The following is a 144,179-nucleotide window of genomic DNA, read 5'->3' on the forward strand; positions in this document are numbered from 1 at the left end:
GCAACAGAGAGCTACTGGAGGTTTCTGATCAGAAAGGGAGCCCACAGGAATAATTAGTGCCCCTATTTGAAGAATGGATCCATTAATATGGAGAACAGCTAAGAAACATGTCCACCACGATGGCCCCAGTGAGAAGCAGAACCTGACCCAGGTCTCTGACTCATAGCTCAAGACACATTCAAGCACCCCAGACTCTTACAATTCACTACACTGCTCATAGAAATATTTTCCACTTGGTAAAAGACCAAATGTTGACTTGGCGACATTGAGTAGAAATTCTGAGATGAATTCAGAGAAAGGAAAGGTGACCCATCAAAAAAAAAAAAAATCCTTCGAATGCCCACTGCAAGAATGAAGATTCCAGAGAGATCTTTATACCTCTTTTCTATTTCTCAGTTCTCTGGCACCTCTTTGTTGACCTTGGCAGCCATTTGGTTGGATAAACTTGTCTGCAGTTTTTCTACCCGGTGGCTCTAATCCCATCCAAGTAAAACACTGCAAGAGCTCACATTCTTGGCTTGGCATGTGGCCATGATATGTCATAAATTTCAAAATTGGAGGATGACCCTGTTGATCCAGGATCTTCTTTGGCATGAAGATTAATCTTGCTGTGAAAGCTTAAAGGAAGATCACCATTCGAGTCTTGGTTCTTTCTGTTTTGCTCTGTGTTCATGGCTCCCAAATGGTCCCCAATCTTATTTTTCTAAGTAGTGGTTTTTAACCAGGGGAGATTTTTACCTCCCAGGGTCTTTTGGCAATGTCTGGAGACATTTTTAGTTGTCACCACAGGAGTGGGGGCCAAGGGGGATACTGGTATCTAGGGAGTAGAGGCCAAAGATGTCTGTCAGCATCCTATAATGTATAGAATGGCACCAACCACAGAGAATCATCCAGCCTCAGATGTCAGTAGTGCTCAGTTAGAGAAACCCTGGGCTTTTGCATGTGAAACTCTATCTAACAATGTATCATCTATCCTTATCAACCTATTATCTATCATCTGTCTATTCATCTGTATCTATCTATCTATCTATCTATCTGTCCGTCCGTCCATCCATCCACCCATCCATCCACATCCACATGTAACTCCTGGGCTCAAGCAATCTTCCTACCTCAGCCTCCTGAGTAGTTAGGACTACAGGCATGTACCACAACGTCCAGCTAATTTTTTCATTTTCTGTAGAGACAGGGTCTTACTAGGTTGCCTAGCTCAAGTTTTATAAATTGTAATAGAATTGTGAAGCCCATATAACAATGACCAAAGTAGATACTGATAAAGAGAACTCTACACATAATTAAGTGGTTTTATTTCTGGGATATGTTTAAGACTTATTTTCATTGTCACAAATGCTGTAACATTTACAATATGAAACATGACAATATTTACATATTATAATATTAAAATTTTCTTAAATAATTAAACCATTTAAAATATTGACTAATTCAAATTTGAAAGGCTAACCAAACCCCTCAAAAAGATATAAATTTGTAAAAACTGAGCCATCAAAGGCCGGGCGCGGTGGCTCACGCCTGTAATCCCAGCACTTTGGGAGACCGAGGTGGGTGGATCACGAGGTCAGGAGATTGAGACCATCCTGGCTAACACAGTGAAACACTGTCTCTACTAAAAATACAAAAAATTAGCCAGGCCTGGTGGCGGGTGCCTGTAGTCCCAGCTACTCAGGAGGCCAAGGCAGGAGAACGGCGTGAACCCGGGAGGCGGAGCTTGCAGTGAGCCGAGCGCGCGCCACGGCACTCCAGACTGGGCGACAAAGCGAGACTCCGTCTCAAAAAAAAAAAAAAAAAAACTGGGCCATCAAAATTCATTCCGCCTGTCTGGAAAGAGTGCATCTTATTACTATCTTTGGAGCCTAGAATGAGGATGATCTGTCATTACTTAAAGAATACATTTAAAGAGCAGAAAACTAAGCTAAACTTCAGTGAAGATAAAAGGATGGAAAACGTTAGGCCAAATCAGGTCAAGAGTGAGAAAATAAAGATATGGGATCAAAATATAGAAAAATGGTTAAAATGGCAGGTTCTCCTACATTTTCTGTGAACCCTGAAGGAGTCAGTGCTTCAAGGTGGATCCCAAGTCACTCAATGGGACTAAATTCAAAACAGGGTCAAGTGGCCATTTGCTGACAAGAGCTCACACATGTGCTCTAAGTTCCTGGAAAACCCAAACATTCTTACAACTTTGAGACTTTCACAACTGTCAATTCCTATTCATGCAGCCTGAATCAATCAATAGACTGTGATCTGTGTCAACCAATCAGAATTCAACAAGCATCAACTAGTCAGAACTCAGTAAGTGTCAACCAGTTAGAACCCAACAAGTGTCAAACAGTCAGAACTCAATGAGCATCAACCAGTTGGATAGAACTCAATGAATGCCAACCCATCAGAACTCAACAAGCACCAACTAATCAGAACTCAACAAGTGTCAACCAGTCAGAACTAAACAAGCATCAACCAGTCAGAATTCAACAAGCACAAACCCATCAGGACCCCACAAGTGTCAACCAGTCTGAACTCAACAAGCATCAACCCCTCAGAACCCAATGAGTGTCAACCAGTCAGAAGCCAACAAGTCAGAAGCCAACAAGCATTAACCAGTCAGAACTCAATAAGCATCAACCAGTCAGAACTCAACAAGCATCAAACAGTCAGAAGCCAACAAGCATCAACCCATCAAACTCAAAAAGCATCAACCAGTCAGAACTCAACAAGTGTCAACCAATCAGAGCCCAACAAATGTCAACCCATGAGAACTCAACAAACATCAACCATGAGATCCCAAGTGTCAACTGGTCAGAACCCAACAAATGTCAACCCAAGAGAATTCAACAAACATCAACCCATGAGATCCCAAGTGTCAACCAGTCAGAACTCAACAAGCAGCAACCAATCAGAACTAAACAAGTTTGCATTCCTCAGTTGCCTAGCAGACCAGTGGGAACCTTGGGCAGGAACTCTATTAAAAAAATAAAAAAAGAAAAGAAAACACTCTCTCTTTGTTCTCCAGAACTGTATCTCTCTAGTTTGCAAACTATTCACTGGAATAGTTTCTCTTGCCGTTTTTAAAAGAAAACCCTTTTCAGTACATTTTGTTGACACTTTGTTACTGAGACAAGATGAATTCATAAGCCCACAAAAACTAAAACTCTGATAAGAAATAGTTAAGAGTTAGACACATGCAATTCCACCACCATTTCTTTCCCCTTGGAAAAGAGAACACACAAACCTATCCAGAACTCCAACGTCCACCCAGATCTTCCATGAGAGTTGGCAGTCTCTCAAATGGACTGGCTACAGAGTCATTGGCCGCCAGAAGCTGACACAGATATTCCACTGCCGTTAGGAAAAGAGAATCCATCCAACTGGCATCGCAAACTAGCTCATAAAAAGTAATGGCAACCTGTAATACCAACGGCACTTTGGACCCAGCAGTTGTTTAAAAAAAAAAAAAATACCTAAGAAGCTGGACCAACTAGTTGTCAATGTACAAATTTACAAAGTCTAGAAATGGGCTAGAGAAAAGAAAATCATACTCACATAATGCCAGAATACTATTATTCTAATAAATGTACCACAAAATGCACATCTTAGCCAGCAAGCTGCTGTGTGCCATATCAAACAATGGAAATGAAATGGTTTTGAGTTTTTAATTCACAGATGTCATGAGAAAGCAAGCAACAAGTTTCCTCTCAAGACTAGCTGGCATTTGCTCCCTTGTGAAATCACCAATATTGAGTCTCGTTTTAATGTGGAAAAGCAGAGATACGGAGTGCAGAGCAGTCACTTTTAATAGAAAAGTGCTTTTCAAACACTAAGCAAGACCCAAGAAAGGGCCATGGATTCAGTTTTGCAGGTCTCTACTCATATTAAAAATAATTTGAAATGAAACAGTGCTCTATGTAACCATGATTAATAAATTCGTATTTGATAACCCTGTTACTACAATATTAATATCATTAAGTTTGGATTGTCTTGTTCAACTTTAGTTTTAGGGGCATGTGTGTGTTTGCATGTATGTGAGTCCGGGTGGTTCTGTAAAATATGTACAATATATTTCTCATTGTGGCCACGGTAAAGGTATGAAAAATAGTGGCTTGGAGAATGTCTTGTTAAGCACCCATTATTTTGAAGATTATATTCTCGAAAGAAGCAGAAGTTTCCCATGTTGGATTGTTACCAGATACTTTTCTTAGAAAAAAGGTAGAGTGGGGTTGGGTGGGAAAAAGAAAAATCCCAAGACAGAAGAAAAGGCATCTAAACATCTGTCCACAGTGAAATGGATACTTCTACTGTATCCTGTACTGACTACTGTAGCTGACTTTCACAAATAACGAATGATGTACCTTCTCCAGGGCCAGCTTTTTCCAGCTCTAGATGTTCAGGCATTCCGGTCATTATTCATCAGTTCAATTAAAAACAAGCCCAGTGTAAAATAACAAGAACTCTGAACTCTGTAGACCAAATTACCTTTCTTCATTCCCCACTTACTGGAATGACATCATTTTTTTAACTTTGCCTTTTGTAGATTTTTGTTTTTTTCATTTTTCCAAGGCACTCATTTTAAAACGGCCTCCGCACAATTCCTGATTCATTATGAATTGTTTTTCAGCCAGTGGGTTTCCGAGACATTGCCCCCAGGGGGATTTTAAAAGCTGAGTATGCAGCTGGCTCAAAGCCAGACATTTATAACTAGATATGAAAGTATGAATCTATTCTCCGTGATGTCCTTGAGAACTAAAAATGTTTCAGATGAAAGTTAAGACCCAGGTGTGCAGACCTGTGTCTTCTCTGATTTTTGGAGTAGAGGGTGGTTGACGGTGGTTCCCAGGGACTGAGAAGAGGGGACAATAGGGACTTGCTGCTTAATGGGTGTAGAGTTTCAATCATGTAAAATAAAAATTTCTGGAGACCTGCTGGACAAGACAGAGCTCATGGGGAACAATGTGGATTAAACACGTAAAAATTTAACAGGGTAGATCTCATGTTTTGGTTTTTATCAGAATTTTAACAATTGAATTGTAGCTTTACATGTGTAGAAAATGGTCTCTTTCATGGACTTCTCAAAGGCAGCTTGCCTAGTAAAATAAATTTGCAAGTCCAGACATGGTGGCTTGTGAGAGCCTGTAATCCCAACACTTTGGGAGGCTGAGGCAGAAGGATCACTCAAGCCCAGGAGTTTGAGACCAACCTGGGCAACATAGCAAGATCCTGTCTCTACAAAAAAAAAGTAAAAATTAGTTGGGCATGGCGGGGGTGCATCTGTAGTCCCAGCTACTTTGGAGGCTGAGGTGGGAGGATGGCTTGAGCCTGGGAGGTCAAGGCTGCAATGAGCTGTGATTGTGCCATTGCACTCCAGCCTTGACAACAGAATGAGACCCTGTCTCAACAAAAATAATATAATAAAATAAATTTGCAACAGATGAATGGATAAAGAAAATATGGCAGCATATATACGCCATGGAATACTATTCAGCCATTACTAAAGAATGAAATCCTGTCATTCTCATCAACATGGATGAAACTGGAGGACATTATGTTACGTGAAATAAGCAGAACTGGAAAGGCAAATGTCACAGGTTCTCTCTCATGTGGGAACTAAAAGTAGCTCTTACAGAAATAAAAAGTAGAACAGAGGATACTAGAGGCTGGGAAGGGTGGGGGGAGGAGGGGATAGAGATTTCTTTTTTTTTTTTTTGAGACGGAGTCTCATTCTGTCGCCCAGGTTGGAGTGCAATGGCGCGATCTTGGCTCACTGCAACCTCCGCCTCCCGGGTTCAAGCAATCCTCCTGCCTCAGCCTCCCGAGTAGCTGGGATTACAGGCGCATGCCACCATTCCCAGCTAATTTTCGTATTTTTAGTAGAGACAGGGTTTCACCATGTTGGTCAAGCTGGTCTTGAACTCTTGATCTCATGATCCATCCGCCTCAGCCTCCCAAAGTGCTGGGATTACAGGCATGAGCCACCGTGCCCGGCTGAGGTTTCTTAAAGGATACGAAATTACAGCTAGACAGGAGGAATACCTTCTGGTGTTCTATAGCCCTGTGGGACGACTATAGTTAACAATAATATACAGTTTCAAATCTAGGAGGATATTGAATGTTCCCAACACAAAGAAATGATGCCTGATTGAGATGCCTGATGGATTTGCTAATTACCATGATCTGATCACTGTACATTATATTTACTCAAACATTGGTATGTACCCCAAAAATATGTACAAGTATTGTCAATAAAAATGTAAATTAAATCTTTTTAAAAAAAATTTGATCCACAGAAGGATTGATGGACTAGTTTTAGTACATCATGGTTTTCTGCCTTATAACAAAACATCAAATTTCTAGTTCCCTCATCAATATACTCATGGTAGGTCTTCAGCATTTGATGGTTTTAACTGGCATCCAATATTTTTGTCAGAAAATACAGAATGCTGTTCTTTAATAAATGTCTAAGTATATTATATATAATAAATATATAATATAGAAATTCTATATATTATACTAAACATATACAAATACATATTATATAAATTACATTATATATACATTATATACATATATTATATATCTATACTATATATTATAGTATACTTATGTATAATATATAAAGTGCTGTATATGAATATAGTACATGCATATATTCATATACAGCACTTTAATATATAGTACTTTAATATATATTGTGTATAAATATATTGTATGTTAATGTAACATATTCATATATTGTATACATTGAATTTAATATACATATATTGCATAAATACATTAAATATATATAAACATAAATTAATGTATTTAATATATTATATTAATTTTATAATATGTAATAAATATACATTAATATATTTACATATTATAGTCATATATTTATTCTGTTATGCTTATGTAACACATATTTATTATTGAAGTGTTGTTTAGCGCCTTGGTGTAAGCAGGAGCAGACGGAATGGAAACCTTAGCTCTGTGATTTTGTTTTCTGCTGAGTTCTCGTGTCAACAGCTTTGTCTTTTAGCAGTGGTTAGAGTGGGCAGGTGTCCCATGCGTTGCAGTATTTTAAGGATTAAAGGATAGCTTTGTTGCACACACATTTAACAGTATGCATCTCACTGCCCACATAAAACGGGTGCTCCCCAAACTGCAATTCCTCACACCTGCAGTCCCAGTGCTTCGCAGGGCCAAGGTGGGAGGATTGCTTGAGGCCAGGAGTTTGAGATCAGCCTGGGCAACATACGGAGACCTCATCTCTACAAAATAAAAATAAAAAATAAATTAATTGGGTGTGGTGGCGCACACCTGTAGTCCCAGCTACTCAGGAGGCTGAGGTGGGAGGATCGCTTGAGAGAAGGAGTTCGAGGCTGCCGTGAGCTGCGATTGCACCAGGGTACTCCAGCCTGGGCAACAGAGGGAGACTCTGTCGCAAAACAAAACAAAACAAAACAAAACAAAACAAAACAAAACAAAACAAAACACTCCAGCAATTCCTGTCCATCTCTGCAACGCGATACCCGAGACAGCCTCTCGTTAAGATGAGGGGGGTCCACCTAACTATGATTTTCCTTCACACCCTCGGAAGAAGGTTATCTGATCATTTCAATAAGTATACAAGATGAGCCTGACTTCTAGGAAAGTCAGAGAGCTCCAACGGGGTGTGGCTAAATATTAATACATATCTATGACACATAATTGACACAACCCTGGACAATCTCTAGCAATCTTACCCCAAAGTACAAAGCATGTTTGTTCTGCCGAAGGGGCTTCAAGACCCCTCCCCTAGCCTTCCAACAAACACACAAACACTCCATATCCTTTCCCAAATCAGATTGTCACTCACCAAGAACCTATGCTACAGAAACTCCCGAGTGGTCCCTGAACCAGACCCTGAACAGCCACACCAGCCCGTGGGAAGACTCCCTTCCCCAGGGAATTCCAAGATGGGAACAGGGACAGCTTGGTCATAAGTAAACAGGCTTGTGTTTGACCCTTAGCTGGGTGTAATATTTCAGCCTCTGCTAATAGCAAGTGCTATGTGAGTGTCAAAAATTACAAATCAATTGATTTTACAATGTACGAAGTCAGGATGTTTTTAGCAAGCTGCGAATGTCACTCAGAAACCTGGGTGTCAAATATGTGAATAATAAGAGTAAGCAATAAAATATTTTATTCATTCATGATGATGAGGGCAGCACATTTTTAACAACCTGCGAAGCCAGTCTGCAAAGTCAACATCACATGCTACAACAGGAATCAGCAAATGCTGGCCCTCGGGCTAAATCCGGCCCTCTGATTATTTTTGTCAATAAAACTTTATTGGAGCACAGCCATGCCCACTTGTTTACATATTGTCTATGGGGCTTTTTGATTTTTGTTAAGAGTCAGGTTCTTGTTCTGTCACCCAGGCTGGAGGGTATTGGTACAATTATAGCTCAAAGCAGGCTCAAACTCCTGGGCTCAAGTGACCCTCCCACCTCAGCCTCCTGAGCAATCCCAGGCTCGTGCTACCACTACTGACAGATTTTCTCATTTCTGTAGAGATAGGGTCTTGCTACGTTGCAGGCTGGTCTCAAACTCCTGGGCTCAAGCGATCCTCCCACCTTGGTCTCCCAAAGCACTGGAATTACAAGCGTGCACCTCCGTGCCTAATTATAGCAGCTTTTTTGCACTCTGTGCAACAGAGACTGTGTGTCCCGCAATGCAGAAAATATCTGCCATGTGGCCCCTACAGATAATTGCCCATCCCTGGATTAGACCAAAGGAAAAAAGCCACAGCTTGTTTGGAGACAGAAGCAGATTAAACTCAGACTTCTGAAAAGATACAAAGTTTTATTAAACAAACCTGGAATCAACAGTATTATTACATAAATTAGACAGCAGTAAAATTTCCCTAGGGCATATGTACAAATCACAGTGATTTCCATTGTGCAACAAACAGACAGGATTAAAAATAGGCACTCCCCTCCCCGACCCCCCATGAGAAGGCGGGGTCACCCTGCGAGGTTCCCAGTTCTGGCTCGCCAAGGGGTGCACAAACCTGCAAAGGCACTCTGCCTGTGTGCGCGGCATCCGACGGCAGTCACGGGGCCCCAGAAGCACGTTGGCAACATGGTGAGGCTGCCCAGTGTTCAGCGCAAAAAAAGAATTCGGCTACGACAGCTGTGCAGAGCTCAACAGCCATCTCAGAGCACAAGGACTGTGGAAAGGCTTCCAATCTCATCCGCTAAAACACAATTGTAATGCCTTTTACATACAGAACAGATGTCTCCACCATGGAAGATCAAACTAAGCGTGAACAGAACTTCCCAACACACGATAATTTACAGAAAACCATGACAGAGCATCCCTGCTATTAGGAAGGACTGTTTTGCGGGGTGCAAAGCCATAAGGTTTGCAAAGCAAGCTTGATGATGAAAAGGCTTGGTGAAAATACAGCCCCTCACCTTCACCAAGACACACAAACACACACACACACCCCGCAAAGAAACTATCCAAATGCATTAAGACACCTGTTCGTGTGCTTTTCTTCTTGCTTTTGTTAAGTGAATCCCATTCGTTTAAGTTAGACTAATTAGAAGGCCTTCTTGCCTCCGTCGGCAACAGAAAAACAGTGCATACGACTCCTCCAACGTGTGTAAAATGCATGCTAGGTAGATTGAAGGAAAAATGAGAGGAACCCGGCCACCCCATTTCAAATCTCTACAACTGGAGAAATCAAAGGCTGCAAGGACTGTGTAGATGTAATGCAAAGTTAACTGGCTGCAAAAATAAAACCCAAGCCAGTGCTGTCTTGCACGCTGTTCACTCAGTAGCTGGAGCAATGAATGATTGTGACATTCTGGTGTTGTATTTGTGCAGCCTGAGGTGCACCCTGGCTACAGAGTTGAGCCTTGGGGTCTTTAACAGTATTAAGCCATAGTTTCACAGTTACAATGGTCCAAAGAACTAGAGGCCACGTAGGTCAAACACAGAAATGGCGAACACATCCCAAACCACTCAACTGTTTAGTTCCACTGGTGATTTTTTTTAATGGATAGTGATTTCAAATGATTTGGTGTTTTTGTTCTTGTTTTTGCTTTTTCTTCAAAGCAAACAAATGATTTGGTCTTTAAGTATGGACAGAAAGAAACAAAACGCTGAACGAGAAATTCACTAACAAGTGATTGTGCAGTTGTTTGACGGGCATAGAGAGGGAGTGGGGCTGAACAGCATTTTGAGGGGATGAAGTGCGCAACCTTACCCCACTGCTGGGGGGTTTTTGCTTCTTATTCTATCATGCTGACAGCAAATATAATTTGCCCATCGCTGGCTATAGATATGTTTAGGCTAAGCAGGATTTAGACTTCTGTTGCGAAGGAATTAGAAGAATTCAGTAGATACAGTGTATACTATTCGGTTGTGACTTTATTTCCTTCCTGGCTTTATCAACGCCTATGAAAGCAGGCTGGTGCCATTTCCCTTCAGAAAAACAAGACTTGCCCCAATATACTTCTTGTTGTAACATATCCATGTCCTATTCTCTTACAGTATTCCAATTTAAGAAAATACTACCAACTCATAAAATTACATGAAGCAAAGTAAATTTGTAATGTTTCCCTGATAAATTTTGTGATTATTGTAATGAATTTTCCTCCACATTTTGCACAGTGACTGTTTCACATGATCATCTATGCAAAAATTTTGGAATGCCCACCCAGGCCAGCTATTTTTATTTTTTTTATTTTTATTTTTTGAGATGGAGTCTCGCTCTGTTGCCCAGGCTGGAGTGCAGTGGCACAAACTCGGCTCACTGCAGCCTCCGCCTCCCGGGTTCAAGCGATTCTCCTGCCTCAGCCTCCCGAGTAGCCAGGATTACAGGAGCCCGCCACCACACCTAATTTTTGTATTTTAGTAGAGACGGGGGTTTCGCCATGTTGGCCAGGCTGGTCTCGAACTCCTGACCTCAGGTGATACACCTGCCTCGGCCTCCCAAAGTGCTGGGATTACAGGCGTGAGCCACCATGCCTGGCCAGGTAAACTATTTTAAAATTATACAGTGATTGTTCCATGTTTATAGCTCATTTTGATTAAATTAACCTCTACATGACATTGGGCCATTTAAACTATGACCCCGCCATGGGCAGTTACCAGGTAGCCTGTGTCACTTCAAATGCTGAAATGTGCGTGATGGTCGAAAGTGGGTTTCACACCATCACACGTTCTTGGAATCGCTTCTAATTTCTCATTTGTTCTGTATGGCTAAGAGGCTGATTACAATGCCCGTAAAGAACAAGGTCATCAATGTGCTTGCATATTTCATTTTCCTGCATATCAGTTCACAATTAAGGCATTTCAGGCTTTCCTGATGCTAATTTTCATCTGAGTATGAAATCCTGGATAATAAAACAGACAACCTAAAAATAGGCATATGGACTCATGGGTTTATGTACTTTCTAAAGTGTGCTCAAGTGTTTCATTTATGGTTTTATTAATAATTTTTAAAGTAGAATGTTCAATAATATTACTATGATTTATTTTTATAGTCAGCAAACATGAGACTTAATGGTTTTCCTTCTAGCTCCACATCTCGGTGCACAGTGTAACCTTTTTTAAAAAAAAATATGGAATGCTGCATGAATCTGTGGATCTTCCTTAGGCAGGGGGCCATGCTAATCTCCTCCATATCATTCCAATTTTAGTATACCGGCTGCCAAAGTCAGCACCAGTTTCACCTTTTCACATTCATGGTAAAACTGATGGGAAACTGCATGTTAAATGTTTAGACGGCGATGGCCCTCAACTGTTAATCCCAACAGGATGGTGAGTGAGAAGCACAGGCCGAAAATACAGTTGTCTAAAACATTTCCACATTTCACCATCTGAACATCATTTTCCACTGAGTTATTAATTGTCAAGAGTTTATTCTGCTGAACCTACTAATTATTCTCACCTACTGAGTTGACCTCTATGTGAAGAAAAGGTCATTGATGGAAAAGGGTGGCTACTTTCTGTTTCCGCAATTTCACTGTGTTTAAACATTTTTTTTCTTTTTATAGAGATGAGGACTGGCTATGCTGCCCAGGCCGGTCTCGAACTCCTAGGCTCAAACAATCTTCCTGCCTCAGCTTCCCAAAGTCCCAGGGTTACAGGAGTGAGCCACCACACCCAGCTTCACTGTCTTCTAAAGCCTTAAGGTGGACGTTCTCTTCAATCCACCTTCAAAAGCACAAAGCCATTGCCTATTTTTTTTTTTTTTTTTTGGACAGGGTCTCACTCTGTCACCCAGGCTGGAGTGCAGTGGTGTGATCTCGGATCACTGTGGCCTGGACCTCCCCAGGCTCAAGTGATCCTCTCATCTCAGCCTCCTGAGTAGCTGACACTACATTCACGTGCCACCATGCCCGGCTAATTTTTTGTATTTTGTAGATGAGGTCTCACCATGTTTCCCAGACTGGTCTCCAACTCCTGGGCTCAAGCAATCCACCCACCTCAGCCTCCCGAAGTGCTGGGACTATAGGAACAAGCCACTGCACCCAGCTCAGATGAAATTTTTGAATGTGACACAGAAGGTTTTTGTAAATACAGTACATTCCTCCAACAACTTCAGTGTCATTGTAGATTCTTGGAATAAATTCGCTCCCATATCTTCTTCCCTTTGTTTCTTCTTTTAAAGTCTCAAGTTACCAGGTAGGAAGGACTAAAGATACTGAAGGTAGACCTCCCCATGATATTTTCTTCCCCCAAACTATAAAATGCATGTGAGATGATTTTTTTTAATGCATGCAACATACCCTTCAGATGTTGTCCCCTAGAAGAGATCTTTGAAAAAACAAATTGACAAATAAAAATTATAGGCTCTGTGAAGTATGAACATTTACATCACTGCACAATTTCTGTGCATCTGCCATAATGACTTCTATATATATATACACACGCACACACACACACACACACAAATTTGTGGTTATAATCGAACAAGTCCAGTTCAAACTTATAAACTTAAGTCTATGACAAAAACCAAGACAGCACAGTAGGAACACAACACTGAAGGATAAGATAAAATCTACAACCAAACAATGTTCAAAACCTTCCTCCAGTGTGGAATTCCAGTTGCTTAAATAACGCCAGTTCCATGAATTTCAACTGTGCTCTGATCTATTTCTATACACACAGGTACAGAGAAAAGTGGAAATGTCCTTATGCCGAAGAAGACGTTTTGTTTCTGGTCTGCTTAGGTGCAGTTCTTTGTTCCAGGCAGATTCCAATCTTCCTGTTTCTAGCATGAAATAGGACAAAAGATTTTTTGAGTTTCTCAGTAACTGGATGAATTTTGTAATCATCATCATCTCAATGATAATACAAAGGTTTCCTTTCCCTAAGTGATAACAAAGAAAACTTCCCTTTGTAATTCTTTTTGCAAGGATCCATAAGCCTGAATTCTAAAAGGAGAGGCCAATAAAAAGGAAATGAAGAATGTTTTAAAGGTAAGGGGTTTTTTTGGTTTGTTTGAGACGGAGTCTTGCTCTTGTTGCCCAGGCTGGAGTACAGTGGTGCGATCTCAGCTCACTGCAACCTCCACCTCCATGTTCAAGTGATTCTCCTACCTCAGCCTCCTGAGCAGCTGGGGTTACAGGTGCCCGCCACCACGCCTGGCTAATTTTTGTATTTTTGGTAGAGACGGGATTTCACCATGTTTGCCAGGCTGGTCTCGAACTCCTGACCTCAGATGATCCATGCGCCTCGGCCTCCCAAAGTGCTGGGATTACAGACATGAGCCACCTCGCCCAGCCCTGTTTTCATTTTTGAGATGAGGTCTAACTCTGCCATCCAGGCCGGAGTACAGGCACAATCACAGCTCACTGCAGCCTCAACTTTCCAGGCCCAAGCGAGCCTCCCACCTCAGCCTCTAGAATAGCTGGGACAACAGGTATGTATCACCACGCCTAGCTAACTTTTTTATTTTTTGTAGACATGGGGTCTCACTATGTTGCCCAGGCTTGATCTCAAACTCCTGACCTCAAGTGAGCCTCCCACCTCGGCCTCCCAAAGTGCCGGGATTACAGGTAGGAGCCACCACACCCAGCCTGAAGAATGTTCTATCATACGCTTATCCATAAATAGATAAATTTATCCACCAATAGATGATGAACTGCACAAGAAAAATGGGATCCCCAATTCAACATGCTTCCTCAGAGAACCTCACAGCAAGACAGAAAATATTTTATTACAAAGTAAAATAAAAGACATAGTGAGTCAGTTCTCTTAAATTCCTCCTCCACATTCAGAAAGGCATACAGGGTGATTCAAACAAAGATGAATGGCTAAAGCATAGTTTCTAAGCTGCCCTCAAGTGCAGTGATTCATCTGAACTGGTGTCTTATTTACAGGAGAAGATTTGGCTTCATCAAGAAGTTATCTTCCTGCATAAAATTCCTGAAACTAATCGCTCGTTGCTGAAAATGCCTGGGATGTGTTTGGTGTGCAAATTACTTAATAAAATTACTGAGATGGATTAAAATCTTGCATCTGGGCCAGGCACAGTGGCTCATGCCTGTAATCCCAGCACTTTGGGAGGCCGAGGTGGGCGGATTGCCTGAGCTCAGGAGTTCGAGACCAGCCTGGGCAACACGGTGAAACCCATCTCTACTAAAAATACAAAAAAATTAGCCTGGTGTGGTGGCAGGTACCTGTAATCCCAGCTACTTGGGAGGCTGAGGCAGGAGAATTTCTTGAACCCAGGAGGCGGAGGTTGCAGTGAGCTGAGATCGCACCACTGCAATCCAGCCTGGGCAACAAAGCGAGACTCTGTCTCAGAAAGAAAAAAAAAATTCATTAAACAGAGCCCTGACCACAAGCCAAACTATATTAAAAATGATTCCACTTAGCAAAAATAATACTTGCACATACTTTCTCAACAATGCATACCAGATTGAGAAAGGTTATTCCTAAGTGTGGAATCTTTTTCAGGGAAAGTAGGGGCAGCTGGGGACAGGATGTAATGAAACTGTTCACTGATTATACGACAAAAATCCATCAAATGGAAGCTTTTTTGTTCTTTAAGTAAATTTTACAATTGAGGGGTCTCTATTAGAGAAAGGTTCTATTTTTGTGGCTTCTCAACTAGGGATCCTTCATACTAAAACAAACCCAGTCTTTACATCATTTTAAAGATTTCCTGGAGAGATATAATTTGTAAGATGTTATGGGCAAATCAGCTAAAATGTAAGCCCCAAAGTAGACCAGAGAAACAAAAAGAAGTAAACACATTCAGGAACATCTTATGATTTTTAAAACCCACAGCTGGATTTCATGAGCATTTATGAAGTTGATAAAGTTACACACTCTCATGTTAATACAAACCAGTCACCACTGTAAAAGCGTTCATCACATACTGAGAGGTGAAGCCACGCCACGGAGACAGGTTATTTTCTCGAGGTCACAGCCACCTATTCCTCTATCATTTTGTTGTCTGTTATTTTAATTTTTATCCAGTTTTCCTCTTGGTACATCCATGTAAACACCCGCCCAGGATGGAGGGCTCTCATTCACCATGTCTTTCAGCAGGTTGGTTCCTCTCCCCAGTCAGCAATTGTGACATTTGGTGTCTGTTTCGAATGGTGTTGGTTAGCCAATTGGCTTTCCACTTCACATAACTGGGAAGACTACAGGAAAATTACGGGAATGGAAATCAAAATGGGAAAAACAAGCTATGTCAATGAAGAGACACATCACTGACAGTATTTTGCTTCACTGGTATTTTTCTTGCTCATGTGTTACAGGAAGAAAGATCTAATTGAAGCCATAAAACCGAGCAATTTAGAATTGAGGAGTAACTGAAAGCTCTTTTTAATCCATACTTAAAAACTAATAATAGACTTTCAAAGGCTCAAGGAAATAACAGAGTCAAAAGCCTTTTTCAGTCATCTTCAATTAAAGCTTAGCAAATTTCATGAGGGATTCTAAAAAATATTATTATTATTTAAAAAATAATAATAGACCTTCAAAGGCTCAAAGAAGTAATAGACTCAAAATCCTTTTCCAGTCATCTTCAATTAAGCTTAGCAAATTTCCTATGAGGGTATATTTCTTCTTCTTATTTTTTAACCAAAGGAGACCTAAAGAGACTTTTGAAAATACTTGTTAATTACTGTAAGGAAGCTCGCCTGTCACTCAGGGTTTCTGAACAGGGACCAGAAGAGCTGGGCTTCTCAAATGTTCAGGCACACACAAACCACCTAGCGGTCTTATTTAGATGTGCAGGTTCTGACGCAGAAGATGGATTCTGGACTGTGATGCTGCTGCCTCTGACCACATACTGACCTGGAGTCACAGGCATGGCTGTGTTTATTTTGCTGACCCTTGGAATCACTCCCCTTTGCTCTGCTTCACTGCTGACTTCTGTGTGTATGAGGTTAAGCCCCACTCAGTAAACGCAGCCTCACCTGGATGTGGGGTCGAGTCAGTCTCATTTTTTGGTAATTACTAAATATAAAGATATACCTTCCAGATGTGAGCTCCTGTCCTCAGAAATTCTTGAAGATTTCTAAATCCTTCTGCGGCACGGGCGCGGCTGTGTCCCAGTCATTCTCAGGGTAAGTTTCGAAGTTGGAAGTGTCGCCGTCGCCAGCTATCTTGGGCACAATGGGAGGCTGTAACACATGGCCGAAGCACAAAGGCATGGTTAGAAAGGAACGGGACGCGTGGGTGCTGCACACACCCCTTTCTTTCTGTCACTGTACCTAAAAATGAAAATGATTTGCAAAACACTAAAGCTGTCTTCCCTTCGTTTATGAACGCGGCAATCTGAATTAAAATATTGTGAATGAGGCCGGGTGTGGGGACTCACACCTGTAATCCCAACACTTTAAGAAGCTGAGGCGGGAGGGTTGCTTGAGCCTCAGAAGTTTGAGACCAGCCCGGGGAACATAGGGAGTCCCCTGTCTCTACAAAAAATACAATGAGCCGGGTGTGGGGCTGTGTGCCTGCAGTCTCACCTACTCAGTAGGCTGAGGTGGGAGGACTGCTTGAGCCCAGGAGGTCGATACTCCAAGTGAGCCATGATTGCACCACTGCATTCCAGCCTGAATGACAGAGTGCGATCCTGTCTCAAAATATATACATATATGGTATTAAGTAAGTCATGGTACAGTCATGTGATGGAATACAATGCAGTTTTTTTTTAAATGAGGAAGCTGGCTAGGCACAGTGGCTCATGCCTGTAATCCCAGCACTTTGGGAGGCCAAGGTGGGAGGATCATCTGAGGTCAGGAGTTCGAGACCAGCCTGGCCCTTGGAGAAACCCTGTCTCTACCGAAAATACAAAAATTAGCCGGGCATAGGGGTGGATGCCTGTAATCCCAGCTACTTGGGAGGCTGAGGCAGGAGAATCACTTGAACCTGGGAGGCGGAGGTTGCAGTGAGCCAAGATCGCACCACTGAACTCCAGCCTGGGCAACGGAGCAAGACTTCGTCTCAAAAAAAAAAAAAAAAAAAAAAATGAGGAAGCTAGCCAGGTATGTAGACAGGTCTCCAGATTATACAGTCAAGTGCAAAAAGCAAGACTATAATAATGTACATACTATGCTACTCTAGATTTGTATAAATGAGTGGCAAGAATAAGAATGCATGTATCCATGTGGGTTTTTATTAGCACAAAGAAACTCTAGAAGGATACACAGGAAAACTTAATAAAAGGTGATTACCTACAGGTGGCTTGGAGGGGGTAAGAGGGAGACTTGGCAATATATCTGTTTTAATATTGACTTGGTTTTTGACCAATGTGGGTAGATGAAATGTATTCAAATTGTTTTTTTAATGCAATTTAATACAATAAAGTATTTGAAAAGGTAAAACTTTGAACAAAATGATGCATCAGCCCAGGCCCAGTGGTTCATGCCTGTAATCCCAGCACTTTGGGAGGCCAAGGAGGGTGGATCATTTGAGGTCATAAGTTCGAAATCAGCCTGGCCAACATAGTGAAACCCCATCTCTTCTAAAAATACAAAAAAAAAAATTAGCTGGATGTGGTGGTGCACACCTGTAATCCCAGCTACTTGGGAGGCTGAGGCAGAAGAACCACTTGAATCCAAGAGGTGGAGGATGCAGTGAGTTGAGATCACTCCACTGCACTACACCCTGAGCCTGAGTGACAAAGTGAGACTCCATCTCAAAAAAAAAAAGAAAGACGCGTGTCATCCCAGGTTCCAGCCCCAGAAACTCTGGTCTGAGCTGAGCACTGGGAATAAGCATTTCTCAGCATTCTCCATTCTTTTGACTCTGAAGTGCAAAGGTGAAAACAGTACCATTGAACACTCCCATCAGTAACATACGCAGTTCAGAGTGCTCACAAAAGCCAAGATCTGGAATCAACCTCAGTGTCCACCAACAGATGAATGGATAAAGAAAGTGTGGTCCATACACACAATGAAAAACTATTCAGCCATAAAATGGAATGAAATCCTGTCATTTAGGAGCACCACGAATGGAATGGGAGATCATTATGTTATGTAAACTAAGCCGGGCTGGGTGCGGCAGCTCATGCCTGTAATCCCATTGCTTTGGGAGACCAAGGCTGGTGGATCACTTGAGGTTAGAAGATTGAGACCAGCCTGGCCAACATGGTGAAACCCCATCTCTAGTAAAAATACAAAAATTAGCTGGGCGTCTATAATCCCAGCTACTTCAGGAGCCTGAGGCATGAGAATTGCTTGAAGCCAGGAGGTGGAGGCTGCAGTGAGCAAGATCGTGCTGCTGCACTCCAGCCTGGGCAACAGAGCAAGACCCTGTCTCAAAAAATAAATAATAAATAATAAGCTAAGCCAGATGCAGAATGAGAAACACAGCATGTTCCCACTCATATGTGGGAGCTAAAAAAATTGATGTCATGAAGGCTGAGAGTAGAATGATGGTTACCAGAGGGTGGGAAGTGTGTATGGGTAGGGGATGAAGGAGAGATGAAGAAATATTGTATAAACATAATGTTAGATAAAAGGAATAAGTTCCAATGTTTGATAGCATAGTTGGGTGGCCAGAGTTAACAATATATTGTATATTTCAGAATAGCTAGAAGATCTGCAATATTCCCAACCCATAAAAATGATAAATGTTTGAGCTGATGGATACCCTGATTACCCTCAGTTGATCATTACACATTCTATGCATGTGTCAAAATATAACATGTACCCCCATAAATATGTACATGTGATAGTTATACTGCTTAGCAGCTGTGTAACCTTCCACACATTGCTTAACTTCTCTGAGCACAGTCTCCTCATTTATAAAATGGACAAGTATTATATATTGAAAAAAATGCCAGATTTTTTTTTTTTTTTTTTTTTTTTTGGAGACAGGGTCTGGCTCTGTCGCCCAGGCCGGAGTGCAGTGGCGTAATCTTGGCTCACTGCAACCTCCGCCTCCTGGTATCAAGCAATTCTTGTGCCTCAGCCTCCCAAGTAGCTGGTACCACAAGCGTATGCCACCATGCCTGGCTAATTTTTGTATTTTTTGTAGAGACAGGATTTCACCATATTGCCCAGGCTAGTCTCAAACTCCTGGGTTCCAGTGATCTGCCTGAGTTGGCCTCTCAAAGTACTGGAATTATAGGCGTGAGCCACAGCACCCAGCCAAAAAGCCAGATGTTTAAAAATAGGCAGTTTGGCCAGAAACGTTCCAAAGAATATTCTCCATGTAATACACCACCATCACTGAACGATGACCATGCTGCTAGACACTTGCTTATCTCTGTAATCCTGTTGACCACTTTCCACTAAAGAGGAGGGAGTGGGGTTTAGCAGTCACAGAGCTAGTCAGGAATCAGGCCAGGTCTCCTAAAATCTGCTTCAAAATCTGGGATAAGTGTCCATCCAGGGATGAATGGACAAAGAACATGTGGTATATGACTGGGTGTGGTGGCTCCTGCCTTTGTGGGAGCTAGGTAGATGGTTAGCACTAAGACACTCACAGAGTGGGGAACCTGGCTTATGAATGGTTTTAGACAGAGTTGTATTATATAAATTAATTACATGTCAGCCATCAATAAAGAAGTCCCAGGATTCAGAGGCAGTCCCTGTTAATGGGAGAGCTCAGGCGTACTGAGTCACCCACTGATATGTGTTGTACCTTCAGTTTTCTCTGCGGAACAGCTTCCCAGTCCACGGAGCGGAACCACCGATGACGTTTCACATCATTCGCCCCGTTCTTCAAAAGAAACAACACGTGTCATCAGTGTACAGAATTTTGACAGGGCAGGAAAGAAAAATATCCCAAATAATCTCTACATTATTTTAGTATTGAAACAAACGGAACAAGTTTGCTGCATTTTGACCTGTGCCTGAAGGGTGAGCTGCTAGGAAAACCTGCAAGCGAAGCTGTTAGTGTTTTGTTTGCCCTTTTCTGTTGCAGAAACAAATCCCATCATTGTGCTCCCGTGCAATGCATTTGCATTCTGGACCAAAGACGAAAAAGGTAAATACGATCCCATCTCTCGACATAAAATTGGACACCCAGTAATTTCTCAGTTTGTCTCCTGTTTTCATCTTGGCAAACTTATTCAGTATTTTACAGCCATAGAAACCAGGGTTCACTGAATGATGTTAATTTGCTCCGTAGGACGCAGCAAGCAAATAACAAGAGGGGGAACTCAAGCCAAGGATGTCCAATTTAAGAGACCTCAGGAACGACACTGCATGGCCTGGCAATTAACAACGTGCATTCAAGTCGGCCCGCTTCATGCTCAAGGGTAGCACCAGGCATCGGCTGGCTCACACTGTGGCCATCACGACCTCTGAAATCCCTCCCAAGTGCTCATCCGTAAACCTCACTCTGCTTCCTTTTTTTATACTTGTAGTGATGTTGTTATCAATTAAATGTGGAACAGCAGAAGAAATAAACATGTGGGTTCCATGAAATGGAAGCCAGTACATCTGAATTTAACACGTCTATCAGTTAGCATTACTGTAGTTTTAAATTTCTTATCCTTAAAGAGGAATACGTCCACGACCATATCTTCAAAAGGAAACACTAATGTGAATTTTTTCTATTGTTTTCCCATCCAGTTGTTTTGACAACTTTTTCTTTTCTTATTGCAAAACATATTTTTGATCTATAGCTAAGTCAGGCAATGCTGTGAATAAGAATAAATAAGAGTGCTGTGAATAAAACAAGAGAATAAAATAAAATAAATTTTATCCATCAGATAAAATTCTAATTTGGATACTAAAGGATGTGTGTGTCTGTATATACTCACATGCATACATAGTAATATATACACACACACACACATATATACACACATATATTGATATATACACATACTTATATACATACATGTTAATATATACACATACTTATACACATACACACATTAATATATACACATATATACACATACTTATATACATACACATCAATATATACATACTTATACACACACACGTTAATATGTACACACATATATTTATCTATACACATACATACATACACATGTTAATATATACACATATATATACACATACTTATATACATACACATGTTAATATATACACATATATAAATACACATATACAGATGTACTTTACATACTTTATATGTAGAGTATAAAGTGTATGTATATACCGAGATTCACATTAGTATCCAAACTTGTGTGTGTGTGTGTGTATGTGTGTGTGTGTGTGTGTGTGTGTTATATAAAGTGTGTGTGAGGGGGGTGGGAGCAGTGGCTCACGTTTATATTCCAGCACTTTGGGAGGCCGAGGCAGGAGGACTGCTTGAACCCAGGAGTTTGAGACTAACCTGGGCAACAAAGTAAGACCTGGTCTCTACAAAAAAATATAAAAAGTTAGCCAGCCGTGGTGGTGCATGCATGTAGTCCCAGCTACTCAGGAGGCGGAGGTGGGAGGATCACTTGAGTCCAGGAGGTCAAGGCTGCAGTGAGCTGTGATCGCACCACTGCACTCCAGCCTGGATGACAGAGCAAGACCCTGTCTTGAAAAAATAAAAATAAAAAAAGTGTGTGTGTGGGTGTGTATCTACAGTCATGAGCCTCAACATGATGCTTCAGTCAACAATGGATGACATATACAGTGGTGCTCCCGTAAGATTATAATGATCTTAAAAACTCCTATCCCCTAGTGACGTCATGGCCATTGTAACCACAGGACAATGCATCTCTCCTGTTACACTGCCAGGCGTACAACAGTCTAACATGTACGTTATCTACAGCACCTAATACTTGGTAATGATAATAAATGACTATGTCCCTGGTTTATCTATTTACTATACTCTATGTTTTTTTTGGGGGGGGGGTGGGAGGTGATAGACAGAGTTTCACTCTGTCATCCAGGCTGGAGGGCAGTGGCGCCATCTTGGCTCACTGCAACCTCCACCTTGCTCTGTCTCAAAAAAAAAGAGAGAGAGAAAGAGAAATAAGCCTGGTAGAGATAGACAAATACCACCTAATCTCACTTATATGGGAAATCTAAAAAAGTTGAACTCATAGAAGCAGAGAGTAGAATGGTGGATACCAGGGGCTGAGAAAGGGCTGAGATGGGAAGTCATTGGTCAAAAGAGACAAAGTGAGAGAGACAGGAGGAACAAGGTCAGTCGGTCGCCTGCACAGCTCGGTGACTATAACTAATGATGTATTCTCAAGAATCTCTGGAAGAGTGGATCTTGCTGGGTGCAGTGGCTCTTGCCTGTAATCCTAGCACTTTGTGAGGCCGAGGTGGGCGGATCACTTGAGCTCAGGAGCTCGAGACCAGCCTGGGCAACACATCAAGACCCCATCTCTTAAAAACAATTTTTTTCAAAGAGTAGATCTTAAGTGTTCTCACCACAAATAAACGGTAATTATGTGAGGTAATGCATATGTTAATGAATTCAATGGACCCATTCCACAATGGGTACATATTTCAAAACTTCATGTTGTACATGCTAAATAATACCATTTTCATGTGTTAATTTTTAAAAAATAAAATAAAGTCAGTGTTTTCTTGAGTCTCTTTCAGTTTATCTCCATATCAGGAAGCTTTAACTAGACTTTAAGACCTAGCTTGGGAGTTTGTGAGCTTTTCCCCAATTCCTTTGATTGGGAAACTTGTTCTTCCCCCTTGGAAGGTACCTATGGTGGTCACTACACCACTCCCAGCAGATTCTAGATACGGGTCATCTGTGATTCCCTGCAGTCCTGGCAAGAGACCCAGCTCTTTTCTAAATGGCTGTGGCATTAACAAAGGACCCATCCACTCTTATGAAGAGCCATGGCCCAGATGAGTCCACACCATGCAACCTGGCTGGACAGGCTCCTTGGAGACCTGAAGGTATCGACCCCTGTCTACAAATAATGTAAAGGACAGAAGTTTGACTACAGTTACAGGGTGAACAATGTCCCTCAAAAAGATATGTGCACGTCCTATCCCCCAATGCCTTGAATATCACTTTATTTGGAAATAGGGTCTTTGCAGATGTAACTAAATTAAGGTTCTCGAGATGGCATCATCCTGGAGTAGGGTGGGCCCTAAATCCAGTGACAGGTGTCCTCGTAAGAGACAGGAGAGGAGACACACAGAGGAGAAGGCCATGTGAAAATGGAGGTAGAGACTGCAGCGATGTGGCCACAAGCCCAGGGATGCCTGGAGCCCCCACGAACTGGGAGAGGCAGGAAGGATCCCCCTCCCAGAGCCTCTAGCAGGAAGTAGACACAATTATCACACATTGGGCAGTGGCCGCCAAAATATATGCCCATGTCCTGACTCCCAGTACCTGGGAATGGAACCCTACATGCAAACAGGGTCTTTGTAAATGTAATTAAGGGAAGGTTCTTGAGAAGAGAGAATCCTGCATTAGGGCGACCCTAAACCCAATGCCAGGCATCCTTCTGAGAGACAGAAGAGGAGACACAGACACAGAGACGGCCACGTGAAGAAAGACAGAGACTGGAGTGATGCGGCCATAAGCCCAGGGATGCCTGGAGCCCCCAGGGGCTGGGAGAGGCAGGAAGGATCCTCCCCTGGAGCCTCTGGAGGCCTGGATCTCAGACTCCTCGTCTCCAGGATGGGGAGAGCAGAAATTCCTGTTGTTTAAGCCCCTAGTTTGTGGTCGGTTCTTATGGCAGCCACTGGAGACTCCTAAACTGCACAGAGGACCCCAAGAGAGCCAAGTGGTTCAAGCCTCACACTCTGGTGTACTGTGTCTCTCCAGACTGTCATTTACAGGGTCAAGACAGATCTGGAAGTTCCTCCACGTATAAGTCCCTCCGAGGTTGTCCAGAGCTAGAAATGGCCAACAAAAAGTCACGAATTCTATCAAATTCAGGGATGCCAAAACACGCATATAAGGTATGATACTACTTACGGAACAGTCTGTTTGTCAATTATGTACTTGCCTCCACACAAAAAGTTTGTGGAAATCATACCTGATGCACAACTTTTAAAATCATCACCTGCGCAAGTAAAACACATACTCCCATGGCAGAACCAGTCACAAAAGCCAAAAGGTGGAAACAGCCCAGATGTCCATCCATAGATGAACGGATAAACAAAACAAGGTCTGCCCACACAATCGAATACTATGCGGTCAGGAAAAGGAAGGAAGCTCTGACACAGGCTACAGCCTGGATGAACCTTGAAGACATCATGCTCAGAGAAAGAAGCCAGAGGCAAAAGCTCACATTTTGTACAGTTCCATTTTTAGCAGGGCCATTTTTAGCAGAGCCCAGAATACTGAACCCTACAGAGAAAGTCAGTAGATTAGTGGCTGCTTAGGGTAGGGGTCCCCAACCCCTGGGCCACAAACTGGTAGTGGTCCATGGCCTGTGAGGAACCAAAATGGGCCACACAGCAGGAGGTGAGCAGCAGGCAGGTGAGCGAAGCTTCACCTGTACTGACAGCTGCTCCCCATGGCTGGCATTAGCACCTGAGCTCCGCCTCCTGTCAGATCAGTGGTGGCATTAGATTCTCACAGGAGCACACACCCTATTGTGAACTGCGCAAGTAAGGGATTTAGGTTGTGTGGTCTGTAGAAAAATTGTCTTCCACAAAACTGGGCCCCAGTGCCAAAAAGGTTGGGGACCGCTGGCTTAGGGCAAGAGAGGATGAAAGAATAGCACAGTGATAACTGAAGGGTGCAGGGTTTCTTTTTTTGAGCTGATGGAGATGTTCTAAGATTAACCACGGGAGTGGCTGGACATAATCGTGTGTATACTAAAAGCCACTGAGTTGCATATGTTAGATGGGTAAATGGCATGGCGTGGGAATTCACTCTCCGTAAAGCTGTTTAAAAAATAAATAAGTAAACAAAATAATGAGTAATAACTTATAAATTGTTATTGCTCTATTAACCTTGCTTGAGGGGAGGGGAGATACGGTGTAGACCCAGTTTGACGTTGTGGGCCCAGAAACCCAGATTTGATAGATCTTTCCTGGCAGTTCCAAGTAAAATTTAAAAAAATAAATAAAACAGCAGATTTGAAATTTGGGCAGTGATTTAATACGACTGCTAAGCCTTGGTTTATACCTATACATGCCAATGTGGGTGTCAGACAGCAGACACACACATCGGGTACCACTGAATACCTATGGGATCAAATACTGACCTTCATGTTTCCCAATCGCCTTGTTCTGTCAACCACGAGCAGTTTCTTAATGAGGTCTCTATGTTGGGGGAGGAGACAAAAAAAAAGAAAAAGTACACAGATTATATATCAACATCAGCACACGCAGCATGGCAACAGAGATAAGATCTACCTGATATGAGGACCGCAGTTCAATTTCCACTTTGGCAAAACACTTTCTAGTGCTTATTTCCTACCATCACTGGCTCTTAAATAACCTATGCAAGGCTGGGTTGCCCCATGCAAGGCTGAAGCTAAGGGAAGGGGGCTGATTACATCTTTGTAAAGACAATACACCTTTGAGTAGAAAAGGGTGAAATTTATATGTGCCTGCAGGGAGGATCCAGACACTTAATGTAAACATGCCTGTCAGGCTGTCCCTGCAAAATAGAAGACATCTGCTTTCACCAACATCAACAGTCACACGCTGCCCTGGGGGTCTGCTTATGGATGGGATTCCTGTTTTAAAAGGCTGGCTTTCCCATAAGCACACACATTAGGATGAGTCTCCTAAGTCTGCTTCTTCACTTGTAATCTTCCTTTTAAATAACAGACCATGTCAGAAGTACAGCAGGTGGGGAGGCTGGGCACACTGGCTCACACCTGTAATCCCAGCACTTTGGGGAGGCCGAGGCGGGTGGATCACTTGACGTGAGGAGTTTGAGACCAGCCTGGCCAACATGGTGAAACCCCATCTCTACCAAAAAAAAAAAAAAAAAGAAAGAAAAAAAAATTCGCTGGGCATGCTGGCACACAACTGTGGTCCCAGCTACTTGGGAGGCTGAGGCACAAGAACCGCTTGAACCCAGGAGGGGAAGGTTGCAGTGAGCTGAGACTGAGCCACTGCACTCCAGTCTGGGTGACAGAGGTAGACTCAGTCTCAAAAAATAAAAACAAAAACAAACAACAACGACAACAAAAAACAGCAAGCTGGTTCAATTAGGATGGGTAGTTGGAGATGACGTTGAAGACTTCCAGATTAGGTGAGTTCTAAAAGATGCGTATTTATGGAAGTAGAAATGATCATATGCGTCTGTGTGTACACATATAATACACAGAGTACATTATGTATAATAATATACATAATATGATATAATAATATAATATATCGAAGTCCCCCAAAACAATCCAATACCCATGACCCCGGTGTAAGCGTCTAGGCTTTCCCGGCATAAACTATGCCCCAAGGTAAGTAGCACGAACTTGGACTGGGCCACTCCCAGGTTCTGTGACGGGACTGCAGAGTCTCCCACAAGCCAGGTGATGTCCTAAGGTCAGACTCCACCATCTAGACTGTGAATGTCGCCAGTCCTGTCTGATCGGAAATTTTACAGTTTCCTGCCACCATGCTTTCTGAATTAGCATGGGATGCTTGTCAGACTTCACTGCTTCTCTGCCTCAAAGTAAAACTCAGAGACCATCTGTCCGCCCACCTAAGGCTAGGATTTTGTATCCATCCTGTAAGGCTGAAAAGCTTTGAGCAGGGTGGGGAATATAAAAATCACCTAAAAGTTAGAAACCTTTCCACTACTTAGTGAGTTTCTCCTTCATTATTTTGACATGCTCCCCCCTGCCAAAAAAAAATCAAGGTTATCAAACACTATACCCCCAAAATATTCCCAAATAAATGTGGGGCTCTTCCCCCATGTGATTTACACCACTGCCTGCCCCCTTACCACACACACTTAAAGCTCACTGGAGTGCAATTATAAGACAGGTTTATTTATGCTTTTATATTTTAAATAAACCTCTGTTTTCTTATAATCCCAGTCCAATCAGCTTTAAGTGTGTACGCTAATGGGGCAGGCAGTGGTGTAAATTATAGGGGGGAAAAAAAGCCCTATGTTTATTTCATAATGTTTTGGTGATCACTTGATAAATTTCAGTTTGTGTGTGTGTGTGTGTGTGTGTGTGTGTGTGTGTTTGGCATGTAAGAAAATGAAGATTTATTTAAAATACAGGGCAAGTGGCTTGTAATCCCAGCTATGCAGGGGGCTGAAGTGGGAAGACCACTTGAGACCAAGAGTTCGAGACCAGCATGGGCAACACAGTAAGACCCCCGTTTCTACAAAAAATCAAAACATTGGCCAGGCATGGTGGTGCATGCCTGTAGCACCAGTTACTCGGGAAGCTGAGGTGGGAGCATCATTTGAGCCCAGGACGTCGAGGCTGCAGTGAGCTATGATTGTGCCACTGCACTCCAGCCTGGGTGACAAAGCAAGACACCCGTCTCTTTAAAAGAAAAATAAAATACCAAAGCAAACTCTTATAAAGCAGTCTAGAAACTAAAGAGTATGGATGAGAAGGTTGCCCCCGAAGACGCAAAGCCCTATAAAGGATCAACAGAAGTGTCCACAGCTGTAGATGGGTCCCTTGACCCCGGGATAAGCGACACATCTGCCGGCACTCTTTTGATGCACTGTAGCCAAAATTCTACATTTTATTTATGATCCTGGCACCAGCTGGCTCCTCTCAGATGCAAGTACTTCCAGGTGTTGTAAAAAACACCGGCAGATAACACCTCTACTGAATTGGCAACAAGTCCCAAAGCTTTGTTTTGGTGTTTTGTTTTAAATGATATTTATTTCTGTAAGGAATGTCAATCCTGATGTGCCATTTGCCCAGGCGACATGTTTACCTGGTCAAATGATAAAAGTTGCAGGAACCAACATATGACTTTAAAAAGCTGAGAATCAAAATTCTAGCATCATGGACAACCAGGGACAGTGATTTGGATAAGAAAAATGCATCATTAAGGCCAGGTGCAGTGGCTCACGCCTGTAATCCCAACACTTGGGGAGGACAAGGCAGGAGGATCAGTTGAGCCCAGGAGTTCAAAAGCAGCCTAGGCAATGCAGCAAGATCCCCATACCCAATTCTACCAAAAAAAGGAAAGATATGAGTCGTTGAGGTCTTGCTTCTCAGCCAATTTGATAAGACTTAACAAATAATGGGAAGAAGTGAACTATCAGTTCACTTCTATCTATCACTGTTCCTGCTCTTGGTGGACCCGCACTGGGTATGTCAAGAGACAGGGGCGTCGTGGGGAACACTGGAAGGGGCTGGGAGCTGCATAAAGAGAGGCACGTTAGATCAGACAGTACCAAGATGGCCACTGCTGGTTCCCTACTCTCAAAGAAGATAAACCAGGAGACAAAGAAGGACAAGTGGCAAGAGACCAGACTTTGATTACGCTTCTGGTTTGTTCTATTTCTGCAATTCCTTTTTTTGTTGTTGTTTCCACAGAACATTGGAAACCCCCCCCATATATATATATATATATATATAAAAAAAATTATATTTTTTAATTTTAATTTTTTTTTTCTTTTTTTTGACACAAGGTTTCACTCTTTCATCCAGTCTGGAGTGCAGTGGTGCAATCATAGGTCACTGCAGCCTCGACTTCCTGGGCTCAAGCAGTCCTCCCATCTCAGCCTCCCTAGTAGCTGGGACTACAGGCACTTGCTACCATGCCCAGCTAATTTTTTAATTTTTTGTAGACATGGGTTCTTGCTGCATTGTCCAGGCTGGCCTCAAACTATTGGATTGGCCCCAAGCAATCCTCCCACCTCAGGCTCCTGAAGTGCTGGGATTACAGGCATGAGCAACTCACCTGGCCAAACTCGATCATAAAAGTGCTTTGCCATCCACTCGATATAATGTCACTCAACTCAGATGGGATTTGGGGCCTGAGAGAGAGGTTCTATATAATCCTTTCCATTTCCTTCCAGAGCAGTCAGCTTCTGAGGTGCTGTTTCCCCTGACACCTCCCTGTCTTACCATTCACTGGACAGGCTGTCCCTTCTAGGCGACTCATTGTTAAGCGGAGCCTCGTTTTCTTGCTAAAGTCTTTTAAAGCCTGCCTCTTAGTGTGTCAAACACAACACACGCTCAACCCAATAAAACACGACCTTATCTTCTGTTCAGACTAAGAACCTCTGGTTAGGATGGGGTACATTCGCCACCAAGAAACAGTGGCCCCATAAGGGGCATATTCAAAACAACCTGGTCCATCGCCCTGAAATAAGTCTTCTCTGAACTGAACTTCTACCGGCTCATAAGAAAATAGACAATGGAAAAGAAAAGTTTAATTCTCAACTAGATGCATTTAGCTCTAGTTTGTGCCCGGGGGGCTGGTGCACCCACCAACTCATCTGAAAAATACAGTGAAACAAACAGAAATCAGTGCTTATTACAGTAAAAATGGCTACCAGGTGACCAGATTGGGTAAGGTAGCCAGAAAACCAAAAGCATTCTTTTTTTTTTTTTTTTTTGAGACAGAATCTTGCTCTGTTGCTCAGGCTGGAATGTAGTGGCACGATCTCAGCTCACTGCAACCTCCACCTCCTGGGTTCAAGCGATTCTGCTGTCTCAGCCTCCCAAGTAGCTGAGATTACAGGCGCCCACCACCACACCCGGCTAATTTTTTGTATTTTCAGTAGAGACGAGGTTTCACCATGTTACCAGGATGGTCTCGATCTCCTGACCTCATGTTCTGCCCACCTCGACCTCCCAAAGTGCTGGGATTACAGGCATGAGCCACCACACCCAGCTGCATTCTTATATTTAAGAAAATAATATATTTTTTCCCTACTGCCACGACCTCTATAAAATGTGCATCCAAAGTTGCCAATATCCAGCAACTGTAAATATTCTTGAAGCAACATGCTCAGAACTGAAAATGTTGACATTAAAAAGGACTTAGAGGTTGAGCATAATTTTAGCAGGAGAGAAAGGATAAAACTCTGCTAAACCCATCAACAGTCCTGCTAGCCACAGAACCAGGAGGATCCTTCTTGTCAAATTCCAAAACTGCTCTCTTATAAAATACGATGACAAACTCGTTCATTGGCTCATTTTAAATATAACAGATCACCAAAAGAACAAAACACGGCCAAGACTCATTAAAATGTGAAGCTATCATTAAAGTAGAATATTTAAAATCTTTTTCTTTTCGTGTGGAAAAGACAACTGTCCAAAATAGTTTATGGGCAGCACATTTAATAACGCAACATGGGATCCTGCTGAGTGCGTGTTTTCACGGTGACTTTAGACACTTTAAAAATAAACGCACCTCATGACGAGGCAAACGGTTTACTTACTTTACATGGAAATCCAAATGTCTGGGGAAGTCTATTTTGCCTGCAAGAATTTTCTGATAAATGCCAAACGGGTTGTCATCAAAAAACGGAGGAAACCTGTTAGAAAAACAAACATGCATTTTTAGTGGGGAGTAAGCGTGGAAAAAAAACTCTGCTTTGTAACGATAGCTATTTCTGCTTAACACAGGCAGAAGATAATTTATTTCACATGCACTCTTCCCCGCACATTGAAGTTGTCACGATCTAAAAGCACGTGACAGTCAGATGGTTCTAAGAGGCAAGGCATCGTGTGCCACAGCCTGATGCAGGGGAAGCTCCCTTGGAGAGAATATAAAGACCATTTGAGAGGCGTCTGCTGAGCAGAAGGCAACTCCTTTGGGCATCTTATTCAGAGGGGTCACCAGCCCATTCCTTAACTGTGCACTAAACACTGGACAGAAATGCTCTCTCATGTTTGCCAGGGTGAACCCACCACCATGACCAAGCATGGAACTCAAATGTCTCAAGAGCGAAAAGATAAGCAGTCCAATTACAAAACGGACAGGTGGTCTTCACAGGCATTTCTCAAAAGAAGACGTGGAAAAGGCCAACAGGTGTATGAAAAAAATGCTCAACGTCACTAATCATCAGGGAAATGCAAATCAAAACCTCAATGAGGTGTCAATCATCTCAACCCAGTTAAGATGGCTATTATCAAAAAGACACTGCAATCCCAGCACTTTGGGAGGCCGAGGCGGATGGATCACCTGAGGTCAGGAGTTTGAGACCAGCCTGGCCGACATGGTGAAACCCCGTCTCTACTAAAAATACAAAAATTAGCCAGGCGTGGTGGCACGTGTCTGTAATCCCAGCTACTTGGGAGGCTGAGGCAGGAGAATCACTTGAACCCGGAAGGTGGAGGTTGCAGTGAGCTGAGATCATGCCATTGCACTCCAGCCTGGGAAACAAGAGTGAAACTCCGTCGCAAAAAAAATTAAAAAAAAAAAAAAAAAGACACACACAAAAATAACAAATGCTGGTGAGGATGTGGAGAAAAGGGAACTCCTCTTTTTTTTTTTTTTGAGACAGGATCTCACTCTGTCTCCCAGGCCAGAGTGCAGCGGTGCAATCTCAGCTCACTGCAACCTCTGCCTCCCAGGCTCAAGTGATCAACCTGCCTCAGCCTTCCAAGTAGCTGGGATCACAGGTACCTGCCACCATGCCAGCTAATTTTTGTATTTTTTTTGTAGAGCGGGGGTTTCACCATGTTGCCTAGGCTGGTCTTGAAGTCCTGGGCTCAAGTGATCCACCCAGCTTGGTCTCTCAAAGTGCTAGGACCAGCGTGAGCCACTGTGCTGGCCAAAAAGGGAACTCTTCTGCAACGTTGGTGGGAATGTAAACTAGTAGAGCCACCATAGAGAAGAGTATGGAGGTTCCTCAAAAAACTAGAAATAGAACTCCCATATGACCCAGCCATCACATTACTAGGTATCTGTTCAAAGGAAAGGAAGTCATGATACTGGAGAGATATCGGCACGCCCATGTTTACCGCAGCACTATTCACAACAGCCAAGATAGGGAATCAGCGTAGGTGTCCATCAACAGATGAGCAGATAGGTAAAGAAAAGGTGGTATCTACACACAGTAGAATACTATTCAGCCATGAAAAGGAATACAGTCCTCTGATTGTATTTCATCCAGCAACATGGATGAAACTGGAGAACATTATGTTAGGTGAAATAAGCCAGGAAAAGAACATTAAACAGCACTTGTGCTTACTCACACATGAAAGCTAAAAAAAAATCTGATCTCCTGAAAGGATAAAGAAGAACAGAGGATACTAGAGGCTGGGAAGGGAAGAAGTGAGAGACAGGGAGAGGTTTGTTCAAGGATACAAAATTACAAGCAGATAGGAGGAATATGTTCCAGTGTTCTATAGTCTTGTAGGGTGACTATAATTAGCAATAACATGTCGTATAGTTTCAAATATATAGAGGATATTGAATGTTCCTAACACAAAGAAATGGTAAATAATTGAAATGGATATGCTAATTACCCTGATCTGATTACTCCACTCTTTGTATCAAAGCATCACTGTCTACCCCATGAATATGTACAATTATTATGTGTCAATTTAAAAAATAAAATAAGCCTGGGAAATATGGCAAAACTCAGTCTTTAAAAAAAAAAAAAATTAGCTGAGTGTGGTGGTGCATATGTGTGGTCCCAGCTACTTGGGAGGCTGAGGGAGGAGGATGGCTTGAGCACAGGAGGTCGAGGCTGCAGTGAGCTGTGATCACACCACCACACTCCAGCCTGGGTGACAGAGTGAGTCCTTGTCTCAAAATAAAATAAACTATAAAACAGGCCGTTTGCTGTGGCTCATGCCTGCAATCCCAACACTTTGAGAGGCTGAGGCAGGCAGGTCACTTTAGGTCAGGAGTTCCAGACCACCCTGGCCAACATGGTGAAACCCGTCTCTACTAAAAATACAAAAATTAGCTGGGCATGGTCGCCAGTGCTTGTAATCTCAGCTTCTCAGGAGGCTGGGGCAGGAGAATTGCTTGAACCTAAGAGGCAGAGGTTGCAGTGAGCTGAGATCGCGCCACTGCACTCCAGACTGGGTGACAGAGCGAGATGGAGTACACAAATGAAATGAAATATAAAGTTGACAGTGGTGAATACGCCACTATGGCCAAGAACAGGACACCTTTCTCGAGGCTTCCTTCACTCTACAGCACAAGCAATACCTGATTATGTCCAGCCCGGTACTGGGCCTGCACGGCACTATAAGGCACCCTCAATAAACTGCAAGTGAATGTCAGTGAACTACTCTTTTTTTTTGAGACAGGGTCTTGCTCTGTTGCCCCCCAGGCTGGAGTACTGCAGCGTGATCCTGGCTCAGTGCATTCAGCCTTCACCTCCAGGGCTCAAGCTATGCTCCTACTTCAGCCTCCTGAGCAGGTGGCAGGTGGGGCTACAGGTGTGCACCACCACGCCAGGCTTTTTTTTTTTTTTTTTTAATTTTTGGTAGAGACGAGGTCTCACTATGTTGCCCAGGCTGGTCTCAAACTCTTGGGCTCAAGTGATCCTCCCACTTCAGCCTTCCAAAGTAATGGGACTACAGATGTGAGCCACCACACCCATCACTGAATTTCTTTACATTCCTCATTCATGGAACATTATGTGGCACATAACAGGTGCTCAATAAATGTGTATAGGCCAAATGAAAGAGCCTGAGTTAAACTTTATCATATTTTTCTTTTGTTTTGAGACAGGGTTTGACTCTGCCACCCAGGCTGGAGTGCAGTGGCGCAATCATAGCTCACTGTAGCCTTGACCTCCCCCAGGAGGCCATCCTCCCACCTCAGGCTCCCATGTAGCAGGGACCACAGGTGTGTGCCACCATGCCTGGCTAAGTTTTTGACCTTCTATAGGGATGCGGTCTCACTATGTGACTACTTTTAAGGTGCAGGAGCAGAGTCTGTACTTGTAACTGAGACTGGGTGGTCTGCAAAGCTGACCAAAGCTCTTTGCCCCAAGAAAACCATTTCTTGACCCCTGGAGACCAGGAAAAAGACAGAAATACATGCAAATACAACCTTGAAAATAGTGGTGCATGTGTAAAAACCAGATTGTCATGCTATGCTTTGTTGACTGTAGTAAAAAGATTACAGTCCTGCTGCAGAAACCAATAGACTTTACTAATATCTAGAAATGTTTAAAATATGTGAAATAAACTAAAAAATATATATACTTAAAACTGCAAAGACCAAGATAAATCCAAGAACATCTAGAAGTCAACTGTATTAGTCCATTTTCAGTCTGCTATAAAGAACTACCTGAGACTGGGTAATTTATAAAGAAAAGAGATTTAGGCCAGGCGCGGTGGCTCATGCCTGTAATCCCAGCACTTTGGGAGGCCGAGGCAGGCTGATCACAAGGTCAGGAGATCGAGACCATCCTGGCCAACACAGTGAAACCCCGTCTCTACTAAAAATACAGAAAATTAGCCAGGCGTGGTGGCGGGAGCCTGTAGTCCCAGCTACTCAGGAGGCCAAGGCAGGAGAACGGCGTGAACCCGGAAGGCGGAGCTTGCAGTGAGCCAAGCGCGTGCCACTGCACTCCAGCCTGGGCCACAGAGCGAGACTCTGTCTCAAAAAAAGAAAAGAAAAGAAAAGAAAAGCGACTGAATTGACTCACAGTTCCGCATGGCTGGGGAGGCCTCAGGAAACTTACAATCATGGCGGAAGGCGAGGGGGAAGCAAGGCACATTTACATGGTGGCAGATGAGTGAGAGCGAGCAAAGGGGGAAGTACTGCACTTTAAAACCATCAGATCTCCTGAAAACTCTATCACGACACAGTACTAGGGCAATGTTGCTAAACCGTCAGAAACCACTCCCATGATCCAACCACCTCTCACCAGGTCCCGCCTCCAACGCTGGGGATTACATTTCAACATGAGATTTGGGTGGGGACACAAAGCCAAACCATTTCATCAACCAGTAAGTGTATACTAGACACTTACACGTCCGAGGCACGAGTTGTACTTCTGAGATTTTCTCATATTGACCAGGACAGAGACTCATATTGGCTTCAAGTCATGTTTTCCATTTAGCTTCTTTTGACTTAAGATATTCTAATTCAGGTATGCTAGCAACGGAAATACCTTATAAAATGGAGCTTTCAAATGACACCCTCGTTGATTATCAGAAATGTCCATGAGCAAAAATAATTCTCCTGTAGATTCCAAATCACTTCCCGACCTTAACGAAATTCAGTGGAGTGGATGGAATGAGAGGTCCCCAAAAAGATACATCCATGATCTTGCCCCAAAAACCTGTGAATGGGACCTTACTGGGAAACAGGGTTTTCGCAGATAGAATTAAGGAGCTTCAGATGAGATTATCCTGGAATAGGGTAGGCCCAAATCCAATGACAGGTATCCTCATAAGAGACTGAAGAGGAGGCACACACACAGAGGAGAAGGCCACATGGGGACAGAGGCAGAGAGAACAGTGATGCGGCCACGGGCCCAGGGACGCCTGGAGCCCCTAGAAGCTGGGAGAGGCAGGGAGGATCCTCCCCTAGAGCCTCCAGAGGGAACTGGATACACCTGTAGTGGATTAAACTGTGGCCCTCAGAAAGATCTGTCCACGTCCTAATGCCCACACCTGGAATGAGACCTTATTCGGCAATAGGGTCTTTGCAGATGTGATTAATTGAAGGATCTTGAGATGAGATCGTCCTGGATTAGGGTGGCCCTAAATCCAATGACAGGTGTCTCTCCTTCTAAGAGACTGAAGAGGAGACAGAGACACAGAGGAGAAGGCCACATGAAGGTGGAGGCAGAGACTGGAGTGATGCGGCCACAAGCCCAGGGATGCCTGGAGCCCCCAGGAGCTGGGAGAGGCAGAAAGGATCCTTCCCTGGAGCACAGTCCTGAGACACTTTGATCTCAAACTTCCGGTCTCCAGGACTAAGAGAGGATAAAATTCTCTTGTTTAAACCTTCCAGTCTGCGGTAGTTTCTAACAGCAGCGTCGGGACATTCATACGTAGAACTACGCCCATGAACTGCCCAATACACTGCAATGAAGAAAAATTCAAAGAAATACAAAGTACAAAAACGGAAATCAATGGGAGAGGTGACAGAGAAGTGGGGTGGGTTACATGAGGAAATGAAAGTTACCAGAGAAAGGTAAATGATTAGGTGTGTGCGACGTGGCCTTAACACAGCATTTCTTCCTTCTTACATAACATTTCAGTTGCTCGTTTTGCACTTTAGCACGACGGTGAGTTTTCCAATAGGGTATCTCTTTGGGCCGCTGGTCCTGGAGTTACGAGCCACCACGACGTACTGAAAAACCACCCAGGCCAGGCTGGGAAGCAGAGCTCTGAGTACAGACACTCATCCGATCTGCGCCAACCCTGCCGCCTCAGACGTTAACAATCTCCTGAGCCTGGCCGCCCTCACCCACCCGCAGCGTTCTCTGTAACAGTAGCTGGGGGAGTTGTATTCCTGTTTCTCTCTGGGTTTGGGTGGCGACCCTGTCTGAATACATTCAGCTGTGTGACTTGATCGGGGAAATGCACAAATAACAGGAATGGAGCATTAAACTCCAGGAGGAAATGTGTCATACATACCTAAAAACATTTATGGAGAATATGAAACGAAGTGCTCTTGGACAGTAGACATTACATAAGATCATGGGAAAGGTATTAATAAGCGGAAAAAAATAAATAATAAGTGAGCACTAACTGACGACCTTGCCTGAAAGAAAAAGCAGAGGCAGTGTGTGTGTGTGTGTGTGTGTGTGTGTGTGTGTGTGTGTGTGTGTGTGTCTGAGAAACAGCACTCCCCCGGACGCCTGGGCAGTGCCCTCTGAAACCCTCAAATTTCTGTCTCTAAACATACAGACTGCTTCCAATTCTTACCAAGCGGAGACTAAATTGTCATTATACGGCATTTGGCATTATTAAGCAAGTTAAACTCATCTGTGGTGACAGCTATACTTACAAGGACAATCTGCTAATCAGCATGAATGCAAGCTCGAGATTTTCACCTGAAAAATTCATGCCCAGGCTAGGCACTGTGGCTCATGCCTGTCATCCCAGCATTTGGGGAGGCCAACGTGGGAGGAATGCTTGAACCCAGGAGTTCAAGACCAGCCTGGACAACACAGTGAGACCTCGTTTCTACAAAAAATTTTAAAAGTAGCTGGACGTGCTGGTGTGTGCCTGTGTTCCCAGCTACAGCCTCTGTAGTCCTGGGAGGCTGAGGCAGGAGGATCACTTGAGCCCAGGAGGGCGAGGCTTCAGTAAGCTATGACTGCACCACTGCATTCCAATCTGGATACAGAACAAGACCTGTCTCAAAAGAAAAAAAAAAACCGCTCATGCAGTGGCACACGGCTGTCATCCCAGCACTTTGGGAGGCCGAGGCAGGTGGATCCCTTGAGCCTAGGAATGTGAAATCAGCCTGGGTAACATAGCAAGACCCTATCTCTACAAAAAGTTTTTTAAAAATTAGCCAGGTACAGTGACGTGTGCCTGTCATCCCAGCTACTCAGGAGGCGGAGGTGGGGGGTTTACTTGAGCCCAGGAGGTCCAGGCTGCAGTGAGCTGTGACTGCACCACTGCACTCCTGACTGGGAAACAGAGCAAAACTGTCTGCAAAAAAAAAAAAAAGAAAAATGAAAAAAATTCACGCCAATTGTGCCACTAGCTCTATCATTTGCCAGTAAAATTTGAATGTAACCATTCCACCTATCTACATCTTCCAGTAAAGTGGATGGTCCAGGCAGAGATACCCTGGGCGCTGTGAGCTGATGTTCTCCCTCCTACTCAGCTGGAAAAACACCCTCCTAAACTATCAGCTGACACACTACCTGCCCCAGTTCTGAAGACCAGCGCTGGCCTTGGAAGACAGGTGCTTTGGAAATGCATTCAAGAAAAGGAAGGCAGAGGTTTTTAGAGAAAAGAAGAAAGCCGTCACTAGAATTTCACTAGAATTTCATCCCACCTTGACTTCTTCCTCAAAAATCCTTGTCCCGATACCTTCAGATTAAAAACTAAAATTTAGGCCAGGCGTGGTGGCTGACGCCTGTAATCCCAGCACTTTGTGAGGCCGAGGCAGGTGAATCACTCGAGGTCAGGAGTTTGAGAGCAGGCTGGCCAACATGGTGAAACCCCATCTCTACTAAAAATACAAAAATTAGCCAGGCACAGTGGCGTGCACCTGTAACCCCAGCTACTCGGCAGGCTGAGGCAGGAGAATTACTTGAACCCAGGAGGCAGAGGTTGCAGTGAGCCAAGATCACGCCACTACACTCCAGCCTGGGTGACAGAGCGAGGGTCCCTCTAAAGAAAAAAATAAAATAGTTAATAAGTAAATATAAAATCTGTGCTCCTCAGGCAAACCGGGGTGGCTGAGGTGGGAGATGAGAAAGGGGAACTCGAAGGCCAGATAAAGCGGAAGGAGCAAGCACTGGGGCATGTGAGGGCTGGGGCAGAGTGGAGGGTGAAAGTATAGCCCCGGGCACATTGGCTTTGGCATCGCAGCAGTGGCTCTCAAAGTGGAGTCCCAGGGTGGCTTCCTGACCTCAGTTTAGGGACGGGTGAGGTCGTTTTTCTGACTCTAGTTCAGAATAGTGATGAATTTTCTTCCTATGCCTCAACTAAACAACGTGTTACGCAGCCCAGCAGACAGGCTGCAGACGAAGGGAGGAGAGGCCAGCAGCCCTTGTGAACGCTGGACACTAAAGAGATTTGCAAAACCCAGAAAATACGGCCAACCTCCTCACGAATGTTTTCTCTGTTTTTAGAGACAGGGTCTCTCTGTCGCCCAGGCTGGAGTGCAGTGGCGACACCACAGCTCACTGCAGCCTTGACCTCCCAGCCTCAGTGATCCTCCCGCCTCAGCCTCCCAAAGTACTGGGACCACGGGCATGCACCATCATGCCCGACTAACCGGTTTATTTCATTTTATTTTTTGTAGAGATGGGGTCTCACTATGTTGCCCAGGCTGGCCTCCAACTCCTGGACTCAAGTGATCCTCCCACCTCAGCCTCCTGAAGTGTTAGGATTACAGGCGTGAGCCACCATGCCCAGCCTGAATGGTTTTAATTCTAGAAAGTGTGCTTACACATTTTTTTCATTTAAAAATGCCACTTATGTTCACCTCTGATTACTATTTAACTTCTCATATACATTATTTATGTATTCTGTTTATTTATATTTCAGTCTCCACTTTAATTTCAAATGTAGTCAGCATGGACAGCTGTAACACACAGAAACCAAAGTTCTGTGGGTTGTTAATAACTTTGAGCTATGTGTTAAAGGGTTCCCGAAGCCAACATGTTTGAGAACCACTGCACAATGCCTAATGCTCCCCGTGGAAGAGGCTCCATTGCAGACAGATTCCACCTTCTCTAGCATCTTCTGCACCCTGTCTGCTATGCTGTATTGTCTTAGTTGACACCTATGAAGAAAATTCATCACTATTCAGATCTGTCGTTGGAAAAATGATCTCACTCATCTGCTAAAACCCACTTCAGGAACCCCATAGTCCCCTGGGATGCCACTTTGAGAATCACTGCTGTCATAACTAAGACAAGATGGCCTGGGGACTTTCTCTTACCCTGCACTCTGCTGTATGTCTTGTGTGTCCCTGTGTTTTGTTCTTGATGCTTTAGCTGATTTTTTTTTTTTCTTTTTCTGAGACACTGTCTTGCTCTGTTACCCAAGCTGATGTGCACTGGTGCAATCTCAGCTCACTGCAGCCTCGACTTCCTGGACTGAAGCAATCCTCCCACCTCAGCCTCCTGAGTACCTGGGACTACAGGGACATACAACCGCACCCAGCTAGTTTTATTTTTATTTTTTGTAAAAATGGGGTCCCACTATGTTGCCCAGGCTGGTCTTGAACTCTTGGGCTTAAGCAATTCTTCTGTCTCAGCCTCCCAAAGTGCTGGGATGACAGGCATGAGCCACCACGTCCAGCCTTTACCTGACTCTTGAGTTAAACTCTCTGACAGAATAAAAACACAGAAATGGATGAGGAAAGAGAATAGGATGGGAGAAATCGGAGCTGAGCTTGGGTCCTTGGAAAGTGCATGAGTGATTTTGTTCCAGAATGTGCCACACAATTTTCATCTGACCTAAACATGTCTCATTCCATGAAAATAAAATCTGCATCATGATATGACCTCCTTCCTAATCACATGGCAGATTTTACCAAATAGATGGTTTTCCCTGTGCTTAGTGGAAGATTGAGATAATCAGTTAAAGCAGTAAAAGAGACAAGGCACAGCCTCCCTTGATCCTGCTAAGAGTGGGAATCCAGCAAATGGAGCTGCAACAGGAAAGGTGCAGACATGGGCTCCGAAGGGAGCAGGAGGACTCTGACTGCAGGCCGGCTCCACTTGTATGTGCAGCAAGGCCCTCCCTCCAGCCACCAGAAGTTTCTGGGTTCAAGGAGGTGAGGAGAGCAGCTTGGGAGCATTGCTCTCAGAGGCAGTCAACACATACAAAATTTAGATGGTTTCAGAGCTGCTAATCAGTATAAAGAAAACAGATGGGCTGGTCGGACAGGGCATGGCCCAGGAGAACAGGGGAGGCCCCAGAGGGCTGTGGGAGCAGGTGACAAGTGAGCCTGCAGCATGTGCAGTGGAAGAGAAAGGGCCAGCCCTGGCTGGGTGTGGTGGCTCATGCCTGTAATCCCAGCACTTTGGGAGGCCGAGGCAGGTGGATCACTTGAGGTGAGGAGTTTGAGGCCAGCCTGGCCAATATGGTGAAACCCCCTCTCTACTAAAAATACAAAAATTAGCTGGGCGTGGTGGCGCACACCTGTAATCCCAGCTACTCAGGAGGCTGAGGAAGGAGAATTGCTTGAACCTGGGAAGCAGAGGTTGCAGTGAGCCAAGATTTGCGCCACTGCAGTCCAGCCTGGGTGACAGAGCAAGGCAGAACAGAAAGGAAAGGAAGAAGGAAAGGAAGGAAAGGAAAGGAAAAAGGGGAAATGGGAAAAGTGAAAGGGGAAAGGAAAAGGAATGGAAGAAGGGAAGGGAGGAAGGAGAGAGAGGGAGAGAGGGAGGGAGAGAGGAAGGAAGGAGAGAGGGAGGGAGGAAGGGAGAGAGGAAGGAAGGAGAGAGGGAGGGAGGGAGAGAGGAAGGAAGGAGAGAGGGAGGGAGGGAGGAAAAGAAAAGAAGAAAAGAAAAAAAGGAAAAGGAAAAGGAAAGAAGGAGGAAGGAAGGAAGCCAGCCTTTGGGCAGGAGGACAGGTCAGGCTTCCTGGCATGTTTAAAAAGCAGTGGGAAGACAAGGAGGGGCCAAGCTGTTGTCTAAGGGGGGTGGACAACCCACAGACAGACCATCTCAGAACCTCATATGATAACGAGCCTCCAATTCTGCTCCAGTCGTCCAGGAAGCAACAAGCGGGCTCCCAGGGAATAGGGACACAGCTGATGGGTACGTGGACAGGACGCCTGCAGCTGCTTCCAGGAAAATGTACGGCAGGCAGGAGGGGATGCAGGAGACTGAGAAGGCTTGGGGTGGTCCAGGCGAGCTCGGGCCGACCGGAGCTGGGGAAGAGCACAGGAATGCCTGGGAGAGTTGGGGTCGGTGAAGCTGGTAACTCGCAAAACACCCACCCATGTGAAGAGACACAGGGCTGCTGAGAAATTGAAAAAACAATATTCACCCAGAAATAGACTCTAATTAGAAAAAAGGAAAATAAAAATAGGCTTACTGTGAATCAATAGCTCCCTGCCTCATGAAATGCACAGGTCAGCAGACTGGGCTTTGATTGGGAGACGGTTATTCATTTAATTTAATTATTCATTTTCTTTCTTTTTTTTTTTTTTTTCTTTTTGAGATGGAGTCTCACCTCTGTTGCCCAGGCTGGAGTGCAGTGGTGCGAGCTCGGCTCACTGCAACCTCCCCGCCTCCTAGGTTCAAGCGATTCTCGTGCCTCAGACTCCCGAGTAGCTAGGATCACAGGCACCATGCCTGGCTTTTTTTTGTATGTGTAGTAGAGACGGGGTTTTACCATTTTGGCCAGGCTGGTCTCGAACTCCTGACCTCAGGTGACCCACCCACCTCGGCCTCCCAAAGTGTTGGGATTACAGGTGTGAGCCATGGTGCCTGGCCTAATTATTCATTTTCAATTAGCCTAATGATTTATTACATTATAATTAGGTTATTTTCTATTCTATTATATTCTAATATATTTAAATATTCCAATGTTATAGCCTATTAACAATTCTGATAACTTTATATAATTCTAATAGTAATTCTAAGAGTGTAATATTCTATTCTTTTTAAATTTATTTTTATGTATTTTTAACTTCAGCATACCCTGAGACTAATATTCTGTTTTACTTATAGTCTAATAATTCTATGTTGTATTCTAACAATATTATGTTCTAATAGTATATTGTATTCTAATAATAGTCTACTCTATCCTATAATCAATAAAATTTGGGGCACATGAACCTCACTCTATTTAAAACCATTAGACTACAGGATACAACGATCCTCAGGCAATGCTGCCCTCGTGTGGTCAGTGTTATCACCGAAGGAAAATGTGGTGCTTTTCCTTGAGTGGATGCTGATCAATATGCCTGTTATTTTTAACCTTTTGGGTTTGCCTAGGACATAATGGGCTAGGGTGCATACTAAGAAGTTTGGTTCTATATGATTTATAGGCATGTCTCAGCAAAGAGTAATGGAAAATTCAAAAGACCAACAGGCCGGTAGGTAGGTAGATTATTGACAGCTAGATAGACAGAAAGGTAGAGATAGATGGATAGGTAGGTAGGTAGATGATGATAGATAGATAGATAGATAAGCAGATAGATGAATAGGTAGATAGATGATTGATAGATGGATAGGTAGGTAGGTAAACAGTTACATAGAAAGACAGATGATAAATAGATGGATAGGCAGATAAATAGGAAGTAGATGGATAGATTGGTACATGAATGACAGATAGATAGGTAAATACATAGATAACAGGTAGGTAGACAGATAAAAAGATCGTAGAGATAAAGAGATAGACAGAGATGGATACATAAATATATAAATGACAACTTAAATGACAGATAAGGATAAATGGATAAACAGATACACACACACGTACATAATAGGTAGACCATAGAGATAGACAGAGATAGGTGCGTGGGTGGGTGGATGGATGGATGGAAGGGTGGGTGGATGGATGGATGGATGAAGGGGTGGGTGAATGGATGGATGGATGGATGAAGGGGTGCGTGGATGGATGGATGAAGGGGTGGGTGGATGGATGAAGCGGTGGGTGGGCAGGTGGGTGGATGGATGAAGGGGTGAGTGGGTGGATGGATGGAGGGATGGATGGATGGATGAAGGGGTAGGTGGGTGGATGGATGGATGGATGAAGGGGTGGGGGGGTGAAGGGGTGGGGGGGTGGGGGTGAAGGGGTGGGGGTGGGTGGATGAAGGGGTGGGGGGGTGGATGGATGGATGAAGGGGTGGGGGGGTGGGTGGATGGATGAAGGGGTGTGGGGGTGGGTGGGTGGATGGATGGATGGATGAAGGGGTGGGGGGGTGAAGGGGTGGGGGGTGGGTGGATGAAGGGGTGGGGGGGTGGATGGATGGATGAAGGGGTGGGGGGGTGGATGGATGGATGAAGGGGTGGGGGGGTGGGTGGATGGATGAAGGGGTGCGGGGGTGGGTGGGTGGATGGATGGATGAAGGTGTGGGGGGGTGGATGAAGGTGTCGGGGGGTGGATGAAGGGGTGGGGGGTCGGGGGGTGGATGGATGAAGGGGTGGGTGGATGGATGAAGGGGTGGGGTGGTAGATGCATGAAGTGGTGGGGGGTGGATGAAGGGTTACGGGGGTGGGGGAGTGGGTGCATGGATGGATGAAGGGGTGGGTGGATGGATAGATGACAGGGTGGGTGGGTGGATGGATGAAGGGGTTAGGGGGTAGGTGGGTGGATGGATGGAAAAGTATATAAACATAGATAAATAGACAGATGGGTAGATGGATGGATGATAAACAATATACATGGGTAGCTAGACAATGAAATATAGGTTTTTACGGGTTCCACTCTCCTCCTGTGGCATCTCAGGCTCCGGTTTTGTGGTGGAATTCTTTGGTAGTGCTTGTTCAACATCGTTCTGATCCCTAAGCTAGTGGAATTAACGGATTCACTTTCTTCATAAAAGACGGCAGAGATAAGCACATGGGACGATGACCCCTGTCTGCTCCCCAAACAAAATCAGTGACTGCCTGGATTTCCTAAGGTGGATGTTAGAATGTCACATGCTCCACACCCCCAGGAACAAGTGCTGGGTGCTCCCCACCAGCAGATCTGGTTTAGACACGCCTTCCCGGCAGGAGAATGCCTCTCTTCCTTCCCTCCTTTGTCTCCAACTGAAAGGGAAGGTTTCCCAGTAAAACTCTGGTCTTTACCCCCTGCAGGGAATCAGAGAGATGTGAGAGAGGATCTGGCTTTTGCGACAATGGAGGGCACTCAGAGGATACGCTGGTGTCTGTCTTTGAGACTCAGGGGCAAGCAGAAGAAGAAGGAAACAGGAAGAGAGAGAACCTAGGAGGCAGAGTGTCGGCTGTGGCAAAGCGCGGCAGAGGATCCCCCCGCCGGTGCTCTGGGCCCTCGCTGGCTGGGCTTCCTCTCGTCTTCATCCCAGAGAGAAGAGCTTTCGTGCAGAGCCGCACGGCGCAACAGCTCCTCTGCACACGTAGCTCACTCCTTCCTACAGGTTCCTATCTGGAGAAGTGCCACGCTACTGAGTCATCTTAGCACTAACGACGGAATGAGGATGACGCCCACGTCCTGGGTTTCCAAGCGTTGCATGCTTCCTTTGCGTTTCTGGTCAAGTCACAGTGGAGCCGTCTCAGGCATATGCTAGACTTGAACACTCAATCATGCTGACATCCCAACAAATGACCGACCTGTCTGTTATGTGGTCGCAGGGGGGATGGCACCTCTCCTGACTTCCAAATCTCACCCAACACAGGTATCACAGGGGTCGGAACGAGAGTAACTCCATCTTGAACAGGGGCCGGGTAAAATGAGGCTGAGACCTACCGGGCTGCACTCCCAGACGGTTAAGGCATCCTAAGCCACAGGATGAGACAGGAGGCCGGCACAAGATACAGGTCTCAAAGACCCTGCTGATAAAACAGGCTGCAGGAAAGCTGGCCAAATGCCACCAAAACCAAGATGGCGACAACACTGACCTCTGATCTTCCTCACGGCTCATTATACATTAATTATAATGCATTAGGTACCAAAAGACACTGCCAGCAGCACCATGACAGTTTACAAAGGCCATGACAAGGTCAGGATGTTACCCTGTATGCTCTAAAAAGGGGAGGAACCCTCAGCTCCAGGAATTGCCCACCACTTTCCCGGAAAACTCACGAAAAATCCACCCCTTGTTTAGCATGTAGTCAAGAAATAACCATCAAAATAGCCAAACAGCAGCCCTCGGGGCTACTCTGCCTAAGGAGTAACCATACTTCTATTCTTTTACTTTCTTAATAAACTTGCTTTCAGTTTATGGACTTTCCCCGAATGCTTTCTTGCGAGAGATCCAAGAACCCTGTGCTGGGGTCTGGGTCGGGACCCCTTTCCTGTACCACGGGTACACGGTTTTAGCAAAGAACACATTCTCGCCTTCCTTGCCAGCTGTTCATCCAGAAACCACTCAACTGTATTTGGCTGATTTACCTTGACCCAACCCGTGCCCTCCTGAGCTCTGCAGGTTACTTCAGAAAGGGTCTCTGCAGAAGATTCATTTTTTAATTTAATTTTTAAATTCTTTTTAAGACTAATCAAGCACAGAAGTGATCAGGGGGGAAAAGAGTAGAGCAAGGAGTTCAACCTGTAGCTAACTGTGAAAATCAGCTGAGATAACGCCACCTTCAGAGCAGCCCAGAATGTTAATCGCATATTTAAGGAAGATATGGATATTTCAATATAAAAATCTCAATGGGCATGCATGGGTAGTTCCTTCACAAGTTTGGGTTTTTTGCCTCTTATTCAAACAAGCTCAATTGCTAATTCACATTGCCAACCTCAGCAGGGCAGCAGATGTGTGCGCAGCCACACTGTGTGTTTGCGACACTCACGTACTGTTTTCAAGGTTACAGAAATGCCGAGTGGACGAATAAGTGGGGGAAGGGGGTGCTGGCCTGTAAGATGAGGATTCTCTACGGAGACTCTACTTACCCTGAGAGCATCTCGAATATCAGGATGCCGAGGGCCCACCAGTCCACGGCCCTTCCGTGGCCCTTGCTCTGAATGACTTCGGGGGCCAGGTACTCAGGTGTTCCGCAGAGGGTCCAAGTCCTATATGGGCGACAGGGACAGTTGTCACCTTAGAAGCTCTGAGTGTTACAATAACTTTACCCTCCTGTGCACACATTTTACTGTGTAAAGACAGTAACGTTGTTTTCGCTGATTTATTTCCATAGAAACATTTCTTAACTGGCTTGGAAACTAAGAATTGGTTTTATCATCCTTGCTACTGTTGCTGGTACTGTTACCACTGTTACTCAGAAGCAAAAAAAACCTCATTTTTTTTTAGTTATTTATACCTGTCTTAGTGTAAATCATAAAGAATAGAATTAATTAAAGGAAAAAGAACGAGATCATGTCCTCTGCAACAGCATGGATGGAGGTGGAGAGGCCATTCTCCTAAGTGGACTCACATGTTCTCACTCGTACGTGAGAGCTAAACGCTGGGTACACACAGACACAGAGAGGGGAAAAAGCAGACACCAGGCCACTGGAAGGTGAAGGACAGGAGGAGGATGAGGATGGAAAATCTACCTGTCAGATATGATGCTTATTACCTGGGTGACAAAATAATCGGTACACCAAGTGGCATAGAGTTTACCCATGTAACAAACCTGCACGTGTACCCCTGAACCTAAAAGTTTTTTAAATAAATAAATAAATAAAATTAAGTAAAAAGAAAATACTTTATCCAAAAAAAAAAGTGGCAGTGAAAAGAATAATTCAAGAACTCACTTAGGCCGGGAATGGTGGTTCACACCTATAATCCCAGCACTTTGAGAAGCCAAGGTGGGCAGATTACTTGAGGTCAGGAGTTCAAGACCAGCCTGGCCAACATGGCGAAACCCCATCTCTACTAAAATACAAAATTAGCCAGGCGTGCTGATGCGTGCCTATAGTCCCAGCTACTCGGGAGGCTGAGGCAGGAGAAATGTTTGAACCCAGGAGGCGGAGGTTGCAGTGAGCCGAGAATGCACCACTGCACTCTACACTCCAACCTGGGTGACAGAGAAAGACTCTCTCTCCAAAAAAAAAAAAAAAAAAAAAAAAAAAAAGGGTGCAAGAGCTGGGTTTGTGCTTGTAACTGAGACTGGATGGTTTGCAAAGCTTATGTGGCTTATGTATGTTCTCTTTGGCTCTTTACACCCCCACCCCCCAAAAAAACATTTCTTGCCCCCTGGAAACCAGTGTAAAGACAGAAATACACTTCCTCCCCTGCATGCCATTTTCCTTTAAAAGTGCCTGCTTTGTGCTCCAAAAGCAAAGGGATGGCCTCAAGCAGGAAGCCTGTACTTCTTCCCCTAAGAAAGCTCTGGAATAAAAAATCACTTTCTTTACACTAGACCTCGCTCTAATTGCACTCTGCAAACGGCGAGCGGCTGAACCTGCATTTTGGTTACAGAAGAATCTGCTAAATAAAGTCAGGGCAAGATAACAAGGACTGCAGCAGAAGCTAGAAGACTCATGGGCTGGAAAGGAGCTGAGTATCAGTAACCCTAGAGAGGGGGCCTTGTCTGGGCCATACTCCATTGGCGCTCTACTGCTGGGTAGAAGGTCGCTTCGGGCTTTCAGCAATTCAGACCTGTAGCACACCTGCAGGCCACATCCACCCTTCCTGCCAAGTGCTGCCCTGGTGTGTGGAGCCTGTCTGTAGACAGGCAGAAAAAAGCAACACCCTCGGAGGGAAAAAATATATAGATGCTTTGCAAAAGACCCTTCCCTCCCACCAGTCAGATCAGTGAAAGAAGAAACTCTTATTTTGTAAGTTGAATGTAAAGCGAACAAAAAACAAGTTCCACAGAGTCTGGTAATATACATGTTGATCCACTCTCAAGTTCTTTGCACAATGTATCAAGCATGTGCAAAGCCTATTTTACACCCAGCACATCTTCCCTGAGTCCGCCCTGTTTGCAGTGGTGTGGGCACGTATCTTGGCTTCAGCTCCTCAGCTTCCTGCTTGCGGGAACCCACCCGAAATGTTGTTACTGTTATCTTCCCTTCCCTTCCCCAGCACACCTCCACACCCCACCTCTTTCCAGACCATAGACTTTTCCACATTAATCTATAAGCCCTGGGGATAACAACAAACTGGGGCTGCCATCCAAATTTCAAATTCTGTCGGCCATCCATGAAATAAAAGTACCACAAGGTCAGGCATGGTAGTTCACACCTGTAATCTTAGTACTTTGGGAGGTTGAGGCAGGAGCATTGCTTGAGGCTAGGAGTTTCAGACCAGTTTGGACAATATAGGAAGACCACCACTCCTTTACAAAAAAAAAAAAAAAAAGCCAGGTGTGCTGAAGTGCACTTGTAGTCTCAGCTAGTCGGGAGGCTGTGATGGGAGGATCACTTGAGCCCAGGAGGTCAACGCTGCAGGGAGCATGATAGTGTCACTGTACCCCAGCCTGGGCAACAGAGTGAGACACTGTCTCAAAAAAAAAAAAAAAATTACTGCAGGATCTAGCAGATATAAGTCAGGAAACCAGGAAAGAAGACAAGGAGAGAAATTGAGTTCTCTTCCCACGGAAGAATGTGGAAGGGACTTACTCTCTATCTGCAGGTTAGATCTAAGTATGGAACAGGGACCACCTTGTGGTCCTGTTAAGTGCGTCTCACTCATTAGAATTAAGTCTACAAATGGAAAGTACAATGCGCACTATTTTAGAAACACGCTCTCCCCTGCCTTGCCCAGCAGCTGAATCAACTCCAAGTACACCCTGGCTGCTTCAATGCACGACACTTCTGTCATTCTGCAAGATGAGCGACTTATTGGCCTGCTAGTTTTGTATTTCCACCTTTCTAGCCCATCCAAAGTGGCCTGAAAGTAGCTAAAAGCCTAGATCTTAGCTGATATGAAGCCCAGGTAGAGGCCACAGGTCATGCTACAGGCATTAGCTGCAACTTCTCCACTTACCTTTTGAAAGATGAGGCTGTTTTTGGCTCCGTGTTAGGGTAAGGACACACACCTGAGGTTGTATAAGTTTCCAGTTTCTAACTTGCCTCAGGAAGACTTCTGCCCCATTAGAGTCACTCCTTCCTGCAAAAAGCCCCAGTGCCTAGCTAGATGTACAAAGAGACATACGCTGCTATGGAGCGATGTCGACTGCGTGAATCTGAGATGAGACAGCCTGAGTGTTACGTCGAAACCACTGGTCTGGGCAGTGAATTATCCACTTCCCTGTTCCTATCTCCTTTTGCTCACCTGGCTTTTGGGTAGAAGGAAGGTTCTACCCAAAAGAGAACTGCTGTTCTCAGTTTTCTCACTGTTCTTAGTTTCACTATGGCCAGGGGGAGGGGAGGGAGGAAGCCATGTTAACGAAGGAGAAACAGAGCTAAGGACAGGATTCTCTATAAAGTACAGATATCCAATGACTCCTGTGTTCTTAACACCCACGCCTTCCGCCACACCTGCACTGGTTGAAATGTGCACCCCCCAAAGTCCTAAACCCCGGTATTTGTGAGTGGGACCTTATGTGCAAACAGGATCTTTGTAGCTGCAATCAAGTTAAGACGAGATCATCCTGGCTTAGGATGTGGAATAATCGCTTAACAGGTACAGGTTCTCTTTCGGGATCATGAAAATGTTCTGGAACTAGAGAGAGGTGATGGTTGCACGACATGGTAAATGCAATAAATGCCACTGAATTGTGCACGGCAAGATGGTTCAAATGGGCTGGGTACAGTGGCTCATGCCTATAATCTCAACGATTTGGGAGGCCAAGGTGGAAGGATCACTTGAGCCTCAGAGTTCCAGACCAGCCAAGGCAACATAGCAAGACCCTGTCTGTACAAAAATATTTAAAAATTAGCCAGTCATGGTGGCTCACACCTCTAGTCTCAGGTACTCAGGAGGCTGAGGGAGGAGGATTGCTTCAGCCCAGGAGTTGGAAGCTGCAGTGGGCCATGATCGTACCACTGCACTCCAGCCTGGCTGACAGAGGAGGACCCTGTCCTGAAATATAAAAAGTTAATAAAGATGGTTACGATGGTACATTTTAAGTGTATTTTACCACAATAAAAAGAGAAAAAGAGGCCAGGCACGGTGGTTCATGCCTATAATCCCAGCACTTTGGGAGGCTGAGGCAAGTGGATCACAAGGTCAGGAGTTCAAGACCAGCCTGGCCAAGATGGTGAAACTCTGTCTCTACTAAAAACTACAAAAATTAGTTGGGCGCGGTGGCAGGCGCCTGTAATCCCAGCTACTCAAGAGGCTGAGGCAGGAGAATCACTTGAACCTGGGTGGCAGAGGTTGCAGTGAGCCAAGATCGCACCACTGCACTCCAGCCTGGGCAACAGAGTGAGACTGCGTCTCAAAAAAAAGAAAAAGAAAAAAAAGAGAGACAGAGAGAAACGGATGACATCTGCAAGCTGAGTTTCAGTCCAGTCCCTCTTACGTCCTAGCAGGTGGCATCACCAGCCTCACTTTCTGTCTCTCGTCATGGCTTTATGACATGGTGAGTGTGTCACTCAGCTAACAGGGGCATGGTGGGGCTCAGGAGGAAGCACAGCTGATGAGAGCTTTTACACCTGATTACAGATACAAATGCATTTTCTCCCTTTTTATCAGAAAAGTATGAGCCAGTGTTTTGTCTGGGTTTGGTAATGCAGGAAATAGATGTTAGCTCAGTACTCATGGTGAAAATACTACATTGCCTTTGCTTATAGGATCTTGGGTTGCAATAAAGCAGCAGGGTGTGGGGTTTTTCATAAAAAGGGAAGATTTTGTCATCTTTTTTTTTATGGGGACACAATCACAGTTCCCAGAACTGTCTGATGGGGACAAACAGTTAAGAATTTCAGGCCCGTGAAGGGAGAAGGTGCGTGTCTGCGAGCATGGGACAGCTTCCGATGGCCAGCCCAGGCCCTGGGAGGAGTTTCCTCGGTGACAATGGCTCCTAGACACCACTGATCAGCAGGGAGAAGGGTGCCTGTCACCAACCTCGGCACAGTAATATCCACCTCCTAGTATGAGCTACAGCAAAATTAAAAGGGGCTCAAGGGAAAGTACCAACACCGACTGCAAACAGACTCAACATCTCAGGCCCTCCTTGATTTCCATTAAATACTCCAAGTAAGAAGCCAGGGGAAAAGGTCTAAAGTAACTAGAAAGACTTTTCTGGTGTTATGAAATATATATAAAACAATTATGTATTTATAAATGTATATGTTTAAATTTGAACTTATAATCTAAACAGTAAATGTGTAACACATACTAATATATAAATTTAAATTTTAAAAATAAATATATATTTATAAAATTATATATAAAGCTATGGATAATAATGTATAATTATAGCTACATATAACTTTCTAAACATATTTATACCATAATTTATGAGCACATATAATTATTTGGTAGCCATGTTTATAATTATAAAATTAAATATGTAATATTAAATATAAAATTGTATCCATTTGTTATATAATTGTATTAAATTATTTTTTAAATATAATTGTTTAACTAAAAATTACATTATATTTATTTAATATATAATTATAATTGGAATGTATTAGTATATTAATATATACATACATTATGTTATATTAGTAATTAACACATTACATTAATATCTTTATGTATTAAATTTATATATGAATATACTAAAATATTTAATATATTAAAGAGATAAATATATTTAAATATATAAATTTAATGTAGGATATATTATTTATGTGTAAATATTACAATTATATAGTTATTTATAATTACATACATAATTATGATTTTATATGTATGATTTTCTAATGTGGTAAAATACACACAGCATAGAATTTTCCATTTTAAGCATTTTTAATTGTATAGTTCGGTGGTGGGAAGTCCATTAACCTTGGTGTTCAACCCTCCGCACCGTCCACTGCTGGAACTTCTTCATCATTCTAAACGGAAACTCCGTCCTCATTAAACAGCATCTCCCCCTTCCCTGCACCTCCCCGGCCCCTGGCACCCACCATTCTACTTTCTGTCCCTATGATTTGGAAGAATCTAGGGCCCTCCTACAAATAGGATCACACAATATGAGACCTTTTTGGTCTGGCTTATTTCATCCAATATCATGTTTTCAAGGTTTATCAACGTGTAGAATGTGTCAGAATTATATTCCTTTTCATGGCCAAATAATATTCCACTGCACAGACAGAGCTCCTAGACAATTTTAACCAGTTCACAAAGCAAATGGCCTGGCTCAGGGGTGGGCAAATATTTTCTGTAAAGAGCCAGACGGCAAATATTTTAGGCCTTGTGAATCATATGGTCTCTGTTACAAATATCCAGCTCTGCTACTGTAGCTCAAAAGCCCCCAAGATGTGACTGTGTTCCAATAAAACTTTATTAACAGACACATAGGGGGCTGGATTTAACCTACGCAAGGCTAATTGTTTTGTTTTGATGTTTTGTAAAGACGAGGTCTTGCTATGTTACCCAGGCTGGGTTTTGTTTTTTTTTTAAATAGTTTTGTCAGATGTGATAATGGCACTGAAGTTCTTTTTTAAAGGGAGCTATCTGTTAAAGATAGGATAAAGTGCACCTGCTTTTAAATAACTCAAGAAACAAATGGGCAAAGAGAAAAAAAACAAAGTCACAAAGCTTTGATAACAATCGAAGCTGGGTGATGGGCCCATAAGGTTTCAACATGAATTACTCTCTCTACTCCTGTGTGTGTGTGTGTGTGTGTGTGTGAAAGGGCTAAGTAGTAATTTTGAAAGACTAGGTTCAATGTTATCCCTATAAGGCTAGAAATAAAAATCCAGAGGACAGTAATCAATGTAACATCTGGATTTAAAATGCTACAACAGAGGAACTAGGAAAGAGCTGTTGCACCTGGCATGGTGGTTCACGGCTACCATCCTGGCACTTTGGGAGGCCAAGGTGGGAGGACTGCTTGAGGCCAGGAGTTCAAGACGATCCTGGCCAACATAGTGGGACCCTGTCTCAAAAGAAACACAAAAAAACAAAAACAAACAAAAAAGAGCTGTTGCAGAGAAAGAAAACCATCCGTTATGGTTTAAAGACAGATGTATAAAGGTTGAGCATCTTTAATCCAAATCTGAAATCCCAAATGCTCCAAAAGTCAATACATTTCCCAGCACCGACATGAGGCTCACAGCGCAAAGGAAATGCTCACTGGAGCATCTTGGATTTCAGGTTTTCAAATTAGGGATGCTCACAGGTAAGTGTCATTCAAATATTCCACAGTCTGAAAAAAATCTAAAATCCAAAACAATTCTGAAGTATTTCAGGTAAGGGATGCTTGTGTTATGCATTTGAATTATAAAATCAAATTAAACACATCAGTATTTTATTTTGACCATTTCATAAAACCAGAAATAATTCTACTTTGCCACCAAATCTTTTAGTGGAGCTATCTAGATAACATAAAGTGTGTGTGCAAAATATTTAAAATACAAACGTAAAATTGCTGCTAGAAAACAAGAGCCTGGTGAACGCAAGTCACAAAAGAACACCATCTGAACATACTGACAACCTAGGAAAGTCAGAAATCAAGTCACCAAGAGCAGAGGTTTAAAATAAGTAGGGCACAAGTCATTCAGTTAACAGGGTTGCGAGGGGAGGGGAGGGGTAGAGGAGGGGAGGGGAGGGTAGAGGAGGGGAGGGGAGGGAAGGGGAAAGAATGGGAGGGGAAGGGGAAAGAATGGGAGGGGAAGGGGAAGGAATGGGAGGGGAGGGGAGGCGAGGAAGGAAGGGAGGGAGGGAGGAAGAAAGGGAGGGAGGGAGGGAGGAAGGGAGGAAGAAAGGGAGGGAGGGAGGGAGGAAGAAAGGGAGGGAGGGAGGGAGGAAGGAAGGAAGGAAGGGAGGGAGAGGCTGAGTACCGTAGCTCCCGCCTGTAATCCCAAAACTTTGGGAGGACAAGGTTGGAGGACTGCTTCAGTTTAGGAGTTCAAGACCAGCCCTGGAAACATAGTGACACCCTGTCTCTACAAAAAATCAAAAAATTAGCCAGGCATGGTGATGCAAGCCTGTAGTCTCAGCTACTTGGGAGGCTGAGAGACAGGAGGATTGCTTGAGCCTGGGAGTTCGAGGCTGCGGTGAGCCATGGTTGCACCACTGCACTCCAGCCTGGGTGACAGAGTGAGACCCTGTCTCAAAAAAGAAACAAAAAACAAAGAAAGAAATTCATGTACTGAGTAGATTACATTACAGCATGCTTAAGTATGTTTTTAGCCCATGCTATAAGAGAAAAATGAGAAACAGACTTCTTTCTGGGATACATTCAAAAATGTTATTCAAGGCTGGGCGCGGTGACTCACACCTGTAATCCCAATGCTTTGGAAGGTCGAGGCAGGTGGATCACTTGAGGCCAGCTGTTCAAGACCAGCCTGGGCAACATGGTGAAACCAGGTCTCTACTAAAAATACAAAAATTAGCCAGGTGTGGTGGTACATGCCTGTAATCCCAGCTACTTGGGAGGCTGAAATGGGAGGATCACTTGAGCCCAGGAGGCCAAGATTGCAGTGAGCCAAGATCCCACCACTGCACTCCAGCCTGAGTGACAGAGTAAGAAGTAAGACCCTGTCTTAAAAAAAAAAAAAAAAAAAAAAAAAAAAAGGTTATTCAAGATGAGGCCTCCCTGTTTAGTTCCATCTATTCTGTAGTGGTCCGCGATACAGTGGTGAATTTAAGTTTTATTCAAAAGACACATGCACTGTTTGAATCCTGAATCAGAGGCAGGGCCATGTATTTGCCCCCATGAACACAACTTCCCTGGGGCCGGGCCAGAAGAGAGATGCTTCGTTACAATGACGGTCAAAAAAAAAAAGGAGAAAAAAGCCCCCACAAAAAAAGTTTCCAGAAGCTACACTACCCATACAGAGGAAGATGCAGTTCTTTGCAAAAGCAATCTATCAAGATGGTAATGAGGCATTTTCTAAGATTTTCACATGTTCATTAAGTAAAATAATTGCTGCATGTTATATACTAAACCATCTTCGTCCATTTAAATAGACATCATGAATTAACTAGACAGTAACATGGTTTGTCAAACTTATAAACAAGTGAATATATGAAATATTTTATCTCTGTTTTCTTTGAATTAGACTTGCAAATAAAATGACTTTAAAAGAATTTACTAATATACCGTGTGCTGCCAAGAGAGGGCAGCACAGATGCTATAAATCAGTATTTTTAAAAATCCCTGCGTCTTTCCTACTCCATGTAAAATGCACCTAATTTCCATGTGCCTTATTTTTGGAAATGTAATACAAGAAGTACTATAGGGGAAAATCAGATCGAATTTAAATGCATCATAAAATTTTCCTAGGAGAGCCCTTTTCTAAAAGCTGCCAGAGAAGAGAGTCATTTAGTGTAAAACTGCCCCCACATCAAGTTTCTCAAAATGCAGACGGTTTTACAACGTCAGGAGTATAATTACTGTAATTATCACCTTACCCAACCCCACCACATCAAAGAATATGGAAACATAAGATGTATTTTCTAGGCTTGCCTGACCAAGACAGAAGCCAATAGCCATGTGCAATCCTGGGTATTTGAAATGTAGTTTGTCTACCAAGGAACTGATGTCATTATCTAATTCTACTTTAATTAATTTAATCTAATTGAAAAACTGACACTCAGTGTAGTTACCAAAAATCTTTCTGAGTATTTTTCAGCAGCTTGGGAGTGTGAATTTACTTTTTATGACTGTTGATTTTATGAATGTAAATTAAAGATCCATTGGGAACTAAGCTATGAGGACGCTGAGGCATAAGAACCATACAACGGACTTCAAGGACTTGGGGGAAACGGTGGGAGGTGGGTGAGAGATAAAAGACTACATACTGGGGCCGGGTGTGGTGGTTCACACCTGTAATCCCAGCACTTTGGGAGGCCGAGGTGGGCGGATCACGAGGTCAGGAGATTGAGACCATCCTGGCTAACACAGTGAAACCCCCTCTCTACTAAAAATACAAAAAATTAGCTGGGTGTGGTGGCGGGCACCTGTAGTCCCAGCTACTCGGGAGGCTGAGGCAGAAGAATGGCGTGAACTCGGGAGGCGGAGTTGCAGTGAGCTGAGATCATGCCACTGTACTCCAGCCTGGGTGACACAGCCAGACTCCATCTCAAAAAAAAAAAAAAAAAAAAAACGTTAGCCAGGTGTGGTGGCGGGCACCTGTAATCCCAGCTACTTGGGAGGCTGAGGCAGGAGAATCACTTGAATCTGGGAGGCGGAGGTTGCAGTGAGCCGAGATTGTGCCACTGCACTCCAGCCTGGACGACAGAGCCAGACTTCGTCTCAAAAAAAAAACCAAAAAAAACAAAAAAAAACAAACAAAAAAGGATAACTGTTTTCTCCTCAATGGAGTATGTGTGTGTATGGAAACATATCTATATATAATTGTTCCAGGCTGAAATGTATCCTTTAAACCTTACGTGCTGCAGTCCTAACCCCCAGAACTTCAGAATGTGACTATATGGGAAAAAGCGTCTTTAAAAAGGTCATTAAGGTAAAACGAGGTCACCAGGGTGGGTCCTGATCCAACAGGACTGGTGTCCTCATAAGAAGAGGAGATGAGGATACAGACATGCACAGAGGGACAATCCTGTGAGGACACAGGGAGAAGACAGCATCTCCAAGCCAAGGAGAGAGGCTTCAGGAGGAACCAGCCCTGCCCACACCTGGATCTCAGACCTTAGCCTCCATGACAGTGAGAGGAAAAGGTCTATTCTTTAAAATGCCCAGTGTGTGGTCTTTTGTCATGACAGACTGGTGAAATGAATCCAATCATGGAAAAAAACTACATATACATGTATTATAAGCTGAATATGTGTGCCCCCCGCCCCACCAAATTCCTATGTTGAAATCATCACCCCCAAAGTGATAGGACTAGGAGGTGCGGCCTTTGGGAGGTGATGAGGTCACGAAGGTGGAGTGTCATGAATGGGATGAGTGCCGTTACAAAAGGGGCCCCAGAGAGCCCTCTCGCCCCTTCCACCATGTGAGGACACAGCGAGAAGGCGTCGTCTACGAACCAGGAAGCGGGTTCCCTCCAGGTACAGAATCTGTTGCATCTTGATCTTGGACTTTCAGCCTCCAGAGCTGTGAGCCATGAATGTCTGCTGTTGAGGCTGCCCAGTCTATGAGTGTGTGTTAGTGCAGCCCACACTGGGTGAGACAACATGTGATGGTTCGTTTCATCTGTTGATGGGCCGTGGGGTGCCCAGATGTTTGTTCAAACATTGTTTTGGGGTGTGTCTGTGAGTGTGTTTCCAGAAAAGAAACACATATAATATCATACATATGATATAGTATGATATAGGTATACTATATAATATATATTATATATAGTACGTGTAATATATAATATGTACTATATAGAGAGTATAGTAATATGTATGATATAGTATGATATAGGTATGCTATATAATATATGTTATATATTATAATATATAGTATACCTATATACTATATCATAGACATAGTATACTATATAATATATAGTATAATAAACACTATACATATATAATACTATGTATGTACATAAAATATACTATATGTTATATGAAATAATATAGTATTATATATATTTCTATTTAATATACATATATAGTGGAAATATATATATACATAATAGAAATATAGATAACAGAAAAAAATAAGTGCGCGTGTGTGTGAGCAGGTGTGTGTGGAATATTCAATTTTTTGTTTTGTTTTGTTTTGTTTTGAGACAGGATCTTGCTCTTTCACCCAGGCTGAAGTGCAGTGGTACGATCACAGCTCACTGTGGCCTCAACTTCCAGGGCTCAAATAATCCTCCCACCTCAGCCTCCCAAGTAGCTGGGACTACAGGGATCCACCACTATAATCAACTTTTTTAAAAATATATATATTTCTGTAGAGATGGGGTCTCACTAGGTTGTCCACAGTGGTCTCAAACTCCTCGGCTCGAATGATTCTCCCACCTCGGTGTCCCAAAGTGCTGGGATTACAGGTGTGAGCCACAGCACCTGGCATTTAATTTTAAGATACATTGTATCCTATTCGGTGCAGATCTATTTTATAGTCAGGGCAATTCAAACTTGGATATGACTCATTTCCTCATCATTTCAGATGCATAGTGGAAATGTGGTGTTCTGATTTCCTCCACGGTGCCGGTGAGGGAGACTGACTTCCTGCCCACCGGCTCTTTGCCAGCAATCGCAGCCCACCTCAAACGAGCCGTGGGTCAACCTGGCTCTCTCATCCCTGGTTGCCAGTGTCTCCCACACATGAGAGTTAAACTCTGGTTCCCAATCTTTCCCTGCCTGACCTGCCACAACTACCACCGCCTTTCTCATTGCCAAGCAGCACAGATCCCATCGGAGTTCACGCTCCTCTTACCTGTCTACCAGCTTCTTGGCGAACCCAAAGTCCGTGAGCTTGATGTGGCCATCCCGATCCAGCAGGATGTTCTCCGGCTTCAAGTCCCTGTAGACGATCTCCTTGGAGTGCAGGTACTCGATGGCACAGATGATCTCCGCAGCGTAGAAGAGCCCCGTGGTGCTGGAGAAGCGCCCCCGGGTGCGCAGGCAGCTGAAGAGCTCGCCGCCCGGCACGTATTCCATGAGCATGTAGAGGAAGCGCTCGTCATGCCACGTCCAGAACCTGCGGGGACAAGGCGGGGCAGGGGGTACGCCGTCAGCTGGGTGTTGGGGTACAGATGCAGCTAGATGCCAAAATGTGTGTACAGACAGACAGTAAGAGCTGGGGACAGATGTCGGGACATGGAGCACACAGATATCAGCACATGGGTAAAGATGCATGTTAATATATGGGTACCGATAGGTGTTCGAATGCACGCACACACAGATGTTACGATGTGCTCAGAGACACGTTAGGATATGAGTGTACATCAGGGCTGACACATGCGTGTAAACAGTGTTACCATATGGTATTAAATATGCATATAGATATATGTGAGCATACAGGTGTAGAAAGATGTTAATATGTAGTTATAGATAGATGTTAGGATATGGGTGTAGACAGATATTACAATATGGATATAGATAAGTGTTGGAATACAGGTGTAGACAGATGTTAATATGTAGGTATAGAGAGATGTTAGGATATGGGTGTAGATGGATGTAGACAGGTGTTAATATATGGGTGTAGATGGATGTAGACAGGTGTTAATATATGGGTGCAGATGGATGTTAGATTATGAGTGTAGACAGGTGTTAATGGATGGGTGTAGACAAATAAAATACAGATAGATAAATGTTGGAATATAGGTGTAGACAGATGTTAATATGTAGGTATAGATGTTAGGATATGGATGTAGGCAGACGTTAGAATGCGGATAGAGATCAATGTTACAATATAGGTGAAGACAGATGATATCTATACGTATAGATGTTACAGTATGGGTGTAGATGGATGTCAGGATACGGGTGTAGACAGAGGTTAATATATGGACATAGATGTTAGAATATGGTGTAGAGAGATGTTAAACATATAGGAAGAGACAGATGTTACAATATGGGTGTAGATGGATAGTAGGATATGGGTGTAGAGAGATGTTAATAGACACGTAAAGACAGATGTTAGAATATGAACGTAGATAGATATTAACAGAGGTATAGAGAGATGTTAGGATATGGGTGTAGACGAATGTAGACTGGTGTTGCTCTGTGGATGCAGACAGATATTAGGATATAGGTGGAAGTAGATGTTAATATGTAGGTGTAGATAGATGCTAATATATGTGATAGATGCTAAGGTGTACATACAGACAGATGTTAGGATATGCGTGTGTGTAGATGTGACTCTATAGGTATAGACAGGTGCTGAGGTCTGCATATAGAAAGGTGTAATTCATCAGTATAGGTAGATGCTAAGATGTGTGTAGATGTTAAGAGGTGTATAATCAGATACTGGGATAAGCATATAGATGGATATTAAAGTACAAGTTCCACAGATGTTACACAGATGTTGTCTTAGTCCATTCTGGCTGCTATCACAAAAATACCATATACTAAGGGGCCTTACAAATAAGAAAAATGTATTCCCCTCAGTTCTGGAGGCTGGAAGTCCGAGGTCGGGGCGCCTGCTGATTAACTGCATGGTAAGGGCCCATTCAAAGGCCCTTCTCGCTGTGTCCTCCCATAGACCAAGGGGAAACAGGCTCCCTCAGGCCCCTACACCGAGGGCACTGGTCCTGTTCAGCGGCTTCACCCTCACGATCTAATCACTTCCCCCAACGCTCCACCTTTTAATTCCACAGCTTTGGGGGTTACTGTCTCAATATATGAATTTGGAAGGGACATATTCAGACAACAGCAGATGTTAAGATATGTGTATCCTGGGACATGGGTAAAAGGTCTCATTGTCTTGGGATGAATGAATAGTAAATATCATGGTCTCATAATAAACCAGCCAACAGTGTGCTATGGGCTGAACTGTGTCCTCCCAATATCCACATGTTGAAGTCCAAACCCTCAGGACCTCAGAATGTGACTGTATTTGGAGACAGGGCATGTAAACAGGTGATTACGGTAAAACGTGGTCACTAGAATGGGCCCTATTCCAACAGGACTGGAGTCCTAAGAAGAGGAGATGAGGACACAGACACACACAGAGGGATGACCACGTGAGGACACAGGGAGAAGACGGCGTCTCCAAGCCCAGGAGAGAGGCCTCAGGAGGCACCGGCCCTGTTAACACGTTCTTCTCAAAATTCTAGCCTCAAGAATTATAAAACAATAAATCAGTGTTGTTTAATCCACACTGTCTATGCTACTTTGTTATGGCAGCACTAACTAACCAACCTACAACACAGACATCTTCAGAGATCACACCTGATTCAGTAACCTGGAACTATCATTAAGCCTGAGAATTAATAAACTAGCAGACTGCATCCCAAACCTGCTAGGAAAGGTAGCCCTTTTAAAAAGCCCCAAATGAAGTATTTCGAAGCACTTGCTTGTGGGAGCTTGCCTGAGGTGCTTCTCCTTACAAAGATGTTGATTAATGGAAGAAAACGCAGCAATGAGAGATTGAGGAAGGTGGGGGTAGGGATGAAAGAAGAAACAGAAGATACTGAGGTGCATCTGTGCATTCAACATCTCAGCACAAGTTACAAATACAGTTTGGAGAGATACGCACTGATAATGAAAGAACGCTTTCACCTAAAGATGGGACGGGTGGGGTATGAGGCAAGATTTGGAACTAAGGGCTTTGGGATTTTTGTTTGTTTGTTTTTCAGACAGAGTTTTGCTCTTGTTGCCCAGGCTGGAGTGCAACAGTGCAATCTCGGCTCACTGCAACCTCCGCCTCCTGGGTGCAAGCGATTCTCCTGCCTCAGCCTCCCAAGTAGTTGGGATTACAGGTGCCTACCACCATGCCCAGCTAATTTTTGTATTTTTAGTAGAGATGGGGCTTTACCATGTTGGCCAGGCTGGTCTCGAACTCCTGACCTCAGGCGATCCACCCGCCTCGGCCTCCAAAAGTGCTGGGATTACAGGCATCAGCCACCGTGCCCGGTCTGTTTGTTTTTGAAACAGGTTCTTCTTCTGTCTGCCAGGCTGGAGTGCAGTGGTGCAGTCAAGGCTCATGCAGCCTCAACTTCCCAGGCTCCAGCAATCCTCCCACCTCAGCCTCCCAAGTAGCTAGGACTACAGGTGCATGCCACCACGCCTGGCTAATTTTTATTACTGTTATTTGTAGAGACAGGGTCTCACTGTGTTGCCCAGGCTGGTCTTGAACTCAGGGCTCCAGCAATCCTCCCGCCTCGTCCTCCCAAAGTGCTGGGATTACAAACGTGAGCCACTGTACCTGACCTGGGCTTTGTTTTTGGAGAGGACTCAGAAGACCCCAGCATGCCTGTGTTCCCATGAGCACATGAGCCTTCACCAGTAGAAGACACCCAGTAGAATCAGGAGCATAAAGGTCCTCAACCATGACCAGGACCCATGCCAGTTTTGTCTCATCTGATCATGATGCTATCACAGACGCTCGCCTGCAAGCTCATTCAAATGAGCTGCACCCTGCTGGTGTACAAAGAAAACAAAACGATGCCCAGGAAACCTTCCCTGAGGACAGGGAAGGATGCTCAAGGTCGACCGGATGCTCTTGTCTGCTAGCACAGGCCATTCCACCAAAACAATGTAGAATGAAGGCAAGGACGTGGGAGACAGCTTGCAATGACACAGAGATTAATGCTAAGAAAAATCACAGGCTGGGCATGGCGGCTCAATGCCTGTCATTCCAGCACTTTGGGAAGCCAAGGCAGGAGGATCACTTGAGGCCAGATGTTTAAAAGCAGCATGAGCAACACAGCAAGATCCCGTCTCTACAATAAAAGAATCAGCCAGGCATGGTGGCGTCCCAGCAATTCGGGAGGCTGAGGTGGGAAGATCATTTGAGCCCAGGAATTGGAGGCTGCAATGAGCCATGATCACAACATCACTGTACTCCAACCTGGGTGACAGAGCAAGACCCCATTTCTAAAAGGAAGAAAAAAATAGACACATGCTACTGTGAATTTTAAATGAACATTTATTTGACTAACACAATGTTTTTATGTATTAGCAAAAATATGGGCCTCTTATAAAAAAGGCTCTTACCTAATGCACTTTTAAATTTGCAGATTCTGCAATGATGCTGGAGTTGGGGGACTAATGACCCACAAATACAGGTTGCAGGAATGCCTTCCTCTCTCCACCTTGCTGCTGGCTTCCTGCCCCTTAGCAGCTGGGTGGCTGAAGGGAGCTCAGGAAGCTCAGGGTTAGAAATTTCTTTTGTTTTTTTTCCTTCAGTTACTGAAGGCTGCGCACCTGTATCCCACCTCTCCATTCACTTCTTACAGCTCAGCAAGTTCAAAATGTGTGGTCTTGAGGCATAAAGGGAAGAAGCAGGGAGAGTATATGAGGAAGGAGAAGTATTTTGTTGGAGTGGTTTTTTTTTGTTTGTTTGTTTTTTGAGACAGTCTTGCTCTGTCGCCCAGGCTTGGAGTGCAATGGCACGATCTTGGCTCACTGCAACCTCCGCCTCCTGAGTTCAAGTGATTCTCCCGCCTCAGCCTCCTGAGTAGCTGGGATTACAGGCGCATGCCACCATGACTGGCTAATTTTGGTATGTAGTGGCTATTTTCTAGAGCAATCTGTTAGAGTTCTAAAAGACCTAGCACATACCCACATTCCTTCCATCTTATCGCTGTTATCTCGAGTCATTTTCTCCTCGCTAAATGCCCTATTTTTCTGCTTTGCACCATTATTGGTTGGGCAAGAATGTTCCTCTCATAAATATTTCATGATTAAGTGCATGGCATCTCAAATGCACGACAGTCAAACTGTGCTTCTGTGGATGACCTTAGAAGACAACCATGATTTCACTGTTCTGGTGGGGAAATATTTTCCAAGGTCCAAATACTATCGTATTAGTGAACTTTTACAATAAACTTCTGTGTCAGCTGGTGACTTTCTAAATTTCTTCAGGGCGCAAGGTGGAAGGAAAATTTAGCTACAACTGACCAGCCAAGGTGTGATACTGAACATTTGGGGGGTAACACTGAGCTCTTGAAAATACCATAAATGGTCAAAGCAATAGCAAGACCACTGTCTACAACTGTTAATTTGGTTGAAGAGAATATACATGGCTCTATTTCCCTATGGCTCAAATATGTAAGAAAAAGATGGATGCATGCCTACACACACACACACACACACACACACTCTCTCTCTCTCTCTCTATCAATTAGTTTGCAACACATTCTTTGGATATATCCTGTATCCTCCCCCATCTACCCCACTCTGGGATAATAATCTGCACAGATCCTGTTAAGAATAATGCATCACCTTGTCACAATGTAGCAGCAGGTCACCTTTCAGGAGCATCAGAGATAATTAACCGTGGTGGGAGATTAGAAGGATTCGGGTAGGTTAGAAGCAAGGAATGAAAGAACTTTGAGGATTACACAGGCATGTAGAATATGCAAGCACTGACAATACAAAGATCTCAGGTTCGGTCACCTGGCTTGCAGGGGAAGTTGCAATTTCAACTATGGGTAGGATGATCTGTAGAGGAAGAGAGTTAGGGCTTTGTATCAAACGAGAAGAGGAGGGAAGGGAAGAGGAAAGGACGGGAGGGGAGAAGTGGGGTGAGGAGGAGGGAAAGCAGGGGAGAAAAAGTTACTGCGTGAATAGGGAAAACTACTGAGATGTGTAAGGTTGTATGAAAATACATCTGTTCCACAAGTGTCTCAGTAAAATCAACATCAACAAACCACAAGGCTTAATAAAGTCACCTAATCAGTATATATGAAACGGACACATCATTTTACCTATACACTAATGCAGGATCACCCTTCAGCATCTTTAAGAAGTAACAGTTTACAAAGAGAGTAGCAAGTAAAAACATATTCCTTTAAGAAAAAGAAAAATCTAGATAACTGGGATTCTCTTGCCCTTCCCCAAATCAATAAGATTAAGTAAATATTATAAGAAAAAAGAAGTTCTCTGACACATCCTTCCTTCAAATCTTTTATCAGTAAGACTTTGCAGGCGAGTGTGGTGGCTCACACCTGTAATCCCAGCACTTTGGGAGACTGAGGCAGGAGGATCACTTGAGACCAAGAGTTTGAGACTAGCCTGGGCAACATAGGGAGACTCTGTCTCTACAAAAAATAAAAAGATTAGCCAGGTGTGGTTGTGCAGGCCTGTAGTCCCAGGTACTTAACAGGCTGAGGCGGGAGAACAGCCTGAGCCCAGGAGTTGAAGCTATGACTGAACCTCTGCACTCCAGCCTCAGTGACAGAGCCAGACCCTAGCTGGGAAAAAAAAAAAAAAAAAAAAGACTTTGCTTACGTGGACAGAATTTGTACAGAGCTGGGTATCACTAAAGATAAGGAACAAAAGGTTCAAAGAGATACTGACTCGTCGAGTTTAGTGACCACAGGTGATTTCAAATCTGCATTTAGAAAATTAGAAACCAATGCATCGGTTCAGTGATTCCAGTTAACTGCGGGACTCTGCCCCGACATCAAGTCTATAAAAGTTCAAAAGCGATAGAAGATAAGAGGGTTTATCACAATGGATATGAGAAGCATGTTCAAGATCTAACCCTTACTGTACGTACTAGCCTAGGAATCAATGAATTCATCAACACATTAATCAGTAACTCACCAGCCACATTCTTTATTGGTTTCCAGATGTTTTGGACAAGGGCCCCTTATGTGCCAAGCAATGTTCTCAGTACATAGTATCAGGAACGGCAGATCTTGTGACTGTCATGAGCTTTGCAGGCTTGATGGGGAACAGACATTACATAGTAAACTTGGAAGGATGGCTGGAAGGGGTCTTGCAAGACCAGGTAGAAGGTGGGGACAGGGAGGCAGGGGACATCTCTGTCCCGACAGCTGAAAGCCAAAGGAAGATTGGGGAGGGACATAAAAGAAAGCTGGAGGCCAGGTGCGGTGGCTCATGTCTGTAATTCTGGCACTTTGCGGGGCCAAGGTGGCAGATCGCTTGAGCCCAGGAGCTCAAGACCAGCCTAGGCAACAAAGCAAGATCACATCTCTACAAAAAAATTAAAAATTAGGGCCGGGCGCGGTGGCTCATGCCTGTAATCCCAGCACTTTGGGAGGCTGAGGTAGGTGGATCACGAGGTCAGGAGATCGAGACCATCCTGGCTAACATGATGAAACCCCATCTCTACTAAAAATACAAAGTATTAGCCGGGTGTGGTGGCGGGCGCCTGTAGTCCCAGCTACTTGAGGCAGGAGAATGGCGTGAACCTGGGAGGTGGAGCTTGCAGTGAGCCGAGATCACACCACTACACTCCAGCTTGGGGGACAGAGCGAGACTCCGTCTCAAAAAAAAAAAAAAAAAAAAAAAAAAAAAAAAAAAATTAAAAATTAGGTGGGCATGGTGATGTGCACCTGTACTCCTATCTACTTGAGAGACAGAGGTAGCAGAATCACTTGTGCCCAGGAGTTCAAGATCAGCCTGGGCAACATAGCAAGACCCCCAAAATTTAAAAATTAGCCAGGCTTGGTGGTGCAGGCCTATAGTCCCAGCTACCTGGGAGGCTGAGGGGGGAGGATAACTTGGGCCCAGGAGAATGAGGCTGCAGTGAACTATGATGGCACCACTGCACTCCATCCTGGGCAACAGAGAAAGGCCCTGTCTTTTAAAAAAAAAAAAAAAAAAAAAAAAAAAATTAGAGATGGGGTCTCACTAAGATGCCCAGGTTGGTCTCAAACTCCTGGCCTCAAGCAATCCTCTCACCTCAGCCTCTGACAGTGCTGAGATTACAGGCATGAGCCACTACGCCCTGCCTATTTTCACATCAGAAAGGTTTGGGCTGATACGGCAGGAAGGGGTGAGTTCAGCAGAGATCGGAGATCAATGGAGAGAAGGGGAGGGAATTTAGATAAGCTATGGCGGCTTCTGTGAAGACATCATCGATGTGGATGGGCTCTGGAGATGTGTTTTAGAATTGGAAAGGGGCAAGGCATGGTGGTGTGCACCTATAATCCCAGCTACTTAGGAGGCTGAGGCAGGAGAATCACTTGAAACTACAAGTTTGAGACCAGCCTGAGCAACACAGTGAGATCCTGTCCCTACAAAAAAAAAAAAATTCAATTAGCTGGACATAGTGGTGTGCACTTGTGGTCCCGGCTACTTGGGAGGCTGAGGTGGGAGGATCTCTTGAGCCCAAGAGGTCAAGGATGCAGTGAGCCACGATTGCACCATTGCACTCCAGCCTGGATGAGACAGCAAGACCACATCTCTTAAAAAAAAAAAAAAAAAAAAAAAAGGTTAAAAGGGCAGGACTCAGGATTACAGTGAATGCAGAATCAAAGAAAAGGAATAAAAAATGGTTCCTGGGTGAGCCCCAAGAGCTGGAAGGACCACTTATGAAATGGGGAAGTGCAAATGAGGAACTGACTGCAGCTGAGGGGCAAGGAGGAAGAGCAGGAACTCATTTTTGGTGAGAGGCATCTGAGCAGAAGGCTCAGAGAGTGGTCAAGTGGGCACACACGTGTAGCTTGGCAGGCTGAAGGCGTGGGCTGGCAGCAGCACTTGGGAATCTTGAGACCAGCAAAACAGCGAATGCAAATACAGAGCAAGAGGAATGAGAGGGCAGAGGGGCTCCTGTTTCCCACTGCGGGGTCCAAGGAAACGTCACCGGGAAGTACATGCCCACAGGCACACAGCCTTGCTCCTAGGGTCACATCCACCCTCCCATCCTCTGCAACTCTGCCTTGCACAGCTGAGCTCCTCTCGAGGAGAAGTGAGGTCACCTCCCCTGCTGCATGCACTGGAAGACCATCTCCGCACCAGCAGTGCATCCGCGGCCCCTTTCCTCCACTTCCACACCGACATCTGTTGTTTTCTTACTTTTTTGTTTTTTTCCTAGATAGGGTCTCACTCTGTTGTTGCACAGGCTGGAGTGCAGTGGTGCAATCATAGGTCAGTGCAGCCTTCAACTCCTGAGCTCAAGCAATTCTCCCACCTCAGCCTCCTGAAGAACTGTGATTGCAGGCATGCAACACCATCCCTTGCTATTTCTTTGAGCTTTTTGTAGAGACAGGGTCTCATTATGTTGCCCAGGCTGGTCTAAAACTCCTGAGCTCAAGCGATCCTCCTGCCTGGGTCTCTCAAAGTGCTGGGATTATAGGCGTGGGCCACCATGCCTGGATTTTTTTGAGTTTTTATAACAGCCATTCCAATAGATGACTGGATAAAGAAAATTTAGTAAATAAAAGCCACAGAAAATGTAGTATATCAACACCGCCATAAAAAATAAAATCATGTCTTTTGCAACGACAGGGATGGAACTAGAAAGCACTATCCTAAGTAAAATACTGAGACATAGAAAGTCCAATACCGCAGAGTCTCGCTCACAAGTGGGAGCGCAACAGTGGGTCCACATGCACATAGATATGGAAATAAGAGATACGGGGACTCCCAAAAGGGGAAGGCTGGGAAGGGGTTGAGGGCTAAGAAATTACCTATCGGGTAAAGTGTTCACTATTCGGGTAAGGTGTACACTAGAAGCCCAAAGCTCATCGCAACACAATACATCCATGTACCAAACCTCCACGTGTATCGCTGAATGTCTAAAAATTAACAACACAATAATAACACAACTTCTCCTCCTCAAAATACCCCAGAGGGATCTCCAAGAAAACAAGAGACAAAAATGATGCATACTCTAGTGGCATGAGGCCAAAACTGCATGGAGCGCGTGCGCGCGTGTGTGTGCATGCATATATGTGCGCGTGCATGTGTGTGTGCACGTGCACGTGTGTGCTTGTGTTGTGTGCATGCTTGTGTACTTTTAACACAAAGAAAAGTACAGAAGGATCCATACCAGGCTGTGAAATAGTTACCTGGCAATGAGGGAGGGTGAATGGAAGAAAGGAAAACTTGAGGCAAGCCTCAAAAAAAAAAATACATAACTAAAAACACCACACAGGTGCCCTGTATCAGTGGGAAAGGCATCTAATTATAATACTAAAAATGTATTCGAGGGGCCAGGCATGGTAGCTCACGCCTGTAATCCCCGCACTTTGGGAGGCCCAGGCCGGTAGATCACCTGAGGTCAGGAATTCCAGATCAGCCCGGTCAACAAGGTGAAAGCCCATATTTACTAAAAATACAACATTAGCTGGGGGTGCTGGTGCATGCCTGTAATCCCAGCTACTCAGGAGGGTGAGGTGGAAGAATCGCTTGAACCCAGGAGGCAGAGGTTGCAGTGACCCAAGATCACACCACTGCACTCCAGCCTGGGTGACAGAGCGAGACTCCATCTCAAAAAAATAATAATAATAAATTAAAACAATGTATTCAAGCAGCTGAAAGCAGGCACTGGAACAGATACTTGCCGAACCTTGTTCATAGCAGCATTATTCACTACAGCCAAGAGGTAGAAGGCACTCCAGTGTCCATGGATGAATGAATGGGTAAACACAACACGCTGTATCCTCTATACGATGGAATAGTACTCGGGCTTAGGGAGGAGGGAAATTCCTTTCTACAGGACGGGGGAATCTGAAGGACATTACAGTAACTGAAAGAAGCCAGTCACGAAAGGACAAATGCCGTATGATTCTGCCCATATAAGGTTCCTAGAATCACCAAATTCACAGAGCAGAGAGTACGAGCGAGGTTGCCAGGGCAGGGCTGGAGGGAAGGGCAATAGGGCGTATTTCACGAGGACAGAGTTTCAGTTGGGGAAGATGAAAAGGAGTTCTGGAGATGGATGGGGATGGGGATGGGGATGGGGATAGGGATGGGGATGGGGTGGCGGTTGCACAGAAACATAAATGTGCTCCATGCCACTAAATTGTGTTTTGTTTTTTGTTTTGAAACAGAGTCTTACTCTATTGCGCAGGATAGAGTGCAGTGACACAATCTCAGCTTACTGCAATCTCCACCTCCCGGGTTGAAGTGATCCTCCTGCTTCAGCCTCCCGAGTAGTGAACTGTACTTTTTTTTTTTTTTTTTTTTTTTTTGAGAGAGAGTCTCACTCTGTTGCCCAGGCTGGAGTGCAGTGGTGCAATCTTGGCCCACTGCAAACTCCGCCTCCCGGGTTCATGCCATTCTCCTGCCTCAGCCTCCCAAGTAGCTGGGACTACAGGCGCCTGCCACCATGCCCGGCTAATTTTTTTGTATTTTTAGTAGAGACGGAGTTTCACCGTGTTAGCCAGGATGGTCTCGATCTCCTGACCTCGTGATCCACCCGCCTCAGCCTCCCAAAGTGCTGGGATTACAGGTGTGAGCCACCACGCCCAGCCGTGAACTGTACATTTTAAAAATGGTTAAAATGAGGCTGGGCATGGACGCTCATGCCTGTAATCTCAGCACTTTGAGAGGCCAAGGCAGGAGGATTGAGTGAGGTAGGGAGTTTGAGAACAGCCTGGGCAACAAAGCAAGATCACATGTCTGCCAAAAATTAAAATATTAACTGGGCATGGTGGCATGTGCCTGTAGTCCCAGCTCAACTTGGGAGCCTGAGGTAGGAGGACTGCCTGAGCCTGGTAGTTGGAGATCAGCCTGTGCAACACAGCAAGACCCTGTCTCTACCAAAAATTAAAAAATTAGCCAGGCGTGGTAGTGCGCACCTGTAGTCCCAGCTACTTGGGAGGCTGAGGCAGGAGGATCACCTGAGCCCAGGAGATTGAGGCTGCAGTGGGCCATGATTGCACCAGCACACTGCAGCCTGGGCAACAGAGCAAGACCTTATTTCTTTAAAAAAAAAAAAAAAAGGAAGTTAAAATGGTAAACCGTTACGTGATATATGTTAACAAAATAAAAAAATTAAATTTTAAAGAATGTCTTCCAGCATAGAGAGCAATCTATGAATCTACCAATGGGGGAAAAAGTCAACATGAAGAAAGAGTCAATGTCGTCCCCTCCCCTCCTCTCCAGTGACCTCGGCTGAGCAGCTCTGTCCTCATCTTTAGCTGAGAGCAGCAATTGTCCATCCGCGAAGCTGATCTGCTGTCTTTTACTTGCAGGGTCTGCAGGGATGGCTTCTCCTCGAAGGGATTTTTTTGCTTTTGTTTTTGTTTTTATGAACAGGCAAATCAGCCTCAATAATTTGGAGATGGCTAACGTAGAAGTTGGTCCTCCTCTCTCCAGAGGCTGCCATAAAGCTGGGCTTTTGTGGTGAGAAGAAGAAAATGAGCCATCATCATCCCATCTCCTCCAACATCTCTCTACGCCACGCGAGGCTCCGGAACGGCTCTATTTTCCGACCTGGCTGCACTGCAACTAGCCCTTAACCAAGGTGACCTAGCAGCCCTTGGTGGCTCCATCCACCTGTGGCTTCCTCCCTCCAAGGACCCTGCCTCAGGCTCTCTTCTGAGACAGTTGCTGCAGATGTTTTGCCCTCAAAGTTTCCCAAATTGGAATGCACTCTCTCTCCTTGGATTTTCTCACTGTCCAGCAGCCCAAATGCACAGCTGAGCCAGAGCCGGTCCTTCCTCATACCCCAGTCCCCATGGCAGTCTCCTACACATCTAAGCTCACTGCATTCCTGTGTCCACCTCCTGGCTGAACTCAGATTTGAGTTTCTCCCCATGTCCCTCCTGCCCCGTAGCGACCCATGGCTTCCGTGTCACTCCCTGTCTAGAATGATTTTCCACCACCCACCCCTTTCAGCCAATAAACCCCTACTCCTCCTGCAAAATTCTCCTTAGGTGTCCACTGCATCTTCACCCCCTACCTCTTGCCCTCCAAAGCTGGTAAGGCCCCTTTTCCACGTATCACTGGGACTCTTCTCACCCTACGCAGTTCTCCTCAGACCAAGGCACTGGAAGGCTTGGCATCAAACAGAAAACTCTATTCAGAAGACACAATTGCATTCTCTTGCAAGAATTTAAACCTCCCTTTTCATACATAGAAAAAGGGAATAAAGGTAAAAAATAATAAAAAAGAAAAATATAGATAATAAAATAAGCCTCCCTTTTTGAAGCATCTGCTTTGCCCCAAATACTAAACATGCAATGTATCATTTTTGGACAAAGAAGAGGAAGAGAAGACCCAGGAGATGCCTGCCTTCACTCTGGTCTCTGTGCTTTGCAGGCAGTGATGACAGAGCAAGAAGCACTATTTCTAGATTTTTGCTTTTAAAATTCAAATAGACAGCAAAATAAATAAATAAATAAAAGGAGAGAACATGGTGTTCTTTCTTCCTGAACTCTCAGGAAAACAAAGGAATGATTTTACTCCTATCCCCAACAAGTACCAATGACAGTGGGGACCACACTCAAGTCCGCAGACTTTAAAAAAAGATGTTTCCAAGAGATGCATCCACTCTCCCCGAAGAAGAGGTCCTGGCATGAACTCCTCTCCATGGAGAAACGAGCGGTCATCCAGGAACTAGAAGGATGTGGCCCGGAGTGGAGAGACCTCTTGCCTTCCAAGTTCTGTAGAAGAAGCTGGCTAAGCCCTGCAACCACAGACCAAACCCACTGGCTTGGCTCAGCTGCTGTGCCATAGATAATATGGCACTGGAAGCACTGTTTGGCCCATAAGCCAATCAATCATACAGAAGAGTGGGGCTGCAGGCTCAGGCGCTGGGGCAGAAAAGGGAGAAAGGGACTCCACACGCACAGGTAGTTATCTGTCTGTGCATCCGCTACAGTGGGTGTCAACGGGGCTGATTCCGCTCCCCGCAATAAACACTGGACAATGTCTGGAGACATCTTTGGCTGTCACACTGGAGTGGGGGTGCTAGAGGCATCTGGTGGGTGGAGCCCAGAGACACTGCTCAGCACCCTACAGTGCACAGGGCGGTCCCACCACAGAGAATCCTCCAGCCCCAAATGTCAGCAGTGCTGAGGTTGAGAAACTCTACTAATACGTTCTATCATCAATCTATCAATCAATCACCTATCTATCTCAATATCTATCAACCATCTACCATCTATAGCTACCAGCTATCTATCTATCAGCTATCATCTATAGCTATCATCTATCAATCACTTATCTCAATATCTATCAACCACCTATCATCTATAGCTATCATCTACCTCAATATCTGTCATCTATCAAATATCTGTCTCAATATTGATCTCCATCCATCCATCCATCCATCCATCTATCAACTATCTGTCACAGTGGTTCACAACTGGGGATAACTTTCTGTCCCCCCATAGGGGGAACTTAGCAATATCTAGAGACATCTTTAGATACTCGTCACAGACGGGATGGGTGCTCTTGGCATCTGCTGGGTGGAGTCCAGGGACGCTGCTCAACACCCTGCAGTGCACAGGATGCCCCACCAGAGTCCTCCATGATCCCGCCCCGTGTGTCAGCACTGCTGAGGTTGAGAAACTCTCTTTTAGCATGAGAGCTCTGCCTATATGCAATCGGTCATTAATCTATCAATCAATCACCTACCCACCTCAATATCATCTATCATCTATAGCTGTATATATTAGTATCTATTATCTATCACCTATCTTAATATCATCTATTAGCTACCCATCATCTATCTACTCACCTACCAATCACCCATCATTTACACCTATCTTAATATCTATTAGCTATCACCTATCCATCTCAACATACACCTACCTATCGTATCTATCATCTCTCTCTGTCGGTCATCTGTCTATCACAGTGGTTCACTAGTGGAGAAAACTTTGCCCTCCCTCCCTGAAGGAACACTTGGTTATGTATGGAGACATTTCTGCTTTTCATAACTGAGGTTGCTGCTCCTGGCCCGTGGTGGGTGGAGCCCAGGGACACTCCGCAACACCCTGAGGTGTGCAGGATGGCCCCACCCCACAGACTCCTGCAGCCATAAATGTGAGGCAGCTCCACTGAAAGTCCTTGTTTTATACTTTCATCAAGAAGTCCAAGGCCTAAAACTGCCAGTATGGGAAGCAGATGTTGAGCAAGGCAACTTACATTTAGAAGAGAAGCTGCACAGCTGGGAGGATGAAATTCATTCTTCACAGAGGATCTAGGATTCTCCTCTAAGACATGCTCCTCAGCATGCAACGCTGGACACCCTCCAGCATCTTATCCATGGGGCTGGCCAGACCCAGCGTGCTCTCTCGTGTTATGTACAGGGAATGCCAAGTGTCTGAATGCACTGGATGAACTTTAATCCAGTTCTTAAAGCCACTTGGTCCCTAAAGTGTTAATGCACAGAAAAAGCAAAATGCTGTAGCAGGTTATCATAATACTGCAGGGCACTGAAAGATCAATTCTCAGCAAGTCACTAGGGAGGTCTCATGGGCTAAGTTACATCACCCCCTCCAAGTCCACATTGTTTTTCAGATTCTTTTTTGAGACAGGGTCTTGCTCTGTCCCCCAGGCTGGAGTGCAGTGGCACAATCTTGGCTCCCTACAGTCTCCACCTCCCAGGTTCAAGAGATCCCCCACCTCAGCCTCCTGAGTAGCAAGAACTACAGGCACCCCCACCACACCCAGCTAATTTTGTACTTTTTGTAGAGACAGGGTCTTGCCATGTTGCCCAGGCTGTTCTCAAACTCCTGGGCGCAAGGGACACTCCCACCTCAGCTTCCTAAAATGCTGGGATTATAAATGTGAGTCAACATGCCCAAGTGGCAAACTCAGTTTCTGTAATTTTTTGGGAAAAGTTACCTGTAAATTGCTATCACCATTAAGTCTTTAAAGGCTCATTGTTGACAATCACTTCCCTAGATCCAAAACTTTTCACGAGAGCCGTGGACTTCAGGGCTTGCCTTGTTTTCTGCATTATTTCAAAATCAAAGAAATGTATTTATTTATTTATTTTTATTTTTTATTTTTTTTTTTAGATAAAGTCTTGCTCTGTCACCCAGGCTGGAGTGTAGTGGCATGATCTTGGCTCACTGCAAGCTCTGCCTCCCAGGCTCAAGAGATTCTAGTGCCCCAGCCTCCCAAGTAGCTGGGTTACAGACGTGCACCACCACGCCCAGCTAATTTTTGTATTTGTAGTAGAGACAGGGTTTCCCCATATTGGCCAGGCTAGAATTTTCTTTTTAATTTTTTTTCTTAAGAGACGAGATCTCACTATTTTGCCCAGGCTGCTCCGGAACTCCTGGTCTCAAGTGATCCTCCCGCCTTGGCCTCCAAAAACGCAGGAATTACAGGTGTGAGCCACTGAGCTCGGCCCCAAATCAGAGAATTCTGAAATGAGCTCCTGCCATGTCTTCCCAAAACACTGAATAAAATCCTCCTGAGAATAATATCAAAAGTGGCCTTAAATTCCGTGTAGACTTTAAATGAGGAAAAATTCATGCTTTTTGGCAACACCACCAGGCGGACCTGACATACAAATAACAGCTCACATTCGACTGTAACCAGCACTCAGAGGAGCCGGTGAGCTGTATGGGCAAAGGACAACCCATGAAGCATCCAAAATGTCCTCTTCAAAAGCTGTCATGGTGCAGAGAAATTTCATTCCTTAAAAGTTAGAAATAGGCCAGGCATGGTGGCTCGCATCTGTAATCTCAGCATGTTGGGAGGCAGAGGTGGCAAGATCATTTGAGCCCAGGAGTTTGAGACCAGCCTGGGCAGCAAAGTAAGATCCCATCTCTACAGAAAATTTTAAAATGAGGTAGGTGTGGTGGTGCACACCTGTAATCCCAGCATGCCAGGAGGCCAAGGCAAGTGGATTGCTTGAGCCTAAAGTTCAAGACCAGCCTGGGCAACATAGCAAGACCCTGTTCATCGAAAAAAAACAAAAACATTATCTTCACCAAAGAGGTTGTGAAAAATATATACATATGTTTTTTAAAAATTAAAAATAAATAAAAACATTAGCACGGTGTAGTGGTGGGTGCCTGTAGTCCCGGCTACTCTGGAGGCTGAGGCAGGAGGATGGCTTAAGCCCGGGAGGTTGGGGCTGCAGTGAGCCGTGATTGCACCGCTGCATTCCAAGATGGGCCACAGAGCAAAACCCGTCTCTAAATGTAAATCTATATATATATACTTTTTTATATAAAAGATAAAAATAAACCAGCATAGGTAACTTCGGATAGAATTTCTAAAGTCTCTAGGGCTTTCTATAAGACTTAAGAAATATAAACGACTTTGTTCCTTAATTGAAAGCAGGGAATATCAAAATCAGAATCCATGTCCCACAGGAATCCACCTTATCTGCCAAGGAAAACAGTCTTGAGCTATCCTGGCTTGAAGAAAGGAGAACTATCTAACTAAAGCTCTGTTCTGCAAGCTCCTCCCTATTTTTTAACTTGCGGGAGCTCAAGAATTCCATCCTGGGGAATTCTCTCACTTGTATACTCCGGCCACTCCCATGTCCATGCGGTGCTTCTGTGGGATTTTAGGTTTCTAAACTGTAGAGTACTCAGGAGCCCATCGTCTCGGCTGCTCTCCTGCTCCAGGAGGCGCAGGGGCTGTGAGTTCCTGAGGGCTATCATTAACAAAGTACCACAAACTGGGGGTTGGGGCGGGGGGACGCGGCAGACAACAGACATGCCTTCTCAGTCCAGGTGCAGTGGCTGACACCTGCAATCCCAGCACTTTGGGAGGCTGAGGCCGGGGGATTGCTTCAGGCCAGGAGTTTGAGACCAGCCTGGGCAACACAGCAAGACCTCATCCTACAAAAACTTTTAAAAGTTAGTCAGGCATGGTGGCATATACCTGTAGTCTCAGCTAGTTGGGAGGCGGTAGAGGCTGCAGTGGGCCATGATTGTGCCACTGAATTCCAGCCTGGGCAAGAAGGAGTGAGACCCAGTCAAGAAAGAAAGAGAAATGAAGAAAGGAAGAAAGGAAGGGAGGATGGGAGGGAAAGAGAGAAAGAGAGAGAAAAGGAAAGAGAGAAAGAAGAGAGGAGAGGAGAAGAGAGAGAAAGAGACAGAGAGAGAAGGGAGGGAGGAGGGAGGGAAGAAAAGAAAAAAAGAAGAGAAAAGAGAAAGAAAGAAGAGTGAAACCCCATCTCCACTAAAAATACAAAAGTGAGTTGGGCATTGTGGCGCATGCCTGTAGTTCCAGCTACTCGGGAGGCTGAGGCAGGAGAATCGCTGGAACTTGGGAGGCGGAGGCTGCAGTGAGCCGAGATTGTGCCACTGCACTTCAGCCTGGGTGACAGGGCAAGACTCTGTCTCAAAAAAAAAAAAAAAAAAGGACAAGGAAAGGAAGAAAGAAAGACAGGTATCCTCTCATGACTTTGCAGCCCCAGATCCAAAGTTCAGCACGATGGTGTTGGTGGGGTTGGTCCTTCTGCAGGCTCTGATGGAGAATCTGTCCCTGGCCTCTCTCCCAGGTTCTGGGAGTAGCCGGCAATCCTTGGGGTCCCCTGGCTTGGAGATGCACCATTCCTCCAACCTCTAACTCTATCCTCACAAGGTGTCCTCCTCTCGGTGTTCGGCCGTCTCTGTGTCTGCGTCTCCTTCCTTTTCTCGTAAGGACACCAGTCACACAAGGTTAAAAGCACACCGTACAGCAGCATCAGCCCATCCTACTCGCATTTCATTTGTAATTTTTTTGTTTTGTTTTTACAAACAGGGTCTTGAGTGCAGTGGTGCCATCACAGCTCAATGCAGCCTCGAGCTCCTGGCCTTAAGCAATCCTCTTGCCTCATCCTTCCCAGTAGCTGGGAGCACAGGTATGCACCACCACACCTGACTAATTGTTTAATTTTCTGTAGAAACTGAGTCTTGCTATGTTGCCCAGGCTGGTCTCAAACTCCTGGGCTCAAGTGGTCCTTCTACCTCAGCCTCCCAAAGTGCTACCGTTACAGGCATGAGCTACTGTGCCTGGCCACTTGCATTTTAATTACATCTGCAAAGACCCTATGTCCAAATAGCATTCCAATTCCATTCACAGGAGCCAGAGGTGAGGATTTCAACTATCTTTTCAGGAGGCACAATTCGACCATCAACAGGGTGGAATCCCCAGAACTGGAGCCCCTCACCCAAGCTTTCAGGCACACCCCACAATATCACGCTTAGGACACCTGCAAGCCACAGAAAGATGCAACGAAGCAAACGAGAAAGGGAAGGGTCCCACCCACAAGCCCAGCCTTCAAAAGAACTCTTTTGTTTTTTTTTTTGAGACAGAGTCTCACTCTTGTCGCCCAGGCTGGGGTGCAGTGGCACGATCTCGGCTCACTGCAACGTCAGCCTCCTGGATTCAAGCAATTCTCCTGCCTCTGCCTCCCGAGTAGCTGGGACTACAGGTGTGCACCACCACACCCGGCTAATTTTTGTATTTTTAGTAGAGACGGGGTTTCGCCATGTTGGCCAGGCTGGTCTGGAACTCCTGACCTCAGGTGATCCACCTGCCTCAGCCTCCCAAAGTGCTGGGATTACAGGTGTGAGCCACCGCGTGCATCCTCTGCATATGATTTTGTTCGGAGCTCAGGCAGCATTGGGTCTAGAGGAGAAGGCACTTGTTCCAGTACACACGAGGTGCTTCGAGAACATGATGGGAGGCACCCTGTGTCCCGGGGACAGCAGGTGAATGAGGGAAAACAGGTAGGTGTTTCTTAGATAGGGGAAGTGAAGGACAATGATGAGAGCAAAGAAGGAGGCCTGTCAAAGAAGGGTGGCCTGGGAGAACACCCGGAATGAGCGTGTGAACAGCACCTTCTACCTTCTCCTGCAGGGAGGTGGTGGCAGGAGGCCAGTCCATGAGGATACTGGTAGGAGGATGCTGCATTGCAGGGGCTTTATATGGGACACTTCAGGAGTTCCCTGAGGATGAAAGGAGAGAGGCAGGTCATTGCAGAGGTACCTGGGAGGACCAGTGAGGCTATAAAGTGAGGAATGTCTTCAAGGGGAGCAAGGCTGGGAGAGAAAGACCAGGTAGGAGGGAAGCCAGTACAGAAAATCAGGGCAGAGAGATGGGACCCAGATAAAGCAGAAGATGGATAGGTGGACAGGAGAGGCATGGTAGCAAGATAGCGGAGGGAAGACGTGGGAATTGGATGGAAGGCACCCATGGAGGGAAAGGAGAGACACGCAGGACATCCTCGTCTAAGGCACCTGGGTGGAAATGGAATTACCCTGCTGGAATGGTCTGAATATCTTGTGTCCTCCCAAATCCCTCTGTTGGATCCTCACCCCCAAGGTGATGGTGTTAGGTGGTGTGTCCTTTGGGAGGTCATGAGGGTGGAGTCTCATGAATGGGACGAGTGCCCTTATAGAAGGGACCCCAGAGAGATCCCTCACCCCTTCCACCATGTGAGGACACAGCGAAAAGGCGCCATCTATCAACCAGGACGCAGGTCCCCACCAGACACTGAATCCACCATGTCTTGATCTTGGACTTTCCAGCCTCCAGAACCATGAGGCAAATGTCTGTCATTTGTAAATTACCGAGTCTAAGATCCTTTGTTATAGCAGCCTGAATGGACTAACACACCTACCCTAGGACATAAGATCGTTGTGTACCATCAGCTGGAAGTGTGTGGGCTGCATCTAAATGGGATATCTCTCATCCACAGTCAACTAGAAACCCAACGAAACCTGAAGCCCAGCCCCATCCACGTGACTGTGGTCCCTTAAAAACCAACTTAACCAGTTCTGCCAAGAGCTACAGATGCAGAACCCAAGGAGGTGAGGAGACAAAGATTCTTGCATCCTTTTCCAGGCAGAGATACTTGGCTCACTCAGGAGAGGAGCAAGGGGCCTTGGGCATGGACTTCTGAACACAGAGCATTTCTTTTTGGACCTGGTCAGCCATGGAGGTCAGGAGCCCTGGAGGTATTCCAGCTCTGAGATCAGAGGCTGATAAGACCTGACAGGTGGAGACTGCTGTGGCCTAAGGCTTTGCATGCAGGCCATGGTCTCGGCCCACCCAGCTTCTTATAAGAGACACACAGGGGTCTAGGGAGAGTGTGTGGGGAGAGGCCTCAGGAGGGGACTCACAGCCTGATGAGGAACGGGTGGCTGACTTCCTTCAGGACAGACTTCTCATTGTGTACGTGCTGCTCCTGCTTCAGACGGATGACGTCGGGAATACTCATCACCTTGAGGGCGAAGAAATGCTTGGCTGTCTTCTCCTTCACCAGGTGCACCCGCCCGAACGTCCCAGTGCCTGGAGAGAGAAGAAATCGACAGAGGCCATTAAGTCTCCTGACAAAGGGAAAAACCACCGCAGCCATGCAATCAGTGGGGGGCTGCACCAGGACAGCAAACACAGACCCCAAGTGAAACTTTCAGAGACTTAATGTCATGGCACACGTGGGCTGATGGCATTTAGTGAGAGGCGCTCACCTGGAATTTCCCACTGAATACAGAAATTGCAGAGAGAGAGAGGGAGAGAGAGGGAGACAGAGAGAGACATCTGCCTCTGAATGGTTCCTCAATTTGGGGACAAACTGGCCATAATTTCTGCAGACCAGTCTTTGCAGAGAGCACGCCCACACACCCCACACACCCACATGGAGAAGCATTAGAGTAATAGTAAATGTAGTTATATAACACGCCTTTTTCTCTTCAGGCTCTCTGGTTTTATCTGAAATACAGACAGGGTGTAAAACACACAGCCCTCCTCAACACGGCTGTTTCCTTAACGCACATTAAGGCTTGCTCAAAGTACGGAGTCCGTATTCTACAATCTGCCATGGGTTGGGATGAAGTGCTATATAGGTGCCCACAAACAGAAAAAAAACAACAACAACTGCAACCACTACAAATATAAAAGAAAACCAACAGCTCTACTGTATTCTGCTGGGACATTTTCAATCCAAACACTCTCTTCTCCTCCTTCCCCTCCTCCATCTCTTCCTTCTCTTTTTTCTCTTCCTCAATCTTCTCCCCCTTCTCTTTCACCTCTTCCTTCTCCTCTACTTCCTTTTCTTTTCCACTTCTTCCTCCTCCTCCATCTCCTCCTCCTCTCCCTCCTCTTCCTCCCACTGGAGTGCATCTAAACAAAGAAATCTTATAGTCAATGAGATATAAAAGAAAATCAAAATCTCTAAACAAGCTTTGCTTGTTCCTCCTCCTCCTTTCTCCTCCTCCTTCTCCTCTTCTTCCTCTTCATCCTCCTCCTCTTCCTGTAACACACTGATCCTACAAGGTGTGCATGTGTTCACACACATATTGAAATATTCGCCACGTAGCATAAATGTTCTTGGGTTAATGGAACGAATGAGTTTACTCTGTCGCCCAAGCTGGAGTGCAGTGGCGCCATCACAGTTCACTGCAGCCTCTACCTCCTGGGCTCAAGCAATCTTCCCGCCTCAGCCTACCCGGTTACTTTTTGTACTTTTCGTAGAGAGGGGGTCACACTACGTTGCTCAGGCTAGCCTTGAACTCCTGGGCTCAAGCGATCCTCCTGCTTCGGCCTCCCAAAGTGCTGGGACTACAGGCATGAGCCACTGCAACTGATGCAGGATTTCTAGAGTATCCCTAAATTGCCTTTGATCTACTTTGATCCCAGCGTCAGCAGCCCCTTACTGACATGCATGTCATTCCTCAGCAATATTTTTAGACAGCCCATTCACAGCTGCAGACAGAGATGAGCAACTAAAACAAAACTGCCCTCCCGTATTATGTGATCACACCCACCCCAAACAGCAGAGGAGGCTTCTCAGAAACTGACATTCAGAGAAAGGATGGTTTGGAAGCGTATCCTTCTGAGGAACCAACATCTGTTGACGAGCAAATCTCACTAATCAATATTGATCCATTTACCTATCCATTCATTTGCTGATACTCCTGTGCCTGCTTTATGCTAGATTGCAAAACCCAAGAGAACCAGGATCTTCCAGACACCTGCACTCCCATGTTTATGGCAGCACTATTCACAACAGCCAAGACATGGAAACAACCTCAGTGTCCGTCCAAGGGCAAACGGATAAAGAAAACATGGTACATATACATGATGGAATACCATTCAGCCCTAAAAAAGAAGGAAACTCTGGCATTTGCAGCAACATGAATGGAACTGGAGGCCATTTTGTTCAGTGAAATAAGCTAGGCACAGAAAAACAAATATTAAATATCGCATGATCTCACTTATACAAGGAATCTGACATGGTTTGGCTGTGTCCCCACCCAAGTCTAATCTTGAATTGTGGCTCCCATAATCCCCACGTGTTGTGGGAGAGACCAGGTGGGAGGTAACTGAATCATGGGGGTGGGTTTTTACCATGCTGTTCTCCTGACAGTGAATAAGTCTCACGAGATCAGATGTTTTAATAAATGGGAGTTTCCCTGCTCACGCTCTCTTCTTGCCTGCTGCCATGTAAGACGTGACTTTGTTCCTCCTTTTACCTTCCGCCATGACTGTGGGAACCTCCGCAGCCATGTGGAACTGTGAGTCCATTAAACCTCTTCCCTTTATACATTAACCAGTCTCAGGTATGTCTTTATTAGCAGCGTGAGAATGGACTAATGCAGAATCTACAATAGTCAAACTCGTAGAAGCAGAGAGTAGAGAGGTAGTTATCAGAGGATAGGGCTTGAAGGGGAAGAGGAAATATATTTGTCAAAGGATACAAAGTTTTAGTTGAACAAGATAAATAAACCATGGAGATCCACCATACACCTAGTTCATATAGTTAACAATACTGAACTGATAGATGAAATTTTATATATAAATATCTCACATATACAATAGTGAAATTTATATATGAAAATTTGCTTAGAGGGTAGATCACATTATATTGCTTTGTCTTTTTTTTTTTTTTTTTTTTTTTTTTTGAGACAGGGTCTCTCTCTGTTGCCCAGGCTGAAGTGCAATGGCACAATCAATAGCTCACTGCAGCCTTGACCTGCCAGGCTCAAGTGATCCTCCCACCTCAGCCCAAATAGTTGGGACTACAGGCATGCACCACCAAGGGCGGATAATTTTTTAAATTGTGACTGGGTATTTTTGACTGATTTGAGAAGAAAAAAAAAAGACCACAACCATACAATGGATTTCCTTCCAAGAGTCTGGAATGCCATTGATTGCACATGGTAACATGAAAGGAAAAAATTGTACTTAAGCTACCAATTTTACTTAGAGTATTTGCTGTAAACTAAAATCCCCATGTTGTAAAATATATAAGCTAATGAATGATGAATTTACTAGCTTATAGGGCAGACTGGGAAGGGAGGAGGAGAAGTAACCTTTGCTTTTTAAGTGAAGTTTCCGATAATGAATATTTTATTATGGCAGAAATAGAAAGTGAACTACAAGATAAAAAGTGTAAGAAGTAAACAATGTCAATAGCTGACAGGTGTTAAATATTTCTTTAAAAAAAGAAGTAAACAAATAATGAAATAGTAACACATTTTTAAAGTATATTCTCAGTTAATTTGAAAATAAAATAGGTTTTATTACAGTACAACATGATGTGGACAAAATTAGGTGAAATCAGGTCAAAGACAGGAAGTGGGAGAAGGGCTTTGAGGGCTGTGAACTGATACAGTTTAGGTGTTTGACTATGGCCACTGATGTTTCAATTGGATAAAACACAATTAGGAATCGAGAACACTGGCATCCAACCCAAGCTTTGCCTGGGATCGGACCTATGAAATGGGCAACAGAGTAACCTTTTAGTCTCCTGTTGCTCTTCTTTCCAACAGAACATACAGAATACTGGGAAACATTCAATTCTTGCCACACCCTAAAATTCTAATAATGCAATGAATATGGTCCTTGACTTTTCTTCCTCTATCTGGTTCCTTCCTCCTTATTTATCTTTCTCTATCACTCACTCCAAGGAACCCATTCATTACTTGACTGTGTTTACCGCATAACATTCTGTCTTCTTAGTACTTGTATTTGACCCTCAACAGACAGAATTCTCCATGCCTACTTTAAGAACAACAGCTATGACTCGACAGATTTTTTACACTTCTGTGACTTCTTTAAAGCTTTCTCTGAGCTGTGTGCATTATAAACATACAAAACTCAAAACACGTTACTTATGCACTGCAGCGCATCTTTGCGCTACCCTGGGAGATATGGTCAGTCCCGCCAACGCCACAATCAGATTGCAGAAGTATGTCGGTCAACAACCTTATTCAAAGCAGACAGAAGTGGCATGCTGTCATGTTTAAGGTTTATCAGCTTGAGTGCACAGAAACAAAGGCAACATTTAACGGTGCTGGTAGATTTTTCCCTGCTTGGTGTTGGCAGGCTCTCCAGTACACATTCCCCAGTTATCATTATCCCACTTGAGTAGAAAATGTCTATTTTTAGCCTTCTCTGCAGCTAAGGGTGGCCATCTGACCCAGCTTTGCCTAATAAGACATAAAAAAAAAAGAGTCTTTTCAAGTGTTTCTAGGCAGGTCAGATCTTTCCTTCCCGATAAGGGAGATCTTGAAGGTAAGTGGTCCATTCCCCACCCTAGAGATCCCCTCCATCTCTCTCCGAGCTAAGCAGTAGTGTTACGCACGACGGAAATCTGATGTGGAGTTTATGTCTTTTCTTTTAATTTTAGATTCAGGGGGTCCATGTGCAGGTTCGTTACGTGGGTATATTGCATGATGCTGAGGTTTCGCCTTCTAATGATCCTGTTGCCCAAGTAGTAAACAGTTTCCAATAGAAGTTTTTCAGTCTTTTCCCCACTCCCTCCCTTCCCCTTTTTGGAATCCCCAGTGTTTACTGTTCCCATCTTTGTGTCCACGAAGTACTCAGTGTTTAGATCCCACTTATAAGTGAGAACATGCAATATCTGGCTCTCGATTTTTTGCATGACATTTGTTTAGGATAGTAGCCTCCAGCTGCATCCACGTTGCTGCAAAGGGCACAATTCTGTTCTTTTGCATGGCTGCAATGTGGAGATTACAGTCAAAGCTTTAAGGGGAAAGCTTAAGTATGGGTTCAACAATCCCTTACCCACAGTGGCTAAAGCTAAAGGCTCTGAATACTCAAAGTGTCTTCATCAACACACCTTGCCGCAAAACTGGACCTTGCCTAACGTGAGACTATTCAGGCTTGATCCTCCTTGGGGTGAATATCTACCTATTTCACTACAGAAAGATTCTTGTCTTGATAACAACATCCAGCCCAGACTCTGCTGAGGGTGTGGTATAATTAAAAAGGACATGCACCCATTCTCATCTCAAATTTAGAAAAATCCCCAGATTCCCAAATATACCTGATCTATACATTTCAGAGACTTAGAAGGACCATGACAATCTCGGGAAGGTGTGGCTACTTTTAAGGTGGGCGCACCCTTTTATAGCAGGTGCAACGCAGTGGGCTTTTCCTCCAACATTCAAACAGTTGTTTCTCCAGCCACGTGCCAGACGAGGAGGGTGGATCAGATTTATGGGCCATTCTGTGTGTGCAATTCTGATCTATAAACATTAATGCGGGGTGGACTCAGGTCTCCTCTCTCCCACTGGGGAACCTCCTGCTTTTTGAAAGCCTCTGACAGTGTGGCCACTCTCTCTGCATTCCCTCATCCATCTACCCCTCCTCCCCTACCCCATCCATCCTTCCCAAGCCCTTGTGTCCAACTTACACACAAACACATCCTGGCCTGTTGTTGTTGTTGTTGTTGTTGTTGTTGTTGTTACAGAGTCTCACTCTGTCGCCCAGGCTGGAGTGCAGTGGTGCAATCTCGGTTCACTGCAACCTCTGCCTCCTGGGTTCAAGCGGTTCTCCTGCCTCAGCCTCCAAAGTAGCTGGGATTACCAGTGCCCGCCACCACGCCTGGCTAATTTTTTATTTTTAGTAGTGACAGGGTTTCACCATGTTGGCCAGGCTGGTCTCAAACTCCTGACCTCAAGTGATCCACCCACCTCGGCCTCCCAAAGTGCTAGGAGTACAGGCATGAGCCACTGCACCTGGCCACATCCCAGCTTTCTGTCTGGAGGGATGGGAAGAAGGAGAGAGATGACCTCCACACTCCCAATAACGAGCGAACATCATAAACTTCAACTTTCCCAGAAAAATGCCATGGGCATCTTCTGAGCTCCATCCAAATACAGGCATGTGTAACTGTAAACATACACATACACATTACGGTCACCAAAAAATGAGAGCCTTTATCCCGAATGTTTAGACGACTCTGCAGAACTAACATACTAGGTGAATCACCATGACCATGGAAAATGCTGAAAGGTTCCCTTGTTAGTGAAGACTCACAACTGGCGGCTGGGGGGGTGGGGGGAATCTACAGCCAGGCACCGTAGCTCACAACTGTAATCCCAGCACTTTGGGAGGCCAAGGCAAGAGGATGTCTTGAGGCCAGGAGTTCTCGACCAGCTTGGGCAACACAGCGAGAGCCCCTTGTCTACAAAAACATAGAGATCTCATCCCTATTAAAAGAAATTAGCCAGGAGTCATGGTGCACTCCTGTAGTCCCAGCTACTGGGGAGGCTGAAGTGGGAGGACCGCTTGAGCCCAGGAGGTTGAGGCTGCAGTGAGCTATGGTTGCCACTGCACTGCAGTCTGGGCAACAGAGTGAAACCCTGTCTCCAAAAATAAATAAATAAAAAATAAATAAGGCCAGGCACAGTGGTGCACACCTGTAATCCCAGCACACTGGGAGGCTGAGGTCAGAGGACTGCTTGAGCCCAGGAATTTTGGACCAGCCTGGGCAACATGGTGAGACCCCTATCTCTACGAAAAAATACAAAAATTAGCCAGGCATGGTAGCGTGCACCTGGAGTCCCAACTGCTCAAGAGGCCGAGGCAGGAGGATTGCTTGAGCCCAGGAGGTTGAGACCAGCCAGGGCAACATAGTGAGACCCTGCCTCTATTTAGAAAATAAATAGGCCAGGCACAGTAGCTCACACCTGTAATCCCAGTGCTTTGGGAGGCCAAACATGGGAGGATCGCTTGAGCCCAGGAGTTTGAGATCAGCCTGGGCAACACAGTAAGACCCCAGCCTCTACTAAAAATACAAAAAAATTAGCCAGGCATGGTGGCAGGTACCTGTAATCCCAGCTACTCCAAAGGCACAAGAATGTCTTGAACCAGGGAGCAGGAGGTTGCAGAGAGCTGAGACTGTACCACTGCACTGTGGTCTGGGCAACAGAGGGAGATTTTGTCTCAAAAAAAAAATTTTAAACATAATAAATATATCTCTCTTGGTTCAAAAATCTAAAGAGAAATAAATAATTTTTTTAAATGTACAAAGTGAGGTATGAGAAAGAACAGAAAACACATTTCTCACTGTGAAAAGAGATGGCCTTTTCCTCTCTTCCTCAGGCCCAGCGAACCCTAAATCCCTCTTGCCTGTGACTGGAGGGAAGGAAGGAGGTGGCCAGCAGAGACAGAAGCGAAGACAGCAGGCCACCATGTTTACCATCACGAAGCCCATTCATAGTAAAGAAGTGCCCAGAAAGAGGAGAAACATGGATTTAAGTTTCTTTTGGTTATATTTTTAAATTTTGCTAGAACTCAAAACACTTTAGGAGATCTGTATGGAATAAACAAAGGGACCATGACATGGAATTTCACGCGTTCACAAAAGGGAAAAGAAACCAATCAACCCTGAGTACCTTCCCCTGGGGTCCGTGGGTATATGGGATGGGGTCAGGAGGGTGACAGGAGAAGGACCGTGTCTCACTGCAGCACATTCCTGGGAGTAGATTCACGGATGATCTCAGACACTACCAGCTGACACCATCTGAGCCCAGTTCTTCCTCTGTGCTGCAAGAGCAACACCGCGCAGCTAGCTCGGCCTTTCACAGGTCACCTAAATACAGCCAATCTCCCCTCTCCCCACTTTGTGTGGGTTGAATTGGGTGCCCTGGAAAAGATACGTTGACGTCCTAATCCTTCGTACCTGTGAATGGGACCTTATTTGGAAACAGGGTCTTTGCAGATGTAATTAAGATATACACAAAGGCTGGGCACAGTGGCCCACCACTGTAATCCCAGCACAGGAGTTTGAGACCAGCCTGGGCAACACAGCAAGACCTCAGCTCCACTTTTTTAAAAAACGAAATTTAAAAAAAGATATACATTAAGGTGAGGTCATCCTGAAGGCGGTCCAACATGAGTGGTGAACTAATAAGGAGACACAGACGCAGAGAAGGCCACGTGGGGAAAGAGTCAGAGAGTACAGTGATGCGGCCACAAGCCCAGGGACACTTGGAGCCCCCAGGAGCTGGGAGGGGCAGGAAGGAGCCTCCCCTAGAGCCTCCAGAGGGAGCGCAGCCCTGCGCATCTGCGCTTTAGATTTGTGGTCTCCAGGACTGTGAAACAATTAACTTCTGTTATTTTAAGGCACCCAGTCTGTGGTATCTGTTACCAAAGCAAATATGCCCAGGGGGTACAAATTCAACCACATAGTTCCAAATTTAGCCAAGTACATTCCCTAGCAATGCTGCGAGCTGAGAGTCAAAGGTATAACTCCACCGTCTCTGAGAGCCTGAGAGAGGCTTCCAGGTGGTCTGAACTGTGCAGACCTCAGCAAACAGCAACATCCCAGGAAGGAGAGGGGCTAAGCAGCTACTAATCCCTATTCCTACAAAGACAGCCAGACATGCCTGAGCCTTCCCAGGCCGATCACTAAGGAATGTCCACAACGCAGAGCCGCCTCAAACATGGGAGAAGACAGAAGTCTTCAAAGGAGCCGAGATGAAAAACCAAGTTCAAACTGTAAACTAGGCTGGGCAGGGTGGCTCACACTTGTAAGTCCAGCACTTTGGGAGGCCAAGATGGTGGGGTCACTTGAGGCCGGGAGTTCAAGATCCATCAGGGCAACATAGCGAGATGCTAGCTATAAAAATAAAAATAAAAAATTACCCAGGTATGAGGTGATGGTGCACAACCGTTGTCCCAGCTACTTGGGAGGCTGAGGTGGGAGGATTGCCTAAGCCTGGGAGGTCAAGGCTGCAGTGAGCTAAGATCGCATCACTGCACTCCAGCCTGGGCAACAGAGCAAGACCCTGTCTCAAAACAAAAAACAACAACAATAAAAACAAATAGGAAACTAATGGCTGATATTTTAGTCATCTGTATATAAATCCCTTCATAATCTTTACTGAGGTAAGAACCACATTTTCATCCAAAAAAAACAAGGTAGTTGGCCGGGCACAGTGGCTCACACCTGTAATCCCAGCACTTTGGGAGGCCAAGGCAGGTGGATCACAAGGTCAGGAGTTCAGGATCAGCCTGATCAACATGGTGAAACCCCATCTCGACTAAAAATACAAAAATTAGCCGGGTGGTAGTGGCGCATTCCTGTAATCCCAGCTACTCAGGAGGCTGAGACAGAAGAATCGCTTGAACCCGGGAGGTGGAGGTTACAGTGAGCCAAGATTGTGCCACTGCACTCCAGCCTGGGCGACAGAGCGAGACTCCATCTCAAAAAAACAAAAACAAACAAACAAAATAAGGTAGTTAAGCAAGAATTTGGTAGGAGTGGTCACAGGGAGAGATTACTTTCTGGGTCTCAATCTTTCCCTCTATCAAGTGTTGGTTATTTCTTTTCATCAGCGCAAATATTCTGAGGTGCATAAAGATCTGACTTAAGCTTCATCTCATTCAGCTTCTGCAGTATTGGCTACTCTCTGTTGAAAAAAAAAATCTAGTGGCTAAAAGTAAATGAAAAAAAGTACCTATTAATTACACTCTGACTTCGGCTCATCCTGGGAAAGGGTTTCAGGACTCGGGCACTTAAAGAGAACTTTCTTCTCCCACAGTCCTGGAGGCTGGAAGTCGGAGACCCAGGTGTGGGCAGGGCTGGTTCCTCCTGAGGCCTCTTCTCCTGGGCTTGTCGATGCCATCTTCTCCCTGTGTCCTCACAGGGTCGTCCTCTGTGTGTGTCTGTGTCCTCATCTCTGTTTTTATTTATTTTTTATTTATTTCTACTTTGTGAGATGGAGTCCTGCTCTGTGGCCCAGACTGGAATGTAGTGGCACGATCACAGCTCACTGCAACCTCCACCTCCTGGGTTCAAGCGATCCTCCAACCTCAGCCTCCCAAGTAGCTGGGATTACAGGCATGTGCCACCACAGCGAGCTAATTTTTGTATTTTTAGTAGAGATGGGGTTTAACCATGTTGGCCAGGCTGGTCTCAAACTCCTGACCTCAAGTGATTCGCCTGCCTCAGCCTCTCAAAGTACCATTTTGAAGTGTACAGATTAACGGTGTTAAATACATTCACAATGTCATCCAACCAACACCACCAACCATCTCCACTTGGACTTACTTTTATTTATTTATTTTTAATTAATTAATTTTTTTTTTAGAGACAGCTCTCACTCTGTCCCGCAGGCTAGAGTGCAGTGATGCAATCTCGGCTCACTGCAGCATAAACCCCTGGGATCAAGCCATCAGCCCACCTCAGCCTCCCAAGTAGCTGGTACTACAGGCATGCACCACCATGTCTGGCTAACTTTGTTTTTGAGATCTCACTTTTTTGCCCAGGCTGGTCTCAAAGTCAAGGGATCCTCCCACCTCAGCCTCCCAAAGTGCTAGAATTACAGGCACGAGCCACTGCGCTCAGACTTAACTTACTTTTAATGGGAAAAGTCACATGCAGGTCCTCAGTAAGCATATTAACTTACCCAATAATAAGGTAACATAATGAGAAATAATGTGGGTGGGACAGCAAATGGCTGATGTCAAAGTTACTTGGTTAACAAAAATCACTAATTTTTTAGATGTTTTGAGGATTATACACCTAAGAGGTAAGTCCCTTAATAAACTGTAAATGCCAGTCAACTATAAGAATTCCTAAGGCTCAAAAACAGCTGACACAACAGTCCCTGAATTAAACACATGCATTGTCCATCATCATCCTGCACACTCACCCCACATATTTTAAATAATCTGCATTTCTTTCCTTAAACTGTGATGCTTCAGGAACCTTGAACATGGGCATCCCAGGGGCTAAAAATACAGGATGCACCAATTCAATGGGAGAGAGAAGGTGAGGGTGGATGAGCCCTAATTCTCCCTAAAATGCAGGAGAAACAAACCCCAAACAGGCCAATGTTGAGACATCATGGACAGAAATCTTCGCAAGAGGAGAGCGTCACAGTGGCCCTGCTGAGACACCAAGGACAGCATCATGCTCCGCACGGACACTCCGAGAGAGGCAGCTACACGGAAAACACACTTCAGAAAAGGTGAAACCCCAGCCTGGCCAACACGGTGAAACCCCGTCTCTACTAAAAATACAAAACATTAGCTGGGCGTGGCAGCGCATGCCTGTAATCCCAGCTACTCGGGAGGCTGAGGCAAGAGAATTGCTTGAACCCAGGAGGCGGAGACCGCAATGAGGCAAGATCACACCACTGCACTGCAGCCTGGGCGACAGAGCAAGACTCTGTCTCAAAACACAAACAAACAAAAAAGGTAAAACCCAGCTGGGCGCACTGGCTCACGCCTGTAATCCCAGCACTTTGGGAGGCCGAGGCAGGTGGATGATTTGAGGCCAAGAGTTCAAGACCAGCCCAGACAACATGGTGAAACCCTATCTCTACTAAAAATACAACGATTAGCAGGGCATGGTGGCAGGCACCTGTAACCCCAGCTACTCAGGAGGCTGAGGCAGGAGAATCACTTAAACCTGGGAATCAGAAGCTGCAGTGAGCCAAGATCACACCACTGCATTCCAGCCCGGGCGACAGAGCCAGACTCTGTCTCCAAAGAAAAAAAAAGGTTAACTCAAGAAGTGGGCACAGCCCCCATCCATCTTGTCTACAGCCTGGGAGGCCAGTTACATGCCACATTCGCTTGGGAGGGAACACACTCTTATTCCACACCTGTAGATGGGTGGAGGCCGGGAGCAGTGGCTCATGCCTGTAATCCCAGCACTTTAGAAGGCTGAAGCAGAAGGATCACTTGAGCCCAGGAGATCGAGACTAGCCTGGGCAACATAGCCAGAAACCATCTATACAAAACAAAATTGTTTTTAATGAGCAGGGTGTGGTGGTATGCACCAGTAGTCCCAGCTACTTATGAGGCAGAGATGGGAGAATTGCTTGAGCCCGGGAGTTGGAGACTGCAGTGAATTATGATAGTACCACTGCATTCCAGCCTGGGCAAAAGACTGGGACCCCCATCTGTTTAAAAAAAAAAAAGTGAGGCCCTTCTCCATAAGTGATATTTGCTTCTATATCGAGAAAGGACTTTGGAGAAATATACAAGACACATAAATATGGGCGCCTGGGTGGGAGGAGAGGGCAAATTCTGCACAGGTGAGGCACAAAAACAGATGCATTTCACTATATAACTTTCTCACCTTTTAAAATTTGTGACTATAGAAATACTCCATCTACATAGGTTCAATTTATGTTAAATTGATAAGTGAAACTGACGCATTGCATTAAATAATTGTTTGAAAATAATGGTATCAGAATGTACAAATTTATCGTCATCAAACTCAGTTCTTTTCCTTGACATTTTCCCCCCTGGGTAAAATCAATAAAAGAACACTAAATGCTACCAGATAGGAAATAAGTGTGTGAAACACGCAGTTCTTCTTTACGAAGTCGATTTTTGAAATTACTGCTGCAAACAAGTATAATAACCTTCTATTTTATAGAGGAAAAAAAGCTTTTAAAAAGTAGTTTTAAAAGAGTGTGTGTTGGCCAGGCATGGCGGCTCGTGCCTATAATCCCAGCACTTTGGGAGGCCACGGAAGGACATCAGTTCAGGAGTCCTATATCAGCCTGGGTAACATAACGAGACTCTATCTCTATTAAAAGATCAAAAAATTAGCAGGGCATGGTGGTTACACACCTGCAATCCAAGCTACCTGGGAAGCTGAGGCAGGAGGATCACTTGAGCCCAGGAGTTCAAGACAGCTGTGAGTAGTGATCACACCCCTGTGCTCTATCTTGGATGAGAGAGCAAGACTCTGTCTCAAAAAATGAATGAATGGGCTGGGCGCGGTGGCTCATGCCTGTAATCCCAACACTTTGGGAGGCCAAGGCGGGCGGATCAGAAGGTCAGGAGATGGAGACCATCCTGGCTAACACGGTGAAACCCCGTCTCCACTAAAGATACAAAAAAATTAGCCGAGTGTGGTGGCAGGCGTCTGTAGTCCCAGCTACTCGGGAGGCTGAGGCAGGAGAATGGCATGAACCCGGGAGGCAGAGCTTGCAGTGAGCCGAGATCGCGCCACTGCACTCCAGCCTGCGTGACAGAGCAAGACTCCGTCTCAAAAAAAAAAAAAAAAAAAAAAAAAAAACAAAAAAAAACAAAACAAAAAAAAAAAGTGTGCTAACTCTTTGCATAAACTGAAAACTAAAGAACTATGTGTTTTTAAAGGGTGAATCTTATGGTATAGAAATTATACCTCTATAAACAATTTTTACTTTAGAAAAGAATGTATGCTTTGGATATTCTTGGGAAGATATTTTTTATTTATATTTCTGCTATAACCAGTGGGTGGAGGAGGAAGAAGATATATTTTAAAGTTTGGAATATCTACTTCAAACTTCAGTTAAAAACAGTAGAGGCAATTCAGCCAAGCACTGTGTGGTATATAGTTTTGTGAGTTCACTGGTCTAGACAGCTGGAAACAAACAAACTCCCTCAAAATTTGGCCGAGTCAAACAACATTCCGTTTTTACACTGCCCTAATTTAAAAGATACAGATGTTTCAGAACTACACTCTCTGATTTACAGTGTATTAAATTACACTTTCTCATCAGAAACACAAAATGTGGCCGTGAGTAGTGGCTCACACCTGTAATCCCCACAGTTGGGAAGCCAAGGTGGGCAGATCACTTGAGCACAAGAGTCCAAGACCAGGCTAGACAACAAAGCAAAACCCCATCTCTACTAAAAACAAACAAACAAAAAAAGCCAGGCATGGTGGCATGCGACTATAGTCCCAGCTACTTGGGAGGCTGAGGCAGGAGGATCACTTGAGCCTGGGGGTGGGGGTTGCAGTGAGCTATGATCACACCACTGCATTCCAGCCTAGGTGACAAAGCAAGACCCTGTCCCAAAAAACAACAACAAAATACAAAATGTATAATCACAGAAGTGAAAAGAAAAACAAGAAATTCTCATCTTCTCCCACAACACTAACAGATGTGAAGCCAGGGAAAGGTTCGTGATTTCTGGCTCAGTGTATTTATACAAGCACAGTATGTGCAGCTTTCAATAACATTTGAGTGGAACTCTACCAAGAAAAACAAGGGTTATTAGTTTTCACACATCTACAATATAATCCAGCCAGGTTTGAAAGGGGCCGGGCGGAGACCAAACTACACCAGTCTCGGTCAAGAGATCTTTATTGGAGGTATCGAGTGGAGAAGGAAGAGAAGAGAGGGCTGCTGCTGTGCTGGGTTTTATATCCCTTGGGCCTACGTGGATTGGGCTAGGGGCGGGCCCAAGGGAAGGCGGGAGATGCTTCTTTCTGATTGGCCCTCCTTTGGCGGGTTCAGACAGTGCCCGGTCAAGGAGGGGAGAAGAACCCGGAACCGGCCCCATCTTAAGGTACGGCGCCATTTTAAGGTACCCCATGTTACCTAACATTCCTCCCTTTTTGTTCTCTTAAATGGGGGAAAATGGGTGTCGTGGTTCATCTGGCTGCTTCCTGCTGAGTGGGGGCGCTGTGGGGAGGGGGCACAGGGAGAATTGTCAGGGTTGGGCATGGGGTACAGTATGAGTATGAGGCCAAGCAATAGGGCGCTATACATGAAGACTTCGTTAGACGTGAAGTCCATGAATGTTCCTTGTCCTCCAGTGCCGTGAGCCAGTTGAGGGGCAGGGATGGGTTGGCAATGAGCCAGCTGTCTGAGCGAAGGGTGTTTAAGAATTGGTAGAATCGGCTTGCTGTAGCCATCTGGGGTACTAGGGGTAGAGTTTGGTCTGCCCGAAGAGAAAAGAAGATGGTAGTTAATTTAGGGTGCGAGGGCAGGCCTCCCCCCTCCCCCCTCAATCCTGGGTATCCGTTGCCGGCCGTTGGCCATTTGAGAGGTCAGCAGGGTGTGAGACTGTCTCTGGAGCCTGCCGTGTCTTCACAAGTCGCTAGGAGCTGGTAGTTTCTGAGGAGAAGCTGGTTAAAGGTTTGGTTCGAGATGGATACTCAGTTTTGAGGGAACGGGAAATAGTTATGGTTGAGCTGGATATGCCCAGGCATTGCTAGGCTATATGCCTCCTGTAACTGGCCCCAGACCGGGTCGGCAGGGTTGTCGATATGTATGGCTCGGGAGGAGGCGTTGTTTTTAGTGGTATAATATAGGAAGGGGGTGTGTTTGTTGATGTGGGAGCCAGACGGCGAAGTGGAACATGTGGAAGAGAGGGTCCCAGCCGTTTTCTATCATAGTGAGCCTGGGAAGGGGAAGATCCACCGTGGGGCTGATGTAGTTGGTGTGTGTCCTCCTGTGAATGTTGTACGAGTCTTTAACTGTGAAGAGATAATAGGGCTGGGAAGAGGGCCCGCCGGCGGAGGAAAGTGTAAAGATGTGAGGCGGAAAGCCAGAGAAGAGGACTTAGGAGATGCATGAGAGCGGGGCGTAAGCAGTTTGGTTCTTCGTGTGGTCCGGGTTGGTAGCCGGTTTCAACCAGTTGAGCGGCGACCGGAAGATGAGGTGGAGGGTGGTGGTATGGAGGGGGTTCGTCGGCTGGATCAAAGTCGGGAGCGGAAGGAGAGGTTGGTAGCTTGAGAGCAACGATAGGGTGTTGCAGCTTGCAGGGGAGGCAGAGGTTGGGTTTGTCCCGTAGAAGAAAGAAGCCATGAACGTAGGGGATCTCTGCCCATTTTCCTGCTCACTCACAATAGTTGTAGGGATCCCGGAGAAGGTTGGGATCAAAGGACTCATAAGTGGGCCATCTGTTTTGGTTGTCTAGGGGGTAGGTGGGCCAGTTTTGAGTGCACAATTTAATGAGGTGTGTATGTTTGAGATCAGCAGCCAAACCAAGCGCTGATAAGTTATTTAAAAGGCATTGTAAGGGAGAGTCGGCCGGCAGGGACACAGAGGCTCCCATTATGAGAAGAGGGGGTTTACGGAAATATATGGCAAAGTGCTGGGCAGGGCGTCCCCTACCAGCCGATGACCATGCTGTGAGTCAGACCCTTCGAGTCGGTCGTCACCGAAACGAAAGGACTGAGGGCCTCTAGGAGGCCGAGGGCCGTGGGCCACCTGGTACCAGGATTTTCGGAGTGAGAAAGGGGAAGGGGCCCAGGCCTGGTGAGTGAGGAGGAAAAGGAAGGAACCCTGCTCCCTGGAGGCCGAGTCTAAAATAGGATTTACGGCAGCCGTGTGGGCGGCCGAGGCGGGAGCCGGTCGACTAGTGTCGGACACCGGAAGGGGAGACTTACCGAGATGAGGCCGGTGTTGGGCGTAGAGGTCGGCGAACGGGAAAATGAGCGAAGACCGGCCGGGGTCTGGACTGAGCCCGAAAGGGATCGGGGTCCCACCAAGGGGGGTGGGGAGTCCCGATCCGAGTCACGGCAACAATGAAAGGGGCCGGGCAGAGACCAAACTACACCGGTTGCGGTCAAGAGATCTTTATTGGAGGTATCGAGCGGAGAAGGAAGAGAAGAGAGAGGGGGCTGCTGCTGTGCTGGGTTTTATATCCCTTGGCCCTATGTGGATTGGGCTAGGGGCGGGCCCAAGGGAAGGCGGGAGATGCTTCTTTCTGATTGGCCCTCCTTTGGCGGGTTCAGACAGTGCCCGGTCAAGGAGGGGAGAAGAACCCGGAACTGGCCCCATCTTAAGGTACGGCGCCATTTTAAGGTACCCCATGTTACCTAACAAGGTTAAAGATACATCCTAGCCTACCTCCATGATAGTGTTGCGGGATATATCAGAGACGGGAGAGACCGAGCACAGGTAGGAGATCACCATTATAATTATAATTATTAAGGTGATCACCAACTCAGTCGGACTAGGGTCTAGAAAGTCTGAGCCCCGAACAGAGGGATCAATCACCTTTTAAGCAGTTTGTGGCAGGAGTTGCATACTGCAGAAAGCCTACTTGCAGAAGCGAGAACAAAGGCAGTTAATTACTCTTTTGCATTTGTTACACCATATGTCTTACATTCTTGGGAATACATACTTTTGTAGCAATTGCTTATCAACCTTGTGACTTTACAGCTGCACTAGGGAGGGAAGCAAGAACTCGCCATGCCTCAAGGAATGTAAAACGATGGAACAGAGATAAGCCTCTCTGGGCATAGAGGAGGGATAAGCAGTTAGTATTCTCTCTTAACCCAGTCCCCCTGCCCGGCGGGGGGGGGGGGGGGGGCTATATTACATTCTACCTTCAAGAAAAATAAGAATTTTTCGACCATTATACTTACAAAATTCATTAATTCCCCCTTCAATAGGATGCAATAATCCCGCAGGACTCCCTCGAATTACCCTTGAGATCAGCTTCTCAAACTGAGTCCATTAACATTTGGGGCTGGATGATTCTCTGTGGTGGGGCCATCCTGTACACTGTAAGGTGGCGAGCAGTGACCCTGGACTCCACCCACCTGTTATCAGTAGCACCTCCCTGAGCTGTGACAACAAAAATGTCTCCAGACTTGTCCAGGGAAGAAGTATCCCCCTGAGGGAGCTGAATTGCCATTGGCAGAGAATCTCTGCCACAGACAGAAAGATAGGTAGATGGGTATGATAGACAGATAGATGGATAGATAGAAAGATGATTCATTGATTGATTGGATGGATGGATGGATAGACAATGGGTATGATATATAGATGGAAAGACAGAAAGATGATTGATTGGATGGATGGATGGATGGATAGGTGGGTAGGTAGATAGGTAACTGATAGGATAGATAGGTGATACATAGATAATTAGGATGGTTAGATAATTGATAGGTAGGTAGGTAGATAATAGATGGGATGGGTGGAAAGGGGGAGAGAGGGAGGGAGAGCGAGAGTGAGGGGGGGAGAGATGGAGAGAGGGAGGGAGAGAGAGAGACAGAGAGAGAGAGAGAAAGACAGAGAGAGAGACTGACTCTCACGCTAAGGCAGGTTCTCTCAGCCTAGCACTGCCGACATTTGAGGCTGGATGATTCTCTGCGGGGCCATCCCGTGCACTGCAAACCTGTAGAGCAGCGTCCCTGGGCTCCACTCACCACACGCCATCAGCATCCACCCCCAGTAGTGACAACCACAACTGTCCCCAGACACTGTTAAGTGCCCTGTGGGGGAAGGCCGGCCCCCAGTTGAGACCCCCTGTTTTGGAGCAAGCACTGCCCGCAGTATTGCCTGCAATGATAGGAATTTTCTCTACCTGCGCTGTCCAAAATGGTAGCCACAAGCTCACAAGTGGCTACTGAGGATTTGAATTGAGGCTATGGAGATTAAGCAACTGAACTTTTTTTTTTTTTTTTTGGAGACGGAGTCTCCCTCTGTTGCCCAGGCTGGAGTGCAGTGGCGCGATCTCGGCTCACTGCAAGCTCCGTCTCCCAGGTTCATGCCATTCTCCTGCCTCAGCCTCCTGAGTAGCTGGGACTACAGGCACCCACCACCACGCCTGGCTAATTTTTTGTATCTTTAGTGGAGACGGGGTTTCACCGTGTTAGCCAGGATGGTCTCGATCTCCTGACCTTGTGGTCTGCCCGCCTAGGCCTCCCAAAGTGCTGAGATTACAGGCGTGAACCACCACGCCAGGCCGTAAGCAACTGAACTTTTATTGCATTTAACGTTAGATGGCTTTAGAGTTCCTACCACCGAGACACACTGAATTCTTTTATTAGGTGTTGGCTTCTAACACTCCATCTTCGACAATGAAGTGGTTTATGCAGTCCAGGTTTTGAACACAAAATAGCTTTTGGGGAAAAAAAAAAAAGGAGTCAATATAATAAATTAATGCATCACTTCCATCATGATTGATATTTTCCTGTGTTTCAGGTGCTGTCTACCTCTGAGAAACTGCAATGAACGACACAAGGTTGGTCCCTCATTTAGTTTGGTTTAGTTCCAGTCGGGCTAGAAGGAGGGCAGGAAGCATTAATGACAGTAAGTCTAACAACTTGGGTGACCTCACATGAGTTTGTTCAGACTTGAGGACTTCAAACAACATATCCATAGGAGAACACTGGGATGCATCTAACATTGGTCAAGGGGTCAGGGAAGGCCTCTTTAAGAAGTAAAATGTCCAGTGAAAATGGGAAGGTGGTGGAGATGGAGGGTTAAAGGCCTGTTCATAAGGTGCTTGGGCAGAGAATGGGCTCAATTAGGCTGCAAGAGAGAGGGTGGAGATGATCACAGCTTAGGGTTTGGGCATCTAAGCAGTGAGTGCTGCCGACTTAGGCAAGGTGTGCAGGTGCACAGGGGTCTTTTGGGTTGCTTTGTTTGGGGGAAGAAGGGGGCACATTTCATGTTGAACCCAGGGGATGTATTGAGATTGAGGGATGGACTAGGTTGAATGGTGCCCCCCAAAAATATGTCTACATCCTAACCCCTGGTGCCTGTGAATGGAGCCTTATTTGAAAATAGGGTCTTTGAGGCCGGGTGCGGTGGCTCACGCCTGTAATCCCAAAACTTTGGGAGGCCGAGGCGGGCAGATCACGAGGTCAGGAGATAAGAGACCATCCTGGCTAACAAGGTGAAACCCCGTCTCTACCAAAAATACAAAAAAAAAATTAGCCAGGCATGGTGGCGGGTGCCTGTAGTCCCAGCTACTTGGGAGGCTGAGGCAGGAGAATGGCGTGAACCCGGGAGGTGGAGCTTGGAGCTTGCAGTGAGCTGAGACCGCACCACTGCACTCCAGCCTGGGCAACAGAGGGAGACTCCATCTCAAAAAAAAAAAAAAAAAAAAAAAAAAAAAAAAAAAAGAAAAGAAAATAGGGTCTTTGTAGTTTCTATTAAGTAAACAATCTCCAGATAAGGCCATCCTGGATTTAGGGTGGGACCTAAATCCAACAACAGGTGTCCTTCTAAGAGACAGAAGAGGAAAAAATAGTAACAATAAAAAATGGCCAAGCATGGTGGCTCACACCTGTAATCCCAGCACTTTGGGAGGCCGAGGCAGGTGGATCACCTGAGGACAGGAGTTCGAGACCAGCCTGGCCAACATGGTGAAATCCCGTCTCCACTAAAAATATAAAAAATAAGCCAGGCGTGGTGTCGGGTGCCTATAATCCCAGCTACTGAGGAGGCTGAGGCAGGAGAATCATTTGAGCCTGGGAGGCAGAGGTTACAGTGAGTCGAGATGATGCCACTGCACTCCGGCCTGGGCAAAAGAGTGAAACTCCATCACCAAAAAAAATAAAAAATAAATAAATAAATTATTTTAAAAAATAAAGAGACAGATGAGGAGACACAGACACAGAGGAGAAGGCCACATGGAGATGGAGGCAGAGACTGGAGTGATACAGCCACAAGCCCAGGGATGCCTGGAGCCCCCAGGAGCTGGGAGATGCAGAAAGGATCCTCCCCTAGAGCCTCCAGAAGGAACTGCATACAACTCTAGTAGACTGAACTGTGGCCCCACAAAGGTATATTCACATCCTCATGTCCAGAACCCGGAATGGGAACTTATTTGGAAATAAGGAACTTTGCAAATGTGATTAAGCTAGGGATCTTGAGATGAGATCGTGCTGGAATAGGGTGGGCCCTAAATCCAATGACCAGTGTGCTTCTAAGAGACAGAAGAGGAGACACAGACACAGAGGAGAAGGCCACGTGGAGACAGAGGCAGAGACTGGAGTGATGCGGCCACAAGCCCAGGGATGCCTGGAGCCCCCAGGAGCTGGGAGAGGCAGAAAGCTTCCTCTCCTAGAGCCTCCAGAGGGAGCACAGTCCTGCCTGCACTTTGATCTCAGACTCCTGGTGTCCAGGACTGGGAGAGCATAAATTTCTGTTGCTTGCGTTCCCCAGTTTATGGTCATTTGTGACAATGGAGCAGGACACTCATATAAGAGTGTTGCTGGATATCTTGGGAAAAATGGACCCTCCAACGGGCAGTAGTTGGCAATGCACCCTTCAGGGCTCCTAAGAAAGGTCTAAACTAGATCTGTGCTTTGAGACCCAAAGCCTTAAGATGATAACTGAAGTCACAGGCACGGATGAGATCACCCTTCTAATTTATTTAATGCAATGCTTTTCTTTTAACTTTCAGCAGTCCCATATAAAGCTCTTCCTCTTTCTCTTTTATTGTAACATCCTATTTTTGTGGATGGAGACAATATCCTCTCCAACTCTTCAAAAAAGATGTCTCAAAGTGAGATTTTTTGTTTTCTCTTATGTTCCCCTTTTGGATTTTCTTGTTTTGTTTTGCTTTTGTTTCTGTTTTTGAGACAGGATCTTGTTCTGTTGCCCAGGCTGGAGTGCAGTGGCGCAATCTTAGCTCAGTGCAGCCTTGAACTCCCAGGCTCAAGCAATCCTCCCACCTCAGCCTCCTGAGTAGCTGGGACTAAGGTGTGTGCCACCACACTCAGCTAATTTTTATATTTTTGTAGACGTAGGGTCTCCCTGTGTTGCCCAGGCTGGTCTCAAACTTCTGGGCTCAAGCAATCTTCCCACTTGACCTCCCAAAGTTTGAGTCACAGCGCACATGACCCCCTTTTGCTTTTAATTTTCTCTTAGGTTCTCCGAATGATCTGTCATTTCTGGGACCACATGTCTTTACTTCCGTTAAGCTCTCCCACAGTTTCACTGATAGCTAGATACCAGATTCATGGTGGTTTTCCTAAGAATGACACATCAGAAAGACTGCCTCAGGTTTCTTTGGTGTGAATGATGCTGGGGGACAGCACTATTCTGGAGTGCCACCATCCCGCTGTCTTCCATAGCTCTCTCCTACCCAGTGCCTGCCTTTTCATTTCCTTCTATTTCTTTACAAAGAAAACCCTACTGGGGAAAGCTTGCATCCTCCCGAAATTCCCATGTTGAATCCTCATCCCCAAGGTGATGTTAGCAGGTGGGGCCTTTGGGAGGTGTTGAGGTCATGAGGGTGGAGCCTCATGAATGGGATCAATGTCCTTATTAAAGGGACCCCAGAGAGCTCCCTCACCCTTTCCACCATGTGAGGACACAGTGAGAAGGCACTGTCTATGAACCAGGAAGCCCTCACCAGACACTGAATCTGTCACGCCTTGATCTGTGACTCCCAGCCTCCAGAACTGGGAGCAATAAATGTCTGTTTAAGCCCCCCAGTCTATGATACAGACACTCCTCAACTTACAGTGATGACATTACACCCCCATAAACCCTTTGTAAGTTGAAAATATGGTAAGTCAAAAATGCATCAAATACACCTAACTTACGAACATCACAGCTTAGCCCAGCCTGCCCTAAACGTGCTCGCAACACTTACATTAGCCTACAACTGGGCAAAATCACCTAACGTGAAGCCTAGTTTACAATCAAGTATTGAATGCCTCATGTAGTTTACTGAATACTGCACTGCAAGTTAAAAACAGAATAGTTGCATGGGTATTCAAAGCACGGGTTCCACTGACTGTGTCTTTCCCACCATCGTAAAATCAAAAAATCTTCAATCGAACTATCCTAACTCAAACTATCATAACTCAAACCATCACAAATGGAATCATCATAAATTAGGGATCTTCCGTATAAGACAGACTTTTTTTTGTTTGGCTGGACGTGGTGGCTCACAACTGTAATCCCAGCTCTTCGGGAGGCCGAGGCAGGCGGATCACTTGAGGTCGAGTTTGAGACCAGCCTGGCCAACAAGGCAAAACTCTGTCCCTACTAAAAATACAAAAAATAGCCATGTGCCTGTAATCCCCCCTACTTGAGAGGCTGAGGCATGAGAATCACTTGAACCCGGGAGGCGGAGGTTGTGGTGAGTCAAGATTGCATCACTGCACTCCAGCCTGGGCAATAGAGTGAGACTGTCTCAAAAACAAACAAACAGACAAACACAAAGCTACCTACTCACCAGGCACAGTGGCTCATGCTTGTAATCCCAACACTTTGGGAGGCTGAGGCAGGAGGATCATTTGAGGCCAGAAGTCTGAGACCAGCTCGGATAATACGGCAAACCATCCCCACACCCCCGTGTCTACTAAAAATACAAAAAATTAACCAAGTATGGTGGTATGTGCCTGTAGTCTCAGCTACTTGGGAAGGCGCGGCAGGAGGACTGCTTGAGCCCAGGAGGTGAAGGCTGCAGTCAGCTATGATTACGCCACTGCACTCCAGCCTGGGTGACAAAGCAACACCCAGTTTCTAAAAAAAAAAATAGAAAGAAGTCACTTGCTCTATCTTCACCATCCTGCTATTAAATTGGAGACCTGCTTCCTGCACACTCTGTTACTCCTTTATCTGCTGGGTCACCAATCTGAGAACAATCCTACTTCTTACCTTCCTTATCACCAGGCAATGTTTGTGTTCATTAATCACAATGTCCTTTTTTTTTTCTTTTTTTTTAAGATGCGGTCTCACTCTGTCACCCAGGCTGGAGTGGAGTGCTGTGATTACGGCTCACTGCAGTTCCAACTTCCAGGCTCAGGCGATCGTCCTGCGTCAGCCTCCTGAGTAGCTGGGACCGCAGGTGCTCGTCACCATGCCCGGCTACACTTTATTTCATTTTATTTTTGTAGAGACAGGTTCTTACTGTGTTGCCCAGGCTGGTGTCGACCTCCCAGGCTCACGCAATCCTCCTGCCTCGGCCGCGCAAAACGCTGGGATGACAGGCATGGGCAACCGCACACAGCCATGAATCACCATGTTTTCTTTACACAGTCTGGGAACCCCAGCTGAGAGTCACACAGAACATGGTTTCTGGAACAAGGGCATCCCAAGGGAACAACTGACAAAATCGCCTTTTGGAGCACACACAGGTCTACCCAGGGGCACTGTCTGTTCTGCTCACTCAACAAGAACACCAGGCAGCCAGCTAGGGAACAGAGGATTCCTTTCCCACACAATGTGGCCATTCTTTCCTGAGCAGGTGGGTGGGCCAGCCACTTAGTTTCATCTGAACATTTGCCAACACCCAAAGAATTAGAGTGTTTTCAGCAGCCTTAAGCGTTGTCATGAAATCAGCCAGAAACCTGTGATGCGTATGGCTGTGTGCACAACTACAGATCTTCTAGTGACTATCGTATATGCTGGCATACCACAGAACCACAGATGCAGGAAGACACGCAAAGCATCCCACTGAAAAAACTCACCCACTACATAGAAAGAGGCAATTTTTCTTTTTTTTTTTTTTTTTAGAGAGATGGGGTCTTGCTGTGTTGCCCAGGCTGGTCTCGAACTCCTGGGCCTAGAAAGGTGAGAGTGATCCTCCCACCTCGGCCTCCCAAAATGGTGCAATTACAGGCATGAGCCACCATGTCCAGAAAAAGAAGTAGGTTTTCACTTTTTTTGTTGTTGTTGTTATTGTTGTTTTGTTTTTGTCTTTGTGGGTTTTTCTGTATATGTTTTGTTTTTTGTTTTTTTTTGTGTGTGTATTTTTTGAGACAGGGTCTCACTGCTGCTCAGGCTGGAGTGCAGTGGCATGCACAGTGGTGTGATCTCGGCTCACTGCAACCTCCGCCTCCCGGGTTGAAGCGATTTTCGTGTCTCAGCCTCCCGAGTAGCTGGGATTACAGATGCCCACTACCACACACACCCGGCTAATTGTTGTAGTTTTGGTAGAGACAGAGTTTCACCATGTTGGCCAGGCTGGTCTCAAACTCCTGACTTCAAGTGATCCGCCCCACCTCGGCTTCCCAAAGTGCTGGGATTACAGATGTGAGCCACCCCACCCAGCCAAGTTGTCACTTTTAGAGAGGTGGAGAATCTATCCCAGACCACACACTCGCCCACCATCCCACAACTTCCAAAATTCTTTTGTTTTTTTTTGAGATGGAGTCTCGCTCTGTCACAGATGTGCGCCACCACGCCCAGCTAATTTTTATTTTATTTTTTTGAGACAGAGTGTCACTCTGTCGTCCAGGCTGGAGTACAGTGGCACCATCTCGGTTCACTGCAATCTCCGCCTCCCAGGTTCAAGCAATTCTCCTGCCTCAGCTTCCCAAGTAGCTGGGACTACAGGCGTGCGCCACCACGCCCGGCTAATTTTTTGTATTTTAGGAGAGACGGGGTTTCACCATGTTGCCCAGGCTGGTCTCAAACTCCTAAGCTCAGGCAATCCACCCATCTCAGCCTCCCAAAGTGCTGGGATTACAGGCGGGAGCCACCGTGCCCAGCATTTTTTAAAGTTTTTTTTTTTTTTCTTTTCTTTGAGGTAGAGTCTCACTCTGTCACCCAGGCTGGAGTGCAGTGGCACAATCTCAGCTCACTGCAACCACCACCTTCCAGGTTCAAGTGATTCTCTCACGTCACCCTCCCAAGTAGCTGGGATTACAAGTGCCCGCCACCACGCCCAGCTAATTTTTTGTATTTTTAGTAGAGACGGGGTTTCACCATTATAGCCAGGATGGTCTCAAACTCCTGACTTCAGGTGATCCACCCACCTTGGCCTCCCAAAGTGCTGGGATTACAGGCGTGAGCCACCGCGCCTGGCCAGGTTTTCACTCTTAAAGAGGTAGAGAATTTCCATCCCAGGTCACACACTTGCCCACCATCCCACAACTTCCAAAGTTCTAAATGAGCATCAGAAACACTACAGCCAAATGGCACAATTTCAATTGAGAATTCTTTCAGTGCAACCTTCCTGTTTATTTTTACTTTTCCCTTTGAAGGAAGACAAGCTCCCGGAACTCACACAGCTGTCCTGAAATGCATCGCATTTAAGGACATGCCTCTGTAGCAGGTGGCGGCTGACTTGTTTTCTGCACTTATTTCTGGGGCTTTTTGGGTGAAGAGGCAACTGGGAGTGTTGATTACACAGAGGAGGAAGCTGGAGCTAAAACAGCACCAGCTGAGTAAGAGAAACTTAAAAAAACACAGAGCTCAATCACAGCCTGATAGTCACAAGCTGTGAACACATCAGACTACAAAACACCAAAATTAGGCGGTGACCTTTGAAGGTCAAAAGGGATGGAGTTTCCTAACAATTTTCCTCGGTTACAATTCTACTTCTTCTAGGACCCTCTGGCTTGTGACAGCCAAAGCACCAGCTCAGAATCTGTATCAAAATACAATGTTTCAGGAAATTCCAGAAACCTAAAACGAGTGGAAAAAACGAAAGAAAAACCAGAGCAAAACGCAATGCAACTGAAAACAGGAAGTTAACGGAGAAACATAAAGGAAACCCTAAGCTGTTTCTTTGCAAAGACTGATGAAATTGATAAACCAGAATCTATTCTCAAAATAAAATACTAACCTGTTTAAGGATAAACTAAACAAAAGCCTTAATACATAAAATCACGTCCAACAACAACTACTTGTATTCAACTATCCAGGGAATATTTTGAGTCGTTACTGATTTTTTTCTATATTTTTTTCTTTTACTTTTTTCTTCTCTTTTTTTTTTCCTTCTTCTTTCTTTCTTTCATGGTCTCACTGTGTCGCCCAGGCTGGAGTACAATGGTGCAATCATAGCTCACTTCAACCTCGACCTCTTGGGCTCAAGTGATCCTCCCACCTCGGCCTCCCAAGTTGCTGGGACTACAGGCACCTGCCACCACGCCCAGCTAATTGTTGTTTTTTTGGGGTTTTTTTGTGTGTGTGGAGACGGGTTTTCACCATGTTGCCGAGGCTAGAGGCTAGTCTCAAACCCCTGGCCTCAAGCGCCCCGCGCACCTCGACCTCCCAAAGTGCTGGGGGATTACAGGTGTTGAGCCACCACGCCCAGCCCGGAAATCAATGAAGTTGACAAGACAGAATTTGTTTTCAAAAGAAAATACTAAACTGTTTAAGGACGAACTAAAGAAAAGCTTTAATAAACAAAATCATGTCTAACAACTATTTCTATTCCAGTGTCCAGGGAATATTTTGAGTCATTATGGACTTTTTTCTACATAAATTATTTTTCTTTTTTCTTCTGTTTTCTTTATCTTTTATTTCCTTTTCTTTTTTCTTTTCTTTCAGAATGTTGCTGTCACTAAGGCTGGAGTGCAGTGGCGCCATCATAGCTCACTGCAGCCTCCAACTCCTGGGCTCAAATGATCCTCCTGCCTCAGCCTCCTGAACAGCTGGGATTATAGGTATGCGCCACCACACACGGCTAATATTTTTTATTTTTTGTAAAGACGAGGTCTCACTATGTTGTCCAGGCTAGTCTAGAACTGCTAGCCTCAAATGATTCTCCCTCCTTGACCTCCCAAAGCACTGGGATTATAGGCGTGAGCCACTGTGTGTCACCTATTTTTTCTTAAGGTGTCACTGTAACCAAAATCAACAGCCCATGAAGAGGAAATTCTAGACAAGTTGCTTTCTCAACACCTTTTGATTTTTGGAATCTCATCCAAGCTGGATTTTGCAATCTTTGAAGAATAATTCCCTATGACATTGTCTCCAACCATAAGCTAGCTCTGTCGGCGGCATCTGAACCACAGCAACTCCATCTTGAAGAGGAGCTGGGTAAAATGAAGCTGAAGCCTGCTTGGCTGCATGCCCAGATGGTTAAGGCATTCTAAGTCAGGGGATGAGATAGGAGGTCAGCACAAGATGCCGGTCATAAAGAGCTTGCTGATAGAACAGGTTGCAGTAAAGAAGCTGGCCAAATCCCACCCAAACCAAGATGGTGACAAGAGTGACCTCTGGTTGTCCTCACTGCTACACTCCCATCCGCGCCATGACAGTTTACAAATGCCATGGCAACGTCAGGAAGTTACCCTATATGGTCTAAAAAGGGGAGGCATGAATAATTCACCTTTCATTTACCATATATCAAGAAATAGCCATAAAAATGGGCAACCAGCAGCCCTCCAGGCCGCTCTATGGAGGAGCCATTCTTTTATTCCTCTACTTTCTCAATAAACTTGCTTTCACTTTACTCTATGGATTTGCCTTGAATTTTTTCTTGCACAAGATCCAAGAACCCTCTCTTGGCGTCTGGATATGGACCCCTTTCTGTTAACAGCTCTGCTCCCTCCACTCTTGTCCTCTCATTGCCAAGACTCCAACATAAGCATGCATACCCAAATAAATGCAGGCAGGCTTCACAGGGTCCCCCTCTGCCTGCCCATCCAAAGAGATCCCAGGTGCCCTAAGCATTACAAAGCACTTCTTTCTTCTGTGCCAAGGTTTCTCTGGCCACACCTGTGTGCAACCCTTTTGTTCTGCAAAATGACTCCCAAGGGAATGATTCACCAAGGTGAAAACATCCACCAAATTAGTTGTCAACGATTTTAAAAGAACCCTCCACAGGCTGCCCTCCAAATCTCTTTGATGGGGTGCCTCCCCAGTATAACATCCAAAATAACTACCTCAGAGAATAATGTAATGCCCACACACAACGCATGCTAAGTAAACGGTAGCGTGGGTTGCAAGGATCTGTGTGGACTTGTGCAATTTAACAGGAACTGCGTGAGACAACTTCCTTTTTCTATGTCCTGGTGAAAAATTCCAATGGATTTTTAAACAGGTACGAGGGCATGCAGGCCAGCAGGGAAGACATTGTATAGAAGGAAGGTCTATTTTTCTTTTTTTTTTTTTTTTTTTAAATTGAGGCAGGGTCTCACTCTGTCACACAAGCTAGAGTGCAGTAGCACAATCGCAGCTCACTGAAGCCTCTACCTCCCAAGCTCAAGCAATCCTCCCATCTCAGCCCCCCGAATAGCTGGGACCACAGGCATGCGTCCCCATGCGTGGCTGATTCTTTTTTCCCCTTTGTAGAGGTGGGGTCTTCTTATGTTGCCCAGGCTGGTCTCAAACGTCTGGACTCAAGTGATCCTCTCACCCTGGCCTTCCAAAGTGCTGGGATTACAAGTGTGAGCCACCGTGCCCAGCCCTATTTTTGAAACATATTAAAGAATGACCAGAGTCTAACCTTGACAGTTCTGGATGAAGCAGGATGGAAAGGCCCAAACTAGTCATATGGACAGTTTTATGTCCTCCTCTCTTCTCTTCTCTCCATCTCATGAGAGAATGAGCTGGGCATGGTGGTGTGTCCCCATAGTCCCAACTACTTGGGAGACTGAGGCAGGAGGATCACTTGAGCCCTGTGGTTTGAGGCTGCAGCCGAGCTATTGATTGCACCCCACTGCACTCCAGCCTGGGTGACAGAGCAACGCCTTGTCTCTAAATAACAAAAAACAAACAAAATCATGATAATCCCTTGACCTGGCCACTGTATCATCTGACAGAAGACATGAAAGGCTGGAAGAACTGCCCAGAGGCGTCCCACAGGAAATTCCTCCGTAGGAGACTCACCATACTGGCAACAGCCTCCCACACTGACAACCTCTGTGTGGTCTCCTTAGACCACGGGAAGGCGGAAGCCATCAGCGCTGGAGGGGGAAGGAATTTCCATCCTCGAACCTGTGCCTCCCCTGCAAGTCATTTACATCTTCACTAAAGGTGTTCAGACAGGGTAGGGTGAGTCTCCTGGATGCCTATTCTGCCATCATGGGAGAATTGCTGGGCGGCTTCAAATGCATCTAATGTGTTTTTGGGTTTTGTTTTTTTTTTTTGAGATGGAGTCTCACTCTGTCACCCAGGCTGGAGTGCAGTGGCACAGACTCGGCTCACTGCAACCTCCATCTCCTGGGTTCAAGTGATTCTCCTGCCTCAGCCTCCTGAGTAGCTGGGATGACAGGCACCCACTACCATGCCCAGCTAATTTTTGTATTTTGGGTACAAACGGGGTTTGTCATATTGGCCAGGCTGGTTTCGAACTCCTGATCTCAAGTGATCTGCCCACCTCGGCCTCCCAAAGTGCTGGGATTACAGGTGTAAGCCCCCACACCCGGCCTCTAATGGCTATTTATCATGTTTTCTCCTACTCAGATCAAATGCAAATGCCAACTGGACTTTCACTTAAGATCCTAATGGGGAAGCAAAATGTCCATCATCCTGTCTCACCCAATACAGCACAGAATCAGGCGCCGGGAAAACATGCCCACCCGAGAAATGCAGCGTGAAAACGGTCCAGAAAGGAGCTTCTTAAAAGTATTGGTTGCACTGGTTTCATTCTTCTTGCACAAGGGAACTTTGGAAAACAAAGGGCCTGCCAAGTTTACCCGCACACACGTGGGTATTACCAAATTCATCCACATGCCCAGGTTTCTGTGCAAACAATCTGCCCTCTAGCACCTGTGTTTCTGTCTTGCTCCTCCAGTAGGATAAGAGATTTGCTTCTGGGATTCTAAAGTAAATAGGTCAGGCAGGGCGCGGTGGCTCACGCCTGTAATCCCAGCACTTTGGGAGGCTAAACTGGGAGGATTACTTGAGGCCAAGAGTTCAAGACCAGCCTGGGCAACATGACGAGACTCTATCTCTACAAAAAAAAAAAAAAAAATCAAAACAATAGCCTGGCGTGGTGATGCACACCTGTAGTCCCAGCTCCTCAGGAGGCTGAGGTGAGAGGATCCCTTGAGCCTGGGACGTCGATGCTGTAGTGACACCACGTCACCGCACTCCAGCCCGGGTGTCCGAGTGAAACCCTGTCCAAAAAAAAAGGAGTGAGATAATGCCGTATTTGTCTCTCTGTGCCTGGCTTATTTCTCAGAGCATAATGACCTCCAGTTGCATCCACATTGTTGCAAATGACAGGACTTTATTCTTTGTACAGGCTGAATAGTACTCCATTGTGTAGAGACCACATTTTCTTCACCCAGTCATCTGCTGATGGGCAAGTGGGTTGTTGCCCTATCTTGGCTGTTGTGTGACTCGTGCTGCAGTGAACCTGGGAGTGCAGGTATCTCTTCACTGTATGTGGTTTTAAGCTACTATATTTGCGGTCCTTCATTCCAGCAGCCACGCAAGACTAAGACAGTGTGAAAGAGCATAAAAGAGGTAATGATAGACCAGCACATCGCAGCTGCCTTTCCATGGACCCTGCTGCGTGGGGTGAATAGAGCCCCATCTAAATCCATTTCAGCTGCCATCACAAAACACGGCAGACTGGGGCCTAGAAACAACAGACATTTATTGCTGTCAGTCGTGGAGGCTACAAGTCCCAAGATGAAGGTATGGGAGATTCAGAGTTTGGTGGGGACCGGCTTTCTAATTAATAGACGTTGCCATCTCACTGTGTCCTCATATAGTGGAAAGGGTGAGGGAGCTCTCTGGGGTCCCTTTTATAAGGACACTGATCCCATTCATGAGACCCCACCCTAGTGACCCCATCACCTCCTAAAAGCCCCGCCTCCTAACGCCATCACCTTGGGGATTAGGGTTTTGACATAAGAATCTTGGGGTGGGGGACACAAATATGATGATGGTGGCCCCAGACCTGGTTTTGGGACTGGACCCACCACAGTAGAGGACCAGGGGGAGGCCACCTGGAGAAACAGGCAGAGGGAACCCGTCATACAGACAGAAACATCGGTTCCACCTTCTCACCCTGGGCTTACCAGGAAGCTTCTAACCACAGACTTTTCTAACGGGGAAAACGAGGTCACAATTCTAAGTAAAGCACTTTCAGCTTTTTGCAAGGGATGCCTTGGGCCTTCCTCTGTATCTCCCCCAAGGTTTTTCTTTTTTCTTTTTTTTTTTTTGAGACGGAGTCTCGCTCTGTCACCCAGGCTGGAGTGCAGTGGCGTGATCTCGGCTCACTGCAAGCTCTGCCTCCCGGGTTCACGCCATTCCACTGCCTCAGCCTCCCCAGCAGCTGGGACTACAGGCGCCCGCACCACACCCGGCTAATTTTTTTGTATTTTTAGTAGAGACGGGGTTTCACCGTGTTAGCCAGGATGGTCTCCATCTCCTGACCTCGTGATCCGCCCGCCTCGGCCTCCCAAAGTGCTGGGATTACAGGCATGAGACATCGCACCCGGCCGGCTTTAAAAAAAAAAAAAAAAAAAAAACACACACTGTCATCAACATTACTACCTTTTTAAGATATCTCTCTCTCTCTTTTTTCAACTTTACATATGCGATTTCATGCTGGAGAGAAGAGGAAACTGATGGATAGAAAAGGTTTACTTTTTGGAGACCCTACAGCGTGCCAGGCACTGTGTAATCATCTCCCTTGATACTTTCTTTTCTTTATTTTTGACATAGGGTCTTGCTCTGTTGCCCGGGCTGGAACACAGTGGCACCATCATGGCTCACTGCAGTCTCCACCTCCTGGGCTCAAGCAATCCTCCTGCCTCAGCCTCCCTAGTAGCTGGGACTACAGGTGCATTCCATCACACCCAGCTACTTAAAAAAAATTTTTTTTGTAGAGATGGGGTCATGCTATATTGTCCAGACAGATCTTGAGCTCCTGGGCTCAAGTGATCCTCCCACCTCAGAGTCCCAAAGTGCTGGGATGACAGGCGTGAGCCTCCACACCTGGCCTCACTTGAATTTTCATTTTTTGAGATAAGGTCTCTGTCACCCAGGCTGGAGTGCAGTAGCACGATCTCAGGCCACTGCAACCTCAACCTCCTGGGCTCAAGCGATTCTCATGCCTTCTCCCTCCTTTGATTTTCACAAGTATGTCTCTTCCTGGTGGGGGCTGTCTGCTGCTTTCGAGAGTTTAACGTCTCCCTTCTTTGCAGCGTGCCCATGAACTGTAGATGACTCTGCTTTTGTCGTCCAATCCCAGTGTGCACACCCTGCTTTCCCGGGGAGGAGGCAGTGTGCTGCAGGCGAAACCCATTGGGCACACAGCATCCCTTCTCTCAGACCCTCTTTCCCATTAAGAAAATAAGGCTACAAGCATGGTGGACACACCTGTAGTCCCAGCTACGTGGGAGGCTGAGGTGGGAGGATCACTCAAGCCCAAGAGTTCGAGACCAGCCTGGACAACATAGCAATGCCCATCTCTATAAAAATAAATAAATAAATTAGCTGAGTGTGGTGGTGCACGTCTGTAGTCCCAGCTACTTGGGACACTGAGGTGGGAGGATTGCTTGAGCCTGGGAGGTCGAGGCTGCAGTGAGCTGTGATTGCACCACGGCACCCCAGCCTGGGCGACAGAGTAAGACCCGGTCTCTAAAAAAAAAGCAAAAAGAAAATAACGCTAATGTTGTCATGGTGGAGCTTGTGCCCATAGAGAAACTAATGGACACATTGTCCCCGTCCAGTACTTGGCATCAGTGAGTGTCATAAACAACTGCCGATAATGCCACCATCCATTCATTTATTTATTCACACGTAGAGTGACCAGCTTGTCCCTGTCTCTGCCTGCGACTTTCCCGGCTAGCACTGAAGGTTTCCCACCTCAGGAAACTCCAGGCACATGAGGAGGGTTGATCTCTCTATTCATGCAGTGGATGGTCTTGGGCACACACTAAGTGCCGGGTCTGTTCTTTGGATGTGGGAGATGAAAGTGACTCCAACACACAGAGGTCCCTGCACTCTTGGCATTTATGTTCCAGCAGCGGAGGCAGGTGGAATGCTTGAGCCCAGGAGTTCAAGACTAGCCTGGGCAACACAGTGAGACCCTGTCTCTTTTATTTAAAATAAGTCCTGCACATGTATCTTAATTTAACTTAAATTTAACATGTATTTTAACTTAAATTTAAAAAATAAAATGAAATAAACAATGAAGAGGAGAAACCGGCAGGACTTCTATCCTTAGAAATGTTCTCTGATGTGTAATATTTGATCTCATCTCTTGGCATTTGCGTGATGCACTTAAATGGAAACTGTCATTCACACATGCATGAGCCAGTTTCACACGGAGCACCCACACAGGATAAATAAGATCAAAGGGCTGAGCTCCACTTTCTGTGTATTGTTAGGCCACAAACAACACTCCTAATTGCTATGTCAACACTGCCCACAAGGCTGCTGATTTATGCACACAGTAAAATCTCACCAGCTCAGATGCCATTCGTCCTGGCAGCATGCTGGTGTGACAGACAGGGTGGGGATGCCGTGGACTCAATGTCTGTGTCCCCCTAAAATTCCTGTGTTGAAATCCTCACCCGCAAGGTAATGCTGTCAGGAGGTGAGGCCCTAGGGAGGTGATGAGGTCATGAGGCTGGAGCCTCATGAATGGGATCAGTGCCCTTATAAAGGGGCCCCAGAGAGCTCCCTCACCCCTTCCACCATGTGAGGACACAGCAAGAAGGCGCCATCTATGAACCAGGAAGCAGGTCCCCACCAGACACCAAATCTGCCACACCTTGATCTTGGACCTCCAGCCTCCGAACTGTGAATAAATGTCTGTGGTTTATAAGCCACCCAGTCGGTGGTGTTTTGCTACAACTGCCTGAATAGACTAACTTGGGGCATTAATAAGAACCCAGCAACAAGGAGAGGAAAGGAAATTCTGGCCAATTCAGGAGAACCAAGACAAGAGAAAACCTACCAGTATAAGCACTTTAGATCTGAGAACCATGTATCATTAATTATGAAGATCTCCTAGCTCTTAAGAAAATAAAATATTTTCAGATTGTATAGTGTGTGAAAGTTTTAAAAAAAAAAAAAAAAATGTCTGGCCAGGCATGGTGGCTCACGCCTGTAATCCCACCTCTTTGGGAGGCCAAGGCGGGCAGATCACCTGAGGTCAGGAGTTTGAGACCAGCCTAATCAACATGGAGAAACCCCGTCTCTACTAAAAATACAAAATTAGCCGGGCATGGTGGCACATGCCTGTAATCCCAGCTCCTTGGGAGGCTGAGGCAGGAGAATCACTTGAACCCAGGAAGCAGAGGTTGTGGTCAATACACTCCAGCCTGAGCAACAAAAGCGAAACTCTGTCTCAAAAAAAAAAAAGTGTCAAGCAAGACCAAGGGGTCTGTGGTGAGGGAATTCATCCCGTACCATGGTTTGGAGGGTGATAGCTGCTAAATCCACACACTGGGTAAAACTGCACAGAACTCTGCACACACACTCGCAAACACAAATGAGCACCTTTTGAAAACTAACAAAGGCTGAACAAGCCGGGCACGATGGGTCATGCCTGTATACAGTCCCAGCACTTTGGGAGGCCAAGGCAGGAGGATCGCTTGAACCCAGGAGTTCAAGGCTGGAGTGAGCCGAGATCACACCACTGCACTCCAGACTGGGCAACAGAGTGAGACCCTGTCTCAAAAAAAAAAAAGCTGAACGAGGTATGTGTTCTCTTTAATAGGGATATGCCAACATCAATGACATGGTTCTGATATTGTCCCACGGACATGAAGACGTCACCATGGGGAAGCTCGCTGAAGGGTCCATGAGACTCCAGGTACCGTTTCTGAAATCTCCTATGAGTCTATTTCAAAAAATATATATTTTTAATAGGGGTCTAGGAACTTTGGAGTCTTCCTCATAGTAACCGTGTAGGACAGGTTCTGTTATTATTTTCCTTTTTTTTAGATGAGTAAATGCAGAACTAGGTTGAGAAAAGGAAAATGAAATGTGGACCCAAAGCCTGGCCACTGGTTTACCTGTTGAATTACCTCCTTCCTGACAGGCTAACACGTGGGGTACCCATGAGAAGCAAGCACTGGGTTGTAGATGCCAAATGATTCCATAAGGACACTTCTGGGAAAAAACCTAAGTATTTTTTATCTGATATATAAAGGAATTCTCAAGTGGTCATTTTAAGTAGGAAGACTGATAAAATAAGGCTGGTAGATGGCTGTACAGATTCATCCTCTTCTCTCTACGTAGGGTAAGTTTTTCATTTCCATAATATCATTTTTTTTTCATTTTATTTTTTAGAGAGAGGATCTCGCTGTATCACCCAGGCTGGAGTATGTGGCGCGATTGTGGTTGACGGCAGCCTTGACCTCCCGGGCTCAAGTGATCCTCTTGCCTCAGCTTCCCAGGTAACTCAGGTACGCGCCACCATGCCCAGCTAACTATTACTACTATTTTTTTTCTTAAGAGATGAGGGTCTCACTATATTGCCCAGGCTGGTCTGGAACTCCTGGCCTCAAGTCATCCTCCCACCGCGACCTCCCAAATAGCTGGGACTACAGGCACGCACCACTGTACCTGGCCCTGAAATTTCTTTTTTTAAAGCACAATTGTTCTGCTTCATAGGAACAAGCATGGCTTGGTTATATGAACAAGAAATTTGAAGAACCAGATTGAAAACCATTTTTTCTGTAAGGAGTAGTATGATTGTTCTGATCCAAAGTTCCTAAAACTAAATCGGCCTCTAGACCGGATGTACTCCAGAATCCCTTCATGCACAAAAAAGAAAAAAAAAATCCATTATCAGATTTTTCACAAGTGCAAACTGCACTCTTTCTTCCTGACGACCTGAACTTGAGGAAAACTGGTCCATCTAGAACGCTGTCAAGTTTCTTTTTCCCTCTGTCGCCCAGAGGGACAGTGGTGTGCAGTGGTGTGCAGTGGTGTGATCTTGGCTCACTGCAACCTCTGCCTCCTGGGTGCAAGCAATTCCTCTGCCTCAGCCTCCTGAGAAGCTGGGATTACAGGCGCCCGCCACCACGCCCGGCTAATTTTTGTATTTTCTCAGTAGAGACAGGGTTTCACCATGTTGGCCAGGCTGGTCTGGAACTCCTGAGCACAAGTGATCCGCCTGCCTCGGCCTCCCAAAGTGCTGGGACTACAGGTATGAGCCGCCACGCCCAGCCTGTGATTGGCTTTAAGTCATAGAAAATAGGATTGCTCAGGTAGCAATCTGCATAGATCCCCTCTGCCCATCCCCCAAAAAGTTCAGTACTCCCGCGGGTGCTTCTTTGGGGCCCGAGAGAATTAGGAATGAGGGCGAAAGAGCACTTAAAAGCAAACTTATGTTCCTGCAGTGACAGTTGAGGATGAAGAGAGGTCACACCCACCCAGACTGGGTTTCAACTCCAGACTGAGGCTCAAGCTCGCCCCTCACTCTTCTCCATCACGCCTTGAAAACAGTCCAAAGCTGCTGTAGATTGTGGCTTAGAGACACAATCGTGAAGGATCTAAAAGGCTTAGGATTTTTTAAAATTTATTATTTTAGGTGAATCACACTCAGATTGCTCTTTAACCAACAATAAAGAAAGGGGCTGGGATAAAAGGTTGCAGATAATGTCACCAAAGCTGTTAAGTTGTCATGAGAGAGTGTTCCAGACATGCATGCAAACACACACACACCCCCCTGGGTCCTGGTCCCCTGCTGTCCAATAAGTGTGGGATACCTAGCCCTCCTGTCACACCCTTGGAGCCCATAGGAAGTTATCCTTGAGAAAGGAGCATCATCCTCATTAAGAGAGCACTGACTGGACGGAAAAAAAAAAGCTGACTTCCCCGCCCAGCCAGCTTGGTCCCCAGAGGCAGCGACACTCTATTTTTAAGGATGAGGTTACCCGCTGGGCACCCTAAGCTGATTTGACGTCAAACTGAGTGGCCCCCTGTGACACCAGAACCCCTCACCTCTGCCGCCCTCCTGCCCGCATCCTGCTCTCTGCCCCGGCCTCCAGCCCCAGCTCCACCTTTCCCAAGGGACCCATGTGGGTGCCCCAAAGAATGACAAACGCTGGTGCTGAGTGCCAAGGAACGGCTGGACCGCATCAATTTTCCATTGTCGAGTTGTATTTCCACCTACTGTGGCGGCTGCGCCAGTCAGGGTTCCTGCCCCGCCCTTCCTCCCCGCAAAACACACCCAGCTCTAGGATGAGCTCAGGACAGCTTTCCGGGGGGACCAAGACAAGGGGGAAGGCAGAGAGAGAGGAGGGAGGGAGACAGAAAAACCAAGACTGGAAGGGGACAGGGAGAGAGACACCAAGAGACAGAGGAGGAGAAATGCAGAGAGACACGAACAGAGACAGAAAGAGGGAGAGAGAAGAGAGAGGAAAGAGAGAATGAGATAAAGAGGAGGAGGGAGGGAGAGGAGAAAGAGAGAGGGCCTCCTCCCACTCTGTCCTTCCAAATTCAGGCTTTCCTCGTGGACCCTTACTCAAGGTCTAAGTGGCAACGAGGTCACTGATGGAAGCTAAGTCCCCTCTTCCTCAGCGGTTCTGAAGGCCCCCTGGCTATGCCCGCTGGTCTTCCTAAACCATAAGCTATGGCCTCGAGCCCCTGGGCTTCCCAGCCCAGCTTCCTCCTTTCCAAAATGAGAGGACAAACAGGAGTTAGAGGGCCTGAGAGCCGACGCCTCACCAACACACCCAGGACACCCCCCTCTACTATCCCATTTATTTTCTTGACAGCCAACACCCCACTTAGTCATACAGAGTCCCTAAGAGGCACAGGCGGGCCGGTGACAACTGTTTAAATGCAGCGCCCACGTTCGGCTGGGATATTCTGACCCACTCAGGGCTGCCCCATAAACCAGCGCGTGTCCGGATCCAAGCGCACCGAGAACTCGAAACCTCTCTGTGAAGCTGCCCACTGGGGGTTAAGTTCAAAGCCAGAGGACAAAGGAAACGGATGAAGCGTCCGATACAAGAATTACCCATTTCAGACGCACAAGACGAAGAGCACAGGCGGTGTCAGGACATGTTAGGATCCGTCCCCAGCGCTGCCGTCCTCTTCCCCACAGCGCCACGGGACACCTGTCCCCCACAGCCCAGCTGCTCCTGCAGCCCCTGGAGAAATCTGTACATTCCCTGCCGCTGGACACACGGGGAGGCTGGCCTAGGGGAGGCCCGCAGGGGCCTTCGGACCCCGCGCCCGTGTCCCTGGGGCCGCTGCCAGGGAGGGAGCACGAGGTCCCCCAGGCGACGTGACCCGCAGGAGGTTTTGTGACGTCGGACGGCCCAGGCCCCAGAGTGCCATGTGTGCTGGGGGTGGAGGGTGGTCTCCGAAAGGGGCCGTCGGCATTTCAGGGAAGGCACCCGGCCGGTCGGGGGTACTTGCCTGGGCTAGGGGGTGCGCTCCACCTCCCCCAGCGCCCCCCGGGGAGACCCGGGGAGCAGGTGCAGCCCCGCACGGGGACTCCGAGCCGAATTAGCGGGTCAGGGCCCTCCCCAGGAGGTCGGCACCCGGGGCCCTTTGTCCTACTACAACGTCCCGGCCACGCCGCGCGCCCCTATGGGCCGAGTCCCCGCCCGCACTCACTCACCCACGGTGGCCAGCGTGTCAAAGTCCTGCAGGCTGTACGCAGGTGGCTCCGGCGACTGCGCCTCGGGGCTGGGGCAGAGAGCGGGCGCCCCGTCGGGGGTCTCCTCCGCCACCTTGCGGGAGTCGCTCTCCGCCGCGGCCGCCTGGGCCAGCCCGGGCGCCTCCATGGGGACGCACTCAGGTCCGGGGCACCGGGCCAGGCCGGAGCGCTCGGGGAGCCGGGCTTCCCGGGACGCAGCCTCGGAGGGCGGCGCGGCGGCGGCATCAACAGAGGCTCCGCATGCGCGCCCTCGCCTCCTGGTGCGCGGCCCGGCGCGAGTGAGGGAGCGACGGGGACAATGGCTGGGCGGCGCTCACGGCACAAACAGCAACGGCCCCGGGTGGGAGCAGCCGCCGGCCTCGGGGGGCGGGCACCGAGTGCGAGACGGCTGCGGGGAAGGCGGGGGCCGCGGCCCGGGCTGGGGAGGGCGAGGCGGGGTCCCTGCGCATTCCCGGTCTCGCGCCCGCCGCCTCCTCCAGCTCGATAGCCGCGTGCGCGCTGTTGGGGCGGGCGGAAGCCGCCTGGGCGTGACCGCGCCTCTCCCCGCCCTAACCCGGCCGCGGGGCTGGGGGCGTCGCCTTCGCGCGCGCTCCGCCCCTGCCCCGACCCAGCCCAGGAGCCGGAGACCCGGGCGTGCGGCGCTGGGGAGGTGCCCACGCCCCCTCCGCGCCCGGGGCACCCCTGGGGTGGGACCCAGGCTGACTTCTCCTCGGGGACGCACTGGCGGGCCACCCGGGTCGCTGCACCCAAGCCCGGAAGATGGGGAGGCGAGGGGGCCCGGGGACAGGGAGGGCGTAGCTCAGCAAAAGTGAAGTTCAAAACTAAAAAGTGAAATAGGCGTTTGGTGAAGACAGGGGCTCGGATTAGCCTGGCTAATTTTTGTATTTTCTCAGTAGAGACAGGGTTTCACCATGTTGGCCAGGCTGGTCTGGAACTCCTGAGCACAAGTGATCCGCCTGCCTCGGCCTCCCAAAGTGCTGGGACTACAGGTATGAGCCGCCACGCCCAGCCTGTGATTGGCTTTAAGTCATAGAAAATAGGATTGCTCAGGTGGCAATCTGCATACAGATCCCCTCTGCCCACCCCCCAAAAAGTTCAGTACTCCTGCGGGTGCTTCTTTGGGGCCTGAGAGAATTAGGAATGAGGGCGGATCCCCAAGAGGGGCTGCCGGGTCTTCGGGATGAGTTCAGCGTCCTGGTTTTGCTGTAGGACTCTGGTGATTCTAGATTTCTACTTGGAAGGGGCGGGGAAGGGTGGGCTCGACCCTGTGCGTTTCTTTGCAGCTTCCTGTGGATCTAGAATTCTTTCCAAATAAACATTTCTTTAAAAAACTAGGGAAAGACAGATTTGAGAGATCGCCCGACCAAATGTAGCGCGTGAAACTTGATTGGTCACTGTTTCAAACATCCTGGCGACAACCCGATAAATTGTGCAGACGCATTTCAATTTCAGAAACGCAAAGATTTTTTTTTCCTGGCTTAAGTGTGGCTCAGGCAATAGTTGGACATACTTATATTTAAAACTCATATCCGTGTGGCTTTGAAGTGCAAATATAGCTAGATATTTGGTCACCCCTTTCCCCAGGGAAATGCAGACAGTGCTTAACTTGCGGGCCTGGCACGGCCTGGACGCTGCGCCCCTGACCCGCGACCAGGGCGGCCCAGGCTGCCGGTTCGCCGACCACACTTTGAGCAGCAAGGGGTCAAACTGCAAACGCCTTTGTTTTGAGGGATCTCAGCGATTCTGCGACTGGAGGGGGTCCCCAGTCCCTCAGTCCGCTGGCCAGGGGGGCTTTCCGAGAGGCAAAGCAGCCTCTAAGTCAGAACGGACACATTTTAAGGGGACCGGGCCGAGCCATCCTTCCACGGCTAACGGGGAGGAGGAGTCAGGAAGTCTGAACCTGGCTCAGGCTTTGGATTTCTGGCCCCTGGCTGCCAGCCTCGCCCCAGCCTCCACCTGCATTTTGTGGGTGGCATTCCCCCCCGGGGGTGACACCCGCTCTCTATGCTCTGCAAAATCCTGAGCTGGAATGCAAAACATATGCGACACCAGCAGGCCCCCGCCATCCCCTGAGCCTGGTTAGGACAGGTCACGGCCCTGCCAAGCTTCACCAGCAAGACGCGCAATCCCTTGATCCTGGTTAGGACAGGAAACGGCCCTGCCAAGCCCTGCCTGGCCGAGGGGTTCAGGGCCAGCAAGGAACGCGCACTCAGGAAAAGTTCGTGTCTCCCCGCGGATCGCGCGCCCTCTCCACTAGGGCCTGACCTTGGAAATGCAAGGCTGCGGCCTCATAAAGTCCTTTTAATCAAGGCCCGGGTTTCACACCCAATTAAGCAGATGTCTTTGCCTGCAAATTGCACGCAGGAAGAAGAACGTGGCACACAGATTTGCAGCGCTAAACTCTGCTTGAGCTGCTGGTTGGTCTGATTCCACCGATCCCACCCTGAACTTGACCGCATAGCTACCTCTTCTTATAAATAGACCCTGCACGTTTCACAACACCTTGCTTGACAAAGCAGCTTTCATCTGGAAGGATCATAAAAATCCTTGAGAAACCACAGCCTATTACTTGAGAGACAAGAAAGGAAAATGCCTGTGAGTTAGGCATGGAAGGGTCATTACCGCCTTAATGAAGTGGCATTAATTTGCCGTGGAGTCAGGAAATGCTGAACTCTGCCATTCCGAAGGAATAAGTCCCTGACCCTAAACCAGAATGAGCTATAAATTCAATACAATGATAGGTGCAGGTGATGTTAAACATGAGAACAATCAAAATTGTACCATCTGGCTGAGCACAGAGGCTCACACCTGTGATCTCAGCACTTTGGGAGGCATGGGGGTTCGAGACCAGCCTGGGCAACATTGGAACCCACCCCCCCATCTCTACCAAAAATAATTTTTTAAACTAGCCAGGTGTGGTGGTGCACACCTATAATCCCAGCACAGAGGCAAAAGCACGAGGATGCCTTGAGCCCAGGAGGTCAAGGCTGCAGTGAGCTAGCTATGACTGTGCCACTGCCCTCCAGCCTGGGCAACAGAGTGAGATCCTGACTGAAAAAAAAAAAATCATACAATCTCTGAAGGGAGCTGAACACTCTTTAAGCATGTATACTGTATGTGTGTGTTTGTGTATGTATGTGTGTATATATAATGTATATATATAGCCATTCCATATATTATATATACTGAGTTAAATGTTATATATTTGTGTATATGTATGTGTACATAAGTATGCATATATAATATATGATATATAATATATTTTGCATAAATGATATATAAATATATATATTTCTATATATGGTGATATACAATCTTTTTCTAATTTTAGTTTTTATTTTTTCATTTTTATATACTGAAGAGGTACAAATGCAGATTTTCTGTTTTTCAGTAATTTTGCTTAAGATAATGGCCTCCATTTCCTTCCATGTTGCTGCAAAAGATATTATTTCATTCTTTTTTACGGAATCATAGTATTCCATGGTGTGTGTATATATATATGTGTGTGAATGTGTGTGTGTACATATGTATATACGTAAACAATATCTTCTTGTCCAAGCATGGTGGCTTACGCTGTAATCCCGACACTTTGGGAGGCCAAAGCGGGTGGATCACCTGAGGTCAAGAATTCAAGACCAGCCTGGCCAACACCACGAAACCCTGTCTCTACTAAAAATACAAAAATTAGCTGGGCATGGTGGTGGGCGCCTGTAATTCCAGCTACTAGGGAGGCTGAGGCAGAAGAATCGCTTGAACCCGGGAAGCAGAGGTTGTAGTGAGCCAAGATTGTGCCACTGCACTCCAGCCTGGGCGACAGAGCAAGACGCTGTCTCAGAAAACAAAACAAAACAAAAAAAAGAAAAAAGAAAAACATTTTCTTTATCCAGTCATCCACTGATGGACACTCAAGTTAGTTCTATATCTTTGCTATTGTGACTAGCACTGTGATTGACATACAAGTGGCCAGGCACAGTGGCTCATGCCTGTATTCCCAGAACTTTGGGAGGCCTAGGCAGGTGGATCACTTGAGGTCAGGAGTTCAAGACCAGCCTGACCAACATGATGAAACCCCGTCTCTACTAAAAATACAAAATTAGCCGGGCATGGTGACACACGCCTGTAATCCCAGCTACTCGGGAGGCTAAGGCAGGAGAGTTGCTTGAACCCGTGAGGCAGACGTTGCCGTGAACCGAGATCACGCCATTGCACTCCAGCCCGAACAACAGAGCGAGACTCTGTCAAAAAAAAGAAAAGGAAGTAGGCAGTTACTATCACAAACTTATCACAAACTTAACTTTTTTTTTTTTTTTTGAGACAGAGTCTCGCTTTGTCGCCCAGGCTGGAGTAAAGTGGTGTGATCTCGGCTCACTGCAACCTCCACTTCCCAGGTTCAAGCAATTCTCCTGCCTCAGCCTCCCGAGTAGCTGAGATTACAGGTGCCCACCACCACGCCTGGCTAATTTTTGTATTTTTTGTAGAGACGGGGTTTCACCATGTTGGTCAGGCTGGTCTCAAACTCCTGACCTTGTGATCTGCCCCCCTCGGCCTCCCAAAGTGCTGGGATTACGGGCTTGAGCCACCACACCCGGCCAACTTTACAATTTATATATATAATTTGTATATATATAACTTACATAAATATATATTCTAGTATATTTTATATAATACATATTCCTGTGTGTGTGTATATACATGAAGTGTTTAGCCACCTTCACAGACATATACACACACACACATATATTCTGAGTTAAACATATATAATATATAAAATATATGTATGTATGTGTGTATATATGTTTGTGTGTATGTATGTGTGTATATATATGTGTGTGTGTGTATATATATTTATGTTGCAACTTATTGACCTAAACATATGCTTCAGCTTCCTTTTTGATCTGCCGTCTGCGGTGGAGCCACCACCAAAATGCAGATTTTCGTGAAAACCCTAAGGGGGAAGACCATCACCCTTGAGGTTGAACCCTCAGATGCGATAGAAAATGTAAAGGCCAAGATCCAGGATAAGGAAGGAATTCCTCCTGCTCAGCAAAGACTGATCTTTGCTGGCAAGCAGCTGGAAGATGGATGTACTTCGTCCGACTGCAACATTCAAAAGGAGCCTCCTCTTCATCTTCTGTCGAGACTTTGTGGTGGTGCTAAGAAAAGGAAGAAGGCTTACCCCACTCCCAAGAGGAATAAGCACAAGAGAAAGAAGGTGAAGCTGGATGTCCTGAAATGTTATCAGGTGGATGAGAATGACAAAATCAGTGCCCTTCCGACGAATGTGGAGCTGGAGTGTTTCTGGCAAGCCACTTTGACAGCCATTCTTGTGGCAAATGCTGTCTGACTTACTGCTTCAACAAACCAGAAGACAAGTAACCGTGTATGAGTTATAAAAGACATGAACTAAAAACAAACAAACAAACAACAACAACAACAAAAAACCATAGCTTCAGAAACACACAGTGCCTCAATACTTTGTTATTGGACCAAGTGTAAGAGGTCTTCCCAGGGCATCTGGAAAGGGGTCCTCCAAGCAATATAGTGATGAATTCCTATCTAGACCGTGCCAGGAATGGAAACGCTATCATTTCCTGAGGATATATCCACCTATGATTTGGTCTTAGAAGGCAGGAAGGGAATTCTGATAAACGTTTAGTTACAGCAATACAGTTTCAAATTTTAGTACTCAGATATCACCATACTTAGGGTAATGCCCTTGGTTGCATGCCTACTGTGTCCCAGGAATAGAATCCGTCTTTTCTCATGCTCAACATAGTTCATTCTCATTTTCTGAGATGAGCCATTTATTGGGGCTTGAGTATTTTCATGCATTATTGAGTCATCCCAATGCCTAGCATGTTCCTTACAAGGACTGATTCACCGTTGGTAGCTTTGCAATCTTCTCTTCTCATTTTTTCCTTGTCATAGGACAGTACCATCATGGGTTTGTTTTGGCTTTACATGTTAGGACTTCACTATGGCCTAGGAGTTGGCTACATTCCAGTACAATCCTCAGTACTTCTGCCTCTGCTGATGGGCCGGGCCCATTGTGACTAATCGAGGATGATGAAATCGATCTTATAAATGTATGTATAACCACAGTTATCAGAGATCTGCTGTGGTCTTAGCCCAGCTGAATCACCATCATTCCCAGTCTTAGAAGCCACCTTTTTTTTGCCATTTTTCGGGGCCTGATTCTCTAGAGACACAATGTCCAATGGGATTGGGCACGGTGGCTTACGCCTGTAATCCCAGCACTTTGGGAGGCCGAGGTGGGTGGATCACTTGAGGTCAGGAGTTCGAGACCCAGCCTGATCAACATAATGAAACCCCATCTGTATTAAAAATACAAAATTAGCCAGGCGTGGTAGTGCATGCCTGTAATCCCAGCTACTCGGGAGGCTGAGGCAGGAGAATTGCTTGAACCTGGGAGGCAGGCGAGTGAATGAGATCATGTTGCAGTGAGCTGACATCGCGCCATTGCACTCCAGCCTGGGCAACAAGAGCAAAACTCTGTCTAAAAAACAATAATAATAATAATAATGTCCAAAGGGACACCTTTTAAAAACAGCTGAAACTTGGCTGGGCACGGTGGCTCATGCCTGTAATCCCAGCACTTTGGGAGACCAAGGCGGGCGGATCACAAGGTCAGGAGATCGAGACCATCCTAGCTAACATGGTGAAACCCCGTCTCTACTAAAAATACAAAGAAATTAACCAGGCATGGTGGTGGGTGCCTATAATTCCAGCTACTCGGGAGTCTGAGGCAGGAGAATCGCTTGAACCTGGGAGGCAGAGGTTGCAGTGAGCTGAGATCGCATCACTGCACTGCAACCTGGGCCACAGTACAAGACTCCGTCTCAAAAAAAAAAAAAAAAAAGAAATGTCCTCTTGGATTTCTTGAGGCCGTGAGTTTGAGACTAGCCTGGCAGACATGATGAGACTCTCTCTACAAAAAAATTAAACATTAGCCCAGCCTGGTGGTGCATGCCTGTAGTCCCAGCTACTTGGGAGGCTGAGATGGGAGGATCACTTGGGCCCAGGAGGTGGAGGTTGCGTGAGCTGTGATTGTGCTACTAGCCTGGGCAACAGAGTGAGACTCTGTCGCAAAAACAAACAAACAAACAAACAAGATCATGTCCTTTGCAGGGACATGGATGGAGCTAGAGGCCATTATCCTTAGCAAACTAACACAGGAACAGAAAAACAAATACAGCATGTTCTCACTTATCAGTGGGAGCTAAATGATGAGAACACGTGGACACATAGAGGGGAACAACACATACTGGGGCATTTTGGAGAGTGAAGGGTGGGAGGAGGGAGAGGATCAGGAAAGATAACTAAGGGTCACTAGGTTTAATACCTGGGTGGTGACATTAGCTGTACAACAAACCTCCGTGACACAAGTGTACTTATGTGACAAACCTGAACATGTACCTCTGAACTTAAAAGCTAAAAGAAAACAAGACAAAACAAACCAAAACCAACTTTTGAAAAAATGAAAACTTATAGGACTTCTGAGTGAAATGAAATTTTCCACATGTGTATTATACTCAGTTCCCAAGTTAGAGGGTCTTGAATTCTCAATGGGTTTATAGGGATTAATTCATCCATAGTGAAACCCTGAGTGGCCAAATATTATAGTTGGACAGAATGTCATTTAGTTAAAATTCATAACATAAAACCCTAAGCCACTCTTTCTACAAACTAAGTTTTAAAAATCTGCAAACGTAGAATGCAATCAAAGCGATTTTGTTCATGTATCAAGCGCCGACTTCTAAAAATAATGTTTCTAAACATGCCTGTTTATTTGGAGGCTTTTCTTGAGCGATTCCAAAGAAAATCCAATAGAAAGCATTGAGGATGTCATCGTTGTCTTCGCTGGTAACCATTCATTAGGAAATGCCTAGATGAGCCTGTAATTAGAACGGGCTGCGTTTACTCCTCATCCAAGAGCCACACGACAGCTTTTTTTCTGGGAAACCGGTACAGTTTATGGAAAATGCAAACTATGGTATTGAGGGAATGCAGGTGAATAATGTTTCCAAAGTGGTAAACAAAAGCACCAGAAAGAAAAGTCCTTCCTTCAAAAGGGAAGCTAATGGTATGTGTTCATGTTATCGTTTAACTGGATTTCCAGATTTGAACGTCACAGGTAACATTTCACTCGAAGAATAATAGTAATGATGTGTACGGAAGCAAGTCAGTAAGCAAGATGACTTAAGAGTGACTTCATCAGAGGTTGTTGCAAGTGGCTCACACCTGTAATCCCAGCACTTTGGGAGGATTGCTTGAGCCTAGGAGTTTGAGATTAGCCTTCACAACATACCAAGACCCCATCTCTACAAAAAAAAATTTTTTTAATTAGCTGGATGTGGTTGCACTTGCCTATAATTCCAGCGATTTGGGAAACTGAGATGGGAGGATCACTTGAGGCCAAGAGTTTGAGATCAGCCTGGGCAACATAGTGAGACCCATCTCCATTTAAAAAGAAAAAGAGAGTAAGATAACCATGGACACCCATCACTGTGTTCTGTAATATGTTAATGAGGTTTCCTTTAAATATTTAGATCCCTATAATGTCAATGTGGGAAAGCAAAAAAGTGTGTGAAAACTCTTAACCAACTCTCCTGTATCCTATAATATACAACACTGGCCTTGTTATTTGGAATTCACTTGGGTCAGATCCTTTTTTATTTATTTATTATTTGGAAGAGATGGAATCTTGTTCTGACACCCGGGCTACAGGGCAGTGGTGTGCTCATGGCTCACTGCAGCCTCAAACTCCTAGGCTCAAGCGACTCTCCCACCTCGACCTCCCAAGTAGGTTGGGATTACAGGTGCACGCCACCATGCCTGGCTAGTTTTTTATACAGATAGGCGCTCGCTATGTTTCCCAGGCTGGTCTCAATCAAACTTGTGAACTCAAGCCATTCTCCTGCCTCGGCCTCCCAAAGTGCTGGGATTATAGGCACAAGCCACCGTGCCCGGCCTGAATTAGATCCTTTTACTTCTCTTTCTGCTGATGGGCTTTGGGCTATTCCCTGAAGCTTGCAGGTAACACAAAGTGCAACATAGTAATGTGAGAAAAATTATAACACATCAAGTCATATTATGTCTCTAAGCATAATAAGTAACAAAGGAGTTTCAATCACTCTCTATTTTTGGAAAAAAAGCTGATTTTGATTCTTACCTTGCACCTTAATTAAAAATACCCCAAAGACATCACAAGAAAAGAAACTGAAATAAATACCAGAAGTATTAAATTGAAATTGGGGACATAAATCAAACTTGAAACAAGCCCAGTCCCTGGTGGGCGCCAAAGAACTTTCTAAGCTTCATAGAGATCGAACTACAGGGGTAAAGATTAATAGATATGACTACCTAAAAATGTCAAGACAGTTGTTGAAATATAAAACAAAATGAAAATACATTTACAGCAAGCTTACATCGTGCCTGAGATGAAAGGCCAGACTGGGCCAGGCATAACGACTCACACTTATGATCTCAACATTTTAGGAGGTGAAAGTGGGAGGATCACCTGAGCCTTGGAGTTTGAGACCAGCCTCGGTGACATAGCAAGACCCCATCTCTACAGAAACTAAAAATGAAAAGAATTAGCTGCGTGTGGTGGTGTGTGCCTGTAGTATCACCTACTCGGGAGGTTGAGGTGGGAGGATCACTTGGGCCCAGGAGGTCAAGGCTGCGGTGAGCCATGATTGCACCACTGCACTCCAGCCTGGGAGACAGAGCAAGACCCTGTGAAAGAAAAAAAGGAAGGAAGGGAGGAAGGAAGGAAGGAAGGAAGGGAGGGAGAGAGGAAGGGAGGGAGAGAGGGAGGGAGGGAGAGAGGGAGGGAGAGAGGGAGAGAGGGAGGGAGGGAGGGAAAGAGGCAGAGAGAGAACCGTCAAAGAAATGTAACTAAGAACAAATGTGGCAGTTGTTTGTTTATTTTTAATCTACCGAATACGAGGAAGATAAAGTGTTCCATACTGATGACAGAATTCTTATATACTTTTGGTTGTAATGTTAATTAGGGCAAAGCCTTAGGGTGTTAGAAATGATTATATGTGTTGGTCCACTCGTTCTATAGCTAGGAATTTATTTTTCAAAACTAAATTCCACAGCACAGCAAAAGCTTCATGGTTATAATTACCTATTTATTTATTTATTTAGAGACAGGGTCTCACTCTATTGCCCAGGCTTGAGTGCAGTGCCGCAGTTATAGCTCACTACAGCCTCTAACTCCTGGGCTCAAGCAATCCTTCCACCTCAGCCTCCTGAGTAAGTGGGACTACAAACATGCACCACCATGCCTGGCTAACTTTGAAAAATTTTTAGTAGAGATGAGATCTTGCCATGTTGCCCAGGCTGGTCTAGAACTCCTGGACTCAAGTGATCCTCCCACCTATACCTCATGAAGTGTTCAGATGACAGGTACGAGCCACCGTGCCCAGCCTAGTTACCCATTATTCAATACAGTTTATTTGTTTGTTTGTTTGTTTTTTAAAGCCAGTCAAATTTAGCAGTGGGACAATGCAATACCTTCAGCACCTTAAAATACGAGAAGGCGTGCATTTACGCTGGTTTGTTTATGTGAGGAAATCTTCAAACTCTTCATAAACAGTGAACAGAGTGAGAAAACTATGGTTACATTTGAAGATATATAGGCAGCAATCCAAATTTTATGACACACTCCGATCTTACAGATATAAAAAGATAATGTAAAGTGATGAGAAAATGTAAAAAGTGTGGCAGATGGAGTGACTAGAATCTTCATTTTTAATGTGATTCTCCTTCTTCTACAAGCATGAATAATTTTCTTGTAATGATGAAACAGACTTCAGAACACACGATAGATGATTTCATAAAAGATACCAATTGAGAGATGTGGAAACCAGTGTGTGTAAAGTGATGGATGTGGTTGGAGTTATCTTAGGACTTGCTAAATTGCTGTGATTCTGTAATGTATCTCATTTTCTAGGGGAGCGATAAGAGGATGTGTACTGTGTCTCACCCATGAATCAGTGTTCACAGGTCCTGTCCAGCTAGGCATCAATACTTATCGGTACAAGACTAATACGAAGGAAACCTGAAAACTCCTGAAGGGCAGAGGAAAAACAAATACCCTGACCTTGGAGGAAAACATGGACTTCTGCAGCCCATTCTTGCCGGCTGATTCCACGTGGCATCCTCCCCGTCAAAGTGAATGTGGGAACTTGGCCAAGTGAAGTTAAAGTTTATCTGGGAGAATCAATATGAGACACAGAATCATAAAATTGTGAAAAAAAATACTTGTCATCAGATGGGAACTAGCCTTTTTCCTGACAAAGCCAGAGTTTTGAAGATAGTTTTATTTTATTTTATTCTATTTTGTTTTTTTTGAGATGGAGTCTTGCTCTGTCGCCCAGGCTGGAGTGTGCTTGTGCAATCTCAGCTCACTGCAACCTCCGCCTCCCGGGTTCAAGCGATTCTTCTGCCTCAGCCTCCCAGGTAGCTGGGACCACAGGCGCGCGCCACCATGCCCAGCTAATTTTTGTATTTTTTAGTAGAGACGGGGTTTCACCATGTTGGCCAAGCGGGTCTGGAGCTCCTGACCTCATGATCCACCCACCTTGGCCTCTCAAAGTTCTGGGATTACAGGCGTGAGCCACTGGGCCCCGCCATGAAGATAGTTTTATATTGGAAAGAGATTGAGAAATACGTTACATTTGAGTCCGGAAGTCATCCAGAAAGCACGTGACATTTTTAAGCCTTAGAAAGAACAAATGTTTCCAAACAGATGGTATTCAGACAGCTGCATAGTGAGTTACCTTTTTTTTTTTTTTTTTTGAGACTGAGTCTTGCTCTGTCTCCCAGGCTGGGGTGCAGTGGCGCGATCTCGGCTCGCTGCAAGCTCTGCCTCCCGGGTTCACACCATTCTCCTGCCTCAGCCTCCCGAGTAGCTGGGACTACAGGCGCCCACCACCACGCCCAGCTAATTTTTTGTATTTTTAGTAGAGACGGGGTTTCACCGTGTTAGCCAGGATGGTCTCGATCTCCTGACCTCATGATCCCCCTGCCTCGGCCTCCCAAAGTGCTGGGATTACAGGCGTGAGCCACTGCACCCAGCCTAGTGAGTTACATTTTTTAAAAATATAAGCCAGGTTCCTTCTTTGCCCCTTATACCAAAATAAAGGGTTTTTATTAGTTAGTTTTTTAAATAGAGACAGGGTCTCACTATGTTGCCCAAGCTGGTCGCAAACTCCTGGCCTCAAGCAATCCTCCTGCCTCACCCTCCCAAAGCGCTGGGATTACAAGTATAAGCCATCACACCTAGCCCCAAAATAAACTCCCGATAGGTCAAATGCATGTTTAAAAATAAAATCATAAAGTACTACATAAATATAGGGACTTTAAAAATGTAAGTTAAAGCTGGCCGCGGTGGCTCATGCCTGTAATCCCAGCACTTTGGGAGGCCGAGGTGGGTGGATCACTTGAGGTCAGGAGTTTGAGGCCAGCCTGGCCAACATGGTGAAACTCTGTCTCTACTAAAAATACAAAAATCAGCCAGGCGTGGTGGCGCATGCCTGTAATCCCAGCACTTTGGGAGGCCGAGGTGGGTGGATCACTTGAGGTCAGGAGTTCGAGGCCAGCCTGGCCAACATGGTGAAACTCTGTCTCTACTAAAAATACAAAAATCAGCCAGGCGTGGTGGCGCATGCCTGTAATCCCAGCTACCCAGGGGGGCTGAGGCAGAAGAATCACTTGAACCCAGGAGGCAGAGGCTGCAGTGAGCCGAAATCATGCCCCTGCACTCCAACCTGGGTGACAGAGTGAGACTCTGTCTCAAAAAAAAAAAAAAAAATTGACTGATTTTAAAGACCATGCCCAACTCTGTGCTTGGAAGGTAATCCGAGCTATTTAATGCTTTATCGCACCTTGGTTTGAATGTAGGGCTGGGGAAGGGAAGCTAAAGGCCCCTCCTTTCCAAAAGGAAGTGAACCTTTTGATTCACTGGGATTTGTGTCAGTTTGTGACCGGGCAGGATTTGTTTCCTGGACGCGGGCAGGTAAGTGTCTTTGTAAGAGCTGCCATTTCTGAAATCCTCTGTTGGGTGTAGAGTGAAGGCCCCACAGAAAACTGGCCTGGGAAAAAAGGATAACACCTTAGCATGCGAGCTTCTGTTTTCAGAGCCGTTCCCTGGCAAAAGAATGAAGTCGTTTCCCAAAAGAGAAGGCGACAGAAGGATTGAGTGGGATTCACTTGGCACCACCCAATTTCCAATTCAGCCGTATTTTCTGAGTAGTTCTACAAACAAAGGTGAAGTTGGGGCCAGGTGCTGTAATCCCAGCACTTTGGGAGGCCCAGGCAAGAGGAAGGCTTGAAGCCAAGAGTTTGAGACCAACCTGGGTAACACAGCAAGACTCTGTCTCTACACAAAGTTTAGAAATTACCTGGGCATGGTGGCATGTGCCAGTAGTCCCAACTGCTTGGGAGGCTGAGATGGGATGATCACTTGAGCTCGGGAAGTCGAGGCTGCAGTGAACCCTGATTGTACTACTGCACTACAGCCTGAATGACAGAGCAAGACCCTATCTCTAAAAATTAAACACACGCACACACACGGACAAAGGATAAAGGCTTGAGGGGCTGGAGACTGCATCATCCGCGATGTGCCTATTACGTATTGCATGCCTGTATCAAAACATCGCATGTACCCTGTAAATATATATACCTACTATGTACCCACAAAAAATTTTTAAAATGTTAAAAAATAATAATAAAATTTAAAAAAACAAACGAGTAAGGCCGGGCATGGTGGCTCACACCTGTAATCCCAGCACTCTGGGAGGGCAAGGCTGGTGGATCACAAGGTCAAGAGAGATGGAGACCAGCCTGGCCAACATGGTGAAACCCTGTCTCCACTAAAAATACAAAAATTAGCCGGGCGTGGTGGCGTGTGCCTGTCATCCCAGCTACTCAGGAGGCTGAGGCAGGAGAATCGCTTGAACCCAGGAGGTGGAGGTTGCAGGGAGCCAGGATTGCACCACTGCACTGCAGCCTGGCAACAGAGCAAGGCTCCGTCTCAAAACAAACAAACAAACAAAAACAACAACAACAACAAAAAAAAAACAGTATTGCTGGGCTGGGCCAAGGGTCCTAGAAGAGCCTGAAAAACTCAATTTCCAACATAGGTATTATTATTACAACAATGTTGACCCTGTTGGAAGAAGTAACAGAACATTCCTGGATGCACTGATGTGGTCATTAGTAGGAGATGGACTTTAATGCCACTGAGGGGCGTAGGACATTTGTGGAATCCTGAGGTCCTGTTGCATCTTTGAGGTTGTCTCTATGCCGGAAATATTGCTACACTCAGCTGAGTGCAGAATATCTTTAGGAAGAAGATATAGCGGTGGAAAAGGGACAGTTTGTGGGTTTTGCGTTTTGTTTTGTATGAAAGTTGCGAAAGTTATAGCTGTACATGAGCATTAGAAAATGAATGCTAGTGAATGATTTGCCTGCAAAGCACAAGAGGTATTAATAGAATTCAGAACAGTCTTAACCAATAAGGTCATAGTCCTGCATAAAGATAAAATATTGTGGGCATCCAAAGTGTGCCAAAAAACATTCCATCTGGTACTTGAAGAGAGAGAGATTGCAAATAGCTGCAGAAGGCAGGCATGCTGGGAGATACACAGATAACCCATGACTATACTGAACATCAGATAAGGAAACAAAATAACACACAGACCAGGAAGTAGTCAGCATGCATTTCTCTGGTGCTTACGACAATAACAGAAGAATGCTTTAACATAATCAACTGGAGCACTTTATACAAATGGAGCGTTTGGTGTCATTTGTTTTGGGTTTTGCTGAATGAGTTCATCCTAGGTAAGAAGAAATAGGATGCCAGTTTCACAGATCAGCCTGACATTACACACGAAAAGCAAGAGGCCCTCATGGAGTGGGGACACTTGGTGATATGAAGGCCCTGACAAATACAGAACAAAACCAAGTCTAGACATGAATTTAACCTACTGTCTATAGCTCTCTAGAACCGAAGTCCACTAAACATTGTACAGGCGTGCGTTAGCTGTGGAACGTGAAGCGTGTCTGTGGGGCTGTCCAGGGAAACTGGAAAGAATTTCAGATTTCCAAAAGATCCCCAAAGGGCTGCTGAATGAACTCAGCCGCGCAGATGTGGGGTAGAACTAATCTGTGGATGCATCCAGCCTTCTGTCAGATGAGAGGAGGCATTTTATTTGTATTCATTTATTTGTTTGCTTTTATATTTAAAACTATTTTTTGTAGAGTGATTTCAACAATGGATATTTTGGCTGGGCACGGTGGCTGACGCCTGTAATCCCCGCACTTTGGGAGGCTGAGGTGGGCAGATTATCTGATGCCAGGAGTTCGAGACCAGCCTGGCCAACATGGCAAAAACCTGTCTCTATTAAAAATACAAAAATTAACCGGGCCTGGTGGCATTCGCCTGTGGTCCCAGTTACTCGGGAGGCTGAGGCAGGAGAATCACTTGAACCCAGGAGGCAGAGGCTGCAGTGAGCCGAGATCGTGCCATTGCACTCCAGCCTGCACGACGGGAGCAAGACTCCATCTCAAAAAAAAAAAAAAAATGGATTTCTTGCTATACTATTTTCTATGCAAATATAATCTGTTTCCCTCAGTGGAGTCTCTTTCCTGGGGTACAAAGACAAGCTTGAGACAAGTTTTATAAAATATGTTGGTTAGTGGTCTCTAGCATTATAGATTGTAGATTGTTATAGAATCCACATCTTGCGAAATATACAGCTGTAAAAATCATGTTGGGACCTTTCTCAGGAGCAACAATTACTGCATCTCTCACCCTCCATAAATATTTATATATGGCTCTATTTGCCTTTTAATTGATTTCTTTTATTTATTTGTGTGTTGAGACAGGTTCTCACTCTGTCGCCCAGGCTGGAGTGCAGTGGCGCAACATGATTCACAGCAGCCTCCACCTCTCGGGCTCAAGTGATCCTCCTGCCTCAGCCTCTTGAGTAGCTGGGACTACAAGTGCACACCAGCATGCCTGGCTAATTTTTGTATTTTTTGTAAAGATAAGGGTATCACAAGGCCGGGCGCGGTGGCTCACGCTTGTAATCCCAGCACTTTGGGAGGCCGAGATGGGCAGATCATTTGAGGTCAGGAGTTCGAGACTAGCCTGGCCAACATGATGGAACCCCATCTGTACTAAAAATACAAAAAAAAAAATTAGCTGGGCATGGTGGCAGGTGCCTGTAATCCCAGCTACTCGGGAGGCTGAGGCAGGAGAATCACTTGAACCCGGGAAGTGAAGGTTTCAGTGAGCCAAGATCGTGCCATTCCACTCCAGCCTGGGCAACAAGAACGAAACTCCGTCTCAAAAAAAAAAGTGTCTCACTCTGTCACCTAGGCTGGAGTGCAGTGGCACCATCTTGTCTCACTGCAACTTCCACCTCCCAGATTCAAGCAATTCTCCTGCCTCAGCCTCCTGAGTACCTGGGATCACAGGCACGTGCCACCATGCCCAGCTAATTTTTGTATTTTTAGTAGAGACAGGGTTTCACCATGTTGGCCAGGCTGGTCTCGAACTCCTGACCTCAGGTGATCCACCCACCTCGGCCTCCCAAAGTGCTGGGATAACAGGCTTGAGCCACCACGCCAGGCCCGACATTTTTCATTAACCGTGATGAGAGCTGGATCGCCTTCTATTTTGAAAGAAAAATAAGAGAGTCGACAAATTGCAAGCTTTTCCTTCTGAGAGACTGACGCCTGCTATAAATGAGCTACATCCTTACTGATGAGCTTGGCACAGATCTTTGGAAGAAAAACAAGTTTGAAAAGATCAAATTAGCCAGGCAGGGTGGCATGAACCTATAGTCCCAGTGCTTCTAGAGGGAGAATTGCCTGACGCCAGCAGTTCAAGACCAGCCCGGGCAACATAACAAGACCCCCAACTCTACAAAAAGTAGAAAAATTAGCTGGCATGATGGTGCACCTGTAGTCACAGCTACTGGGGAGGTGAAGGTGGGAGGATTGCTTGAGCCCAAGAGTTCCAGGCTGCAGTAAGCTATGATGGCACCACTGCACTCCAGCTTGGGCAACAGAGCAAGACTTCATCTCTAAAAAATAAAAAATAAATAGATAAATAAAAGAGACCAATTAAAAGGCAAATAGAGCCATATATAAATTTTTATGAGGGTGAGAGATACAGTAATTCTTGTTCCCAAGAAAGGACCCAATATTATTTTTAGAGCTGTAAATTTTGTAATAAGATGTGGATTCTGTAACAATCTATAATCTATAATGCTAGAGACCACAAACCAGCATGTTTTATAAAACTTGTCTCAAGTTTTCTTTTTGCCCCAGAAAAGAGACTCCACTGAGGGAAACTGAAATTATATTTGCAAGGAAAATAGTATAGCAAGAAATCCATCGTTGAAACCACAGTGGGAAAAAAGAATGCTGTGTTTGTGGGGTTTTTTAAGTTGTAAAGGCTGTATAAATCTAAGGAGTTTGCACCTATTTTTGTTTGCGCATGTTTAGGTAACGTTACAACAATTTTACAAATGTTGGGGTTGCTGGCATTTGCAAGGCGTTCTTAGACAAATCCAGGAAGACAAACAGCAGGCTTGATTCCTCTAAAGCCTTCTTAAGCTCATTTCAATACATCTCTAAAATGTTACCCGAATAACTGTTTCTTGGGGAAGGAATCATCAAACACAGCTTCTCTCCAGGAGCAGCAGCTTCTAAACTCCCCAAATCCTCTCTCTAATGTAACAATTCTCTCCAAAGTAATCTTGCCTCAAGGAGAAAATCACTTTGTATAAATAAACAGTTTAACATTAGGCAAAGCAAGATAAGATTGTTTCTCAAAATGTGTATACCATGCGGCTGAATGGTTTTGCTTAGTGTTTAAAGATATTTGAGCTGATTCACCCCTTAGCATTTAGAGTCACATCAACATTCTCTTTCGTGGGTGTGCGCTTGCCTTTAACTGAGCAATGAAGATCGCGGTGAGGGGAGAAACAATATTCATTGCATGGACCTCTGATCTTGTCAGAACAACCAGACCTGATTGTGAGCAATTTGTCCAGTTCCACCCAGCTGGGTGGTGAGGTTTAGTGAACGTCAGTGGCTCTTACTATCACTCATGCCATTTCTCATCTGGGAGAGATGCCGTTGGACAGTTTAGGGTCGCTCCTCTAACTCGGTTGATTCTCAGTGACCTGAAAATTCTTTCAACATACTGACATAAAACCAGCTGAGAAGCATCCTCAAATGCTATGAATAAAATGACATTGCTATCTGCATTAAATTAATATCCAATTTAAGCATAGTCTTGAAAAGAAAAAAAAGAGGGCTTACAGCTTCAAGACATGAATTGTGGTCATTATGTGGATAATGTTAATAAAATAATTCAAAATGTTGAAACAATGTATAATTATCATCTGTACTTCATAAGCCAACTTTTATTAAAGCAAGAGCAATTTAATTTTTTTTTTAAGAGAGAAGGTCTCACGCTGTTGCCCAGGCTGGAGTGCAGTGGTGCGGTCACGGCTCACTGGCGCCTTGACCTCCCAGGCTCAGCCTCCCAAGTAGATAGGACTACGGGCACTTGCCACCACGCCTGGCTGATAAAAAACAACAACAACAACAACAACACGAACAAACAAAAACTTTATAGAATTGGCATCTCGCTGTGTTGTCCTGGATGGGTTTGAATTCTTGGGCTCAAGCAACCCTCCCACCTCGGCCTCCCAGAGTGTTTGTTAAGATCACAGGCATGGCCCTAAGACAGGAGTAAATGAGGCAAGTGGTATCATAAATACGGAATTAACAGCCACAGTGAATACCGCCTCTTTGATTTAATAAGATGGAATTGAGGCCAGGTGTGGTGGCTCATGCCTGTAATCCCAGCACTTTGGGAGGCCGTGGCAGGAAGATTACTTGAGGTCAGGAGTTCAAGACCAGTCTGGCCAACATGGTGAAATCCCGTCTCTACTAAAACTACAAAAATTAGCCAGGCGTAGTGGTGCACGCCTGTAATCCCAGCTACCCGGGAGGCTGAGGCAGGAGAATCGCTTGAATCCGGGAGGCGGAGGTTGCAGTGAGCTGAGATCGTGCGACTGCACTCCAGCCTGGGCAACAGAGTGGGACTCTGTCTCAAAAAAAAGGTGGAATTGAAATTTATTATCAATTTAACCCAGAGTTTAGTCGTTATCCTCTTAATTTTCCTGAAATGGCTGGTCCTCCAGTAGTCACTCAGTCATTTCCCAGATATTCTGTGATTGCTTTTTTTTTTTTGAGACCGAGTCTCACTGTCGCCCAGGCTGGAGTGCAGCAGCATGATCTCAGCTCACAGCAACCTCTGCCTCCTAGATTCAAGCGATTCTCCTGCCTCAGCCTCCCGAGTAGGTGGGACTACAGGGGCCCACCACCACGCCCGGCTAAGTTTTGTATTTTAGTAGAGATGGGGTTTCACCATGTTGGCCAGGATGGTCTCAAACTCCTGACCTCAGGTGGATCAGCCTGCCTCGGCCTCCCAAAGTGCTAGGATTACAGGCATGAGCCACTGCGCCTGGTCATTCTGTGATTTCTTTAAGGGAGCATGGTCATTTATTTTTACATACAGAAATACATTCATGAGATTTACTCCAGACACACTTATCAATATTACAAGACATATTTGAAAACCCAAATGTGTTCCCTAAAGTATATCCTGGATATTTGAGTCACATAAGATTCTTTAAAATCAAGCAAAATATATGTATGTATATATATATATATATATATATATGTATACACACACATATATAAATTGTATAAGCTTAAGAATTCAAATTCTTGGCCGGGCGCGGTGGCTCACGCTTGTAATCCCAGCACTTTGGGAGGCCGAGGCGGGCGGATCACGAGGTCAGGAGATCGAGACCACAGTGAAACCCTGTCTCTACTAAAAATACAAAAAAAATTAGCCGGGCGTGGTGGCGGGCGCCTGTAGTCCCAGCTACTCGGAGAGGCTGAGGCAGGAGAATGGCGTGAACCCGGGAGGCGGAGCTTGCAGTGAGCCGAGACTGCGCCACTGCACTCCAGCCTGGGTGACAGAGCGAGACTCCGTCTCAAAAAAAAAAAAAAAAAAAAAAAAAAAAAAAAAAAGAATTCAAATTCTTAAGTCTCCCCTGACACACACACACACAAAAATTAAAGCTTTAAGTGTTTTGTATTTTCCATTTAAAAGGCATTTTCTGGCTGGGCGCGGTGGCTCATGCCTGTAATCTCAGCACTGGGAGGCCTAGGTGAGTGGATCACTTGAGTCCAGGTGTTGGAGACCAGCCTGGCCAACATGGCAAAACCCTGTCTCTACTAAAAATACAAAAAATTAGCCAGGCATGGTGGCGAGGCTGTAATCCCAGCTACTCGGGAGGCTGAGGCAGGAGAATCACTTGAACCCGGGAGGCGAAGGTTGCAGAGAGCCGAGACCACGCCACTGCATTCCAGCCTGGGTGACAGAGCAAGATTGTTTCTCGAAAATAAAATAAAATCTTTAAAAAGGCATTTTCTGATTCAACTGTTGTCTACATTCTCTGGCAAGTGATAGAGAAAATTACACAAACATTTTTATCTCTGGACAGGAAGATCTAAAATACAAACTTAGCCAAGAGCAGTGAGAACAGAGGAATTCCGGACAGCTCGTCTCCTGACATGTGGCACTAACTTCCCCGCCTGTGAAATCACTGTCTCGTAATCCAGGGTCTCACAACCTCAGCACTGTGGACATTTGGGGTTGTTGGGGGGGTCTCTGTGGTGCAGCGATCCTGGGCACAGTAGCCCCTTTGTTACTCTCTTGACCAACATTCCTGAGATCTACCCACCAGATTCAGGTAGCCGCGCCCCCTCTTCCATAGTTGTGACAATCAAAATGTCTCCAGACACTGACAGAGGCCCCCGGGGCAAAATCACCCCCAGTTGTTAATAATTGCTCTAATCCAAATAAATGAGAATAATGTTCAATCTATCTGAAAATCGTAAATTCCGACAAACAGCTATTAATTAAGACAATGGAAATATGATGTATACATATAATAGAATCTTATTCAGCATTTAAAATGAAAGGAAATTGGCCAGGCACAGTGGCTCACGCCTGTAATCCTAGCACTTTGGGAGGCCAAGGTGGGTGGATCATCTGAGGTCAGGAGTTTGAGACCAGCCTGGCCAACATGGCGAAACCCTGTCTCTACTAAAAATACAAAAAAATTAGCTGGGCAAGGTGGCATGCACCTTTAATCCCAAGTCCTCAGGAGGCTGAGGCAGGAGAATCGCTTGAACCTGGGGGGCGGAGGTTGCAGTGAGCCAAGATCACGCCACTTCACTCCAGCCTGGGCAAAAGTGAAACTCTGGCTCAAAAGTAAATAAATAAAAGGAAATCCTAAGAAATGCAACTATATGACTGAACCATGAGAACCTTGTGCTGAGAGAAGGAAGCCAGGCACGGAAAGACAAATACTGCAGGATTCTACCCACATGAGGCACCTAAGAAATGGGACCCACAAAAATGGTTGGTTCCTTTCATTTTGTGCTAAGCCTTATGTCACAGGGAAAATAAAAAGTATGTCCAGTGTTTAACAACACTAAGAGATGCAGAAGGCCCAAGGGCAGGTACAGTTCACGAAGAGGGGGATGGTCTGTAAAAGATTAAGTGAACATTGTTTTTTTTTAGACGAAGTCTCGCTCTGTCGCCCAGGCTGGAGTGCAGTGGTGCGATCTTGACTCACCGCAATCTCCACCTCCCGAGTTCAAGCGATTCTCCTGTCTCAGCCTCCTGAGTAGCTGGGAGTACAGGCGCACACCACCATGCCTGGCTAATTTTTGTATTTTTAGTAGAAGCGGGGTTTCACCATATTGGTCAGGCTGGTCTCAAACTCCTGACCTCAGGTGATCCACCCCCTTCGGCCTCCCAAAATGCTGGGATTACAGGAGTGAGCCACGGCGTCCAGCCCAGGTGAACATTTTTCAAATGGAGACATAGAAATTTATAACAGTTATGTAAAAAAAAAAACACTCAACATCACTAATCATCAGAGAAATGAAAAAGCCCCAATAAGATACCATCTCACACTAGTCCGAATGGCTATTATTAAAGAGTTTTTAAATAGTAGATGTTGGTTGGCGTGGATGTGGAGGAAAGGGAATGCTTCTACTCTATTGGTGGGGGTGTAGATGAGTGCAGCCTCTATGGAGATTTCTCAAAGAACTCAAAATAGGGCCAGGTACTGTGGCTCATGCCTGTAATCCCAGCACTTTGAGAGGCTAAGGTGGATGATAGCTTGAGGCCAGGAGTTTGAGAACAGCCTGGGCAACACGCTGAGACCCCATCTCTATAACAATTAAAAAATTATCTGGGCATAGTGATGTGTGCCTGTAGTCTCAGCTACTCAGGAGGCTGAGGTGGGAGTATGCCTTGAGCCCAGGAGGTCAAAGCTGTAGTGAACTATGATCACGGCACTGCACTCCAGCCTGGGCAACATAGCAAGACCCTGCTTCAAACACACACACACACACACACACACACACACATAACATACACTGGAGACTTGGAAGTGTGGGAGAAGAGTGAGGGATGAGAAATTACCTAATGGGTACAATGATTGCTGTTTGGGTGATGGATGCTTTAGTGTATCCATCTGGGTTTTTAGTAGCCCAGGCTTCATCACATTGCATATATATGCAATATATCCATATAACAAAACTGTACTTCTATGCCCCCTAAATTCATAAAAATAATTTTTTTTTTACACAGGGTCTCACTCTGTCACCCAGGCTGGAGTACAGTGGTGCATCACAGCTCACTGCAATCTCTGCCCCCCTGGCTCAAACGATCCTCAAACCTCAGCCTCCTGAGTAGCTGGAACCACAGACACACACCACCATGCCTGGCTAATTTTTGTATTTTGGGTAGGGATGGGGTTTCGCTGTGTTGCCCAGGCTGGTCTCGAACTCCTGAGCTCAAGAGACTCACCTGCCTTGGCTTCCCAAAGTGCTGGAATTACAGACATGAGCCACCGCACCTGACCTATTTTTACAAAAAGATTAGATGAACAGCAGGCACTAACTTCAGGGGTCAGACTCAGTCAGTAATGAGAGATAGAGCAGAAAGATACTAGGGAATTTGGGTCAAGCACAGAATAGCGAAAAAGACCTGGGCACCAGCCTCAAGCAGCGAGCTTGATTCTGTGACGGGCGGGAGGGCGTTCCTACCTGTTCTCTGCCTCAAGGTGGGTTTTGTCGTGCGCAGTGCTGCTGGAGCAGGAGGCATTGGCTGATGCTAAGGCAAAATGCAACTTGGAGAGCCAGAGCTATCCACGTGGGCAAAACCTTCAGCATGTCTGTGTTTCCATTGCTGTGTCTGTACATCAACGATTGTCCGTTTGCCTTTTCTCACGATTCTGAAAGAGAGAATTGGGTCTTAGTAAGAGCTGGCAGTGGGAAGTGACCTGGGGTGCATCCTGCGTCGCATTACAGAGACTCAAAATTTGTCCCTCTCCTCAGAACCGGTAATCTCAGTGATTTTCTCAGATGGAGAAGGGATGCAGGATGCGTGGGGAAAGAACCAAAGATTATGAAGCAATCTGCTGTTCACAAAGCCTTCGGGGCTTTAAAGGAAGGTGGGGCTTTTGTGGATTCAACCTCCCTCAAATCAGGGACCATTATTATCATGTTATTGATAACGTGGGAAAATAATACTCACACAACTTGTCGATCTCACACCCAGAGAAAGGTGTAGGTCACACGGAGACCAATCTTTTCTTTCTTTATTTTATTTTATTTTTTTGAGACAGGGTCTCCTTTTGTCACCCAGGCTAGAGTGCAGTGGCATGACCTCGGCTCATGCAGCCTTAATCTCCTGGGCTCAGGTAATCCTCCTACCTCAGCCTCCCAAGTAGCTGAGACTATAGGAGTGCCACTATGCCCAGCTAATTTTTGTAATTTTTTTTTTTTTTTTTTTTTTGTAGAAATGGGGCTTCACTATGTTGCCCAGGCTGGTTTTGAATTCCTGGGCTCAAGCGATCCTCCTGCCTTGGCCTTTCAAAGTGCTGACATTATAGACATGAGCCACTGTGCCCAGCCAGAGATCAATCTTTTCAACTCCAAAACAACAAACAATCAGAAGCAGGTTATTATTATTATTATTCTAATAGAGACAAGTTCTTGATATGTTGCCCAGGCTGGCCTCAAATTCTTGGCCTCAAGCCATCCTCCCACATCGGCCTCCCAGAGTGCTGCGATTACAGGTATGAGCCACCACGCCTGGGCTCAAAAGCAGATTATAACACCACATCATGCAAACAGGGAGGTTTTAAGCCTGTGCAATTTTTTCTTTATTTACTTATTTTTTTTTAGAGTCAGGGTTTTGCTCTGTTGCCTAGGCTGGAGTGCGGTGGGATGATTATAGCTCACTGCAGCCTCCAACTCCTGGGCTCAAGTGATCCTTTCACCTCAGCCTCCTGAGCAGCTGGGACTACCGGCGCCTGCAACCACAACCGGATTATTTTTAATTTTTTTTATAAAGACAGGGTCTCATCATGTTACCCAGGCTGGTCTCAAACTCCTGATTTCAAGGGATGCTCCCACTATGGCCTCCCAAAGTGCTGGGATTGTAGAAGTAAGCCATCATGCCCAGCAACGCATGCAATGCTTACTTCAAATATTTAACTCTTTTTTACTTATTTTGGATGCACTCTTGCTGATCTGATATTGGTTTCTGGTCTACAGAGCAGCTGCTAATTAAAACCCAATTAGTGGCCAAGTATTGTGGCTTACACCTGTAATCCCAGCCTTTTGGGAGGCCGAGGCGGGCAGATAACTTGAGGTCAGGAGTTCAAGAACTGCCTGGCCAATATGGTGCAACCCCATCTCTACTAAAAATACAAAAATTAGCCGGGCATTGTGGTGCGCATCTGTAATTCCAGCTACGCAGGAGGCTGAAGCAGGAGAATCACTTGAACCCAGGAGGCAGAGGTTGCAGTGAGCCAAGATTGTGCCACTGCACTCCAGCCTGGGCAACAGAGTGACACTATGTCTCAATAAAAGGAAAAGAAAAGAAAACACTAATTAACCTAAGTAAGAAGTAAATGTGCCCCATTTGTCTTGTGCCAGATACCACGGCCCAGGTATATCCAAGCTCCAAAGCATTCACCAGCTTGATAACATGTTTGCATCAAGGCAGACCATGGATGCTTAGAACAGCGAACTCAACACAACTGTGAGTACTCGGTGCTTCCAGTCATCACCGCTGAAGGCAATCACCTGGGGGCTTGTTAAAAATAGCCATAACCTAGGAGATTCCAACTGCATACATTTGGGGTGGGGCCTAGGTCTACCAGTTTAACAAGCTCCCTGGGTGATTCTATTGCGCACCAAGTGTAAAGCCTGCCAAATTAGGGCTATCCATGCCGTTGCTTTGGGTTTCAGTTTGGAATACTTTTACCATGGAAAGGGCTCCTGAAACATGCTTTGTTATGAGTCCCCTAAACCGTCTTTGTTTGGGTGTCAAGG

At 45.7% G+C, this 144,179-nt stretch overlaps 1 protein-coding gene, 1 non-coding gene and 1 pseudogene across 3 annotated transcripts; 1 reads left to right on the forward strand and 2 right to left on the reverse strand.

Annotated features, from left to right (window-relative positions):
- Positions 1 to 8,815: 8,815 nt before the first annotated feature.
- Positions 8,816 to 119,119, reverse strand: PRKX (protein kinase cAMP-dependent X-linked catalytic subunit). Of its 2 annotated transcripts, none has more exons than XM_055267609.2 (9): positions 118,581 to 119,119; positions 79,775 to 79,943; positions 58,813 to 59,076; positions 46,412 to 46,531; positions 30,694 to 30,789; positions 25,574 to 25,631; positions 20,104 to 20,181; positions 16,486 to 16,634; positions 8,816 to 13,261 (listed from the first exon to the last, which is right to left on the reverse strand). In XM_055267609.2, the coding sequence occupies exons 1-8, from the start codon at positions 118,744 to 118,746 to the stop codon at positions 16,509 to 16,511; spliced, it is 1,077 nt and encodes a 358-aa protein (XP_055123584.1). In that variant the 5' UTR covers positions 118,747 to 119,119; the 3' UTR covers positions 8,816 to 13,261; positions 16,486 to 16,508. The 2 variants fall into 2 exon arrangements, with proteins under 2 accessions (XP_055123584.1, XP_055123585.1); XM_055267610.2 differs by lacking the exon at positions 8,816 to 13,261 and adding an exon at positions 14,190 to 15,647 and having other exon boundaries at positions 118,581 to 118,756.
- On the reverse strand, positions 11,601 to 11,704 carry LOC129476536 (U6 spliceosomal RNA). Its single transcript, XR_008654973.1, has one exon. It is a non-coding gene; the product is annotated as a U6 spliceosomal RNA (small nuclear RNA).
- A 4,382-nt stretch (positions 119,120 to 123,501) lies between the features above and the next one.
- Positions 123,502 to 123,995, forward strand: LOC129475518 (ubiquitin-ribosomal protein eS31 fusion protein-like; annotated as a pseudogene).
- Positions 123,996 to 144,179: the final 20,184 nt, after the last annotated feature.

The sequence above is a fragment of the Symphalangus syndactylus genome, chromosome X (genome assembly GCF_028878055.3).
Source record: "Symphalangus syndactylus isolate Jambi chromosome X, NHGRI_mSymSyn1-v2.1_pri, whole genome shotgun sequence".
NCBI classification, from domain to species: Eukaryota; Metazoa; Chordata; class Mammalia; order Primates; family Hylobatidae; genus Symphalangus; species Symphalangus syndactylus.

What these genes read in the sequence shown, in the direction of transcription:
- PRKX (XM_055267609.2), bottom strand. Translation starts at nt 118,746, where the DNA reads ATGGAGGCGCCCGGGCTGGCCCAGGCGGCCGCGGCGGAGAGCGACTCC. An exon ending in GGCGATTGGGAAACATGAAG is followed by an intron (nt 20,182 to 25,573) that starts GTCAGTATTTGA and finishes TTTCTTTTGAAG; the next exon opens with AACGGGGCGAATGATGTGAA. An exon ending in TTCCGCAGAGAAAACTGAAG is followed by an intron (nt 16,635 to 20,103) that starts GTACAACACATA and finishes CATGTGTTACAG; the next exon opens with CCTCCCATTGTGCCCAAGAT.